Consider the following 112,791-nt stretch of genomic DNA (forward strand, 5'->3'; position numbering starts at 1 on the left):
AATGGAGGAACTTGTGGAGCTATGGCATTTGTCTTCACGAGTGCACGTGAAGGAGCCCTGCAGTCCTGGGGATAGCTGAACATCCACCTGCCCATGGGAAGTGCTGAGCAAATTCTTTATTTGCCTTTGCTTTCAAACACAGCTTTGCTTAACTTATTGAACTGCTTTTATCTTAACCCATGACATTTCTCACTTTTAGCCTTTCAATTTTCTCCCCCATCCCACCTTGTGGGGAGTGAGCAAGTGAGAGGCTCTATGGGGTCCCTGTCTCCCAGGCTGAAACCATGACACCCCAAAACAGGCAGACAATAAGTAAATACTTACTTGTGAAGCCATTTCTCGTGACTGACAAAGGAAGGGGAAAAAAACAAAAACAAAAGACAATTTGAACAGAAGTGAATCTAAAGACACAAACATGGACCATTTAAACAGGACCCACAGAAAATCAGCTACACAGGTAGTAAAAAAAAAATTCATCACTTTTTTTTTTAATGAAATGGATTAGTTTGATTCATCGGTGATGGTCATTGAGAGGCAGGTTAGATTCACTTGTTATTTAGTTACTAGATCACTGAAAGTTGCTTTATTTTTAAAGGAATTATATTTATCTGTCAGTGAAGTGAGTGATGTCATTTGCATAGTACAAAAAGGGGGTGCCAAAGGAAAAATTGTACATATGGAAACATTAATGTTGGCATGTTTTATTCTTGCAACTCAAGTTGACCAGTGTCTGAATGTTTAAAGGAACTGCTTCTTTGCAAAAGATAATCACTATCTCCAACTAAATCTGGGCCTGGTTTGGTTAAATATTCAAGCACTTGAGCAGATGAGGTGTGTGTACAGGCTCCAGAGATTCTCGATATTACCGTAAAAGTGTGAGTTTATTAAGTGACTGATGGTCCCAAAACTCATTTTCAGAAAGTGGTTGAAAGATCTTTACCAGTTAAGCTTGTCTCAGAAGACTTATTTAAGAGTGTGCATGCTTTCCCCTAGCATCCTGCCAAAAAACCTCAAACAAGTTCATGTAGAAAAGATGAAGGTTACTCTTGTAGTTATCCCTCCCCTGTGCAGATGCTGCTTGCTAGTCAGCCTGTACGTTTGAAAGCCTGTGCCAATACAGAGTGGGAAAAACTAAGGCCACCAAAATGCACTCCTCATAATATGTTGTGTGCTCACAATTCAGCTGTCCAGGATTCTCTCTTTTGGACCTGAAGTTAAATAGCTAGCCCTGAATGTGAGAATAAAGTATTGCCATGAATTTTATCTGACCTTTATTTAAAGAACTCTTAAAATATGGTATGTCTTCTGCTTTTTTGAAAGCTATGAGAGACTTTTTCTCATATGAGTACTGAGGCTGACTACATTCTTCTCCAAGGAATGCTTTTGATGGATTATGTTAAAGCTGTTCTATTTTAAAAATCACCTGACATTCCTGCAGTGATGCAGTCCATTGGCTAAGCCATAAGAGACACCTGTACAAATAGTGGTGGCCCACAAAGAGAGACACTAGTGAACTAGGTGGAATCTTGCATAAATAAAATAAAAAAATAACTTTAACTGAATGTTTGTACTTCCTTCAGGATAAATCTTGCAGTTAAGCATTATATGCCTTAATGTTTTCTCCTATTTTTCTGATATATGGAAGAGAAAATACAAATCGCCTGTCTTGGAAATCAATGTAAACTATGTCTGACTATTTCAGAAACAAGGAGAAAGTTGTTGTTCACTGTTGCATTTTAGAGCTGTATTGCAGCCATGGTTTAATGAGATGGCAGTACTAATGGTCACATAAATAAATGGCTAATAAATGACAGAAATAAAAGCTGTCCAAACAAAAACAGTATGTCAAATAATTAGGAAAAAGTATTTTTGTCATTCTTTATAGAAAGAGATGGACAAATGCATAACTTATATGGCAAACACATAAATACATATATATATAACAAAAATTACCACTGTTTGGCAGCTAAATTTAGGGATATTCCACAAGACTTTTAACAGCACTAACTAGAAATGAACAAGAAGAGAATAAATTAGAAAGTCATGTGAATACGGAAGTGCCACCTCTTTTGAGATACAATGCTGGCATTCTTGACACACCTGACAGCGCACCTGGTCATACAGCTTGTCACAGATACTGCCAAAAGTCACCACATGCAAGTTCTAAGCAGAGCCAACTCCCCTAGCCTGTTCTAGCTGTCTGGGCTGCCCTTTGTTTCCAATCCATCAGCTTCCTCCAGGTAAGCACAAGAATCAAAGTCCATATGGCAACTGGTACTCCTGAAGTCTAGGCTGAGTCAGCCCAAGTTGAGCGTGACCACACATACGTCAGCAGACAGAGGCCTTGTATGCTTTGCAATCAAATCCAAAGAAAAGCACAGTAAACTGACGTACCTCAGATGTTGTAAGCTTTTGGGGTTCTGTCCTATAGACTCCAATTGGAATGTCTCCCGTAGAAGAGCAAAGTTTCTGATACAGTCTGGCATATGTCCTAATCCACAGATCCTCTTCTGTGATTTTCATCTGAACAAATAATAATAGGAAGCAGGACTTTTAGCTCAAGAGGGCTTATCACTTCTTCACTATATTACTCATGAAAAAAAACCCTAAAACTAAACACTAGCTGGTAATTATGATATTGCAGAATTGTACCTTTGCTGCACAACAAATCTGAAACTTGTATTGAGTTTGTAGATGCTGTTTCTTTGGTTCTCTCCCTGTTCAGAAGGCATTGCAGTGCAAGTGGTTCAGTGTAATGCACTTCTGGTCTTGTTTTAAAATTGCTTAGGAACTTACACACAGCCTTCATCCAGTGTTCATATTTGACTAAAATATGAAAGAATGAACTAAACATTGGCAGCAGTAAGAAACTGGTGATGGACAGACTGAAGAATGCATGAGTATTTTGAATGCAGCCAGAAAACTGTTCACTGAACTGCAGGCTGAACATCTGGGGAGAAGGGAGGAAGTAATACACTAAGCATAAATGGCATAACAAAGTCTTAAATGAATCCCAGTTATTTTATTAGTTACACTAGCTTTATTTCAAGATATATGAGCTCCATTTTAGAGATTTGATTATCTTACGTTCACTAATGATTAGCCAAGAAATACATCTGGGTTTTTATTTAAGCAACTTTCTTAAACCATCATTGGTAACTTCTTTCTGAGAACAATATCCTGCAATTCTTTATAATTTCTCAGAAAGCAACTTGTAAATTACTCAACTTGTATTGGTCTGTTTGCCACCTGGGGCATGATGGGTGTGGGAGAAAACAGAAAGGTGGGGCTCATTTTAATAAAATCATGTTAATGGTTTTAATTTTTATGTCAATGTACACATAAAAATAGATATACAAATATACTTTGCACTGGAAAATATTGACATATATAATAATTAGATTACTTTTTAACTTAGGCATCTAAAGTCATTTAATACATTTTTATGTAAAAAAACTACTTGTGCCCTTTATTACCTAGGATGAAAATGGGTATTGTGCAATGGCATTGTACGTGCTAGCCAGGCTGTACAATATAGCTTGTCCTTCCTGGTTATTATATACTCAATTTTTAAACTGCTTCCTGAATTGCCACTGCTATTTCATCTAAAATGCACTTTTCCTGTGTTTTCTTGTTGTTCCTATTTTCCTTTCTGCTGTATAGAATGTATTATGTTTTCTTGGGGAGGGGGTTGTGTTTTGCTATGGAGCTAAAAATGGGTATGTTTTTCTATCTAGTTTTCTTGTCTTCTACCCTGGTGAAAACAGAAACAGATGGCCTTTCTTGGACTTTCACAAAAGGAAATGCTGCACAAAGCAAGTAAAAGTATTTTGCACACACTACAGGATCTTCTCTGGCACTCTGTACTAATCTTTTATGTTTTGAAGTAACTTACAGAACAAAGAAACCCAGATCCTGGTGTGGTATCAAGTCCCAGCAGAAGTCTTGTGATAGAAATCATATAATCTTTCACAAACGACTGCAAGATTGTTTTAACAGGAGAGACAGAAAAGAAAGAAAAAAAAGCTTTAATGAACAGGTGAGCAGGTAACCATTAGCACCATGGGTTAATTTCAAAGAAATTGTACATCTGTGTTTGCAATCAATCTCTTTATCTTGCAAGTCTCTTAATCACTGTAGAAACAGCTATCCCTTTCTTTTTTGCTGACTTTACTTACAAAAAATACATTTTCTTATTTGGCTCTGCATATGCATGCAACGTACATAGAGGATTCAGAAGACTAAAGCATAAAAAGGCACCATAAAAGCAAAGATGAAGGTAGTCATAAGATCAATGGAAGTAAGGTGTTAGCCTTACTAGGTGTGAAATTATAATAATGGACTCTTCTGTGCAAAAGAAATGCTGTCATATGTAGCTGGGTCTGCAGTACTGAGCAGTGGCAATCAGTGATACTGCTACTATTTCAATTCAGATGAGCCACTGGCTTTTACCTATCCATCTGGTTTTTGAAGGGTTGACCTGCCTTGTCTCAGGCCAGGCTTGTTGTTCTACTAATAGAAATGTGTTGCTGTTAGTTAAAAGGTAGAAGTTAAGCTCAATGTAGAAGTGTTGGCTAAGGCCAGGAACAGACATTAGATCAACTAAAATCACAAATACTTGCCCACATGGGTTGGGCTGCTGCAATTGGACACTCATTTTGCATTCAATGTTCTAAAGAGAATTTTAAGGTTTTGTATTTAGCCCATAAAGGGAAGAACCAGATGAACTCTGCTGTTCTCTGTGTTAGTTACTCTGTAACTTGTATGCGAAAAAAAAAGTTGTACAGAAATGGAAGGGACCATGAAAAAGAACAGAGAGTTGCTGTCATCGTATATGTAGCGCAGAATAAGGAAGATAATTCTGGAAAAATGACAGCTCACCTGAGCAGTAGCAGCTCAAAGAAAAGACAGGTGGAATTTGAGTGAAAATGAGTGTATTGGGCTTTTTGTTTTAAAGACTTCTGGATGAATGGTGTTACTCTGTCAAGTCACAGCATGTCCAGGAGCAAACATAAAATATTGAAGCTATTTATGTGCTGGCAGGAGTTGTTGATGATGACAGATCTGTTCCTGTGTATGTGCCATAATATTTTAATTCTTTTTAAAATATTGTGGTACATGATGTTGATATTGTGAGTCATGATGAAGAAGTTGTTTTATAAGAAAATACATTTATTTCTAAAACTTCTAGCACATATATGTCCATATACATGACTGGTTTATATATTAAGCACTTTTTGAGAAAAGACTAGCTCCAGGAATTTGTCTATTTATGTTGAATTCGCCTTCAGGGAATTTACTTGGAAGCAGAATTGAGATGAAAGAAGATCTTTCAAGCATCAAATTGCCAAACTAATTTCCCTACCCTACAAGATCACACCTGGATGCAAAAAGCATCCACAGGCTGTCTCTAGATACAAGCAAAGTACAGGTAGCTACTTAGGTGAGCAGATTACATGGGCCATGGTGGTATTGCTCATTTTTCTATGTACTTTGATCCTTGAAGGGCTAGTACTAGGGGCTGCTGCCTGGGCATCATGATGCATCAGAGTGTGCAGAAATATGGTCACTGCTGAAGAGCGAGCAGCAAAAAGCATCCACAGGCTGTCTCTAGATACAAGCAAAGTACAGGTAGCTACTTAGGTGAGCAGATTACATGGGCCATGGTGGTATTGCTCATTTTTCTATGTACTTTGATCCTTGAAGGGCTAGTACTAGGGGCTGCTGCCTGGGCATCATGATGCATCAGAGTGTGCAGAAATATGGTCACTGCTGAAGAGCGAGCAATACTGGCCTATTTTTCCACCCTGAAACTAGCAACTGTTAACTTCATTTGCCCTGACTGTATTTTCTGATCTTTTTTCTTCAATTGTCTGAGGCTGTTGCCCTTCCCTTATCCCCAATGACTGTCATCACTACTTTCTGCATGAGGAGCTCTGTCCTGTATTCTGGACAATGAGGTTCACTGCTGCCTTTTCTTCCCCCACTGCCTCTTTGAAACCACTGAATATATTCCTTGCCAGAGCCAGAATGGCTCACTTTAAAATGTAATGATTGGTTCCCTGGAGGTCTAGTCAAGACAAGTAGGAGGCCAAGACCATCAATGAAGTAATTGAGGCCTTTATCAGTAAATGCAGATGACTGATAAATTACTCACAAAAGTAATTCTCTTGATTTTTTTGTGTCTAGCGACACCACGTTGTGGCAATGGGCACTGCCTTTTTATTGCAGAGTGAAGTGTTATTGGTCTCTAAAATCTGTAATTTATGAAGGTCTTATCAAAACTATTTGATAGCTGAACTAATACCATCATGTGTAACATGGTCCGTTATCTTTTGCCTTTGATAGTTTCTCATATAGACACAGACTTTAATAGATCATATGTAGGAACATGGGGTCGTCCAACAATTATGTACAATAAAATAGGTGCTAAGATAAGTCACATTATTGTTCATAGTACCTGATAAAGCAGTGTATCCAACATACTGATGCTGAAAACCCTCCCAGCAGCAAAGGGTAGTCGAAACATAAATGCCAGATTAGATCCCTTCTCCCGTTCTTTCTGTTAAGGAATTAAGAAATAAAAAACACATTTAATGCTGGTGAAATTGATATTACTTTGAAAGAGGTCAAAAGTGTAAAATCTCTTTACTGTCAATATAGTTTCTTTCTACAAGTTTGCAGCATCTTTGTTCAGTACATACAGATTTTAAGGCTGAAAGATTTTGATTAATGTATATGCTGTCACATCACATCTCAAATTGCATGGGCATATTCTGCCAAATCAATTTGTAAAAGATTGAGGGATATCAACTGTGCTCAGAGCAAAGTTCTTGCTAACATGCTCCAATATCTTGGTGCTGATCAGGTCCAGAAAGTCTACTAGGAACAGAAACTTGAAACACAACAGAATGTGATGCAAAAAAGGAAGAAATGGTACAGTGAGGTGATCATTGCCCTGGTCCTGCTGGTCACACTACTTCTGATACAAGCCAGGATGACATTTGCCTTCTTGTCCACCTGGACACACTTCTGGCTCTTGCTGTCAGCAGACACCTCCAGGTCCTGTAGCAGCTTTCCAACCACTCTGCCTCAAGCCTGTAGCATTGCATGGGGTTGTGCCAAATTTTGTTTAAGGTTCTTTATCATGCTTTCACCTTTTTCCTATTTTGGCATCATACCTATGCCTTCTTAACAGTAAATTCTGTGATACCAGTAAGAAATTATCAACCCCAAACTAATCTGAAACCTGTTTTAGCCACTCTGTCAGTTGCTGAAAGAGACCTAAGGCCCATCTCCACTGCTCTCTCTTGTGTCAGTGCTGAGTTTACCATCAGATTTATTTACCTCTAAAATGAGAAAAGTTGCAGCTGCAACAGCAGATGGACATCTGATTTGCATTACCTTTCTTCTGCAGCCCATTAGGTTGAAAAGCCAATTTTGCACATGTGTTTTGGTGCTACCTGAAGGCAACTTGCCTGATGTTTTCAGTCTTTCTGAAAATGAGATGCTTAATGCAGACATAAACAAGCAACTGTACGTTTGACTGCATTAGATAATTTTTAGTGGAGTTTTTAATTGCCTTTCATTTTGCCTGAGGGATTTTTGAAACATCAAATGAACTACAGCACCACCTGTGAAGTTCTCCCTGCAAATGTTAAGCTGAAATGACTGGGAAATATCAACAGCAGGCAACTGCAACAGCAATGAAGGAAATGTTCTTTCTTTAAGATAATTTATCTACCTCCACTTCAGCAGAGCATAGTTTGGACAGGAAGTTCATTAACTGTTCAGCTTCCAACCTATATTCACAATCTTACATCTGCACAATCAAATAATAAAGACAGGGAAGAAGTGAAAGTATTTTTAATTATTTCCAGAAACTTGGAAAATGAAGGAGTCCATGTAAAGTAAGAAAAAACTGAGATTAAAATCCTGGTTTTGCTGCATTGAAGTAGGCAGGCTGCAGCCCACAGAATGTTCCAGAAGCAACTGGAATTGGATTAAGGGAATATGTTGAAAAGTAGTAATAAAAAAATCTGTCAAGTTATAGTTAGATTGGAACACAGTCTTGAAGGCACCATCCAGCTGTTGGCACTTGTTGCCCTGAATAAGCTGGCACTGCCTGATTCCAACCAGCTTCAGCTTGTCTTCCCTGAAGTTACCATTGAGGGAGGGAGTGCTAAAATGGAGAGGACACAGGTGCAACCTATAATGGGGAGTGGGAGTGGTATAGGCATAGCCATATAAAGCTGTGCCTCCTGCTGCAAATGGCTCCTCTCTTTGCTTAACAACTTTAGTCTGGCTTCCTCACAGTTCTTCATGCTATGTACATGTCAGAACACCACCTGAATAAGATGAAGCCTTTGTGCTGTCCTGGACAAAGGTCAATAAATCACAAGAGATCACCCATATATTTGCATCTTGCGGTCAACATGTAAGTCTGATGGTCAACTGAATATAAGATTTACTTCTCATACTTATCCTATCTCATCTAGACATGCTGAATATTTGCATGATTCAATTCCTCTGTAAGAAACTGGAAGCTGGAATGTGAAGACCAGTTACTATGAAAAGGCTTTTTTCCATTATATAGATATTAAAATTACCTATGTGAAAATGATATAGTAAATAGTGAAATAACTGAAATCCTCAAAATCTATGAAATTTACTGTACAGCTAGTAAATGGAAATTATATGTTAAATCTGTGAAATGGCAATGATTTTAGCATGGATTCAAGTTTGCCAAGATATGTAAGAAATCTGAGGTGCAGAGATTGGGAGGCTACGGAGAAAACCTAGTAATAATCTTGACATATGTACAGATTGATAAGAAGGGCCAAAAGAGACGAATGTCATGAAGGGTTTCTGTCCTTGAAATACAGATTGATAGCAAGGGCCAAAAGAGACAAATGTCATGAAGGGTTTCTGTCCTTGAAGACTGGCACAGTGGTATTACTTGTCTTACTCTCATTAACTCAGAAAATGGCCTGAAAGATCATGAATGAGATACTGTAAGGTTTGTGGAGGGCAGAGATGTGTAGGTCAGATCACCAATGAAGATCTGTGATAGAGGATTGTCCTTGAGTTTACTGAGTTAAATAGATGAACATGTTAATTTGTATGCTCCAATCTAATAGTGTTTTAAACAAGCAAAGTAAATTTTACAAAACTCCATTTAGTCTCCCTGTTCCACAGCTTGAAAATGCCAACACATGCATGATAATTTATAGACCATGAAGGTTTTATCTAGCATTTCAGTAGTGTCACTAGGACTGCCCTTTGCAGAGAACAATTGCTGTTCTCAAGCTGTCACAGTAATGCCAATATCTCATACAGATATATGAAAATGGTACAGAAGATGTAATCATAGTGCCTTTCAAGTGAAGAGGAATTAAAAATATAATAAAAGCTGTCTGTTTTAAGTGTTTAGTCAGTTAAAAGATGTTCCACATTAATTGCCTGTGTCACCCCCCTGGAAAACCATACTAGCTCTAAATATTCAGTTATCCAAAAATATTCTGTTTTCCTTGAGAAAATTCCAGCACAGATGTGGTTGATTAGTATTATATTGTAAACTAATGGAAATCAAATCAAACTTCACTCTTAAATGAGGGAAGAGTTTTGTAAATATGAACTTTTACAGTAGCTCTACAACCTTAAAATCATTTCACTGTTTCCACTTGTTTTGAAATCATTGTTACAAAATCAGAAAAGGTAAAAAAATTATAACATTTAAATTTGAAGAAGGTTGGGGGGAGGCAAATCTCCTTACCTTTTCTAATTTGGATAGAGCAAGAGAATAGCAGTCTTTGGCTCTGAACTGCATGAATCTCATGTTGGCTGGGTGAGTTAGTTCTGTGATAATGCTTAGGCTTGAGAACAACCTGTATTTTAAAAGAATATGATGGTTATACCTCTCATTATAACAATTCACAAATGTAAGGCTCTACATAATGCTACAACTTGTGCTCATGTCCATGTTTTTAATGAAGTCCCTGAAATCTGTGGTGGTTCTTGGCACTACACAATGCTGGTACAATAGCAGAGGAAACTGCAAAACATTCTCTGTAGAATTCACAAAGCAGCACACATGCATTCAAAGATTGATCTTACAATATATTTAAATGTCAGAAAGAAACCACTTCATTTCATTACCAAAGATTTTATTTAATAATTTCTAAAATGACAAAAAGCTGTAGGAAACAAGAAAAAAATGCCAACTATATAGCCTGCAATTAGTACCTGTAGACTGCTACTGGTTTATGTACTCTTTACATTTGAATTTTTTTCCTGAGCTCTCTTTGTATGCTGTGACTACAGACAGAGCAGTGTAGACGAAAACTGACACTTGTGGGAGTTGCTCAGAAAATATATTCTTATGTATATTTATGTTCTCACTTTAAAATATTTACATATACAAATTATTTATAAGTTAACACCAATTCAGGCTGTCAAGACTATCTGCCAGTATGAGTTAATGCCATAGCAATGCAATACAGTTTTCTAGCTCTAATGATGTCAAAATGTAGCCTAGTGTTGACTGGAGCAGTGTTGTTATACAGTCTATTTATGTCCTAGTAAAAATGAAGTATTTAGGGAATGGAGTTTACATACAGAGAGTAAAGACATGCTAACCTCACCCTTGAGATGAAACTGTGGTACATCTTCACTTGTATGTTGTGTATTCCAAAAACCTGCCAGTGCTCATGAAAGTATCACACTTACAGGTATGAACTTGGACTTCTTAACTAGCTTAACAAATATGTTCAAGTTCTGAGGAAGGAGAATAATTTGCACTAATTCTGTATTATGGAGCATGGAATTACTTAAGCTTCTGCTGGATGGATGTTTTCTTGTATTGCCATAATTAAGCATAAAATGTCGGGCATTCCTATTTGAAAATTAACAATATAACACTCAGAACTAAGAGCAGCAGGAAATTAAAAGCTGATCTAATGATAAAATATACATAACTTAGAGGGCGGGAAAAAAAGGCAGGTAACTAGGTTTCTGTTGAAGATGAATTTTGTTTATCACCAAGATGTGAAAACTGATTTATATTAGGAAATCAGTTTCAGAGCTGGTATTGGTAAAATTCATATTTTACCTATGAGTGCCTTATTAACTGAAGTAGGGGAAATTACTCTCCAGGTAGAGAGACAAGTTGCTTCTCACACTGCCTGCAAGAGTTCAGCATTGAGCAGGCTACTTCTGTGCAAAGATCTTTCTCTTCTATCCCATTCTAGTATGGATGGGGCAGAGAAAGCTCTTATCAGCCCGTTGGAAGGTATGGATTGTTGTTGAATTGGTATTTGGAAATCTGACAAGCAAGAGATACATTTAATTCTTTCCTGAACCAAAATGATAAATCAATGTAATGCCATCACAACACCTCCTTTGCTTTATCTCTAAATTGGTGCTGACAGCTACATGCCAGCCAAACTGTTGACTTGACAGGTGTACTGCTGCCAAGAGGCATCTTGCAGCATTTGAAATACAGCCTTCAAGATCTTAGCTAGTAGAACTTTCAAATGGGCCCTCCTGATCACCACCATTTAAAGCTTTCAATTACTTGAAAGCAAGAGTAAATATAAACACCCCTTTTGGACCTACTGCATGAGGAAACTCAATGTTTGTCTATGGTGTACTCATTGCTGTCTACAGGGACTCAATTGTTGGCTTCCTATTTCCTTTTCCAAAAGTGAAAAAGCATCTTAAGGCATAGTCCAAGACTATCAATTTCTCCTTTTATTTTCATTCTGTAATAACTTGTTCTTTCCTATCCAAAGGATGAAAGACTTCCTTTCTTAGTCAGTGTGACCATTCAAGTCACACTTCTTTACTCCTTTTAACTGTAATTAAGTCAGATAAGCTAGTGTTGTGCCACAGTTTTAATTGGTATGGAACAGCTTCTAGCTTTAAAAGTGCTAATAACCCTGTCCTTATAAACAGTGCATCTGTCTTCTAAGGCAGAGGGGCACACTCATCTGGCAAAGCAAGATTATTAATTTATGTAAATCAGAGAATAATGTCAGAACAGACCTGCCAGCCTAGGCCAAACAGTACTGCAGCACATTCACATTCCTTTTTCAGGCCTCAGTAAATCGCATCAGTGAGGTTTAGATTAGCCTATATCATCTGACTGATTTCATTTGGTGACACTTAAGTGGAATCTTCTTCACTGATGTGGTGTCTTTGAGAACAGCATGTATTAAATCTGGTAGTTTAAAATCCTTCAACACTACAGTTTTGTGTGAAGTACTCTTGCATGTCCAGTCTCTTCCTCATTAGTTTCTGGTATTAGTTATTAACTAACAAAAAAGCTTTAAGTATATTTTTAAAGGTATTTTACAAAACTATTTACCTTGGTGCAATGAATGTAGTTTAGTCTGCAGACCAGGTAAATGCCACTACCTTATGCCTCTTCCCAAAGCTTACTTATTTCTACAACTTTTACATAATAGAAAAATGCAGTGAAATTATTGTATGTGCTCTAGGGGAAAAAAATAGAAAAAAATGTATACAATACACTGTGAAAGTTTATAAAATTTCATGAAAAGTATTGTTAAACCAAGATATTTATTCTCATTTATTTTGATGTTTGTAAGTAGTACCACACAGTCAAACCAATACTGAACCAGGTGTATAAGTTGCACATGAGTTAAAGCTGCCATCTAGTTGTAGGCACTGTGCAAAACAATTGAATGAGTTTATAGTAAGATCTAGTTGGATACCTATGGTATGTAGTTTACTGCTGTGATCTTTTACAAAGTGGAACACAGCTATGTGAAAAATCAACTGGTACTTTGCAAGTTTTATTTTCCATTCAACTCATTTTTCTCTTTTGTATTTTGGGGCAAACTGTATTTCTGAAAAATTTAAGTGATATATGCAAGAAGCCTTGGTGAGATACCCTAGCACAATATAGATTAGACCTGAATGATGCAAAGATTAAGCTCAGTTCTAGTTTCCAACCCAATTTTAGTAGGTGTGATTATGGAACACACACAAAGCTGTGCTAGTATCGGGTACCAATTCAAAAACTCTAAGTTAGACAGAACTAAAGTTTCTCGTGCAACATAGATTTCACTTCTTTTGAGCACGTGCAGAAATACTAACAGCATTTAACTGTGTTCTCACACAGCTCCATTTGTGAAGAAAAAAGCTCCATTGAAATATTTGTATTTTAATGACTCAGTTTTCTAAAACACTGACACATTCAAAAGACTTTTATTATGCATATCTCTGGTCTTATGTGGAAGGCTTGACACAGAAAAGGGGTGATGGCAATCAAAGCAATACTGAATGATACTCAGTCCCCAAGGTACAGACTTCTGCTTTTCCAGATCTTATTAGATTGAATATCAGGAAGTGCTAGACTTAAGCCCCATGTCAGGGAGGCATTTCAAAGTTGGCCATGTGCTGTGTTTTGTTTTTGTTTTGTGGGAGATGTTTTTGGTGTTTCTGTTTTGGGTCTTTTTCAGCAAATAACATTTTTCACAGATCAAAGGGACATATATCTTTTCGTAGTTGTTGAACCAAGGTATTTAACACAAAGTGAGGCTTTAATAAGGAGAGGTTCTCAAAAGAACAGGAAATCTCAGTGCTTAGCTTTTCGTCACAGCCTCTTCAGCCTCTTTACTAGACTGTGTATTTTTTCATTCTGTATTCAGTTATTCCTTCATGACTCTTAACATGCTGTTGTCATATGTAATGTTGCATATATGTGCCTAAAATCCTAATTTTTGTTCAATCCTATATAGCAAGAATGTGAACACTTCCTACTAACTTCATAGTGATGCACTGCTTACTTTTTAGCATTAGAAGGATCTGTTTTTCATACTGGCTTTACCATTACTGTGAAAGACTACTGCACTGAGGAAAAAATTCCTTTCCTAACTATCTTTTGTCCTTAGCCTTCAAGAGTAGCTTTCTTTTCCTTCCTGCAAACCTGACAATTGACTTTTAAAAGGATCATCTGGTTTTGCATTGCAAAGAATTTTATCTGAGATTTCAGGAGAATAGCTCAAGATTCTAAGTGTATTGCTAAGCAGGGTGGGAAAAAGATTGCCCACGTAAAATGCAACTTCTTGTCAGGGAAAACTTCAGTAGAAGAAAAAAGAATAATTTCTTATCTGGGTGCCAAAGGCATCGAGCATTTCACAGTTAATGAGGATGTATAGATTGAAAAAATGCCTTACCTGAAGAGTGTTTGAACATTTACAATAGTTTTCGCATCTGCCATGTAGTCTTCCTCAGCACTCATTGTGCTTTCTTTGTCCACCACCACCATATTAGCTGCAAAGGTGACCCCACATCTTAATAAGTCATCTAGGCTTTTGTGAAGACAAAGAGGGAGAAAGAAACAAGCAACTTAAATATGGAACACTTAAAAGATTAGCGATGGCTGGCATTTGCCAATCTGCTCAGTTCCCTTCATCTCCATATACATCCATATCATCTACATCTAGTATAACACCTCAATTAATTGACAGAATATGAAATCTATTTCAGTAGATAGTTGCAGACCCTCTCTTTTTGCTAAATGATAAATTGATTTCCTTTTTTTAAAAAATAAGCTTGGGGAAGACAGTATGTCCTTATATGCTGCAACAACTTGCTGCACTGCAGCTACTTTTGACAATGAAAAGACCCAAATAAATGCTCTGGGTTGCTCTTTCCCACAATTTTATTTCAATTTCAAAATGTTAATATGTTTCCTACCAGGACATACAATGCATTCATATTTTAAGCTAAACTATGAGTTGGAGTGTTCTCACAATTCTTTTTGGAGCAGCTGTGGATGAGTCAAACATTGCACACAGCTAGACAATGTTACTGTGAAGCACAACCACAGAAAACACTCATCAACAACTGAGTTATGGTTCTCATCATGCCCTGTAGCTTTGTTTCCAAAATGAAGCAAGTGTCAGCTGTTTTAACAACATTATTTTCCACAGACTCCAAGTACTTTTTGACATGTTTAGAAAGGATTTTTCCCATAATAAAAAAGACAGCCTGAAGAATAGCAAATTTTAATTAAGTGAAATAAGAAGAAAGGGAAAATTTCACAGTTTCCAAGGAAAATTGGAAAACTAAATTTTGCATCATTCTATTTACTTCCAAGGCAAAGAGCTATTTTGACATTGTAATTGCTTCTCCTTTGGCAATCTTATAATATTAACTAAATCTTAATCATGCTGATAGTTTTTCTTTTCAGTCATGATCTTCTTAGGTTCCTAAGTTTATGTAACACATTGTAAAGTTTTTTTAAAATTTTGGGTAATGAAAACTAGACGTGTGTGGTGTTTTATTAATGTCTAATTTTGGAAGAATATATGTAAGTATTTTTGAAACACTGCAATATCACTGGTGGTTGACAATAAGAAAAGAAAGGCTGATTTTATACGAGCTGTATTAACTTCAGTGCACAAGTACAATCCCAAACATCTCCTGAGTAATTTGTATTTCTGCTTTTTCAAACTTTCAGTTGATCCCTGCAAATAGAAGTATATTCTGAAACACCCAGATTTGCTGCATTTCAATGTTTCACAAGCTCAAGAGCTGTTCTTATTTTAGCAGTTGCATTCAGCTAATTCATGGAGAATTTAAAACATGCTAATTTAGAAGTATTATGATTCTAGTTCTCAGGTACCTCTAGCTATAGATTTCTTAATACGGAATCTATGGCTACACAGCTGTGAAATCTGTTCAATTACAGATCTCAAATCTTTATACCCAAAGACTATTTTATGACCTATTCTGATGAAGTGCATCTTGGCTATGAATTTTAGCGAAGCTGTTTTTCTGCAAGCCACTTCTAACAAAGAAAGAATGGTAAATGAGAGTGACTCCTTTGATGGTTTTCTCTCTAACATGATGATATTTCATGCCAGGTGACCAAATGATAAATATGTTAGATACTTAAAGGTGGTACTTTGGGAATGTACATAAGAAAGGAAAATTTGCATATTTTACGATGCATTTCTTAGCTAAAGGTGATCAACTTCTATTAACTGTACGTGATTTAAAACATGTTGAGGAAAACTACATTTTTACGAGGATGGTTATTGATGAAAACGAGTGTCAAAAAAAGCTTTCTACAAACTATGATTGGTTATTGCAGCAAGAATCAAAGTGATGTTAGTGTCAGAAAGGACACAGAAGTTCATGCTGGCATTACTGTAAACTTTAAAATTCTATATAATCACTTATCCCAAAGACTTCATTTTTTTTTTATGCACTCGGTTCTAAAAAACAACTGAGCACCAATAGGGAGGGATTTGGTAATTTCTTTTTTGAAATAAACTCAGGAAATTTAATGGACGTTTAATTTTCTATGTTAATAGGAACTGGTTAACATCTGAGTTATTAACTACTTAGAGCATTCATTCTTCAGTATACATTTAATTATTCTACCAGTAGAATTCTTTTTTATAAATGTTGTGGAATTAAGAATTAAGAAAGTAGTAGATATTAACAGCCTGAGATCCTTTCTGCATTAGAGCAAAATATGTAGAAAGCAAAAAACCATTTTTGTGGATTCTTTATAAATCTCACAAGGACTATGACATCACCAAGGTAAATCTGTGCCTGTATCACTGTGACAAGTAGTTTTAAAGCCCTTGTTACAAGAGGTTGAGATGGAGACATGCTAAATTTCCAGAATTCTCATTGAAAAACTGGATTCTGTTTAATCAGGGCAGGAAATAAGCTTTTTGTATTTTACATTGGGAATCAATACCATGGGGTTGTAGCCTCAATTCAGTATTAGCTATGTAGCGAAGCAAACAGTTTGCTTTAAATTTACACTCTACGCACAGGAATTTACTAAAATGCTCACGAGCCCTTACTCTTCTCTTGTTTCTGCATGATTTTTACATTAAATTGATGTTGCTAAACCTATATATGTAAACATATATTAGCAGGGTTGAAGACAGAAGTGTAGGAGTATGTGATATTTTGAGTGATGGAAGATGAAGACTGTTGGGACACATTCAAGATTGTTTATATTCTGTAGGTATCTTTACAAAACCAGAGTCAATAAACTCAAATAAATTATAAGTCAGTACAGAATGACACTAGAATCAGACTTATAATCTATACATTTGTCAAAACATTAATGCACCTAAATAAGTGTTAATCAGATGTTTTTAAGGAGATTAACTCATGGTCCCTGTCACAGTTTTCACTAATGATATTCTTTATGAACCAGAAATTTGAAATCCCAAATTATAGCACACAGACACAAACCATGCATGCAAAAAGATCATCTTCAAATACAACACACACTGAAACATGCAATGACAATACACACAACAAACCACTGAGCACTACAATGTTAAGTTTTCTAACAGTTATTTCACCTACTTGTCGATAGAGCCCACCATGTAGTAAACCATTGGAAACCAACAGATTGCATCCAGAAAATGCATATCTGGCCTAAGCAGCAGATGGGATTACAAAATGAAACACAGTATCACAACAGCAGCATCTCTTCTAAAGTATTTCAATAAACTGGTAGCTTTGTTTTAAAAAAAGAAAAAAAAATAACTTTTTCAAACTTTGACATTATAATATCACTTTAAGCAGGAAATAAGTTTGCAGAAAGCTGTGAACCAACAGTTTGCTGTGATCACAAAGAATGATCAGAATTAACATGCTTAGATTAATAAATGCACCTCTAAAATCAGAAATTTTATGGCACAGTTTAATTCCAAACATGTGAATCAATGGCTAATGTCAAGGACACACTACAAAGTTATACTCCAATGCATGACTTAGGAGCACTTAAAATAAGAAGTGACAGTTCTTAATTAAAATGTGAAGTTGAATCAAATCATCATTTGGTTTTTGTGATATCTACTCCATTCAAGCCAAGAGACAATCTTAGATGATGCTTTATTCTTAAAATGGAATATGAAAACTAAGACACTGTATTTTACTTTGTGGTTTCTTGAATCATAATTTTACAGTGTTTATTCTTACATACCAAAAAACTGCAAATGTTGCATAGAGACGCAACACTAAAGCTATTGGCTTAATTAGCAACCTTAGCTTTTAATTAAGCTAATCAACAGTGGGTTTAGCCATGAAATGTGACCACAGCATTGAAGTGTGGAAATTCAGGCACTGCTGGCAAGAAGAGCAAGCGCTAGAGGGCACCGTGTGCTCACAGCTTCGGTCTGACACTGCGAACCACAAGTGCTTTAGCCTCATTTAGGTTCTACCAATTTGTGTCATTCACTGTGTGGACATAAAAAAGCTTCTGTTTTGCAAACACAGGTGACTGAAGAGCTGTCTGAGGGAAAGTGGGACACCTCACAGCAGGTCTTTATAGAAAAACAACACTTAAACTGGAACACATCTATGCAAAGGGAAGTGTCAGCCTGGAACCACAACCTACCACTGTTTTTGCTGCTGTCATTTCTTCAGAGTCGTAACTTGTTCTAATTTTTTGTATACAGCTAACTTCCATTTTTGTCTCTTTAAAATTATGATTTTAAATGCTTGAGGAGTACCAAAGTATTGAGGGGGGGAAATCTAATTCAAATTATAAATTAATCAGTCTTGACAGAGAAGAATTTGCCTGAAATTTCAAGTAGCTAATGCAAAAAAAGGCTAAAAACTTCAGTGGTCACCAGACAATAATAGGACCATCAACATCATAGGTTTTAATTTTCATCCATGATTTTATATAACTGTAGACAAAGTGTGTCTGGCTGTCCTAATGGCTTAAGGAACTGTTTATCTTAGAGGCTAGAATTATGAAAGATATGCCTAGCTGGTGCAGGCCAGTAGTGCATTGTGTTAAGTAGGTTAGTGCTGTCATGTAGCTGTGAAACTGTTACACAGCTTGCTTTTTACAGGGTTTGTCAAGTCATTTAATTTCAGCAGCAATATTCACATTATTTGGGATATTTTGCAGAAAAACGTAGCTGAAATATGAGCCATTTACAGTGCACAAAGGGTCAATTTTGTATAGAACAGTGAACATAGGGTATTATTTTTGTCACTATCTTTTCTCAAGGATAAATGTGCCATAATGTTTTTGATTTTAAGTTGGCCATGTGAAGAGTGGTTATCTATTGAAATAATGGTCAAATGAGTTTAAAACTTCAAAGAGGACAAAAAAAAATTTACTTACGGGTTGTCCAGGAGTAATACAATGGGATTTAGTTCTTTCTTTGGTCGGTAATAAGCTCGTAGTGGAACAATGAAGTTGTATAAGCCATTTCCAGCAGTTTCTGCTGCAACTATAATTAATTTATTTTTGAATCCATAGGCTTTGGCATCTTCATAGTAGTTATGTTGGCATCCCTGAAATCAGTAGAAAAAGCAAGTTCGGTGGATGTGAATAGTGTCTCAAATGACCCAACCAGATTGGACATAAACAAACGGTGATGGAAAGGAGGAGAAAACATGTCTTAGCTCAGCAAGTGCTGAACAAGCCTCATCTCTAAGCAAAAGTCAGAATTCAGCCCTGTTCAGATGCAAGACACAAGTGAGAATGCAGAAACAGAAACTCCCTTTACCTTATCTAGTCTCAAACAACAGAAAGGTACTTTTTCATGCAGAAGATGACAAAATGTGGGAGAACTTCCGATATATGGAGAGTAAGGAGGATAACCTTTGGCATACCTAGAACAGAACAAGTGTTTTTCAGTACAGCAAATTACCCAAACACAGCTGACTATACAACTATTTTATGGGATGTTCATACATATGTCTAAGTTTTGCAGAGTCAAGTACATGATAGGAACTATGTTTAATAAAGGTCAAAGGAATATATTTTGCAGCTTTGGCCAATTCAATACAGCCTAGAGAAAGCTGTCATGCTTTTGTTTCACTTGGGTTTTTGAAAATAGGCTGATGCATCATAGTGTGCTGTCCTAGTGTTTTGAACTGGAAACTTCTAAGGAAGTTGAAAAAGGAAGGAAAGAAAATAGAAATAATCCTACTTCTACTCTTCCTTCGCCAAGTTTTCTTTCAAACTCTTATCAAGAACAAGTCAAGTCATTACACTTTTGCTTTAAGAACTGATTTTCAACATGGCTGAAATAAATTTTAAATGGCAAATCCTCTTGCTGACAAAATGAATTTTCTAATTGGCCTTAATTTTTTACAAGATGCCTTTTAGATACTGGTGCTTCAGTCTGCAGATTTAAGATGACTTGTTCTATTAATTTTTTCATTGGAGCTTTATAATCTTCCCTGGGGCTTCTCATGCTTGTCACTGTTGGAGATGGGAAACTTAATCGTGTATTTCAGTTTTAGCATCCTGCCAGTAATCCAAATAAACAGAATTGCTTATCTACATGGCACTTACAGGACTGAATTTTCTGGTTTCTCTGAGTAATGCATCATAACTTTCAGTAGCATGCTAACAAGCATTTTAAATTAGATGCCATAATTTTGTCTCATACTGTTATTTTGGTCGTTCGTACATTTTGAAGTCAGACACCTTGCCCTAGCACTCAACAAGCCTGTTGGATGATCTGATTATTTCCATGACAGGAGTCCTTAACTGTTTGCAAATTAGTTGAGCATGACATAGCATCTATACAACATAAGAAAAACAGCCATAAAATATGCTATGAAAAAATTTGCAATATACAAACAGAGCTTTTATAACTGCAGTTTATCTCCAGCAAATGGAAGAATTAATCTGATCGTGGGGGTTTTTGTTTCAAAATAGGCTCATGGCATTCTGCTAGCAGACAACAGCATTTCTTTCATGAAAGGAAATAATTCCATTAATTGGGCTTTATGAGTCTTGCTTCTTACAACCTCTCAGACTGATCTGCATGTAAAAAAAATTTGATGCTTTTTACATAATCTTAGCTTTTCAAATTATTTTATATTTAATATACATACTCTAAGCCTGCAGAGACTTCATCATCTGAGGGGGTAGTTTCATCTTCTGACTGGTCACTTAGCAGGTCACATGTCTGAAGTGAGGATGAGTCTGCAACCTCCAAAACAGGTGCTATACTGGGCCGTCTGCCCTCCTTACCTCCCTCGGGAGGAAGTGCCAGCGTGGGGCCGCTGGACGTTCGGCATCCTGTGTCTTGCAAATCGATAGCCACAGTCCCTGAAGTAGCATTGGAAACATTTACTCAGTGTGGTTGTTAAAACATTTGAATGAGATTCCTGTCTTTAGTGGGGATTACCTGACTGCATGGCCAAACACTGAAAGCAATATTATATTGATTGTGTTTGCTACGTTAAAATATAACAAATATTTAAAGGACAGCCAAGGGAAGTAGCAATTTTTCTGACCATTAATGCATATCTTGTTGACTACCTTTTAAAAATCATACCTTATATAATTAATCCGTATTTATATGCATCACCAATGTAAATTTTACTAAGGGCATTTTTTTAATTAAAGACGTTTATGAAAACTTATTACAAATGACCAGTTATGAATGCCAAAGAACCTACTCCTGGGATTTTTTCAGTTGCTTTATTCTGCATACACTTGATTGTTACTTTTTTATGCAACAATTTTAAGCAGTTTAATTCCATATTGTCAAGTAAAAGAAAAAGATAACCAAATACCATTTGGGTTTTGTTGTTGGTTTGTTTGTGGGATTTTTTTTAACTATTAGGGCAAGCATTTAATTTTTCATAATTTTTCTTTCTGTACATGATTAGAGTTTCTTAAAACTTTAGGAATACATTTTAAAATGTACTATTCATTGAATAAGAATATGTAGTGAGGCTTTTGGTTCTTGTTTTACTTACCCATGCTGGCTATTATACTGTGTACTGGTAACCTAGAAGTTCCATGATAAGATAATTTTGATCCATGTGTTTTTCTATGCTTTTCTGGCTTCTTAAAAGCAGAATTCTCTTCTTTGGTGATATTTATATAAAAGCATATATCTGTAGAACTCATGATATAACGAGGACCTGGATTCAGCAAAATGTTTTTGTTATCTTCCTTTCTAACCCCAATCAGACAGACTCCAAACCTTAATTAGAAAAGGAAAGGCATGGTTCACTTTGCATAGTCCTGCATGTACCGGAATTTCCATTGTCAAAAATGAACCTCAGGTATATTTTTATATTTTGCACATTATGAACATTTGCAGATTTTTGGACGACAAATAACGTTTGAAAAATGTAGTCTGTTAAATAGGCTACTGCTGCTCAAGCAATTTTTATGAGCTCCAAAATTCCTAGGCAGTTAAATCAAGTCTTTTTCTTGATCCTTATAATGTTCTTCTAATGTTGCTCTAGTTGACTTTTTTTTCCTATCAGATGAATAGTCCTTTCTGGAAAAATACTAGTAGAAAAATGGATATATATAATATGAAAAAGTATTAATCATGTTAAATTGTTCCATTATTCATGCGTAATGGAAATAATTTTCATAATTCATTTTTGCAGTTCAATCTTAGAAATGTATTTGATTAGTGATAGAAAATAAGGAGTTACAGTAACAGAGTGAATCTCTTTTTAAGCATGAGGATAAACTCAATATTCAGGGTTTGACAGATGTTCATTTTTTGAATATATATAAACATGCAAGATTTTTGTTTATTTTGTATTTTCACTACACAGAGCATCATCGAATAAGTGATGCATCATCTGGAACTTAAAGAAGGATGTTATCATCTAACAGAAAAAACAGGGGTTTATTTTGGAACAATCACCAGAATGTAGCATGTGCCACCTTTGCACATTTTGCATAAAGCAAACATACCACAAAGGAAGCCAAGTTTGCACCTGACTCCTCGATAATTAAAGCCCCACACCCTCACACCCATTCTTTTCTTGATTGTTTAGGGCATGGAAAGGGACTGGTGTTCTAGTAAAACTTCTCTAAGTTGATTTTTTTCTGGTTATCCAGCTTATCCTATACATTCCTTACATTCTGCTTTCTCAGGCTGAGTTGGCCTGTACAGAATGAACATGAGTTTTTACCTGACCAGCTATAACTTACAGAAATACATCCCTAGTAGTGGCTGGATACTTAAAGCCAGAAACAGAATTATGAGTACTGCTGTGTCTTTGGCTGCAGAGCTAAATTGCAGGCAATACAAGTAATTATTTGTTTGAACTTTTAATTGTTGGTAGGAAAACAAACATACTTTTTATGTGCATGGAAAGAAGCATATGTGAAGCTCTTCCCCTCATACTCAGCAAAAAAAGTACTTTCTTCCAGGTTAATATGATACACTTCATTACCAGAGCATCTGCCATACATCTTCTGCCATTGTTCTGGTGATTGCTGACTCTCCCTGAAACATGTACAGATAGAGAGAACACTTTAAAACTTAATGTAAAAGTCTTACTTATCAGAAAGGTATTTCATGTCAATAGAAACTACAAATGCCTATTTAAAAAGTCCCATAGGCTAATCTGAAAGAAGTGCTTGAGATCAAAGTTTGGTAATACTGCAAGTACAGAGATTATCTTAATGAATTAAAGAGCAATTTCTGCTAATTAATAGGCATATAAGAGTATGTGCTTTAATATCAGGAGAGAAATGGCTGAATTACTTTAAATTCACACCACAATAAGTAGATTCACTGCAGTTTAAAGATGACAGGTAAAACCAACAGCATGCTCATTCTGTTCATAAAGACAGTGTCTTCAGGTGCTTAGTGCCAGACTGACTGGTTCCTGTTTGAAGTAGGTAAAGAATCATTAGTAATAACTTAGGTAGGAAACAGCCATTTGTCTTTGATCACTTTATCTTCTGCATTTGCTGATCAGTGAGCTTTACCTTCTGGACCTTTTTAGTTACTGTGCCTTCTATACTATTACAAATGTATACCTTCCCTTCTCAAGTGCAAAAAAAATTAAATTACTAAGCATATTGTCCTTTACTCTATGCACCTAATGTTCTTTATCTAAACAGACCATTTAGTGGAAATGTTCCAAACCTCAACTAACACCAAAACTTGTAGTCTTGGGGTTTCTGTGAACTTTTGTATTAAATTTCATGTAGGAACAAAGTTCTGCCAGCATGAGTTTTCAGGATATAATGGATGCAGGTCATAAAACTGACCAATATGTTCTGTGTTTTGCCAGTTGGAGTGAAGGTGTCATTATTGGGACACATTTCTTTATGCTTATTTATACATTTTCAATATCTTTACACAATTTCTGTTTTTCTTCATTTTACTATGTTTCTCCACCCTCAGCATGAAAATTTTATTTTCAAGGTGGAAATAAGTAAACCATTTTTATTGCAACAGTATTAACAAACAGTGTGCTTGGTGTAGAATAGCAGGATTAAAATGTAATTACAAAAAAGATTTCCCTATTTCACTTTTCCCTCTAAAATAAAACATTCACCTGTTTAAAGTCTGCTTGGTTCCAGTTAGTTGTCTAAAAGCTTCCCATGGGGCTGTTCTGTAAAGATCACATTAAGTTCAAGTCAGAAAGGCAATTTTCTTCCAATATTTTGTATTATAATAGAAAGGCTAATGAAGTTTTACTATTAGATTAGATAATTAGAAAATATTTCAAGATAAAAGTTAAGATTCATAACTAAGATCAATAATAAGATTATAAATAAAATTCAAGGTAGAATTTTGGTGTCTGACAGACTGAAGTTTTGAATTCCATAAACAGCGGAGAAAACAATGGGATAAATTACATCTAGTTGCTTTCATCTGAAAAGTCACATTAAAGACCAAAGCCAGTTCACATAAACAGAGCAAACTTCCCCTTAATTTTATTAAGCTGATCTGGCCAAAGTTGCTTAGGAAATCAATGTGTTCCCCAGTCTTCTCACCTATTAATACCAGAAGATAAGATAGTTTTGATTTATGTAATGTGTTTCTTTTTGTTTACTGCTTATTGTATTATCATCATAACTGGGATAATAGAGAAGAATAGTTTTTCCAGTGTTCTGCTGTTATGTATTGTCTTCAACTTCCAGGAATCTCCCAGTGTATGATTATCAGAAATGAGCTTGTATTTCTTAATAAGTTTAGGAAATACATTCCCTGTGGTATAGGTAGGACTTCATTTGTAAGAGTACAACAAACAGTAGGGACAGTGTTTTCTCTATGAACTGTCAATGAAGTGTTTAATTCCCTTCAAATGTAAGACACTTAGGTTCTAAGATCATAACACTAAGCTAACAAATGTTAAGAAGGTAGAGCATGAGAGTGGTCATATTTTCCCTGAATGAATTTTCACCAGGAAAGTGACAAAAAGCAAGAAATATTCTGGTCAGCTCCTTGATAGTCTCCTCTGGTTATATGCACCTACAATCCTGTGTAAAAAGAAGAGTCATTCCTAATGGAATGGAAAGGCCTAGGTAGTCATTTGAACTTGGTCATCTGTGCTAACAATTTGACCAAACATTCCAGTCACTACACTGTAGTGACTAAACTTGTGAGTCAACAGATATGGGGATTTAAAACATAAGTCCTACATAAAGTTTAATGCAGGTTCTAATAATAACCAGATTAATAAAAGGATAATTAAACAGGAACCAATGTCAAGGAAAGCAACTCCCTGTTAACACTGGAAGTGTAGATCTAGCTTAGTATTTAATTTGGCTATAAATGCACATATAGTTAAAATTTTTATTCGTAGTTTAAATAATCTATTTATCCTTAATCCTTTTACTTATATTTAGCCAAACTCAAATTTTCATCTCACTTCATCTTTCATATGCATGAATAAAAGTAATTTCACCTATTTTAACAATTAGGACCTGATTTACCTATTGTTCATCAATAGAAAATTTTTAGAAAAGCCAAAAAGTCCCCTCTGATTTATAAATTAGTCACAAAGCAATTTTATGTATAAACACAAAAGAGCTTGTATGTTTCTGTATTCTTATATAATCTTCCAGATTCAGAGTAATGCTAAAAGTAATTGTACAAAAACTTTTTTTTGGCTTCTAGTATACAATGACCAGACTAGAAATCAGTTACTTTTATAGCACTGATTCCATCAATTAGTTCCAGTTGCAAAAGAAATACTAAGCATTTTTGCATTCTATGATAGTTACTTTGCATCATAGTTGGGAGTCTGTAAATGATCAGTTTGCCTGTGTTAAAAAATGGAATGCTAAATTTCCGAAGTACAGCAGAAAACATTCCTTTTCATATGTCTGGTTTTGGCCTGATGGAAAATTCTCTGCTAGCTGTTAGGAATGCTGCTCTTCTTTTTAGTGCATGTAATATGAAATAACTAAAAAAAGCTCTGCATTCTGTGAATGTCAGATAATGAAAGGCAGGCAGGTGAAGAATGTAATTCACCATGATGCTCAGGAGACATGGAAACAGTATTTTGTTGTCTTTTTAACAGATTCTAGTGCAGACAGTGCCATTAAAATCTTGACATTTGTTGTTCTTCATGGTAAAAGTTCTAGCAACAATTTCTGTTTTCCCCATTCTGGGCACAGGGGAATATTACAAATGCCATATAGAAGGTTAAATAATTCTGCTTGTAAATATTGTATTACTGGGTCCATGATTACTTGAAAAAAGTTAGCATTTTTACTAGACTCTCAACATATTCTTCTGTAGTGTATACACATAGTGTATATACATGTTCCATTTCTACAAATGTTTTGAGATTTACTCTTTAATGCATCTCTCTGCCCACAACATTTTAGTTAAGAATACCTTATTTTTCCACAAACATAGCATAACATATGCCAGATGTGGTAAAATTAGTTTAGTAAATATAAAGAAGTTCTACTGTGGCTGTGTAGTCTATAGGGTCACTGTAATTTTGTATCCTTTCCTGCAGTGTGGTTATGCTAAAAATCATGTTTGTTTGTTTCCTCCTTAATGTACAGACACTGAATAGCAAATAATATATATGATCTGAAAAAAAAAATTAATTCAATGAAACAGACCTCTGAATTACACATTAAAATAGGTATTCTTGGGTCTTCTTACATAGGATTTTGTGATAGATCCACAGTTCAGTCTGCTAAACTGGAAACACAGTTTTTTCAAACATTATACTGTTGAAGTGGCACAGCAGCATGCCACAAACTATTAAAAGTTAGGGGGGTGTTCTCTGTGAAATTATATTGTTTTGAGTAAAGTGTCTTGATGCTTTTATTGTGCAGAAAGTTCCATTTTCTTTTTTAAAACTACAGTTGTCTAGGAATTCAGAGTAAGCTGTTTTCCAAAGAATATCAGCTATGACTTTTACAAGTTGTTTGCTTGGTTTATGGTAGTGTATATACTTACTGTCCCCTAGATGTATGAACTAGCAGTGTGATTAATGTAGAAGTAGCTGGGCATATGCAATTTAGAGCTAGCATAGCATACTTGAATTCTTCTTCACACACAACATGATCTGTAGGGGAAAAAAAAAGATAAATAATGTTTTACAAAAATACTTTCAATTGAACAGAAGTATCATTTCCTTGTCTAGAAAAACCGTGGAGACGGATCAATCAAAATTTGCCTCAAGACCTTCATCTTCCAATTGAATCTTGGAAATCAGCTGTATATGATTTGCCCTATCTATGCTATCTTTCATATTGAATGAGTAGAGTTAGTTTTGCATCCAGTTCATACTGTCAGTCCAGGGGATGGAGGGGATGTAGTGGCTCCACTATGATGCTGCACTAGTTGCAGGAATAAGCCAAGTAGTGTAGTCTGGTTTCTATCTTTTGCACCTTCTGCAGTTTTGCATAAATTGGTATAGAGACATCAAACATTGTACAGAGATATATTTTGTGTTCAGACAATAGCATGCCTGGGATACTGCAATGCAGAAATGCTGATCCATCAGTTCTGGCCTGTAGACCTGTTATAAGGCAGTGGCTCTGGGGCTTTGCCCTGCCCTTCAGCATATGATGCAGATCTGACTATTGTGTCCCCCATGAACTGCTAGCAGCTGCTGCCTCCTTGCAATGTAGGTAAGAGGGGTGGTTGCATTTTCTTTTTCAGTTTTTTACAACTTTGGATTTATTTTTTTTACCCTAGTGCTTGTCTTGTCCTGTAGACCTGTTATAAGGCAGTGGCTCTGGGGCTTTGCCCTGCCCTTCAGCATATGATGCAGATCTGACTATTGTGTCCCCCATGAACTGCTAGCAGCTGCTGCCTCCTTGCAATGTAGGTAAGAGGGGTGGTTGCATTTTCTTTTTCAGTTTTTTACAACTTTGGATTTATTTTTTTTACCCTAGTGCTTGTCTTGTTCTTGTAATCACAAAGTTGTGCTTTGTTTTTGAGAATCCTTACAAAGAAGTATTTCTGGACATTCATACTTGCAGTAGAGAACCAAGACCATAGACATACCTTTTTATTTTTCCTATTTTTTAATGGAATTTAGAGAAAGCAACATAGGAATTCTATCTATTCCTCTATATTGGCTTATACTTAACTGTGCAATCTTTCAGTAGCACATGCTTTCAGTATTATATGAATTATTATTCAACTTGGATGGTTAGTGTTTTAAACTCAGATCACAGTTAAATGCTCTCCAGTGCTTGGGGATGGCATGAAAAGGAAATAGAAATTACTCTTTAATGTCGTCCACATATACCTGTGACAGTATTGAAATGTCTAGACGAAGGGATAAGCACAAAACTTGCCACTTAAATTTCTTGTCAGTGTGGACATGTAAAGCCATAAAGGTTTCATGAATGCATTTATTGCATTTTAAGTCAAATTTTTTGACCTCTGAATTTAGTGTTTGATTCAGTCTGTGTTACTTTCAGTGGGAGCAGAATTTTCTTCTGATTAGAAAGAATATTACAGATAGTAGAGCAGATGAGCAAAAGGTAAGTCATATGAAAATTGCTGAGTAACAGTAAGCAAATAATCTCCCCACTGAGATCTGAGTTGTCTACATGCATCTGCTTCTAGTTTCACTAAGGTATCATTGAAATCCTTACTACCACCTTGCCTCTCCAAGATACTGTCTAGACAGAATTCATAGCATAGCTATAAGCCCACTACTTACTGAAAACAAAAGTGAAGCCATAATTTGTATGCCTTCTCTGTTCCTTTTTTGAAATTTCTAGAGGCTTTGCCATAACAGAATCATTGACTACTGAAAGGAGAAATTAATTATCTCATTTTCTGAAGATGAAGGCCTATTTAAATGTCATAGGGAAGGAATGAATTTAGTTATATAAAGACACTGTCAAATATAGAACAAAATGAGATTTTTGCCTCCTGTAAATATATTTGTTATAGAAATTAAATATTTCCTGCAGAAAATATGTCAGATAGAAATACATTCTTTTAGCTGACCATATGCCATCAATAAATCTATTTGAACTTCAGGCCAGAGATTTTGAGAGAGTAAGGCATAGTCTACTCCTTGGATGGAATATCTGCACCATTAGTCAGATGGCAAAGATTTATGAAAGTGAGTATCAGCTGCTTGATACTGAAGGAATGAGAATTCTCCATGTTTTTTAATTTGTATAGAATTTTACCAAATACTCTCCCCTTATTTTTTCATTTGGAATGTTGGTATATTATAGCTAATGATTTTGAAAATTACAGCAAGAAAAAATACACAGGAGAATTATTTCATCATCTGTTATTTCAGATCTCACATTTGAACCAAATTGTATATGCTGACCTAAAAATAAATATAAATGAAAATTAATAAACCATGGATGGCACAACATAAATGAAAAATATATCTCAGATTTAAATCATCCATATGTTCCACAGTCTAACATATATGGTGGACTTTTTTGGATGGATTTTATGTAAAATATTATGTTAATGAAGAATAGAGCACACAGCAAACAGATTTCTGTCTTACAACAGACACATTAAGCTCATATGTGTAAGAGATTGACATTGTGTTGTCAAGTGTTTTTACATCAGGAGCCATGGAGCTGGGACTTGTAGGACTGTTTCTGAACCTGTTAGAGACTTTGATCTTGTGTGAGTTAATTATGCCCTTCATGACTTTTTGTGCATCTGTGAAATAGGTATGTGAAAATAACACCCTACTGACTTCAGAACTGTTTTGAAGCTTTTGAATTCTCAAAGGTACTTTGGCAACACCATGTGAAAGAATCTTTCATAATCTAATGACCATGATTAGAAATACAAAGAGAGGTACTACAGGTTTCTCATCTTGGCTGCAGTTAAGACACAGATAAGGTCAAAAGTATCCTGCTCATTTCTCCAATTATTTGACAGATTATAGCTTGCCTATAATGTTACTGTGTTTACGATTGTGGAACTGTGGTGAGGATTATACAGAACTTTATCTGATGCTTTCTCTACCAAAGTGAGAAGGGAGGAAGCTGGGTGACAGCTCTCCCACTCCTCAGGTCCAGGACATCAGTCAGGTCCTCTGACAGCAGCAGGTACTAGAATCAGCAAATTATTCAGTGTGACAGTGAAGCTGACAAGGAAACTGCAGTTTATCTTGAAGTGAATATTAAATATGTCAAATCAGTTTACCAAAAAGAAGTATTTTGATTGCATTTATACTAGAGAAATATTCCATTTAGAATTTCCAGAAGCTGCAGCTTCTGTTGAAAATATATTTTGACAGAAATTTTGTTGCTAAGTCTGTCTCATTTGAGATGTAATAATGCAGTGCGGTGAATTATGGTTTATGTAATGTTACCAACAATAAAACAGACTCAAAATACTGATTTATGCCTGCAGCAGCAGCCATGCAGTGAGACTGTCCCAGACATGGCACAATTATTCTGAGAAACCTTACTTCTGTCAATTTGGTAAGTTAACATGACCACTACGAGACCAGATAGAGAAAAATGCCCATCCATTACCTCTAGAATATTTTTATCTGTAATTGGATAGATTAATCATCAGATGCATTCAATATCCAGTTCAGGGAATCTGGACTATGTTCCTCTCAAATAACCTACTGAAGGTTTAATGTCAGACTTCAACAATCTGTGCTAATTCGTTGGTGCATTTTGAACAAATAGAGGATGTCAAAATGTATCCCCATTTCCTAGAATTGTCATTATATATAATTGACAAACATTCAAGGTCAAAGTGATTAATTTATTTTCTAGTATACATGGAAAATTTTAAGTTCTCCTCAGAAAATAAGCAATTTAGCCCAGTTTCTGAATTGCATAAATTGCTCTGCTGTGGACAATCTTCACTTTATTTCCCATTGGTGCTGAAACACAAGGCCAGGTGCATGCAATAAGGGTGCTGGGCCTTTTGTAGCCCCATGTGTTTGAAGGAAAAGTGGAAAGATTAAGAAAACCATATGTTACTGCCAGAAAAGGAAAATGCAGTGTTGCTGAAAGAAAAACTGGGCATGTAAAGGTATTTGTATATTGGAAATTACTAAGGAGAAACCAAAGTATTTCAGCTTAAGAGATAAGACAGTGTTTCCCTGCCCATCTGAGAAGTGTCATGTTAGAATGGTTGTGTATTTAGAATGTTCACACCTTAAACTTGCAAAGGGTTTTTCTGGGACAAACACTTATGCCACTGTATTAAAAAGTGTAAGTTACCAATTTAAACAAAGTACTTAAAATCCACTGTAAAAACTAACAAGGTGCAAGGATGTGTGTCTGGCATCAGGTGAAAAGACAGGAAAGTTGCCTTTCTGGAAGGCCATAGGACCTTGGCCAAAGTGTCTCCACTCTCTTGCTTTAGTGACAAGAATATGTTCTCATACTCTTATTAAAGGGTGGAAGAATGTATGTCTTGTCCACTGGATGGGAAGAAATTATAACAATTACTTTTCTTATGTACCGTTTCTGAAGCCAAAGGCAGCAAATCTCCAGGATACTATGCTACAGGAAAATGCAGTCAGTCTAAATTTCAGGATTGGCTCATGCAATCTAGGATAACTGGTAAACCTAAAAAGCTATAAAAAGCTGCTGAGACACAGAACTTCTAGTGTTTCATAAGATTTCACTGCAGTTATAAGTTAAACAGCAGTTAGGAGGACTTCCCAGAACTATTTGGTTGAATTCCTTCTAGATTCAGAAACTTTATTTTTGACAGTTATAGTCTCCAAACCTCTGTGTAAAGAGGATGGGGGGAAAAAAATCCTATTACTGAATATTTCAGGTTCATAAAAATGCACAATATTGTTTTGGAAACCCTCCAGAAGAAAGGAGTCATTTTTTAAAGGAATATCAAATTTAAAAGAAGCTTTTGCATTAAGGTAGTAATAGAGCAGTCTTGAATCATAATAGGAAAAGCATTTAGAAAAATGTTCCAAATGGTTATGACAAATTTTATTCACAAGGACTCTGGACAGGGCTATAGTCTGCAGCCCTCACTGGGTATGTATTTCAGAAGGAAGAAGAGTTAGATGAGATTAATAACCAAAGAAGAGTCCTCTCAGGAAAATGTATGCAAATAAATGTTGTTTTCATGGCTCTGTCATTGGCCCAACCATTTGCAGTAGGAAAGCATCCAGTGGTGATGTTGACATTCAGTTGAAGGAAATATTACCAAAAGAGGTTTTGTGAGGGATTTGTTTGTTTAAAAAAATGCTCCAAATTATCTATCTGAGACTTACAACAGATATGAAAAATTACCTCTAGTTATATATAAGCTCCTACAGAGACAAGCCATTAAGAATAATGAAACTCCCATAAAAACATAATTTGGAACAACAAATTAACACAGTTAGTGATAAAGAAAAGTGGCCATGGCTAGAGAGAAAAGATTGTTTGTGCTGTGTGATCTTAAGGGGGAGATGAAAAAGCACTATCCTTCTTGTCACACCATAAACCTTATTCCCTGCTGTGCCATCTCATAGTTTGAGATTACACTTTTATAACTTCAGAACTGCTATTGATGCTTTTATCCTCCTTTCTAACCTAGTGGTAAATTCAGTAGCTTTTTAAAATTACAGCTTTAACTGTTGCTCTGGAACTGTTCTGCACTGGAATTTACTTTTTCATCACATTCTGGAATGATGGAGGAGAATAATATTTTCCATAGAGTTGTTTTGTTTTTTGTATGAATCAGCACTCTTTTCTTCCTCTGAATATCCTTCAAGAAAACTGAATCTTCAAAATTACAGTTGAAAAAGAAAGCTTTTCTTCTACTTCATATTTTTCCAAAATTAGTTCATTATAACACATATTAGTGTTTGTTTATAGACAAAGAGAGGTATACCTACATAGTTAAAGAAACAGTTTGTCAGATTAAAGATGGTAATCTATCCTTATAAGGCTGGAAATTTTTCAGATTTCTAAACATCATTTTTCATTTTATACCATAGTTTCTAAGGCATGCATTTTACTGGACATAGAATGAAATTATATGCCTCTTTCCAAAAGATTTGCAAGTAACTAAAATAATGTCTTCCATGCCACTTAGAAAAAAAAAAACAGTCCAGTGAGAAGATTTTCACCACAATTGCTTTCATTTTATACCATAGTTTCTAAGGACATAGAATGAAATTATATGCCTCTTTCCAAAAGATTTGCAAGTAACTAAAATAATGTTTTCCATGCCACTTAGAAAAATAAAAACAATCCAGTGAGAAGATTTTCACCACAATTGCTAGTTGTATTAAACCTGGCCTTTTCCAATCAGATCGTCTAATACACTCCTTAGTCATGGTATGTTGTAGTAGACAGAAATTATTTAAAGACATGGATATAGTAAGTTGGAGACCTACCTGGATCTATAATTATGGAGTAGCCATGTGTTACACATCACATAATTCTACTCTCTATATTATGTAACATAAGACTAATAATCCTCAAAAGTGCTTCTAGTTAAGTCTATAATGTAAAACATGACATTTTGCCATTGACAAGATATATACACCCCATGTTATTTTACAATACTGTACTTTTAATCAGCTTCTAACCAGTAAGTATGCCCAGGGATTCTCACTTTGCTTGTGTGTTCATGAAACAAACTGCCAAATACTAGTAAGTTGCTTCAAATGACTGAAATTTTACACTTACCTGCAAACTTGATGTGGAATTTATTCTCAGGTTTCAGTATTTGGACATACAAAGGACAATTTGGAGCAAAGTCTTTAACTGCCCATGCTCTTAAAATGGTTTGATGATCCTAGAATAAAGAGTATGAGGCGATGACAATGAAATGCAAATAACCATGTCACATTAGAAAAAGAATCTATTATCTCCATTGAAAAAAAACTCATTTTAAGAATATGCAACATGAGCTGGTGTGGATGTTTATGTATATGTTATATAAGTAATATTACCTATTATGTGTACTCAATAAATATACATATACATGGACACAGATAACCCAGTAGTTCTGCAGACACAGACAAGACTGAAGTGCTCTGTGTTCATCAACAAGGTCTCTCAGGCTCTGCTGTGATGCAAGCCCACACAGGAAAATAAACAGCAGAGGATGCCCTTACACAGGGAGTACTTCACAGAACTCAACCCATATGTAGGGTCAAATGGGTACAGAGGGAGCAGGCCACTGTCCTTGTACAGCTGCTCTCTTATCTTTGAAAGATTGTGGAGACTAGGGAAGGTCTCCAACCCATCTTCAAGCAAAAGGATGATCTGGGGAGTTATACCTCTGGGCACATGAGTGCTGTGTCTGTGTTCTCTTCTCTGTGTTCAAACATTACAGCCTGGAGGGGTGCAGAACTACATGGGCAAAATGTGCATTAGATGATTGGATTCTTAGGGCATGTACTCCAGCCAGAGAAAGTGCAGAACTACACGGGCAAAATGTGCATTAGATGATTGGAGTCTTAGGGCATGTACTCCAGCCAGAGAACTGGGGCAAGTGGAGTGTCACAGGGATCTGTGCTGAAGCCTGTTCTGCTAAACATCTTTACCCCAGAGAAAGTGAACAAGTGCATGCTCAGCAGATTTGCAGATGATACCAAACTGGAAGGAATGGTCAAAACACTTGAGGGCAGGACTGCCATTCAGATGGACCAAGACAAGGTGGAGGAATGGATGGACAGGAACCTCATGAAATTTAGCAAGGGCACAAGCACAGTCCTGTCTCTGAGACTGAGTAACCACCTGCATTGGCACAGGCTGGGGACTGACTGGCTTGGCAGCAGCTCTGCTGGCAAAGACCTGGGGGTCCTGACTTCATTAAAGGACCACCAGGATGGACAGGGACAGGAGGAGAGGCTGAGAGAAGGGAGCTTGTTCAGCCTGCAGAAGAGATGACTTCAGGTGGACCTAACAGCAATCTCTGTTATCTATGGGATGGCTATTGAGCAGATGGAGCCAGGCTCTGCACAATGATGTGGGCTAGAAGACAAGAGACAGTGGCTGTAAGTTGAAAATAAAGATTCAGGCTGGATACAAGGAGAAACCCTTTTCCTGTGAACATCATCAGTGCAGTTTCTGCTATTCTATCTGCTCCCTTGGAGACTTCCACACAAACCTAAATAAAGCCTTGAACAACATGGTCTGCATTCATAACTGACTTCTGTCAGACTAGAGACCTCCTGAGCTTCCTTCCAACCTTTGTTATCCTAGGTTCCTCGTATAATATATTCTATTTGCTAGAATGCAATATAGAGAGGTTTTTTCCAGAAATCTTCCACTTAGAAGGTATTTTGACCCTCTCCTATTCTTCTGCAGGTGTTAGGGATCCTGTCACTTGGAAAGGGGTGGCACTTGAATGTGAAAGAATTGTGTGAAAACTTAGATTGCAGTGATGAGTCATGTCTAAGTAATCAAGAATGATGTAGCAGAGATGTCCTTCCAAAGAGACTCAACACTAAAAAGCATTAAATGAGGGCATCAGGAACTGAGAGTTTAAATTTGTGCACAATTCTAAAAACTAATATCTTAATTAAGTGCAGATCTACAGTTTTGTGCAACTGAGGTCAGAATTTAGCCAGCTACTGACCAAGGGATTCCAAGGGATTTCCCAGCCTGTTAGTTTTTGTACTTGTTACCATATGTCAAGAAGGAGTTAAGTGCAGGATGAAAACTGCTGTCCCATAAAAGTAATCTGTGTGATAATACATTCATATTTTGAATTTTGTGACATCAGACTAATTTTGGTGTATCAGCCATCAGTTTTAATTTATTCCAAAACTGCATCTAGGTAGCAATATTTGATTGAAATACCTTCCTAGTCGTGAAATGGGTAGTATTAAAAGATAAAATATAAAGAATGATTCATTATGTTTGCAGCATCAGCAATAAGAAAAGCTTTCAGACTCCTGAACACAAGGGAAAATCTCTGCCTGGAACAGAATGTTATTGATATTTTCAAACCAAAATATTTTAATGTCAATTGAGATGTTAGCAAGTACTTTTTCTACTAGAAATACGAGAATGAAGTCATAAGAGGAAGACCTTTTGAGGATGGTAAATTACATTATTTCACATTTTTCTTATTAGCAATTTCATAGATGTAGGATTGCTGTGCCTATTGAGGAGATTGTAGAACTTGGCTGTAACCTGCTGTAGGCTTTCCTTGGATGCAGTCACTTAGTATATGGCAACATATTCCCCTTAGCATATAGGGTTTTTTGTAAACAGATTTTTTTGCTGTTTTGTCTTAAGGGAATGAAATGCCAACACACCTTAGAAGCAGCACGTGGCTGGGTAGTATGATAGATGGCAGTCATACCAAATATTACAGGTTTGGGAGTGGATTTGGGACAGATGTGAAAAACCTGTGTTGTTGAAGATGTTGCCTAATATTTTTTGCTAATGGTGTCAGGGGAACACAGAGTCACTTGCAGTGATGATGTGGTTTAATTGCACAGGGTTTGACATTTAGAGTTTCCTCCCTTCCCGTCCACAGTAATCATTCAGACAGCACTGCCTTGCAAAAGTGGTGAGGAAAGGCTGTTTTCTGTATGCCACATGCCTAGAAATATAGTTATTTTCTTCTCAATGTTAGATTTTTTTCTTGCAAATTTTTATTATTTTGTGCAAAAAGCCTGGTTTTATCCTAATGTGAAAGAATTGTTAAATATAAGAATGAAGATTGCTTCATAAAATGATTCAAATGACACTATTTTATTAAGAAACCCAAACAAACCTAGACCTATAGAAGTGTCTGTTGTAAAATCAAAAGTATGAATCTTAACATAAATTTTTTTTTAATATACTTGCATATAAAAAGGAAAGACCCTGGAAATTAAAATCTCATGATGATTATTTGGTAATTTGCAGTTTTAACACTGTGAAATGTGTTGTTTTGCATTTCCTAACTCTTCTTCCAAGCAGCAGTCTACAAATATGTACTATACATTAAATGTATACTTAAATGCCCTAAATAGCTTAAGATCAACTCAGTGTGTATGCATTATTAATACAATAATCTTGGAATTATTGTTTTCTTTCTTTTCACTTGGTATATACACATTTGTGTACAAAAGCTGGTTATTTGGGTTTCCAAGTTTTTTTCTGCTCAGTTATTCTTCCAAATTCCACTCTGTAGAAGCACTTCAGGGGAGAGAGAAAAATATGGGTAGGCATTTTAAGTGATTTCTTAGATTCAGTCTCTTCATACAGTATTGGTGGCTCTTTGTTTTACAAATGTAACAATCTCTATACTATATTGCAGTGACTTTAAAAATGTTCAGATTTGTCTCAAGTAAAATATGTATGTATATGGATATATATACATATATTATACATATTTACATACAATGGCCAGAGAAAACTGAAACAAAATGATGCTTCTATTCTTCTTATTATATATATGGTTTTTTGAAAAATATATATTCACTTCTTCAAAAAATTACTGACACAAATGGTGATTCATATAGAGGTGATATTTAAGTTCATGTATGAATAAGTTTTAAAGTGGGTGTAACAGGAATTTAAATCATCAGAACTGAAAGAAATGCACTTAATATATATTTTTAAATAGTTCTGTTAATTGAATCTTTTTCTTGCCACATTATCATCCATATTGTGATGCTATTAAGGCAGTGTAATGTGGATTACCAGTACATTAGTGTCACACAATTTGACTAATGGAAAGGAAAAAAAAAAAGTTACGAACTTGAACTGGACCATCTCTGAATTTTCAGAAAGCATCAGAACAAAGCTGTCAGCAGTAGAAGGGTTGGCACTCAAACTTATTAACTAAAAAAATAGCAAGCAATGACCAGCCATTACAAATGAGTAGATGCTCTGCTTGAGGACTGTAACTGAGGAGGTAAAAACCCTCACAAAGTTAGAAAAAATCTCTTGAGTAACAACAGCTGTTCTGGTCAGGAAACTCCTTTTATTTTGACAGCCATCAGAGATAGGAGAGGACCCAAGGCTCTCACCAGTTTGGCAGCTTCTCAACAGCAGCAGGGTGAAAAATCAGTTGTAGATATAGAGATTCATACTGGGGTGAAAACTGAACTTCCTTCAGCCCAGTGACAAACTGTGAACTTATGTACTACATTAACGAAGTTGTTACTAGTGACTGGAGCTGGAACACTGTAGCAAATTAAATCCATTTCATTGCAAAGCTCTAGGGGGCAGTCAAATAAAACAATCATTAAAAAAACCCCCTGTTTTCTGCTTGCAATATAAAACATTGTGTTCCCCATGAAAAGGTGATCTGACAGCAAAAGAGAAAACAAGACAGAGAGGTGGCACCTTGTTTTAAAACTTCAAATCACACTGACACTCAAAATATGATTGCTAGAGCTGAGACACTGTGCCATGATGACTAGCTAGGCAACCCCCCAGAAGATCATTTTGTCCTAGAGGAAGGTACCAGGTGTCTTGGGTTAGACATGCCTGTCTGTATGCTCCAGATACAAAGCTAAAGGAGATTTCATAACAGTCTGTACTGGCATCTGAAATGTGCCAGGTACAATTTTGGGGTTTCCAACAGTCACACAGTCCCTGAGGGGAGAAAGGATGGCTAGAGAGAGTTGTAGCTGGCCACAACTCCAGAGCCCAAACTTGACAGTGCTGGCCAGAATGGATAGAAGCTCCATGTAGGGTCTACTGTCTGCCCTGTAGGACAGTTCAGTGGAGTTGAAAATTGTCCTTTCTTGGCATCAATTCTGGAGCAGTTATGAGCAGAGATGAACAGCTTACCTGTCAGTGCAGCTGTCTTTAACACTGCACAAACCTATCAAGTGCAACGAAAATCACATGCTCTGCTTGTATGGGATTTCTCACTTCTAACCATTATGCAACTGTCAAGCATATTTTGTGAAGTGAGATGATGTAGCTGATCTATTCTGAACTCATGGCTGATTTAGGCAAGACAGTATGGCTTTTTTGATATTTTTCAGTCTCTTAGAAGTTACTGGTATTTTCCCAGGTATTTTCAAGAACACTTGTTTGTTCTTAGCCTTAAATACCCTAGACCCTCTGTCACTTCGAAACAGTAAGCTCATCTTGCTTGACTGCTCCAGGATTACTTGCTGCCAAATCTGTGGCTTTCACTACTGTATTTTCAGAAGTTTATTGCTGACAAATCATATTCAAAGCTCTTAGCTCAGTAAGTTTCAATGTAGGAGTACAGATTTATTTCCCAGGAAGTTCTGTGATTTTCTACAAGTGATGGGTCCAGCACAGGATTGGTAACTTTGAATAAATATTTTACAGCATGCTGATAGTCCACAAAAAAATGTATGCTTGATAAAATTTGCTTCTGGGGCCTCAGTTTCCTACCAAGGAAATATTCTTTCTTCTTGCTAGCTGCATCTTATGTTGCTTTTATTGTTCTCCCTTTCCTGATAAGCCATATGTGTAGGTATGGAAACAACTGAGTTTTGATGGCAGATTGTAACAAGAGATAGAGAATGTCTTACAAAATGCTACATATATAATGCAAAGCCTCATTTCACGTGTTTTACTGTATCTGTGTTTAGCATTCAGAAAAGTAATTGCTATTTTGTATAACAGCAGCAAAACAGTATTTTTAATTGAGATTGCTTAAAACATAATTACTGCATTAAGAATACTGGTTCAGTCTTGTTAGGCAATTTGTAAGCATCTTTGTGAATACTCAGATTTATTCTGATCTTCCTTTGGTGCTCAAGATTGAACTGAATAGAGGCAAGTGTGTAATAATTTAGTGTACAACTCGTGGTGAAAAATGTAAAGTTATGTTCATAAATCTTTCCTCTGTGGACTTTTTTCCTGGTTGTGCTCACTAGGTAATTTCTTTAGCTGGAAGAGTTCTGGTTCATATTAAAATAGTTTTAACATCCTTTTATCGCAGATACACTGAACAGATGTTTGTATTATAAGTCTTCCTTTGTAGACAGTAACTTACCTGACTGCAAATAACTAGTAGCATGGGTAAAACCATAGAAGCCTATTTTAAATATCTTGATAGTTCTCATTTTTAAAATTGACCAGTATGAAAAATGGTCAAATATTCTCAGATATATTGGTTGTTTGGTATTAGTCACAAATTTATTTATAAAGGTGAATTCAATCTTTATTTTGTTAGTGGTAAACTTTCAATACTTCAGTAGGTCTGAATGAAAATAGCAGTCAGATGATATATATCTCTTCTCTGATTTAATAAATACAACTCTTTGAATTGGATGTCTAGAGCAAACACTGATATTAGGTCAAGTAATTTGAATAGAAACCTTTTGATAGAGTACTATTCTTGGGAGTGATAAATGACCAATTATCAATCTATATCTATGTAAGGTACTACAGTAGTGCTAATATACTAATCTCTCATTGTTCCATAAAAAAAATAAATGAATGGAACTGATAAAAATGTACTTTATTCAGCATAAAACTGGTTTGTGATAGTTATTTTAAAGTCCTGTTAGACTGTATAAATTCCTACTTTTTAAAAAAATGTTCAATGTATAACTAAAACATGCTGTAAAATCCTAACTTCTTTGGTACACAGGTCATGTAATTTAGTTTATAAAAAAAGCAGAAGTAGATACATTATGTGAAATGAGCCATTAGAATCATGTTTCATAAATTTGGGAAACCCTAGCCTTACAGAATCCAATAGAAATATTTTCACTATCTTATCTGAGACAACAAGTTCATCCCACATGCAAAATCACAGTGTGAATCAGCTAATTTAATCTGCTATTCACAGAAGACAGCTCAGGCCCTGAGAGGGAGTAAGGGCAGTGACGGAGTAACAGCATGCACATTCATTCTTAGTTGTTTCACCCAAACTTACAGCTGCTGTCCGGTCCACCTCACAGCGGCTACTCAGGATGAAACAAGCTTCAGCATCATCCATTCTAGGAGAGAGGAGATAAGCCTGTTACATAGAATCATAGAATCGACCTGGTTGGAAGAGACCTCAAAGATCAAGTCCAACCCGACCGTGGTTACTAGACCATGGCACTAAGTGCCACATCCAGTCTCAGCTTGAAAACCTCCAGGGATGGTGAATCCACCACCTCCCTGGGCAGCACATTCCAATGTCTGAGCACTCTCTCTGTAAAAAAATCTCTTCCTAATATCCAACCTAACCCTCCCCTGGCAGAGTCTGTGCCCTCTTGTCCTGCTGCTGGTTGCCTGGGAGAAGAGACCAACCCCCACCTGACTCCAACCTCCTGTCAGGGAGTTGTAGAGGGTGATAAGGTCTCCCCTGAGCCTCCTCTCCTCCAGGATAAACAATCCTCTAAAGCCTCTCCTCATAGCACTTGTGCTCAAGTCCCTTAACCAGCAAAGTACTTACATGGGCTTGTGTTTCACAATTCATAGTCTTGTGTATAGAAACAAAGTGCAGAGAAAGTTTAGTCTCCCTGTTCTCATGCATTCTCTGCACGTCAGCAGCACCATCTCACCGTGTGCTAGTTCTCCTTGCCTGAGTTCTAGGAAAATTTCTTTCTTTGGTGTCAGTACCTGTGCCAAAGTACCAAAAGCAGAGTGGCCTCAAACACACTTAATTTGCAAAATTATTTATCTGCTGTGAGTATAAAAGGTGCATAAAATAGCACCAGCCTGCCTAGTGTGTAAGGGTATGATATGCACAAGTTACTATTGATAAGAATGAATGAGATGGGGCAGATAACTTCATGTAGACTTGTCTTGCCTAGTGAAAGCAGAAAGTTGGGTAGATGTACAAGAGTAATGTGTTTGGGAAAAATAATAAGCAATTCCATGTATGTATACATTAAATGAACTATTTTCAGTTCATGGTGCCTTTGATTAGGAAAAAATCACGGGACTTGTATGAGCAGTTTCAACTAAGCATGAGAGCAGTACTGGGAAGATAGGATTTTACCAAAGTTGTAGGAAAGAAAATTCAGTGAAATTAGATGAGATTTTGATGAGAGCTGATGAGGTAACTGGGATGACCATATATAGATGCTTTCATAAGGAAATAAAACTTTATGTGAACATATTTCCTGTTTTCCACAATGTTTTTTCTGTAAACTCTTGAATTACTTCAGTCACACGTGACAAGGATGATAACCTGAGATTAACAACTATGAATGTCATGAATTTAGACATCAGAAACATTAATGACATCTGTGTTTAAAGCATTTATTAGATCCCAGAATACGAGAGAAGTGTTATTAATATCCTAACAAATTAAAAGGATTTGCCAATTACACCATTTTTATGTGCCAGAAAACTGACTCTGAGACAAGAAAACCCAACAGTTCCATTGCTTAGAGATGGCAGAAAATAAAGGAACTTAATATATAAAGGAGACATTTGTGAATGGAAGTATAAGCTAAAGAAAAAGAGTGGTTCACTGAAGAATGTGGAAGGAACGAAAAAAGTATTTGAGGTCCAGACAGAATATGGGAGAAAGCCGTAGGGGAAAAAAATCAAGCATGGTAGTGTTATTCACTGTCAAGTGCTAGTTTGCATGGAGAATGAGAGCTGTTTTAATCAGTTACTGTGTTGTTTCAAAGGCCAAAGCAGCAAAGTTTCCAGACATGCTGATGAACAATGTGGTACATCATGGCAGAATTAATTCAATTTCTTCGTTAAAGTTGGGCACGTGAACTGTTCAGACAACACCAAGAATTTGCAAGGTGAGGCTTTCAAAGGTAGGAAGAAAGAATGAGTATCATATTTGTAAAGTCAAATTGTGTACTAGGGCATATAAAGAAAACTACAGTCTTTCATTAACTGATTCTTCCCTGCTTAGCAGTCATTCAACTTTTGGTATTCCTTTACTTTTTGGTGTGACCTTTATCATGTTATTTTGACATTGGATCTTACACATAACATGTATAAATATACATAAATTTTGATAATCAGACACTTGATAACTTTGTTGTGCTTGGTAACCATTACTTTATTTATTAGAAGTTTACCATGTGCCTTCTTATCTTCTCAGTAGATTATGTTCTCCTTAAAAAGAAATGCTCAGGTACTGGGTTATATTTCATATTAAATTCCCACTATGCTCCTTCCCTCAGGAGAGGCTGAGAATTATTCAGTGACAGGTACATTAAATTACATGTTCTGCAGGAAAAAGCACATTTCCACAGCTGACTACCTCCAGGTTATTATAAGTGAAATTCAAGATTATATTTAGGGAACAGCCTAATTTTCTTCTCCTAACAAGTAGAACAAATCTCAGCCAAAGCCATGCATGCATGAATTCCTTCTCAAAATAAGCAGGAAAGCAAAAAAAAAAAAAAAGGGGGAATCTCTCTAAAAGAAAATTATTAATCTTGAAAAAAGTTTTATTGTCAAATTTTAGACAGATATAGAAGTAATAGAAGTAGTTGCTTTTTCAGTGGCAGAAGTCTGAGAACATAACACTGCTCATGAGGCTTCTCACAGATGAGATTCTTGGAAATAAATCCCCTTGGGTAAAGAAGGCTGAGCGACACAGTCAGACATACATTGCTTAAATTTAGATATCTACATTATAGAGCAAGGCAGAAAGCTTAAATCAGTCATTTGCTAAGAATCACCTTTCTCTTTGGAGAGGTTAAAGAGATGATCCTCCTATGTGAATTCCATCACACACTCAACTGACTGAGCAATGGGGGAGCAGTGTGAGGAACTGTGTTTGACTGATGTGTTTTCAGAAATGTCATGTTCATGTCATGTTCCCTATTAACTTGCAGAGAGCAGTTTTTAGAAGTGGTGGAATCTGTGGTAAGAGGAAGGCCCTGAAAGAAGAGTATATGGGGGTATAGTAAAATAGTTGCTTAATATTACCAGGCTAAACTTACAAAAAACCCAAAACTGTGCAATGGGTTCACAGGGTGATAAGTATTTTTGTTTCCTTTTTTCCCCTTCAGTTGGGCAGGAGAACTATCATCACCTTTACCATATTTTCTAAAGGAATAGAAACATATTCTATCATTACTGTCAGTTTTGGAATTTTCTGTTCTGCTTTTTCGGAAGGAATCACTGGAATTCTGTTTCAATTCCTTTAAACAACGAGACAGAAAAGCCTGAAAAAAATTTGGTCAAATCAAAGTGCTTACAAATACTTGTTCTTTGAAAAATTTCATACATTAAGAAAACCAAACTGTATCAAAGAGCTTGGCTTTCCAAATACATGTTTTCCTGCTAGCACAGCTTTTGCTGTTTGTTAAACTTGTTTATCAAACAATATGAGTGAAACAAAAGTAAAAAACAATGGTCACTATTTGCCTACTTTGCTCTCAACAGGTCTTGATCCTTCAGTGCTGAGCCTTGCAGGTAGATAACTCTTTGGGACCACATTGGAATTTGTAACACCCTTCGGACCTGAGCATCCATCTCGGTAGGACACAAAATAACAACATAATAGTCCTGTAAAAAAAAATAAAAGTGGAAGGGTGGGAAATAGTCATGTTATTGCCTTATGTTACCACTTATTGTTGATGGAGAATGACTCATCAGTAACTTGGAACGTCAAAAACATCTCTGATGGACTCTGATAGTCAGGAGTTGGCTTGTCCAAAATTTTTTCCTCTACATTAATGGGCAAATCAAAACTCTATTTCTTGTGCTACAGATAGACCTTGTTAGGAAAAGTTAGGTTGGTCTGAAGCATACACAGATGAAAAGTAGAGATAAATGGAACATGAGAAGAGAGACCGAAAGCTTAGGACAGGCCGATCAGTCTTAGGACACAGATTTTTGCAGAAATCTCAGTGCATTTAATGCAGTATCTGTATCCTTCAGCTTCCCAGTTCATAGAATCATTACAGTTGGAAAAGACCTTTGAGATCATTAAGTCCAATGCAATTTCAGCTGTAAAGGGAATGTATATAAGTTCTTTTAGGCCTCATGAGTAGTACTAGGGCTTTACTTCTTTATCTCTGGTGTCTCACAGAAGCTGACTCATTCTTCAGGTTAGTTAACTAACTTTTGGATTTCAATTTGTGTTTGCAGCTATAAAGAACTGAATTGGTTTGTACATTTGCTTATGCCTCTCACTAGCTAATTGTTTTGGGGAACATTTTGAATTTGACAAATTGCTGCTTAGCAATTTGAGGATTGGGTTTGTGTGATTTTTGTACTAGTTAATGAGGCATGGTACCACAGGTAGCATAGTAAAAGGCAGAGAAGATTTAGTAAAAGAAATGGTCTGTAGCAAAGCTAATGACAATAAATCCAGATTGCCATCTCAGGTAAATGAGCTTTTAGATGCTCCAAACAAGTCATATGACATATTTGCATTACCTAGGGAATGTGTGTGCACTAGGAAAATCGCTTCTGTGTAATCTTTCAAGGCCTTTGTCCATTAATGTACGTATTTTTATTTCTCAGTTTCCACAATCTCAAAAGGATCTAATCTTCGAAATCCTGTACAATGTAACCTAGGATGACTCTGCTTGAGCAGGGTGGTTGAACCAGACTGTCCACTGTGGTTCCTCCCAGTCTTACCCATTCTGTGACTTCTAACACTGGCAAAAACACAAAGCAAAATGTGAAAACCAAAATATGATTTGACTTCTGAGGATTTCTGGATCCAGTCAAAAACAATGGGAAAAAATAATTTGAGTAGCTTTCATTTCTTTTCTATTCTGGGGTAGAATCTAAGGAATTTGCATGGAAATATCTGTTTCTAAAAGGACTGGCATAATTCAACATGACAGTAATTCTACCTGTTTAGTCTATTTACCTCAATTTAAAACATCTCCATACTGTATCTAAGCTTCTTATTGCAATTATAGTTTTCCAATACAGCTAGCTATTCCCAAACTCAGTTTTACAAATAAAAGACCTCATTAGAGCCTTTCTAAAACAAAAAACAAATAAATCAGTGTTTTGAATTTCTTTTTTTTTGTTTTGGTTGGTTGGGTTTGGTTTGGTTTGGTTTGTTTATTTGGGGGTTTGGGGGTGGGTTTGTTTAGGGGATTTTGAAATAATTTTTTTTCTTTTTACTCTCAGTACCTGCAATCTGGGGTGAGCATAGAATTCATTCAAGAAATCCATAAGTAAGTCAATCTTCAGAGAGCTTACACACAGCACAACATGTTTTTCTGTCTGAGCTCTGTATCGACTGTAGTTTCCACCGGACTTTTGTCTCTCCATCCATAAATATGCCAGTTGTTCAAACTGCAGGAGATGCCAATTGTCAGTGAAATATAGACAAGTAGGTGCACAGTACAATTGTGTAATGACTTGACAATGTTGCATCGTTCATCATTGAAGAACATGGCAGTAGTGCCAGAATCTACCACACACAAATAGCGGTGGAAAAAATATCAGGAGATTACATTAAATCTCAAGATTTTACAAAAGAATGAAGGCTGGTCCTTTGTCCTTTATGTATTTTATACCTCTGAGCTCTCTTTTGCTAGGGCCATGTGACATAAATTCTTCCCTCATATGAAAGGTTAAATTTTCACACATACTGTGAGTAAACTTGGATAGAAGCACCATTTCTCCTAGTCTGGGCAGTAACTCTTCCTAGAGATTTTATCATGTTCTGAAGGTGACCTTCTGTATACTCTCTTATCTGTCTTATAAATTTAGGTACAACTTAAATACACAGCAGCTGTTAATACATCAAATTTGCCTTTGCCAGCTGAGCAGTATATGCAGGGTAACAGTAAACATTAGTCTACTAGTCTGAATCATTTAGACTAAAGGGAATACTGTAGCAATCTGTAATAAAACATGCAAACACTATTTCAAAGTTTCTTGTAAGTAAAACCCATTTGATACTGAGATCATTTTAACTTTGTGTGATAGCTGCTGATGGAGGGGCTGAACCATGAATAATAACTGATCTTATATCATAGCAGGACAAAAGCTCAGGAGAGAATGCCTCCCACATTCTGTGTATGGAAAGCTATATGAAGCCCCATTATCATTACAAAGGTATAAAATAAAGTGGCTAATAATAGGTAAATTTATGTGAAAGACCAGTAGATTCTAGGTTATTTGCTGCTAATGCAGAACTCTTATGCCTGAAGAGTTATTTGCTGCTAATGCAGAAGTCTTATGCCTGAAGTATGATCACAATTACTTGAGAGATGAAATTTGTATATCCTAGGAAATTCCACTTTTCTTGAACAGAGCACATTTGAGTTTTCAACTGAATATATATTTTTCTATTTTTTTCTCTGAGTGTGAATATAATTGTGTTAGTGCATGTGTATACTGACATTAAATGTTTAGATGTAATTAGAGTGTTCAAATAACTTCAAGAACATTAATGCTGAAAGTCTGAGTTTTCAACCTCCTGGTGTTGCTGTGGTGTGTGCTCATAGTGAAGCTTAGTTCACTGTCAAAGAAGCAGTCTGGAAACTGTAGCTGTGTGAGAAGCTTTGGAGCTTCTTGGTCTAGCAGGTCTACTATAAGCTTTGATAAGTATGCACAATGTCTCCCTACATCCCCTTTTTCTGGCACAAGGTCTGGGTGATCACCAAGTGTGGAACAGTGAATATCTTGGCAGGACTTCCCATGTAACCTCAGGGTTTCTGTCATCTAGACTCACCTAATGAGCTGCAAAATGCTTGGTATGAATTTAATAAAGCTGATTGACTCCTTGAAATACTTGGATGTTCATAAATCAGCCTTTTCCTGTTGAAACTGTTAGAAGTCCTAAACTTAAGTAGGCATGAAAAATTCCTAACTGCACCGTTGACTCTGTGTGCGTGTGTACCACACACAGATGTGAACCCAATTTGCTTGAGTTGCAGATTTAATGAGATTTTTTTCAAGTTAGCACTGAGCTGTAAGAGTAAGAGAGGAAGTGGAGACAACCCAGATTAGAAACAGGGAGAGCCTGCAGAGGAAATGCTGTACTCATAAAGAAAGTGCTGGCTACTGTTGTGGTTTTTTAAAATTGCTCCATTAATAACAAACCTGTATCTCAGGACAAAGGAAGGGCTCTGTGGTACATGACAGGAGCAGACAGCTTTCATCAGCACTTGAAAACTGTTATTAGTTCTGTTTTTTAGTATAAATTTAGAGTACAGGAGAACAGACAGGAGAAAACTAAAAAAAAAAAACCCCTCCATAGAATAGGAAGTAGAGAAGACAGTTATTTTTTCTCACATTTTATATGCAATAATAATAGTAACAGTTAATTATTTCAGTTATTATTCTTTTGTCTTAAAAACAATTCTACAAAGAATTAAAATCCACATTTACCTGTATGGGCAGCACCACAAGAGCAACACAGATCATTATGACAACAAGCAGCTTTGAAGGCCATATCTTGGGTGTAACATCCCCAAAGCCCACAGTGGAAAATGTCACTATGCAGAAATAAAGGGAGTCAAAGAGAGTCAACCTGTTTCCTGCTCGTTCCAGATGCTGAATTCCACAAATACTATGTAGAAAAGAATGAATAAAGACATGAAAAATAAAAACTGTTCAAGGTTGATGATTATATGTGCAGAGAACTATTTTCAGAATTCATAAATTGCTTAGCATAGACATTTTTTCAAAGAAGAGTAAAACTCAGTATCAAACCAGAAGTGTGTTATTGGTATAATTTTCAAATGTCATTTGTAATAAAAGAAACTCTTTTTTTTATTATTATTCCAATACAATAGGTACAACTGTTGCTAGGCTTTGCCTAGTGGCTGTTAGGAAGGAGAGGTGGTATATAGAAGATCATGGATTGATGCAATTCCTTCCTAAAGCAGAATGAAACAGATGGTATATAGCTGCCACCATTCAAAATTTTTATAGACATCTTTCAGCTTTTTCAAGGAGAGTTTGCTGGTATGGCCAAGAAAATGTGCATACTGCTTTCTTTAAATCTGTCCCTCTTTATGTTGGTCTCTATCCCTCTCTGTGGCAAGAGTTACTAGCATGAAGTAGTTATGGCAGTACATGTGGCATACTAAAAGGATACTGTTGGTGCAAATGGATACTGGCTGTCTAGAGTAAACTGAATGTGACAATTGCAGGCTACTGAATTGTCAGAGAAGTGTCCAGGGTCAGCCCTCAGGTAGAAAGTGGAAGACACCAACTGCTAAGAAGATTCTGCTCACTAAAAGTACAGAATAGAAATATGGGGCTTGGTTGTCTTTAATAACAGAACAAGTGAAGTTCAGCCCTTCCAGTCATGCATTCCTGAGAACAAGTTAGCTGCCAATTGTTTCTCTTGTAATCAACATTTTGTGCTTTTGGTTTTAAGAAGCAGTAGCAGAATCTGTCCACAGGTCATACTGCTATTTCATATGCTGCAGGCATTAAAAATATTTCACTTTGTAAAAATATACCATGATAAAGAGCTTCTCAAGCTTTAAATGTGATCTTCTCTGATACATTGGAATTGCTTAATTCAGTTCAGGCTTTTAAATTATATTCACCTATATAATGAAAATCAATGTGTGAACCACCCTGAATATCGTTTTTTCCCCTTGGAGTTATCAGAATGATTTCTTCTCAGAGAATTAGATAAACAATTGAAATATTATATCATATTCCTTAGTAATTATTCTAGAACATACTAAAGATTATTTCTTCATATATGGAAACCAGATGGTAACAGTCATTCATTAATATCTGCCACGGTAAGATCTTTGCATCACCAGGGAGACCCTGTGTTTATAACAGTGTTAGCAGTTGTTCTTCTGTTCTCTGTTCTGTTCTCCAAAAATAATTTAGCTGTGGGCACTGGCATTTCCAGAACATATGGATCAAATTCCCAGTTTCCTTTTCACAGTTCTAGCATTTGTAGTTTTCACACATCTCAAAATGTTCTAAAAAGGGTGGGGTTTTTTTTCCTTGTTGTTTGCCTGTTTCATACTTCAGTCAGAACTGATATTTATATTCCTATCCAATTCGTCCCACATTTTTTCACTGGAGTTGTAATCTAGATCTTCCATAATTTCACTGCGTTCACAGTTCTTCTTTTTTTACAAAGGATAATTATATTCTTGTCCCTGAAAATACTAACAGAAGGACTGTAAGGAATTATGCTAATGAAGCTTTTGGTCTCAGACAAGGAAGTTTTTCAGCTAAAGCCTTTTCCACTGTTAATTTGAAATAATGAATTATACTGTAGAGGGATTGAAGTATGAAAAAAAGAAGTTATTTTAATATCAGTATTCACATAAGTTACATGTCATTTTAACAGCAAAATGGTGATGGATTTTTAATTCTTTATTATTATTCCTGATCACCTTGATGCATTTTTTTTAGTTGCCTTTTGTGGGTATATCCCTAAAACACATAACCTTGACTTCAGGAATTAAGGTCATAAGGGCCTGGAAAGCAGCAATTACACTAAGCCAGTGTTCTAGCTCCCACATAACAAGCTATGATACCACTTCAATAAGTGTATTAAATATCTGCAGTTGAGGTTGTATTGAAGCATAATGCATGATCCTATTGTCGGTAGAAACATATTTTCCCTGATGCTGATGCCTGTGAAATTCCCTCATGTTTGTATATGCAGAAGGGTCAGTTGTACCCTTCATATCTGACAGGATGGAATAAATTGTAAAAAAACTAATTAGAATCCCTGAGCTGGGGTTTTTTTACCTTTTCAAGGAATCAGAATTGGTTCTTTATTCATTGTTTTTTTCGTAACAGCTTAATACATTTTTTGACATCTTGCTGTTAGGAAAACTCAGGTCTTAATGGCTTAGATATTTCCTTTATAATAATAATTATTCATGAGCTTTCCATAGCCAGCCCACCCAATCATACTCTAGCCTAACTGAAACAAGGCAAATTATCACAAATCATTTCAGCCTTTTCTAAGTGAACAGTAGAATTCCCATTGAATTTAGTTAGATCAAGATTTCCCTTTTTCAGCTCTACTCCTCATAGTCCTGACAGTCCTATTCCTTGAAGCCATCAAAATAATGTGCCTATCCAAAATGCTGAGGATTCAAGTGGTTTCTCATTGAACTTAGTGGGCATGAGCCAGTGCTTCACACATTTACTTAAGAATATTAAAGTAAATAACACGAGTCCTATTTCTTCCTTGCTGAAGAAGAAATTCAGCTCTTCCAACAACTTGCTGATCAAATTAATTTCTTTTCTCAAAATTATTTGCACCTCATTTGCAGTTCTACCAAAAAGTACCTGAAGCCCTAACTGCAAAAACAAGGGAATGTTAAATCCAAAATTAGGTTATCAAGTCTTACTTTTACTGGATGTTTTGCTGCTCTGCCATTTGTCTTTATTAGAACCAGAGATGATCACAAAAACTGCAGAAAAACCTGATTTTCAAGAGACAACTTTATGGGAGTCTAATTAACAAATAAAATATTACCTCTGTTAGTGCTGCCCCAAGAATATTATACTTTTATCTCTCCACAAATTCCCCTAAAGACATGTTACTCAGTGTTTTTATAGCATGTTCCCATCTGTTTGGGCTACCTGATTATACTGACTAGAGAGTGCAGTGGAATGTTAGTGGCTGTCCATGAAGCCAAGTCCACACAGATCATTCCGTTCCCCACAACTTATTAACATCTTTTAATATAACCTAATTTTTAGGTTATATGAATAGTAATATCAACTTTTTTATGTAAATTTAAGCATTAAGCATTACTTTCAGCTTAAATACTGCATGTAACAATACATATGTTCTTGTCTGCTTTCTTATGTTTCCTGACATCCTGAAATGTGCAGTAATTTGGGCTTCTCCTTTTGGTTGTTTTGATATTTTTAGTGGTATTTTTATGTCCTCCTTCTTGTTTGCTTCCTCTTCTTCTTTCATCTTCTAAAGTAATAATAACTTAATTGGTCATCCCTGGAAAAACATAATGATTTCAAGCAGGAAAGGAATGTTCAGTAAAGCAAATCTGTGCACTAACTTGTTTTTGTGGAGAAAAAAAACCCACTGTGATAATCAGTACACAGAATGTCCCTAATTAAAACATAAGGCCCCATTCAGCACCTTCTATGTCAATTTTAGGTTTTCTGTAAATTCAGGAAGGCTATCTTTTCACAGTGGATCTAAGGGAGGCACTTAGAACAAAATTGTCTCAAGGGAGAGGACATTTAGCATTACTAAAGAAACCCCCAGAGAAAGCCAAACCAAAGGTCTGCAAAAGTAGTATCAGAAACTGTATTACAAACTTAGAGAGAACAGAAGTGTGATTTGAAACACTCTGCTACCACTGCATTTGAAAAATGAAATGTAAAGATAGTAACATTTCATCTCTGAAGATTTAGTAATGTTTAGTTTAGGTATTATTTGAACTTTTGAGAGGTCAATCTCTGTTTTACTGGAAGCTTTTTTTCTAGTTCCAGGAATCTTTGTTTGCTTGAGTATTTTATGTGCCAAAACTAACAACTGTTAGTAAATAACCTTTTTCCACATCCAGTACAGAAATAAATACTGTAGAGTAAAATAACCCCTGAGATTGTCAGATTTTTGTCATGCTGCAGAAACATGTCATAGAAATGGACGTACAAGAACCATTGGGACAGTAACTGGCAAATACTGGACATTAACTACCCTTACAATCATTTATAATCTATTTGATATCTGTGTATATTTTCATATGTCTGTGTTGTGAAATATGTCTGATTTCTACATTTTTATTTTTATAGAAAGTCACTGTTTACAAATGCAACCTCTTGAGGTCTAAAGTAATGCACCAGAGGCTGAGCCAAAAGTCAGAACTGCTTATGTGTGCTCAGGATTTGGTAGAAACTAACAGCATTGTTTCTTTTGGACTTGTAACTTTGACCTTCAACTTGTATAATTACTTTGCCATGTTTTAAGTAGCTACCTGCAGGGACTAGCTAATGATTATGTTGGAATCAACGCAGGTTGATTTTATCAGGTTCAGTATGATTTTGTGGTAAGGGCTCTGTGCTTGTGTATTACAGACGTTACACCTGAAATAACTCAGCAATTCTTCTTAAGGAAGTGTCCCCAGTAGTTTCTGACACCCAAACCTCTTTAAAATTTCCTCATATCCTACCACAGAATGGTAAATTCTGATTATTTGATTGTTCTGTACTGCTAATTGCTGTTTATATTATTTTAAAATTTTCTGATGCTACTACCATAGTTGTTTCTTTCTTTATGAGAAAAATTGGAATGAACTATCAGACAGCAAAATTGTTGATAGACCAAAAACTGTAGCAAATATCTATGGGTATAATCCAAATACAGTGAAATACTGCAGAAAAGGACCATGTCAACTTTACAGGAAATACATGGGCAGGCATTTCAAATATATTATACCACTACAGTGGCTATAACTATCTCCTTAAGGAAATGAAAATTTGGAAGAGTTCACCCTTGATGTTTAAAGAAACTTCCTCGGTAAAATGTAGCCATACAATTGTTAAACATTTAATTTATACTTCACAAACTCTGGGTTGAATACTGATATAACAGGACTGGCATTAAAGTAGCATTTTTTTCATTCCATGCATATGGCAATACTGTCTGTTGACTTCTGAATGACAGAATCTGGTACAATATATCACGTAAAATATATCAAACTTCAGCATTAAAACAAGAAGTTCCGATTTGCACCTTTCATTCTATATTGAGGGCTTTAAAGCTGTGGGAATAACTGAATTCCATGACAAGGAAATTATTAACTGTGTACAAAACAGTGAAAGATATGAGGGAGAGCTGATGGTTGGAAAGAAGAGGAAGGTTGTTACGCTGTCTTTAAAGTAAGTTAGTAGGGAAATACACTTGATATTCTTAGTTGGCAACAACAGATCCTATAAATGCAGTAGATCAAGCTGAAATGTATTCACTGACTGGAAAAAAGTGCTGGGCATTGTGGATTGTTAATGTTCAAGAACAAAATTAATGTTATAACACATCTCAGGCACTTTCGCAACTCTAATGCCACTTAATCAGCCAGTCCAATGTCAATGTTTCTGTTTTCCCAGATATGTACTTTTCAGAAACCAGCATATATTTTCATACAAGCCTCCCCTGGTTTGTGGGTTTTTTCAGAATCACAATAGCGAAGGGAAAGACTCAAACTACTTCAACAGGCTTTGAATCAAGATTTTCAGTTCTGTGGGACTTTACACACAACTTGAGGTCAGCGTGCGGAACTTATTTTCACTACTCAGCAATGCCAGCTTTCAGAAATGAATTCCAAATTTCCCTGCAGCTGGAAAGGTCCACTTTGTTTGTATTCCAATTGTATCTTTATCCTAAATGATGGTGTTTTATATAATTATTACTTCCCCATGGTATCTTATATAAGCATTTTCCTTCCCCAAAGATCAGAACATTATATGCAGCTAATGGTTGCAAAAGCTCAACTTATAAAAATAAACTCTTCCTCTAGGAACACATGTGACTTCCAGAAACAGCAGAACATCTTGTTAAGCAGAATAGGGTATTATGAAATGACCAACTGTATATAAATATTTGTTGATTTTGAGTGAGAACATTTCTACTCCTGCTCCTGCATTTTCTGAAATGAGACTGGAACTGGAATTAAACGACTCTGGTCATCGAGACTGCACAAGTAGAGTCTCACTGTGGGCAGCATTCAGCTCAGTGTATTTCCATAAAAAGGTCTGTACACACTTCAGTCTGTAAGTCCAAAGGACTACCTGTATCTTTGTATGATTTCAGTCTGCCCCAGAGCTTTGATGGTTAACAAAGTAAACCTTGTCAGTCCAACTTCAGAGTGCAAATACTGTTGTAGCTAAGGAGTCTGAGGGTTTGGATTGCTCACACAAGGAGTCAGCAGCTATTCAGGAAACAGAATCATGTGGTCAGTACTTAACCACCAGATACTTTTTACCTGCAGGGTGTTATGGAATTAGCTGGTATTATGTTCCTATCCTTTCTCAGGAAGAATAATTAAGTAATCTATTTATAATATTCAGAATTTATATGTGTGGTGCTGAAAAATGCAAATGCAAACCTCTAATTTAATACACCCGGTATGTTATGCTCTGGAACATCATGTTTAATATTTCTTCCACTAGTTTTGAAACACTCAGAGTGTAACAGTTGTTATGCAAACCACCCACACTCCCTCAATCAAATTGAACTAACAATTGAAAGATTAATTATCTGAATATTTGTTAAATATGCATAAGAAAAAACTAACAAAATATTCTGTATTCTACTGACAAAATACCTTTGTTAACTTTCAACCAAACTCAATTCATAACATATTTTAATGCAAATGGATTTAATTTTATTGTTAAGTATTTGTTTTGACATCTCCCTTCCTAGTTCCTTCTATTTAGGACAGGATGGAAAACAGTTTTGGAATTTTCCTCCTAGTTTTCCTTCAGTTCTGGTGGTCAAAATTCTCCTCTTACCAGATTTTGTCCTTTCATTTGATTCTCAAGGATCTTCCTTACACTTCCATCCATTTTTACATCTCCTTGACAGCACCTCATTTTTCTGCACTTCAAATGCAAGTCCTTTTTGCTGCTCTCATTGCTGCTACCAGAACAACTACTTCAGGACAAGCCAAGTTACCTGACTCCAGATGCAACGTTTTCTTGTTGCCAACACCATAAACAATTTCTGAGAAATTAACAGATAAGTAATCTTCAGGAAGAAAGGTCTTTCTTGCACTGCTTATCCTGTTGTGAAACTCAAACCAATAGTTAATACAGGCTGGAATGGTCTGAAACTTGCAAGTGATTCAACACAAATGCCACTTGTCTTACTCTCTTTAACCATAGCCATGAGGGCTATGGAAAGCTCACAGGTGATATTTCTTCCTTTCCAGCTTAAATTTCCATAACTCTGTTGCAGAGTTATACCCAAGCTCTGTCTGAAGCTTGTACTAGTAGACATGGAAGAAACTTTTCTGCTTACCTTATTCATATCTCATTCACAATATGTCAAAGTGCTATTGCAGCCAACCCTCACTATATTAAACTTATCTTTTTCCCAGAAATTTTCATTCACACTTGTTTTCAGCACCAATTATCTAAAAAGACTCGACAGTATAATGATAATAATGGCAACCTCCAAATTTAGAAGACATAGAGAACCAAGACTGGTATCAGCTGACTTTTCCTGAGCCAGAACATAAGCTCTGAGCTCTTCCTGAAGCATGGTCTACCCACCTCACAAATTCTACCTTTCTCATTCCAGGCCCTGCAAGTCTAGCTTGTAGAGTGACTATTCCATATAGCAATATTTTTGTATGAGATGCATAACCAAAGCCAAGAAAAACTAGTCATGGAATATCATTTACTAGAAACAGCTTTTCACATGTTTACTGAGCTTATAGATTCTTTTATGAGGTACCCAAAAGGCAGAAAAGCACTTCTTGAGAAAAACAACAGAATGTGTATTTGGAAGACTAAAGGGTGAATAAATAGAAGACCCAGACATGTAGGCTACAAACTGATGAGAAATATCTCTTTCTCATGACAGCTGCTTGCTGTGCTTTATATAATCTTTCTGAGAACAAAGGAGAGAGCTTTGCAGATATGAAGAGGAGACAGATGGAACATGATGGATTTACTTGAATATTTTGAGAAGCCCAAGTGAAGACCCCCGTGAAATGTTACAATTATGAAAGTCCACTGCCCCTTCTACTGCACAGTGCTTACACTTATAACACAGAGCTCATTCTGCAGGTGAATATTTATACAGTGCTTATAACACTTATGACACTTATAACACGGAGCTCATTCTGCAGGTGAATATTTATATAGCAATGAATGTAAAAGCTTTATGATAACATAAATAAGCATGTTAATTGCTCCATTTTCAATTTTATTACTGCACTATTATTTACCTTTTAAGGAGATGTATTTTTATGAATTAAATATGGTGTTTCAAATAAATGTTAAGATGCTTAACACTTATGACACTTATAACACGGAGCTCATTCTGCAGGTGAATATTTATATAGCAATGAATGTAAAAGCTTTATGATAACATAAATAAGCATGTTAATTGCTCCATTTTCAATTTTATTACTGCACTATTATTTACCTTTTAAGGAGATGTATTTTTATGAATTAAATATGGTGTTTCAAATAAATGTTAAGATGCTGAACAATAAACATAAGCACGCTGTCTAGCATTTTTAATAATAATTGGAAGTCTTGGTGACAATAGCAGCACTGTATATTACTTAAATTTATAAGGTTGTGCCATTTTAAAATAGAGTAAACCCTTATGTTTATTAAAATGAAGCAAAAAGACAGGTTTGTACCCCAAGTCAGAAGCTAAATGGACATAGCTGTTTTCTGCATCTCTGGATGTTGGATAAAACACATCATAAAGGTGTGTTAAATAAAAATAATTAAAAAGGTGAGGCTTTTGGGACTGGACATAGCTGTTTTCTGCATCTCTGTATGTTGGATAAAACACACCATAAAGGTGTGTTAAATAATAATAATTAAAAAGGTGAGGCTTTTGGGTAATGTTAAACTTTCTATTATTTCCCTTCTGGAAATCTTAAATGTAGAAAGATTGTTTAAGGTAAATGGCTGTGGTTGGATCACATGACAACAGTGGTGTACATCTCTCGTATTTCAAGCTGCACTAGGAAACCACTGACTCATCGATGGTCTGTTATCATTATGGGTGTTTCCCTTCAGTATTTTGGTTGTTATGTGCACAAACTTGGCATCTTTCTTCTTTCATAAGCATAAGTGTTATAAATGTTGGTACCTCTGTCAGTGACATCACTCATACAGGAAAGAATAAAGGCACTAGCTACTCTCAGAATTGTAGCCTCCTTGCCAACATTAGAAATAGTTTTGCTTCATTTCTTTGATTCCTCTCAGTCTTACCAGCTTGTTCCAGTCTTGGGGTACTGTCATCATCATCCTAATTGTAGTGAAGAACTTGAGATTGTGAAATATAGAGACAAGACATGAATTGATTATTAAATGTGAGAATGGGTGCAGTCTAAGCACGGTGGAAAAAAATCTAACCAATAATTACATGGCTATCTCTGCAGCTTGCCATTAGGGTTTGCTGGATCTGGGCAACAGAAGTAAATCCTATGCATGTGCATTTCTATTAGTTTGTCCTCAATTTAGCTGCTGCATTCTGTAATAGTCTTAAGACAGAGAAAGACTCTTCAAACAGGCAACGAGCAAAATGGAAACACACATTGCATTGCTGCTTTACTAGTGTAGTGTCCATACAGCTGGTTAAATGAGTGGCTGTATGGGCAGGCTCAAGAAAATGGCACTGGTGTCCAATCTCTGTCTATTTAGAACACTATATGTAGATTCATGATGAGTAGAAAGTTCACTGAAAAGAGCACAAGGTGCAAAGGGATGTATGGAAAGTGTCACATGACTTTAAGTATAGCCTTTCTTGTTTTATACTTTAAATATTCATATGATTTGCTTTGGTTCCTTTATTTCATTATAATTTGCTATTTAAAAAATGAGCATAAATGAAAATGTATGTCACATAAATAACCTTTCTTTGTTTATGTTCCTACTGGGAAGGTATTTTTACCTCAAAGTTGCCTCTTTGTTGACCTACTGTCTTAGCTAGAGAGAATCATTTTGGACAGTGACCAAGGAAACAACTGGACTGTACATAAGATATAATTAAGCACTAGACTTCAGGCTAAGGTTTGCCAAAATACCAGGAAGAGGATTAATGATTATCAGACAGCTGAAGGAAGGGAGGAAGATCACTGTGACTACCAGGACTGACAGCATACTATATAGTCTCTTCTATGTTTTGTCTGTCCTGTTTTCCCCTTGATTATTTAGCCCATGGAGAATATTCAGTAAATTTTCTTCTTACTACATACTCACTACAACTCTTAAAATTATACTTTCACTTTAAATAGTCAAGATGAAGCATTTCACATTTGCCTTAAAGGTGGCTGAATGTTTTCTGCAAAAATATAGGACTGTATTTAAACCAAAAACCAAATTAAGTACAAGCCCTCATTCTCACCAGTTGACTAAGGTTTGTCATGTATGTAAGCCAGTAATAATAATGTCCTGAAAATATGAAAAAGTAACTCAGAAGTTTATTGAATGCCACAAAGAGTTTTGTCCTGAGCAATCATGCAATGATAGGAGACCATAATGTACTCAATACCTTTAAATGGCCTCATGCCTTGCATGATCTCCTACTGTAGTAATATATTAGCAAACATACTGCTTCGCTGTGGAATGTAATTACGTGTGGTATTCTGTGCCCAAAGGAACTGACAATTTGATTTCATATCTGTTGTTTTCTGTCTACAAAGTCAACCCCTACTTTTAGGTAAGACTTTACTAAATGAATACTGATTTGTTTTTTCTCTCTTATTTTTGTGACTCAGGCACTTCCGCACTAATATATAGTATATACCATTTTTCATATATATCACAGAAATGTACAACTTCCAAAGACATCAAAAATATACCTTTGTATTTGCAAAGAATGGGAGGATACATTCAACTTTAAGCTTATTTTTGCATTCCTTTGTAAATATACAGTCAGCTATTTTACTGAGGCTGAGAGATAACAAAACTCAATGTCATTTACTATGTTTAACTTCTTTTTAGGTTTTAATTGCCAGTGGGAATATAGAAGTCATTAATCAGAGTGCTGTTTATCTGGATTATACCCTAAAGTGGTTGGGTTTTTTTTACAGATTTCTGTTTCGTGGGAGAGATGGAGAATGGAAAGCATTATCTGTTAGTAGTGCTAGATATTCTTTAGCGATTAACACTTTTTGACATCAAGTTGACATTAGTTGTTGTAGCTAGGTCAAATGATTGACAGACCTGTATGTTTTGGTAAAGACCTGTGGGAGTTCCCAAGCAATTACCACAGATTGAGTTTACAAGTATCACTTTTGCAATTAATCATGCTTTTCTCTCTTTATGTCCTTTCTTTAAGCTCACTGATTTCAGACTGTTCTAGCTCTGGCATGGGATGGAGCCCCCATTGCTAATGGAAAGAGTATCACACACAGGGGAGTTAAATGAACCCATCAGCATGGAACTTTTGTGTGTGTTTATCACCCAAATGTGACACTGTATGACTGATTGTTGCCTCTCCTCTACCCTTTTTTGAAAAATATCTATCTAAACGTTTAGTAATTTCTACTGGAATACAAAGAAGGGATTTTTTTTTCTTTTAAAATCCATTTTAGAAGTTTTTTTTTCTATTAAAATTCATTGTAAATGCACTAAAATCCTTCTTCTTTTTAGATGATCTCATATCACAACTTGAGCTCTGCCAAAGCATGTGAAATGTCCTTTCAATATTCTATAAGGTTATGCCCAATACAAACAGAATGTGAGTAAATACTTCCTGGTGCCAAGTTCTGTTAATATGACCAAAGTTAAATCAACACCTTTTTTAAACTCTTCACTTTCTGATTTGAAAAATATGAAATTTGCTAAACTTCACATCCTTAAACTATAGTTGGAATCTGGAACAGCCAATAAAATTGAGCAAATTGCTAAAGAGTTACGGTGATCACAAATCAGTACAATGAGTTACTGCTCATCGGAGAACCAGAATAACTGATGGCATTTAATAATACTGTTCAATGTGTTAGCATAAACCACCATAAACACCAAATTTTTGTAAAGAAAAATAAATAGTTTGTCAGCCTAATGAATCAGACTGTGAACGATATATTTATTTTTTTTAAGTCTGCATGCTAATGACAACTTCATTTTTGAGCCAGGAACTGTGAGCGATGATGGTTTGCTGCCAGGCATTGAATGGTGAAGTAACATCCTCAACACAGTTATTGTTGTTACACATGGCATTCTATTTGCTACTATCTAAAGTGATAGTACATTCTCAAAGACAGCATGCGAGTACCAGATTTTTCTTTTTACTTCAAAGATAAAATGAAGCATGTGAAATGTAATGCCTTCCTGCAATGCCTGAGATTGAAGACAGCTTTTTAAGACTTATTTTATATATCAAGTTGCCCCTTTAATGGGAACTTTACATGCTTTTTATTAATTCCTCCCAAAGGAAAAAAAAACCAAAGCAAAACGTAAGCTTTGTTTTACCTATATGATGATACAGTATTTCACATCCTGTAGCCTCTGGTTATATTTCAGATCAACTTTCATTCTAGGATTTTATTTTGCCAAAGTTATTCTTGTCACACCTGTTCTGAAGTTGACATACATCTTTTGCATATATAACATTTACATTTTTGCATAAGATATCGACTTACAGGTCTGCGTATATACGTGCATGTGTGTTTATAAACCAGTAGAAAGTTTACTGGAAAACCCACATCCTATGTGCATGTATGTTTATAAACCAGTGGAAAGTTTACTGGAAAACCCACATCCTAATAATTTGCATGTCTGTTGATTCTACCTCCCTAGCTCCCTGTGTCTCAATCCTCAAAACCTTTGCTCTGACTGCATTTTTTCTGTGGATCTCTTTCAAGTGCTGATACATTTAAAGACATACATAGCTTAAATGCATATTGCACATATTGTTTTGTAATAGAATATGGTATTTCTTAAATGCATATTGCACATATTGAAATATGGTAAATATTGTTTTGTAATAGAATATGGTATTCTATTTTCCTTTGTCATTCCTTATTTGTCCTTGCTCTTTGGATAATCCCTTCTAGATTTTCTCCAAACCCCCTTCCATGATGCGGAAAATTAAAGCACACTTTGCCAATTTAATTTTATTCCTTAGAGTCCCTCTATCTTGTGCTATGTTCCTGCAACAGAACAGGGACAGGAGTGCATTTAGGTTAACTTCGAGGAATTTTTTGTTGCTATACATATGTTGGCAAGCCATAATGAGTTCATATTAGCAATAGCATAATTTTATTTATCTCCCACAATACTCAAAATATGATTGCTGGAAAAAAGGGTGCCATGGAGATGAGGTCTCTTAGAACTGTATTCCTAACAGTCCAATTACTCAAAATAATTTACTTTTTTTCCTCCATTTGTCATAGTAATTGGTCTTTGCTGCCAGAACAATCTCTGTTTGCCATGGTATCTGGTAATATTATTACTGTATTACAAGATGTCATGATAATAAAAGCCGAAAAATTGTTCTCCCAATGGCATATTCAGAGTGCATAATGTTTTTCAGAATATTGTGCATCCCTAATATTCTCAATGCATCTTTCATGAAATGTTGTCAAGATTATTGAAAATATTAGCAGCATTTGGTATCAGCAAGACATTTTTACACGACGTGAAACTTACTGGGGAAAATATTGGGAAAGAACCTGAGATAATTTATCTGCTTCTTGGGCAGGAGTTAGGCTTTGAACCTAATTTTACACCTTACTTAAATATGCATATTCTGATTCCTGAAGTTTCAGTACTTTTGCATGGCAGAAAAAATATTATTAGATAGAAAGTTCACAAAAGATTCACTGGATAGAGACTGGAGCTTTCGGGATGGAAAGTAATTCAGTGTCTAACTCCCATCAAGAGCAAAGGTCTTGCAAGACAGGCTAAAAATTCTTCCTAGTGTCAATTTAAAATATTGATTTTTAGAATACACTACTAGACTGTGAAATTGCAATTACATTAATTGTCAAAGGATGATTTATTTGACTGATGATGCAGAGGTACACACCATATGAAATATTGAAATATTGTGCGGTACCACAACAAAGAACAAAAAATGTGGATACATATATTTTGTCCTTCAAATTTATTCAAATTTAATGCTGCCCACCCTGATCTAAATTCAGTTTGGAACTCCTGATTTTCAGATTAATTAATGATCTGCAACCCGTGCTAGAACATCAGCAAAGCTTCAATTGTAACTTGAAAAGATCACAAGTACCTGAAGCCCCAACTCATTTTCCAGGGTGAAATAAAACAACAGAACTCTCTGAAGCATATGGTTTACTTGCTTAATTTAATATTTCTATAGAGAGTAAAAAAAATAGAAGGATTTGCCTATAAATAACCTACTGACACTCATTTCAGAGAGGCTTTGGTAAGGGCATCTTTTTGATAGTCCATCAAATTTTTATTTTTTTTAAGAAGGCAAGATGACTACGAATGTATCTCTTGCACTAAGACGATAATTTAGATTGAACTTTCTAACCTTTATGACTTTGTTCCACAGACCACAGTAAATAGGTTATTCAAATTGTTATTAATTCACTGGTGTCTGTGTCTAGTTTTAAATATTCCATTACATCAGTTGCACAAAGAATTCCCTGCACGAGGCATGGGAAAGATGCTGACCTAATTATTTTAGAAATAACTATGTAGAAACATCTAAAAAGATTAACAAAGGAAATATTATGTCACTACCAAATTAATAACGAAAATAGCATGAAAATCACTGTATAATTAGCTAGGTTTCCATAGAAACTATGTTTGATGGGTAGCCAAAAAGACTTCTGATTGGGCTTCAATACTTCTGTTCTCCCTATAACACACATGATTTCTGAGCTGCCTTTCACAAAGAATTAGCCAGTTTTTCAGTAGCATACATCCTTATCCTAAGCTCTGTAAGCAACACTCTTCAACAGCACTAATCACCCATCTGAACTCTTGAACTTACACATGTAAAAATAATTTTTGCAGTGTGTTATTACAAATACCACACTACCAACAAAGAAAAAATCTATATGGTAATATTTCTGTGTTTTAATAATACAGTAGTTGCATAAAAAAATAAGAAAAGGCATTAATCAAAGAAACAAGTTGTTAGTTTTATTACATTTTGTCATTGTAAGCTTTCATTACACTTGCTCACCTTCTGAAAGGCTTTGGCCATTAAGTCTAAACATATGGGTGTAAGCAAACTGTCCCCAGTGCTAGCAAAGGTCAAAAAATTGTGGCCCATCCCACAAATTCATATTCCAAAAAAAACCACTCTGAGTGTAATCTGAGTTTTATTTATCTGAGTTTCATTTAAATAATCTAGATTGACAACTATTTGTGGCAACACTGCTTTCACTTGCTCCTGATACAGATTTTAGCAAAGCCACCTCAGAAATTTCCACACCTAAGAAAAGCTAAACTCTGTATACAACATATTTTTCTCCTACCAAAGCTGCTGAGAATGCTGTCCTTGTGTTCACGCACACAGTTTTTCCCAGAAGGCAACACTTCAGATAAACTCTAATTGAATTTGTGCACATGTAACAAATGGATATTTTAAGAAATGTTTTGCTGTTGACCTTCCAGCAGCTGCACAGCCTTTTCATTGTGCCATCACTTCAGGAAGTGTTAAGGTAGTGTCTGAAGTAGACCTCAATTCTAACTGTACACATGCACAGGAAAACTACCCATAAGTGCTGCCCTGATTCCAGCAATTGGGAAGCAGGACAAGGGTAGGGTGGGAGTTGGTACAATGGATATGGAAGGTACTGCATGTGCTACTTGACCTACTTCTAGATTTGTTTTTTATGTTTGGAGAGAATTGCATAGGAATATTTCAAACCAGAAAATAGAGATCCTTTGTTTGACTCCAGCAAGTTCCTGACAGATCTTTGTTACAGAGAAAGAAAAGTACAACTGCTATTATTTCATTACTTTGTGGGATTCTTGTATTAGTTGAATAATTTATTTTGCATTGTTTACAATTACTTAGAACTTTCAATTAATGTCCTGTAATATTCTGGGATTGAAATTCTGCAACTCCTGTTTAGTCTGTTAGGTCCTGAGTCTTCATGTGCTTTACCACTTCAGAATCATTGGATTCTAAAAGGCAGAAACACAGTTCTGTTTTCTGCTGTCCTTGAATGCAGAAAACCTCTCTAAATCAAACTCAGATTGGTTCTGAGCCCTGAGACTGCTGTACAGCAAAACAGAGCATCACACAAAGAACTGTAGACCCAAAAAACCACATTTTATTCTCAATTACATAATCCACCAACACTCTTCTTCCTACTTAATGCTAGGCATCTTTCTTGGAGAACTGCCATTGTAATGTAAAAAATCAACACAGGATAGAGAAGTATAGACCTCCTTGTGGTGATTTTCTTCCCTTCAGATTACCTTCTGAGGTGTTTGTATGTACTTATTGATACTAAGGGGAACTGGAGCACTGAGAAGCCTTTTATTCTCTAATATTTTGTGTGATTAATCCTTTTTTTGGTTGGTTGGGTAGGGTTTTTTTGCGACATAGTGTTCCAAATTGTAAGGTCTTGATTTGTCTTGTTTGGGCTAGATCATTTTCTGGATTTGTCTCTATCCTTGCAAGCAACTTACTCATACTGTTTTCTCCAGATGAGAATTTTGACTGTGTAGTTGACATTGAGGCCACAGTACTGGCATTCTATGTTTATTCTATAAGTTATTGTGTGGAAACATCCTTATTTTCTGATGCTGAAAGCATAGATGTGTTAAAAATGTTAAGATTGACCTCAGTGAGCTGTCAATGAAAGCATAAGCAAACTTTGTGCAAGCCTCTCAGTCTTCAGTATGAAAAAAGTGTCCATTTCCAACAGTTTGTGGCCACCTTCCTCACAAGCTGATCACTCTACACTGGTGATATATGACTAACACTGTTTTGAAATTCAAAATAAGTCTTAACAGATGATTCACTGTGTCACAGAAAGGTGCCTGAAATATTCATTCACTGTTATTTGTCTTCTTGCACAGTTTACAGAAATAATTAGTATTCTATTTGACAAACAAGTGCAAACATCCATTAGCTAAATGACACAACATATATTTTGACTAGGTCTGTAACTTTGACTAGAACTCTATCAATAGTAACTGCTGAACAGTGTTATATAGTAGTATACACGTTTTAGTAGATGTATAATTGCTCTGGTTAGAAGACCACTGAGGTATTTAAAGAAAGAAAATTACTGGGTGTCCTAATCTGTCTTCGTAGTCAGAAGAAAAGAGAAAAAAAATCCTTGTATGTAGTCTGTAAACTATAGATACATGGATTTGGTCTCGTGAATTTATTGATCTGAAAATGAGTTCCATCCGCAGATCCATAAACAATTATCACCAAAGATCAGAGTGGAGTCGAGCATAAATTTTGCCGTGATTACTGTTTGTTCCGTAATAATGTTGAAAACTGTCAACTGCATAGGAAGACACAGAGCAAGCCTTTTTCTACTATATTCTGAGTGCAAAGGACAGTTGCTGCATAGGAAGACACAGAGGAAGCCTTTTTATACTATATTCTGAGTGCAAAGGACAGTTTGGATAATGATATCTAAATATTGTGAGATTAGCCAATTAGGTGTAAACATTAGATAATTTATGTTTTTAACTTTTCATCAGAAAGCTTACACCTGAGTTGTAAGCCATAAATTGGAATGTACCATATGTGTAATCAGCACTTACAAGATTCTGATGTGGAGATGTAACTGATGGGTTTGCTCATGGTGCATGAGGTGAAATTTAATTAATTTTCTGTGGAATTTCTGCTAGTTATGGTAGAAATTATTTTGAAAATGCTTATAGGCAGACAGGAGCAAAGTGGATGAGGAATCTTTCTGGCCTTCATACCATCTCACATTTCTTAAAAAGTGGTGTCATTCCCATATGAAGCTACATGCCATCTCTTTCTGTATGTCTCATAAAAAAAACATGGCTTTGAACAGAACTTAACATGTATTATAAAGTTATATTGACTTCACAAGTGCTGAGAAGTCAATGCTGCTGTTGAAGCAGATGGTACAAGCAAGTCTGTCAGCCAGGAGATAGGGAGGGCTGCGGTGTTGCAATTGGATCAACACAGTGCCTGAAAGTCACTGGTCAGCAGGGAGGCATGATGAGGGCAGTTATCAGTGGGGCCAAAAACACACCATGAGCATGTCCTTCATACTCTACAGGGAAAGTGCTCTGGAACTGAAGGCACTCTATTCAACCTGCTAATCTAGGCTTATTCATTTTGCATTACTGAAGCAATGGTACTACATGGACCAGGGTAGTATTTCTAAACATAGCCAAAACATGGTTATGAAAACACACTGGTGCTAGCTCAAATGTTTCATGTGCTGTGCTCCATGAAATGTATGGATAAATTTAGTGATGGTACCCATACGTGTTTAGGGGTAATATAAACGGTTACTGCTTTCCATTGCAGAAAATGTGAATGATCAGCTGGGTGAAAGACATCCTTAAGCGGACAGATTCCAGCAATGGACTTTAGTACTCTATCAGCATGAAGAAACTCATGTAAACTCTAAACAATGTCTCTTAAAATTAAACGTTGTCTGAAATTCACCATAGATGTAACATAATCAAAGACATTAAGTGAATTGGTTTTGACCGTTTATGTATAATTTTTTTATATTTATATATAATCAGTAATATAAGTGAAAATGTGAAAAAATGACATTATGTATGTTCATGTAAACAATAGTAACAATTGCCTAAACAGAACTCCAGTCTTACTCTAGCCGCAGATGTCTGAACTACTATTCTTAGTCATTCTGAAAGCACTTCACTTCCTTAGTTATTGCATTACTGGGTGTTTTCATCTTACTTAGCTGATTTTGCAGTCTAGAAAGGTCAGTCCTAGGTCAGTAAATAGCAATCTATAATGAGGTTGTATCTGCAGCCGTTGAACACAGACATAATTACGGTAGGTGAGCTTGCCATTTTCTTCATGTTTTACTGTCGGTTATCACAATGGCATGATACATATTTCGTTCAGCAGTTCAGTAAAATGTTGAAGTAAAAAAGGTGAAGGCATATTTACTCAATAGTGCCTTGTATTGTAAACAATTAAAAGCAAATTAGAGTCAAAAACATCCTACGGTGATAGAATTTTATGCATTTTGGTTCAACTATCGTAGTACTTATTCATATGAAATTTTATATTAAAGGACCATAATATTCAATAGGAAATTAAATATCACAAAAATTGATTCCTGTTTAGAACAGGCAGCATTTGTCATTATGCAGGTGTGTGGCCCTAAGACAAAGAGTAAAATTGAAACATTCATTTAGCCACTGGCTACAGCAAACTCCTCAAATAAAGGACTGACAGGGACAAGACTGGAAGAGATCTTATACTATTTTTCACTGTTATTACCAAAAGGGTTAGGCAGCACATAACAGTGACAATCAGAAAAGCAAGCTAGAGAAATAAAGTAAGAGAAAATCAAATCACTGTCTCCAAAATGACAGGCCAAACTTTATCAGTGTGCTGACCTAAAGGCACCTTGTCTGGCAAAATAAATACAGGTGATTTAGCCTTTCCACACAGAATCATCGTCTCTATTTACTGTCCCCTTGTACACCATCTTGTATAACACTGTACACCATCTCGTATTCCCCTTGTTTATGATACTCACTTCTCAGGAACTGTTGATGAGAAAATTCTGTGTGTTAAGTAAGCTACCAAGCTACTTTATAAGCACTGTCCATTCATACAAACATAAGCATGACCATACTGTGTAAGACCAAAGACTCAGGCAGTCTATCTTCACCTCCAGCCCTGGTTAACAGCAGATCTCTAAGGCATAATATAAAAATGGGGCAATCAAGTGGTGTTTCCTGTGGATCCTTTCCTAGCCTCCAATAACCTGCAGCACATGAATTTCATTAACCAAGTATATTTGTATTTAATACCCTCATACATTTTCCTCCATGCTTCCCAAAGTCATGTAAATTTAAGTTTTTATGGTCTTGCAACAAAATGTGCAGCAGAGTAACATGTTTTGGTTGTTTGAACCTACCATCCTCTACTATTGGTATTCTAGATTAATAAATTCTACACTTTCTGTAACCTGGATATCAACAGTTATTCCCTGTACTCCTTATGGGAATCTAATTTAGTCGAAGTGTTAAGCCTGACACATTGGATATTTTTCTCTGTCCTGCCAGAGGAAAGTGACCTTGTTATGGGTCAATATACTTCTGCCGGTACTCTTCAAATCTGAGTGATTTATCTGTTGAGATTGCACTCTTGGTACGTATGCAAATTTTTCCCTCCTGTGTTTTTGCATCTTCTGTATTTCCTTCCAAAGGGTGAGAATGATTCGCTTTCAAAAGTATGCAAATTCTGTTACCAAACCTAGTGTATCAGGACCTCAGTAGTACCTGGTCCTAGTTAACACTTTCACTTAAGTATATTACTCTTCTTCTTTCAATGCATGGTTTGCACAAGGCCTGTTTTATCACCACATAGTAAAGAAAGACAAGCTAATACATGTAATAAAAACAAAGGGATTTTGGCCACTTACCAAGTGAAGATAAGACATAATAAGGTAGATATTAAAATGAGGACTTGGTTAAACATTGCAGACTGTGTGCGTTGGATGGCTCGGTGAAGATCATTCTGCATTAACGGAAAATGGGTATTATTTTGAGGTTTGAATTAATAAGCCATGAGCTCATTCTATAGAGGAATTATATAGTGCCCAGATAGAAATGCAATCATTCAGATGCACTTAGAATTTGCTGATAATATAGAAGTGTGCAAAAGAGCCAGCTGTGATTCTGTGATTATTTAACTAGTTCTTTGTTCATCCCAGCACAATTCTGATACTATTGCAGGCTGCAGGTCTGTCTGCTCATGTCTAGCTTACAAATTACAGGCTGCAAGGACCAATTAAGGCCTAACAGTTGAGTTCCCTGCAATTGTGTATGAATGGCAGAGCAGCAAAAGAAACAGCCATTCCAGCTTTCCTTTATTGGCACAGTAACTATATATACTAATTGAGATTTCATTTCACGTCTTATGTTTTTCCTAATTTTGATGTAGAAAGCAGTTTAATAATGCTTGACCATTTGTATAATCTAAATATAGATCTGGTTAGCTTCCTATTAAGGTTGGACTGTACTGCCAAAATCCTACTGAAGACAATAAACTAAGAAAACATAAACTCTAAAATGTTTGTTTCCTTTGCATACTTACAATCATATTCTCTAAAGCATGCTTTGCCAGCCAACAATTTAAAAATACAGGAATAAACAGGTTTCTTAGGACTGGCCAGAAAATCTGAAAGAAAATTTAACAAATGCATTGGAAGCTTTTCTGATGAGGAATAGAGCTTTTCTATTCAAGCAGCAATGAAACACTTGGAAAAATACTTACTATTAATGTGTCTCTAATATGAGATATGGCTTTAAATAACATCTTTTTTCTTCCTTTGTGATTAACCACATGCAAGATAATTTGATAAAATAAGAACAGTCAGTTTTCACTGCAGACAAGAGAGATTCCTACATTTATATAACCAGTTGGTTTATTTTATTGACTGCACTGTAGTTTGAGTTAGAGGGTTTTGGTTTTATTTCTGCCCTATTGAAGAGGAAGGGGAAAGTGATCTGTATTATTACTTCACTCAAATAGCGAACTAACTTCTTGCTGACAACTTTCTGTTCCCATAGGCATCTAACTTCTCATCCACATAAGATTCAAATTTACTTTAAAAAAATGAAAGAGTATAAAAGTGCAATGTGTAAATGTATTAAGTCAAATATGTTTACCGTGATGATGAAAGGGACAGCATTAATAATTTCCAGGAGAAAGGGTATTCTCAGAATTTGTTCCCAGATATTTCCCTTCAAAGAAAAGAAAAAACCCACAGTGTCACAGTAGGCTTACATATAGTTCTGATGAGAAATACATGTGATATTCCAATGAAACATATGGAGTCTCTCCCACTACCTGAAATTCAAGAAAATCATTCATCTCAGATTTAAACACATATGTCAAATGTGAATATAGAATATAGACCACTCTGGATTCTTTTTCTTACTGTTTATCATAATGTACCTCACAAGAAAAGCATATATACTTTTAAAGTTATATTTTTACCAGTGCAATCCTCTGTTTCCATAGGACTATATATTTCCTTGCTATGACCTAGTTAGTAAGAAAACTTAAATGAAGAATTCTAATTGCATTAATTAGACAACTCATTCCCTCATCTAATAAAGCGCTTCATTAAATTAAGCTTTCATTTTTTTCAGAGAATAATAAGCTCTTGTTGTCTTCTATTCTTCTTTTAGGTACCTTGGAACCATACACAGACACCCTGTCTCTGCTTTTTTGTTCTTCAAAGATTACTTTTATTTTCACATGCCCACTTACACACAGATAAGGAGGTGACATTCTTATTTTTTCTTTCCCAACTGTTTTGAAGAGGGAAATAAGGAAGACGATCCAGTGTTAGGAATACAACATCGAGTTCTGCATTTCTGCCATGAACACTTCAGTACATTTCAGAGCTTTTTGGAACTTGATCTCACTTTCATGAAATTAGAGGTCTTCCCACATATTTCAATGAAAGTGGTATTGATCTTTTAATTTGCTTACTGCTAGCAGCAGGATAGAGATAACACTATTTTCCACATCTGAGCAGTGGCTGTGAATGATTAAATGTTGGGATGAAAATCCATATATATATAAAAGAAGCTATTTGAACATCAGGGACTGACAATTGTACTCATGCTGTATGTCCAGACTCTTTCATAGGTAATGCAATAACCATGTAGCATATATCATGGCAGTATTTAAAGGAATTGCAGTAGAGCAGTATATCTTCAGTTGCAATGAAATATTCATCTTTCCTGTTAAAATAACCATCCGATATAACCACTGAAAATTAAATACAAACTCCACAGCATATAAAATTCTTTTTCCATTTTTAACTTGCCACATCTGGAAGCCACTGTATCTATATCCATATAACTGTAACTGGTGGGAATCAGATATACATGAATTATATTAAATATTTCATGTGATAAGCAGCTCTGTAAAACTGAAGGGAAATTATGAGCACGTAATCCAAGGATTTTTTGTAAGAATAATTAAATCAAAACAAAATCTGATATTTTAAACTGGCCCATTTCGTGATTTCACTAATTTCTTCATTTTTAATGTTAAGAGCTTTTTTCTCTGCTGTATAGAAATGAAATGTCACACCATTTACTTGTGCAGGCAAAATGCCCATGTGGATGGGCTCCAGGCAATTAGGGATGCATGCAGCTGTAAGATTCTGGCTTCCACACATAAATGCATCATGTCTTCTGCAAAACTGCCTTTTGCAGTGAGAATGTGTGGTACTGCTACAAGCATCGAAGACTGTCTGTGTGCCAGTGATATCTTAGGATTGCCAGATGTCTGTAGCAAGTTTTGACAATGGATGTAGACATCTTTCAGAATTCTGGCCAAGGGCAAACTCTCATGTAATGGTTTAAGCTGTGAGAATGCAGATTGTAAACCATTCATTCTTGGATCCAAGTGATCAGCAGTATAACAGTGTGCTACATTCTTTGCATTCCTCACCATATAAATGCAAATTTACTGTATCTTAGTAGCATGATATATTACTATGTCCTCACTATTCTGCATGTTGCATCATTTCTCATATGACATCAGCTGGGTATCAGAAAGATAAATTCCTTGGAATATTCTCTCAAAACACTGCTTTATTTATTTTGCAGGTTATTCATGAAATCCTAGTAATGTGCACATGAATGCCAGCACAATCATCTTTTTCTTGTTATTTTCATCCTGGCTAATTCTCTGACTTGTACTTAAATTGCTAAAGTTTTGGAAATGTTGGCAGAAAACAAGTAATCTGTCACAGATTTACATGAACCAAGACATCTTTGGTCACCCTGGCTGCACATGAAAGCCTTACAGTGGCTGAAATAACAGTCAGTGTGGCTTCTTGAGACTTGTGCAAAAGTGGGGTAAATGGCCCTATCATGACATTTCCAGGTTGTAACTAAGAAAACAGGACCAGAGAGAAGGAGGTGTTTGCATCAGGTAGATTTCCAAAGTGCCTTTCAGTGTCTTTATTGTTCCTTAGATTGGTCCTTAGATATAGTTCTTCCCCTTAAGGGGAGTGGAAATAGAGCCATCATAAAATTGACTCAATGCAGCAAATCAGGATAGTAGAGTTTTACATCTGATAAGTAACTTCTCATGGAAGTTGACTTGCAAATATCTCTCTCAGCTTCCATACTCAGTGAAACTGATGCAGATCACAGGTGAATGGATAGGGATAAAATGCTGCCAAATAAAGTCAGGAACAGTATAAATTGTGATTGCTCTTTACTGTTTTGCTACTAGGTATGCAAATTTTGGATTGTTTCTGCCTGTAATTGATTTGCATTTTTAACCCCCAACACCTGAATAGTACATGCTCCAAGGATAAAAAGAAGAATTTTTAGACAGCAGACAATTGCAAGCTTCAGTATTGTTGAGCACTAAGGAAAACATTTCTGCTAGAATCACTTGATAAGCATGCTAAGTACAAGGCTCTAAATTCAGTGGTGACTCTGATAGCTGCTGAATGTCAGTAACACCAAAAAAAAATTTTAAAAAAAGATTATGCTCCAAAATATTTTCAACTTTAGAAACCAAATCTTTTAATATTTTCTTTCATAAATGTTTGCAAATGATTTTCATATTTTTCTCCTGAAGATACTAAAAATGCAAAGAACCTAAAATTCATTAGGATATTGCATAACAAAATGTAATGACGAAAAGAGAATGAAAATTTTTGAAAAATACAAATGTTAAAGGAGAATGCAAATACCAAAAGATACTGTATTCATATCAAATGATTTCAAGGCATTTTGCAAAGATGTTCCCATGGCATCAGAGAGATGGATAGCACAAGCATGTAAGTACCCATAATTTAAAAAAAAAAATAGTACTGTCTTGGCCTAGTTTTTTGGTGTGCAATTTTAGAGGCCTCAAAGTTGAGTTATACATATTGAGTAGCTACAGCTTTGACATCAGTGAGAATCATGTCCAATACATTATGCACAGACATAAAACTGTGCAACTGAAAAATACAAAAATCAAAGTCATTTCTGAGAGTATGTTTTCAAATTAAAATGTACCACTGGACAATGGAAAATAGTGAACATTTAATTTCTGACTTCCGTGGTCTAGATATTGAGTTTGCTCATAAATTTGGGAAACAGGGCTGCCTGTGACCATATGCCATCCCCTAGTGTGTGTTTTTCTCAGCCTACTGCTTGTACACCAGTGTGGGCACAGGTACATGAAGATAATATTTCGGTATTAACGTTTAACTTGGCTACTTTTTGTTATGAATTGTAACAGAAAGTACTTACCTTGTAGCTTAGATAACTTAGCAGCAGAGTTTCAAAGAGACTTATTAAAGCCACAGACACCTTAAGTGAAGTGATAAAACATGTATTAATACTGGCTTCTACAGAATATATGACATTGAACACTGCAATGAAAATGGATGATAGTATAAAACAGCTTTTCCATGCACCCTCTGAAACCATCTCAGCTAACACCATTTAGCATGAAGCTTAAATATTTTTATTTTTCTGAGTAAACCACAGGCTATGACTTAAATCTCATTGCTCTTTTCCAAGTCTAAGACTCCAGAGACTCCTGCAGCATGGTCTTTCCACAGTTTTTAGAGAGCTCCATACACAGTCTGCCAGATTGTTTCTCAAGTTTCATTTGTCTGTCCCTAAGAGGTACTGAGATCTTTTCACAAGACAGAGAGAGAGAAGAAGGAAGCTGTAAATATTGGAAGCCAGACAGCTCTTTACTTTCCTGTACAGATGTTATGAATGTGTGGAAATGCAAACACTTTTCTTACTGTGTATAATTCAGAAAGCTGAAAGCAGCAAAAAATGTTACAGATTTGACTGTTGATTACGTTACTGATTATAATATTTAAAGGCAACTGAGCTCTGCTTAGCAGCCTTCACTTAGATCATAGGTAGTTAGTATATGTATTATGTGATTTAAAAATATTTTGATAGTCAAATATCAAAATTGTAAAAAAAACCTTAAAGCTTTATAGATATAACTATAAAATAACTATAAAACTTACTTAAATCCTTTGCATAGCAAGTATTTGTATTCTAATGTGTATACACATATGCATAAATTCCTATGTTTATCAAATAAACTTATTAGAAAATGACTGTATACATAAGCAAATCAATATCTCAGTATTTTTTTATAAAATTTAATCTGAATGTCTGGGTAAAAAATCATTAGGAATGTGCATAATTTAAGCAAGGAATTGAAAGGTCAATAAGGGATTTTTCCCTTAATAAAATTGTGTATTACATCAAGGTACAAATCATCGTAATGTCATGGCACTAATCATGGTGAGAGAATATAATGGTGTAATCATTCTGGAAGCTTAAGTAATTCTCAGTAGACAAACATATTTCACAGAGAGAATTCTCACAGCACTGTCCTTGAGTCAAAAAAAGTCTTCCTAAAATGAGAACATTCCAGGAGACTGAGGAATGAACCACAAACTTCAAAATATCTCCCACAAAGTACTGATGTAGTGCATTTTTTGTGACCTGCTGGCATGTAAGCTTCTGTATGATGAAGTTACTTTAGATTTCTAGTGCATCTGACAAGAAAGTCCATAAAGTATGCCAAAAGCTAGTTATAAGCAACTATGAAATTTAAACTTATTAAACAGTGACTATTTGACTCAACAGAGCTTGAAAATTCTAAGAGAAAAGGCCATCTAATTCTGCAGTATTTTGTTATAAGCTTTAATACTTTGGAAATATATTTTAAAGCAATATAAATTCAAATCAGCTTAGATCAGCTTATCTTTATGCTGTTGCTGTACTTGGTGTTCAAGTAGATTTCCTTGCTAATATCAACTTTTCCATGTATCCTTTAACATTGCTATAAATCAACATCAGCTACAGCTATTAAACAGAAGTAGTTAAATTGGTCATTAACATATTACCTGTAATCCCCATAAAGGTAAGCTTCGATTCACCCAGATAATGGGAGACCTGTTTATTATAATTAGGAGATAGATATGAAATTAATCAAAATCTGTTCTCAACAACAGAAAAACTTATATATGTGAATGGAGTTTTGAGCAGCCTTATTAAAAAAAAAATAAATCTCAGTAATGAAAACTGTTATCAACTGAGTATTGACATTGCTTGTATTTCTAATCCGGAGCCAATCATTCGGATTCTGTGGGAAACTGACAATCTTTTTCTGTGAACTTTTTGCTACCTGTGTAGTGATGTAAATGGTATCTAACTCTTCAGGGCTGTCATATCTGAAAAATCTTATCTTGTCTTAGTACTTACTCAACTCAATGCTAACAAGCACTTCGTGCAGTGCCACTGGAATCTGATGTATTCAATGGCATCACTGTTTACCATTAGCCATTTACTGACAGTCAGAATTGTTTTTCAAATAAGGGCATCCATTTTTTTTTCAGCAAGGTATGAGCTTTGATGGAAATCGGATCTCTCACAAGAGCATCCGGTCCAGAAGTTCTCTTATGCAATCAGAGAAACAATTGAAATATTAAAGGCAGTTTTGAACGTTCAGAAACGTAATTGCTTGAGTGCTATGCAAACATCATAATTATGTTAAAATGTCACCATTCCAGAAGGAAATGGATTTGTCTTCCTGTTTCCCTCCCTACCATTACGTGGACTTTTGGTTTGCTTTTTTAAATGAGGAACTCACCAATCAATTGTCCCAGGTGTGTAGTTTTGATTGGAACAACTCCGGTTTAATTCCTTACTGATAGTCATCATCCCATCCATACAATGTCCATTTCCATCAGCAAATGTATATGGGAAGACAGTCATAAAAACATATGGAAGGAAAGGGATATTAATTATATTATTAAGTGTTCTATAAAATGCATGCAGCCATTTGACACCCTGGGAAATGGATACACATATTTTTAAAAGTAAAGTATCTTGAAGAAAATACTGCTGTATGTGCTCCATATCTGTAGATAAAGGACTAGGAAGCATTTCAGATTACATTTTTATCTCAAAATAAAACAACTGAAATTAGACATTGTAAAACTGAACTAATTACACAATATACACTGAAGATCAAGAGATACTAGAAACCCTACCACACGGACAGGCTGTGATAGAGCACATATGCCTGCCACACTCTCATTGCAGCAAACTACACTTGATATCCTCTTCTGAGGATGTGAGGAGAGCTGGAGACTCATGCAGAAGTAATTCAAGTACAAAACTGGTGATGCCTAAGTAAAAAAATTGGCTGCTATACACGTGATGTTATCTTGCCTTGAATTTCTGGCACAAACCTCCCTTCAAATGGTCATGTAAGGATGTGGGAATATACACCCCTGTGAAAAATATCTCTGTTTATCCTTGGCAAGCAAGGTCAGCAGAAAAGAAAGGGATCTGCAGACCACAGATTAGCAACTGTATTTTTACCAGCTATGAGTGGGATGGGTGCTAAATTGTATCCATTAATAAGGATATGTTATGCCTTAAGCTCCTTTCTGTACACCCGCTGTGCCTGAAGGAGTGAATGAAAGACACTAACTTGTACAGGCATTTCTAAAAAACAGGAAACAAATCTGATAGAAAGCATTCCTCTTAGATTTGTCACTTTCAAAAGAACCGGGTGAAAATGCTTTCTGCGTCCATGCTGTCAGCACACTGAGTAGATTCTTTCATTGAGCCGTGACACAGTATCTAGAAATTACTTTTTCTTTCATATCACCACATTTTTAAGACCACATTCTGGCAGTAGGTTCGGTCTCAACCCCTCAGGATCTCTATGGGTAAAAGTACTGACATTAATGGGGTACCATTTGGGCACAGGGCTGGTTTGTCTGGTATGGCTGAGCATGTAGAAGGGTTTGTCTATAACTCCTCAGCCAGACAAATGTTATTCAGAGACAGAACACACTAACTAGTCTCTCAAATGTACCACAATACAATATAAGGGTTAATATATATAGAATAATAAGGATTATTATATATATGATCTTGTTAGAAAATGCAAATACGTAAGACTGGCTTTACAATTCTTTCAAAATGTCTGTGAAACATAAAACCAAATCCTCGTTCATGGAATATCAAACATGCATTCATCAATTTATTTCTTATAGCTTAATGGTGTGAGAGCAGAAATGACAAAAAAACCCCACAAACAAAAAAAAAAAAAAAACCACAAAAAAAAAAAAAAGAAAAAAACAAAACAAAAACCCAAACATTACCATCCAAGTCCTTGTGTAGGATCATCCAGGAGCACACGAACTATGTACAAGAAACAGCTTAGTAGCTTGAGAGAGAAGTTGAATAACCGTATTCTCAGACCTATTTTGAAAAGAAACGACTGAAATAAATTCAGGGATTTTGCAGTTTCATTCACCTTTAGGGTAAAACTAAAAGGAACTCGACCAGCCATGCAGTAACAAAGCAAAGCTCGAGCTAGCCAGTAACCTGTCCCTGATAGGGGCAATTGGCATATCATGCAGGGGAGTGTAAGAATAAACCTGTCATATACACATCTATAGTAACAAAGCAAAGCTTGAGCTAGCCAGTAACCTGTCCCTGATAAGGGCAATTGACATATCATGCAGGGGAGTGCAAGAATAAACCTGTCATATACACATCTATTACATTTTTCCATCTTCCAGAAATCTCTGGGTTAAGACTCAGTCTGCTTTAAGGCAAAGAACTACACAGTGATTTGTTTGATAGCTATTCTATGCCATTTATATCTGAATGACTGATGCCATTCTTTGGGCCTTTGGTAGTTTTACAAGTCCACTTTCTTGGAAGTGGAACCAGAACTACATAATGCTTTTTGAGACACAAGATACAGCAACATGAGGACATACTTCCAACCATAGACAGAAAATATACAATGGCAAGTATTTAAATATTAATATCTGAAAGTCTTCATGTAGTAGCATCACATACAGAATATATTAACTCTATCCCAACTTATAAAATATTAAACTGTAGTTATTTAATGTTGAAGTTAAGTAATTATGCATTCAGGAATCAGGATATTGGAAAGTCATGCTGAATGCTCAACTAAACTGAATCAACAACTTGTTCTACACACCCTGTGAATACTGAAATATTTTAGCTTAAAGGATATACCACAAATACTATCCCAAAATATTACGGTATTTGCCACAAACATGACCCTGTGAACATTGAAATATTTTACCTTAAAGGATATACCACAAATCTATCCTAAAATATTACGGTATTTGCCACAAACATGGGTTTAATGCACAAAGACAGGATTCCTTCCAAGGGATCCACATGACACTTCTTTCACATGGGCAATTTATTTCACTGCTATTTAGAGCCATTATACACATGTGGAACTTCGCTATTTTTATGCAGTTTTGCAGTCATTAGAGGATTAGAGTTTAAATTTTCAATACTGGTATTACATTCAATAGAATTAAAATTTTCTAGTGTAAGTATTCCTATCTGACTCTTAGTTTTAAGCTTTCATTCACTAATTAAGGTAAAACTGTCAGTTGACTATTGTTAAGTGGATGGAGGTCACTTCAAGCATTAATTTTTTTTCAATCTTGTGGACTGAGAGCCTAATTCTGCACGGCTGAACCCTTCTGCCCAAAGCAGAATACTATTGACTGAGTCTTACACAGATGTGACTTCATCTGCACCAAGTCACACTAAGTGTAGTATGCTTTATTGATGTGATGCAAATACAGCAGCAGGTCTGCTGAAAATATAATTATTTCTATGGTTTAAGAACTACAGCTTCATTATACATACCCAAAGCTGTATGTGTACACTCCCTTTTAAGGAAAGAAGTATAATTATATTACCGTAGTATTACATATTTTTTCATTTTACTCAGTCCTAAGTTTAAAACAAGCCCCTTACAGGTAAAACTGATATATCATTTTTTTTATATCTATTAGTTCCTTTCCCACTAAAACTCAATTTACTACAAATGCAGAAAACTGGAAAATAGATTCTTAAGTACTCTACCATGCAATTGCTGAAAGAAATCTTAAGGTTTATTACACAAAACTGCTTACTACTTTTAACTGTGAAGTTAAGTAAGAGCTGAATGGACTTTTACAGCACTTTGTTTCTGTAAACTAGGGGTTAAAATCCTGTGGTCTATGAGAGGTCCCACGGCTGTTACTGGCAATTTGGTTTGTGAACATTAACCTGGTGATTCCTGTTGTCCTATCAAGGTAATTAGCCACAGACTATTTATTCCCCAACAAGAGCGAAGGAGTTGAAGTAGTAAATGGGAAGGGTGGAAAGTTGTGGCATCTTACTTTTTGACTTGGAGTTGTTTGCATCTTTTTTTCAACTGCTGCAGAAGAAAACAAGAATTGTTTGTCTGTCCTAACCCTTTTGTGGAAGTCTGCTGGAGTATGAATGGCTGCCATAACAACTAGGCCATTACAACAAGAAGAGCAGGTAATGTTTTTTAAAAATCCAAACAAACCCACCTAAACAAACAGAAAAGCCCACTAGGATTTCTTTTCCTTACCTATTTTGTGTTGTCTAATTTTTTTTTGGTAAGTACAAAAGTCTGTTGTTTTTATTCTGGTTTTTAGCTCTGTAAATGTTAATCCTGGTGTGAAACACTTCTTTTCTGCATTGTTAATGACCCAGTTTCTAATCATTATTTGAAATGATATGTTGGTTTAAATGCTAAAAGAAAATAGTGCTTTTCTGACTAAAAACTACATTAATGCAAGGGACCAATGCTCCTACCTGATGCCACCTTAAACTATTAACTCTCAAATCTTCATCTCTGATAGATCTAGAGCTACTTAAGTATTCAAACTTTGAAGTTATATAGAACTCCAGGATATGCCTGAAAGTGGAGAGCTAGGATTTCAAATGTGGGAAAGAGGGGACAAGCACTTGAGGAGGCATTTAAAATAGGTTTCAATTATTATTCTGTTACAAGGGAAGCATTTAATACTTCTGTTGCTTGCTGCCTATTTTCATTCTCCATTTCACATGCTGTCAGGGGATCAACATGGTCTGCTTGACTTAACTTCTTTTTCTTCATTCACAGCCAGATTGTTCAAGTAGCAGGGTCATTTGCACAGAACACTTCTTTTTCTCCATTCACAGCCAGATTTTTCAAGTAGCAGGGTCATTTGCACAGAATATCTTTATATTTTGACACTGGTGCCTGAAACTTGTATTATGCTACATCAATCATACACTGTTATGCAGTTATGCATTGCTTAATGAGAATGCAATTTCAGGATGTCTGTGTAACTTAAGTTGTTACATATTCTTGTCTACTCTAAAAGAATGATGTCTGTGTAACTAAGTTTTTACATATTCTTGTCTACTCTAAAAGAATTGACAATAGCAGTTGAAAACCTATTTGTTTTGTGAAATAATTATAGCTATGTCAAATGTTAATGTTTCCTTCTCAGTTTGAACAAGTATTGGCTATTTTTGCAGGCATTTTTAAGTACAGAGTGATACATTATATTTCACCAGTCCTGACTGGGACTTTCACTTCTATTATAAATTCTTGATGCTTCCCTTGCAAGCATTTTTGGAGATTGTCTGATCTAGAGAACGAATCTAAATAGTGACAGAGACACCCGATGAGGATTTTACCATCACCTTCCATTATTCCTTTCTCATAAGTCACTAAAACATTCCTGGGTTTTATCAAAATCATCTAAGTATCAGCTGAGATGGGGCTTTAGGAGCTGCATCCAAATATACTGTTAATAATTTATATCCCGGTGATGGTTATCTTTTATTCCTTCTTCACTGCGTTGGACACTCACTCATATTTTTCCTTTGTGGTGATGGTTATCTTTTATTCCCTCTTCACTGAGTTTGGACACTCACTCATATTTTTCCTTTGAGACTTATTTTGGGCTGTGATAATGCAGTGTGTGATCTTGGCAAGTACAAGCAAGTCATGAATATGCCATTTTTCTCTTTTTTCCTTTTTTTTTGGAGGGGGGTGCTGGCTGACCTTTCTCTTTTTTTGTTTTTTTTGGAGGGGGGTGCTGGCTGACACCTTTGTAAGTTGCTTTTTCATACATTGTTTGAACCTGGTTAGACGTTTGCTTGCAGAAGACTGAGTGGAAGTTGGATTGACATTAGACATAGATGAAGGCTTTTTTTAATCCATTTAAAACAGTGTAATGAAGACAACAGTTGATATTTCCAGCTACCAGCCTGTATGTGATTTAGATCAGAATAGTGTTCTGTAGAAAATTCATAAGAATTCTAGAGTTGACTTCTCTCGTTGACAAAACCATCTGATATTATGCATAAAAAAAAAAGTGGTGAACATTTTTAGTTTGATTTATTATACTATCTAAAAACTTGCTGATACTACTGACAATTATTTTCTCAATGACAGTAAGTTCATCTTTAACATGCAAAGGAAGGTTTTCAGTGCTCTCGCTGAACTAAGACCTAATATCTTTGTTTATGAACTCCCTGATACCTTTGGGCAACAGATTTCCAATTTCAATGGAGGATTGAGAGAGTACATGGAATGAATGGCAGGTTTCTATGTCAGCAGCAGGTTTTTGGAGCTTGCACTTTGGAGGATTCTGGTTCTGAGTATTTGGACAAGAATCAAGATCTGCATAAGCAGAAGGAGTGTTTAACTGAACTTACCAATTCTGACCACTTTGATCTGGGATTTTTTTTTTTTAATTTTTCATTTGGTACTCTAGTGGCTATCCACATCATTTACTAGCAAAGGTAGTCCTCTGCTTTCTATGCTACTTCGGTACCTGAATTAAGATGAATTTCTGGTGTGTGTCTATGTGAGTGTAATAAATAATGCAATTCTGAACCTCCAGAAGGTTTGTTAAACTTGATTCTCTAGCTAAAAACCGGAGTCCATATAGAAAATATTAGTTATTCACAGTATGGTGTCTATTTTATTATTTTTAGGGGATTATTTTGCTTATTACACTTGGAAAATAAAAGAAGCTTAGCCAATAAATACACCAAGTTCTGTGATGTAAAACTAGTATCCATTTAATACTAGCTCTTAGAGATATAAGATCTTATTGTATGTCTTATTTTTATAAACTTGATCTAATCTCCCCAGTTCTGTTCATGTGGGTTTTTTTTAGATTGGGACAGCAGAAACAATATAGTTCTTTCTTTTCTCCTTTGTCTTTCCCCAGAACCAGAATCACTTAAGAATTTTAACTGTATTACAAAGGCCAAAATACATTCTTTGTGTTCTAAAAGCTTTATGTATACAGCTGTTGTAATTTTAGTTCTTTACAAGTGCAAGGGAAATAGATGTAAATTCAGTTCTGCTACTCAGAAGAAAATTGAAGTTAATTACTGCTTTTCTCAGCTATGAACTCCGCTGGCCTAATCAAGATTTGACCATATTCCGTGTTTCCAGCCCCTGGACCAACTGCATGGATGTATAAAAAGAGTAATACTCTAGTTCCTCCACATTATTCTCTTCCATAATAGCCTATGAATTTAAGTGCATATGTCAATGGAGACATTTTCAATTAGATTATAGGCTAAAGGACTACAATTCTGAGTTACCACACCAGAAGGAAGTATGTCCTCCCTATCAGTCTCCTTTTCAATTTTTTTCTTTTCGAGTACAGATCAGGTTTGAAATTTTAGGATACTTAACAAAATAGAACTCTTGAAAAAGCTTGGTACTTCTGCAGCTTTTTCCTATCTTTTGATCCTAAACAATAAGTATGTTGTTTTCAAATTCTATTTAAACTTTCTGAATTTGTTTTGGATATTATGTGAAACTGACTCCCCTACAGGGTAAAATTTCAACTCAGAAGAAAATTAATGATAACTTGGCTGGTATCACAAATATGATTTAACAGAAATTAATCCAACTGCTTACTTGATCTTTGGTTTTTGATGAAGAAGAGCTTCAGTCTTTCTTTAAATGTGTTTTCATTCATATAGAATTCAACTTGCACCCTGAAATATAAAAGCAAGTATTAGAATTGGATATGAAAGATAATTAATATTTCAAAAGAATTTGTTTCTCTAATTATCTTTTCTTTACATATAACTGGAGGAACATATAGAGTGTTTGGGCAAAAGCTCACTTGCCTTTGAATGACTAATGTTGAAAGATTAATAAACCACCAAAACAAACAAACAAAGAAACCCAACAACAACAAACTAAAAACTTTAGTTTATTCCCTATACATGCAGAATCATCCTCCTATTTCTTGAACAGTCTACATTGCAGGGTAGGAAGCATCAATGCTTTTGGTACTTTCATTGGAAGACTATTCTCATATTTGCATCTTAGTAGAGAAGACTTCCTTCATATTCAGGTTGAACTTTCCAGATCAGTTTAACTCTCATCTTGTAAAATTGGCATCTTAATAATTCTACTATTTTTCTACCTTGTTCACATCTTTAAGTGTTCAAGTCTCAGTTTACTTGCTTGTGTTCACCTCTAATCAAATGCTCATGCACCAAATAAATCACCCTCTGTGAACTTTGTTTTTGTCACAATGAAATACTGAGCAAAATTATGTTGCAATCACACGATATTGTACAGATGGTAACTCCCCTCCTGATTATATTAAAGCAACAGTAACATCTTTTCTTTCCTCCGTTCCCCTCAAATCTGCCAGGATGTATTTCATGTTTCTGTCCCTCAGCGCAGTCTGAACACAAATCATGCAATACTTACACAGACTAGAAGAGAAAACTGTGGCAGGGACTGGCAAGGGAAACAGATGTGCATTTGTTGTGTAGAGAAAGTTTGGCTGTTCCAGAATTTTCAAGCTGTACTGCTTGCTGTGGGATGTGTGCAACGTTAGCCTCATTTCCACTGAAGTCTCTGCTCTACCCACCATACTGGATCTCCCTCACCAACCCAGTTCTCCACCAGCAAGGGATCCCTACCCCAGCACAATTTCTGTGCCTTCCTGAAAAGTCAGTCCTCAGTTTGAGAACTGTTCTCTTATTGCTAAAGAATAAAGTGATATCACACAAGTGAGTTACTTCCTTACTTCTTACTTTCTCAGCAGTCTCTTCCTTCATCAAATGACTGTACTTCAATTACTTGGTTTTATATATACTGTCATATTTTTCTAGCAGGATCCTGACTTTAGTTTTTCCCTTCTTGCATGTGAATTCTTTACTGAACAAGTTTCATCTAATCTAATGTTAGCTATAGTACCTCTCTTCCCCTCAATTACTTGTCTATACCATATATTTCTGCACACATGGAGTTGGTAGGTTATTTACTTATGATCCTAGAATGGATGGCATCTCAGGTAATGTAACTTTTTCCTGCTAATTACCAGAAGTTTAGGTATATCACTTTGTAGGACAGCATCATAAAAAGAATCTCTGATTCACTCAGTGAGGTTAGTTAATTTTAGCTAGTCACTTACATTTGGTGTGCTTTATTGTAGTGTTCCTTGTAGAGTGAGTAATTACACTGCTTCCTATTCAGAGGATTCGAAAACATAACCTTATTTTGAAGAATCTATAATTTCCAAGGTAGTTACTATCATTAATGCAGTGACAGTTTTAGAGGGAAACATCTCCCAGGATTTGGCAGCTGCCGCGTGTTAAGTGTATGTACTTAATCTTCAAGGATATATTTCAGTAGGTAAACAAAATGGCACAAGCTATTGAAGTAAGGGATGTTATTGAAAGGATGCACAGTATCAATGTTCTTTTTTTACACATTCTAAACTAATCTCTGAGTTTTCAGTAAGAAAATTGCAGTAATCACTTGCCATGAAAAAGCAACACGTTAGGAGTATGCCATGATTTAATGATAAAGAGGAAAGAAGATGTGGGAGCTAATCACCCTCCTATCACTTCCATTATGAATTGCTCTGATAGCCTTCTAACAGCTGTCTACTTTTCTTTTCTTAGTAACCTCTGCTCAAAGCAGACTGGGATTCCACAATGCAGCAGTTTCCATGGCAAAATGGATTATGAATGCTGCTAAAACTTCTGTGGCTCCTTCTCCTTCCCTGACTTCTTAAAACTTTAGCAAAACCTCTACTAGACTTCTACATCTGCAGGAAATGTATCATAATGCAACTGTAATCAATGTACTCATGCTACTCTGGCTACAAGACAGAAAATATTTCACTGTTACTTGAAAGTTACTATTTACTAAGTAAAGCTAAGTACGAACGGCTGAAGGAGCCACTGTCAGGGATAAGGACAGAAATCTCCTTGCCAAGACTCTGCTTTTTATTTCTAGGGAGAACACTCATATTATCTGACCATTTGTTGTAATCTCTTAATGGTCAATATTTTACTTCAAGTATTTGCTCTTTTCTGTGAAGTGTAACCTAGATGAGTGTTCTGGGAACATACCACAAATTCTGATCCTCCACTGAAATACTAAGATCATTTCATAGTAGTACTAGTGAAGGACTTGAACAAGCTTTTGCTGGACTTAATTAATGCAAGTTAGTTCAAGTTCAAGATGCTTGAAGTAAGTGAGTGAAATTCATTGTGACATACTTGTATAAAACTATTACTCTGTTTCAGGGTAAGTACTATTTGGAATCTGATTCCAAGCAAATGGTTTTGACAAAATTGCACATGTGTAGATATGGGGATTGTATATGTATATGCAGATCATCTGGCCTACAGAATAAAGTTGGTTTTATTCTGTGTTTCTAGTGTAAGTAATTTAAAAGTGTAGTTTAAACAATTTGTTCTTCATGTTTTTCACCCTCCTGTAAAGACAGTTGTAGTTCAGTCCACTCTAGCCATAATGCATTCATGTTTCTCAGCCTCCTGCAAAGACAGTTTAGTTCAGTCCACTCTAGCCATAATGCAATCAAGATGAAGGATTAAAAAGCGATTCCTTGATGATGGTTACAGGGACAGAAATGTTTGAACATAAGGATTTTGTGCATGCAGTCAGCTAATTGCTTCTGAATTTTTCTGTGCATGTAGTAGGCATCGAATATTCTGTGAAAAGCTGCCTCAGCCTCCTGCAAAGACAGTTTAGTTCAGTCCACTCTAGCCATAATGCAATCAAGATGAAGGATTAAAAAGCGATTCCTTGATGATGGTTACAGGGACAGAAATGTTTGAACATAAGGATTTTGTGCATGCAGTCAGCTAATTGCTTCTGAATTTTTCTGTGCATGTAGTAGGCATCGAATATTCTGTGAAAAGCTGCTCTTGGAAGTTAAAGAACAGGTCTTATGCTTTACTGGCTCTCACTTCGGCTTTGTTGAAAACACACAAATACCTGATGCACCTGTGACAAAACCAACTGAAGTTATTTTACTGTTTTGAAAACAGTGTAGTGCTCTTAATCTTCTTAAAATTAAATGCTATTGATAGTGATCTTCACTAGTTTAAACCCAAAGAACAGAGATGTCCAAGGCATCTTTCAAACTCTAAGATGCACATTGAAGTACCCAAAGGACAAGTATACATTGCATTCACATAATTCAGTTAAGATGCAATTTGAGTAGTACATTTTAATGTAATACAAAGTATAGCAGGAAAATCCTAATTCATGTCAAGGACACTAATGCAAAGCACTTCATCTGATGGCTGTAAAACACTGGGACCAATCTGCCTGCACTCTGGTTACTTAACTCATTTTGTCTGCATTTTTTCCATTGCTATTTACAGTGTTGCTCTAACTCCAGACCCACAATTTACTATAGCACCAATGTTCACTTGCACCCTCAAATATACAAATTGTCTTTGTTTTGCGCTAGAAAATAGCAGATATGGCAGAAAAAAAGGAAAAACTTCAAAGATGAAAGTATGAATTGGATTTCTTACTCCATGCATGCTAGGAGCTATAAATGTTTATGCGTACTACTCATTGAAATAGGATTGAAGAAAAGGTATTAGCTGTACAAATAGAGCTAATCTGAAGAAAAGTACATATATTTATCTGAATCCATCCCCAATGAAGGGACATTTCCTATTTTTCCTTTTAAAAAATCCTTTTAATATAGAAGGAATATGGGGGGTTTTATTGGGATTTGCCAATCCAATATATGTGAAATCTTGTTAGATTTCAAACCTGAAAGCTTATTATGCAAGGTGTAAACAGCTCCTTAAAAATGAAGCACCTGAGGTGCTGAAGTGAACTGCTGTTATCAGATCTTATTCTACCACATACCAAAAAAAAAAAAAAAGAAAATAGGAAATATGCATTTTTTTCCTTATGGCTTTTATTAAAAAGATCAATGTGTTTTAATGATGACTATCATGGGTAGCCTTTCTTTCTTATTTGAAGTTTTGGAAGTTGTGAAACACTCAGAACTCTGACTTGGTTTCAAAGCTTACTGGAGCTGTTTGCCATGCACTATGCTGGTGAAATCCAATTTTTGCAATATGGCTCTTCACTTTCAGAAACATGATTCTAATGAGTATAGAATAATTAAAACTGGCAGGTATAAGGTCCTTTTCTGGTGGTGATTTTATCTGTTTATTATGATAAACCAATGAATATTTTCAAGATCTCTGCAGAACTGTGTTCATATAATATTGTCATGTAGATTCTTTATGAAATCTAATACATGAAAGTACATGATAGAACAGATTCACACCTTGTAATAATTGCTGTGTCCTATGCAGGATTGCCTAGTGTCTCTAAATTTCCCAAACTAAGTTCTCCCAGTACTCCATTAGACCAATTAATGCAGTACAACTGTCTGTCTCAAATTTGAAATGTCATGTTAAAAAGACATGTTGGGTTATCTTAATGCTCAGAGTGTATGCTATGACATCTGTACCTGGGTGTTTCTTTTGTTCTCTTCTTTCAACAGGTATATTTACCTAGGAATTACCTTCTCTCTCAGTGAATCTCAGTTAATCTATCTAGAGAAATTTTTCTGGACACATCTGTTTTCACAATAAATAAACACAATAGATAAACATAATTTATTATCCAATCACACAACTTGATTATGTGATTGGATTTTAACATAACTAATGGATCTACAGAGATCAGGTGCTTTCAGTGTCGCCATAAAAATTCTCTGCATTAATGAAGAAAGAAATAATATGAACTGAGTTCAGACTAGAACTGCATGTTGTGCTCAGATTTGTTTTATTGTATCTTTCCCATAAGTGCTGCTTGTTTCACTTCAAGTAAATCTAAGACAGCATCAGCCAAATCAAATTTTTCAGGTTGCACAAAGTAAACATTTGTACCTGCAAACACCGGAAAATGCTTTCTATGCAAAAGCAAACTTTTTTCTTTACTTAACTGTTCAAGAGCCAAAATGCTAAAAATTTCAGCCCTTAACTAAAATTTTCTTACTTAAAATTTAAATAGTATACATGTGTCTATATTTTACACATATAAATAGAAAATTATTTTAAAATCTTACTGTGAGCTGTTTCATATTCCCTTTTGCAATCTGATGCCCTCAGTTATGTCAAACTGTCTTCATGAAACCTATACAGGTCCATGGCAGCAACTCAGTGTTACAGCAATAGAGATAGGAAATGACATTATTTTCAAACATTTCTGGGAAAAGTTCTTCATTTTTTTTTCATTCCTTTGGGGAAAGATTTTTTTAAGGGAAGACTAATAGCAAGTGACTGAGACTCAGCAGTGCTTACCAATCAATTGATACTACTTGTTTAAAATAAAAAAAATAACAAACCAAACATTCACAATCAGTCTTGCACATTGAAAAAGGAAATTATCTCAGTCCTGCATTCATGAAAACCAGTGACAAATTCAACATTCTAGTAATGGTGCAGCAATAAAAATAAATTTGCAATCTTGCACACATTATATGAATGAATTAGAAATTACTGTTCTGAGATGAACAACACAACTCTTTTTGTAAACTTAAAATTAACTGTTTCCTACTACAGTATTTTAATACTGGTCATTGCAAACCTTGCATTTGAAGCTATATATTAATGCTTACCAAACTTCTGTCTCTTATGGTATTGTCAATTAACTGTTACCTTAGTAACTTAGTTGTCAAAATAAAAAAACACTTGTGTCTATACTGAATACAGTCTGCAGGGCCAGAGGTAGTTTTAGGAGTTTTTTAACCTTCTAACTACTTACCTTCTTGCCCTCAAACTCTTTCTTTGGTCCTCTGAGACCTTTCTCCTACTACTCCATGCTCAGCCCACAGTTTACTGCCCACAGTCCTCTCATTCCAACTCCTCCTTCCTGTTCTATCCATCTTCAGAATATTTCCATCCCCTTCTTCAACAGTTCCTTTTCTCTAGTTCCTTGCAGAACTCACCCTTTCTTTTCTTCCTCTGTGTACTACAGAATTTCACTATTTCACTTGAAAACACTGATGAAATGGCACACTGCCTCACCTGTGGCATATTTTCCTTTGCTCTATTTCCCTCCATGGACCTTTGCTTTCAACTTGTCTTTCTTCTTTACACTCTCACCATCTGGAACTATAAATCAGGGCTGTTCTATTTCCTTTCCTGTCTTTCTCTGTTCTCTTTTGTAAACTTCCCTTCCTTCTGTTCAAAGTCTCATTCTCCTCATTTTACTTCTGCTTTTTCTCCTGCAGGAAGAACATTCTCTCCCTTAGCACCACCATATCTAACCACAATCAAAACAGACTCTGCCTTCTGTCTAGGTCTTCTTTCATGTCAGTGTTAACAATTTCAAAGTACTTTGTTACCATAACAGGTGTCATTAATTTAATGTTTCCTCTGGCAACTTGTCCCATTTCATTATCTATCTCCTCCCATCACTTTATCTTTTAGCTTAATAGTTAATCTAAAGGTCATTCTTTTCCTTCTAAATTTCTAGTGTTCAAAATCCTGGCCTGTGTGACAGGCACCTCTGGACTTTACTATTCATACAGTTATTTCATGACCTTGAGAAATCTGTCTTTTGACATGTTTATCTTTCATCTCTTCTTGAATTATTTCATCATCTTTCAGTCTACTTCCAATATTGCACATTGGGATAGCCCACAAATATCAAGGCTTTAATAAATAAACTCTGTAGCAAAGAAGAAACACTATGGGCCCTCTTAATGTTGATGCTATGGCCCTTAAAAGATACTACTTCTTCATGCCTGGCAGAAACTTAATGGTGACAATTATGAAAATATCCACTATATGTTCAAAGTAGATGGATGGAAATTATAGAGTTGTGTCACTCCTACTCCAGCCCATAAGAAGTGTTATTTCTCTGTAGATTTTATCTCAGTAAGTTTGGATTCAGTTTGCATACTCCCCATTTAACATTTTTCTCTAACAAAGCAAGCAGATAAACACTATGAGGGACATTGTCATGGAGATTATCCAGACAAAGACAGAAACAGGTGTTCAGACAAATAGCAGCCTTAAACTATTCTAGTAGATTTTGTCATGTTTAGAATATTAAACAAAAATCTTAAAGACTCATTGCTTACTGTAGATATGGCAGTTTACAGGTCCACATAACCTTTCTTACATGTAAGAAAATACCTGTGAATGAAAGGTGTTATTTTTTTCTTGGTTTTTGGTTTGGTTGGGGTTTTCTTTGGTGTAGATGTAGTAGCTTAGAGCTTAAAACACCAAAAACCACTGTATGTACATAGGTCTCATGTTTAATCAGGATGAGCCCAACATGTCTTGCCTCCACAAAAATGCTGAGCACACACTCTTCTTCAGTTTGGTCCCTTGCAAGTGACTTGAGTTGAGCCTCTGACTACCAAAGAAATTCAAATCACTATTCACTTGAACTCCTCATCTGTAAGACAAATGTATCTGACTGTTTTATTACTGTTCTTCTAAAAGTTATCTTTTCCTTGTTATTTTTCAAGATTTCATCTTTTCAAAAACAGTAAGTAGAACAAAGCTGAGGGCTGTTCATGCATGATATCATCACAGATAAAATGGTTAATCTCAGTTTTATAATTATTTTACAAATAAGAAATTAAAACTTATTTTTCTGAAAGTGCAGCAGAAGGGAGAAGGAAAAAAGAGCAGATGGATAGAAAAATCAAAAAAGGAACTACAAAACTTTGTGGGTGAATCCCAATCTGTCATTTTTTTAAGTATCACATGATCAAGTGTAAAATATAATTTTAAATAAGACTCATTAATATGTTACTCAAAACACAGAGCCAGATTTGATCCAGTGACCACTTAGATCAATGGAAATATTCTATTCACTTAGAGTTGAATAAAATAATCAAATACTAAAAATATTCAAACTAAGTATTTTCCTGTTGCTCTAAGCATTTAATTAGCATTTTTGTCTCAAAATGAAAGTAATTTTCTTTCTATATCAATTATGCAATGTATTTTACATTGTACTGAACACTGTGAGGTCAGTGTGAGGTACAAGAGAGCAAATATAGATTTCTCAGTTCAGGAAAGACACTGAGGTGCTGAAGAGAGAGGGCCATGGAGCCAGTGAAGGCTCTAGAGCCCAAGTGTTACGAGGAGCAGTCAAAGGAGCTGAGGGTGTTTAGCCTGGAGAAGAGGAGGCTCAGGGGTGACCTTATCACTCTCTACAGCTAACTGAGTGGGTGTTGTGATCAGGTGGGGGTTGGCCTCTTTTCCCAGGTAACAAGTGACAGGTGGAGAAGTTGGACATTAGGATGAATTACTACCCAGAAAGGGTAATTAGACATTGAAATGGGCTGCCCAGGGAGGAGCTGAGGGTGTTTAGCCTGGAGAAGAGGAGGCTCAGGGGTGACCTTATCACTCTCTACAGCTAACTGAGTGGGTGTTGTGATCAGGTGGGGGTTGGCCTCTTTTCCCAGGTAACAAGTGACAGGTGGAGAAGTTGGACATTAGGATGAATTACTACCCAGAAAGGGTAATTAGACATTGAAATGGGCTGCCCAGGGAGGTGGTGGAGTGGAGAGTGATTCTATATTGATTCTTCTCTAATATAATTCCATAGCTTTCTGTTGTCACTACCTTGTTTGATTATTACTTTTGTTTGCTAGCTTTTCTCCTTTTGTTCTCTTTTACTGTATTGTGTTAGTTATACATAGTAATCTTCAATTATAGCCAACAATTTATTCAGCGTTTCCTGAAAAAAATGCACAGCAGAATTATATGAAGTCAGAAAATCGAATTTTAAAGGTTTTGGTGGTTTTATCCAAACTGAAATATTTGGATTCTGTAAGTTAATCTACATTTTTACCAAAGACATAGTAAATCACAAGGAAATATTAGCTGCCCCTACCCAAAAGTAAATAGATGCTTATGAAAAGGGGTCTTAAACTACAGCATTCAGTGTAAACAGATGAATTTACATGATCTGTACATGGAGTCTTACTCACTGATTACCATTTCATAAGGAGAGAAGTTTCAGAAATACAACGTTCCAAGTTCTAAGATAGAAATGTCAACATGACATGTCAAAAACACAAGTTCCTTTTTTCCTCTCTGAAAGTTGTTTTGTTCAGCAAGGTAATTATATTTCATATTTCCTTTACTGTTCTTTAAGTAGAAAATTTATTTAATTTTTCCAAGGAAAAAGCATTCATCAACCTAGAGTATAGTTTTGGTTTCATTTGAATTTTGGTATTACTTGGGATCCTTGACCCAATTAAAACAGAATATTGCTTTCCCTATTCCCTGTGTTGCAATACTGACATGATGCCTTGAAACTTGAATCACACGATTCCCTCAAGAAATATTCTGTTCGTTGTAGAAAAAACCTTGCAGACAAAACTTATCTCCAGTCAATGAAAGTTTGGCACTCAGTCTACAATTCATATGTAGGCCATCTGCAAAAGCAATCCAGGCATGAACTACATATTCAGAAACTAGTGGACTTACTGCCAGGTCACAGGAAAGTAAGCAGTGAAATCCTTGAGACATTATAACCTTCAAATATTTAGACCTTACTTCACCAGAATGAAGCTGCTGCTAATTTTAGTCTCCAGTGATCTCATCTGTAGTCTGTATGTGCATCTCTATATACCTTTGGTACTTCCATCTTTGATTCCTTAATTATGTGACCTCTTGGCTTTTTCCTTCAGCAAAACTGTAGAATGTTTCTTCAGCTTAGGAGATGCGAAAGAAGAAAAGTGTTCAATTTCACTTTCTGTTACCGCCCTTGCCACTTATTCCTTTCCTTCCATCTCTAATCCTCACAACTTCCTCTTGCCACCCCCAGCTGTCACCACAGTTTGCTTTGTCACCTCCTAATCCCCTCCAGAGAAGGATATGATGAGTGTGGAATAAGTGCCAAAGCAACTCTCTAGGGCCCTGTGCAGCAGACTCAGAGCAGTTTATAGAGCACAAAGAAGACTGACTGAGTTTTATGCTCTGCGGAAGGTAAATCCTCATACGCGTCTCCGTACCAACGTAAACAATCGTATCTGTGTCAGACTAACAAGTTAAGATATTGGACTTTCACTGAAATTGCCTGAAACCTGTATTTGACAGGTGTCTTACAGTGCAATAGAGTGTAAACAAATGTCTGACAGTCCAAATCACTATTTCAGTAGCAATTCACAAAGGCCAAATGATAAAACTTATTATTTCTCTGGTTGTGTCTTTAACAAAAACCCAAACAAAGCCCCCACAACTAAAAGAAAGAAACAAAAACCCTTTATCAAAGCCCCCACAACTAAAAGAAAGAAAAAAAATGCACAGAAAAAGGTGACAAAATTGTTAGAAAGGAATCATAAGGAGCAACCAGCACAAGGACACTTAAGCACAAGGTGGAGAAAGCAGTAGCAAAGCCTCACAAAGCAGGATACAATGCAGCAGATAAAAGCAGCCGCCCTGTATTTCAATGTGAATAGTAGTTTATCAAAGCCCCCACAACTAAAAGAAAGAAAAAAAATGCACAGAAAAAGGTGACAAAATTGTTAGAAAGGAATCATAAGGAGCAACCAGCACAAGGACACTTAAGCACAAGGTGGAGAAAGCAGTAGCAAAGCCTCACAAAGCAGGATACAATGCAGCAGATAAAAGCAGCCGCCCTGTATTTCAATGTGAATAGTAGCAAGCACACAATGCTGTTGGGATTAGACTAGTGAAACAGTGGAGAACTTAGTTTCCTTACTTTTGCAGCCTGCAGAGGAGTGAGGAGCAGCCCTGAGAGGAGGAGAGGCCCATGCCTTGGGCTTTGGTTTGAATTTGCTATTGCTCACACTACAGAGAAAGAGCTGCTGCCAGAGCCTGGCAATGCAGAGGTGTTTAGGACTTGTGTCTATGCTTAGACTGTGCTTCCAGGTCTAGCAGATTCAGTTTGAACTACATGAACTCTTTAATGTTGTGGTGTATGACTGATAAACTTGCAGTCAAGTGTATACACAACATGGAAAATATGACCATGTGTTCAGCATGGAGTCTTTTATAAGAGTAGATTTCGAATCTCTGTAAAAGAGCAAACTCATGAAGGAATAGCCAGCTACATGTCTTCACTGAATCATCTGTTTGGTATTTATCAGCTTACTACTGGCTCTCAGGACAGTCATATAGGCAGTTTCTCATTTACAGATGCAGTAGCTGTTTGAGTTATGCTTGGAACCAGACAGTTGTTTATTTATGAACACATAGTTCACTGCTCTCAACAATGCAATTGCTTGCCAACTGTCATCAAATGTATCAGTACTGACCAACCAACACTTGATTTGCTTATTACCAGATAAACAACTGGTACAGATTTGTATACAAATTAGATGCAAACACAGAATCACTTATCTGTCAACCATGTAAAATACAGTTGGGCTGACTGTTGGCAAACAGCAGTAGATATATTGTCAAGTTAAGATGTTGTTTTATGGCCAGTGGAAGAATCTATCATCTGCACGAGGTCAGGGGGTGCGAGTGGGGACGTGTTTGTGCTCGCATCAGCCTTACAAAGCAGTGATTTCTAGATTAGTCTGGCTAGGACTTTGCTTTAATTGAAGACTGTTTATATTTTTTCCTTTAGAGTGAGTTTTCAATCAGACCGGTTTGTCAATAAGACATATCTTTATCATTGTGATTGTTATACCTAATGCAAGGGCACAGCAGGCCTAAGCACTCTGGGATAGTGGAAAAGGCAAGACTTCAGTGCAAGTGCAGTATTTGTCCAACCTATGGTGATTACAAACTATCTCATTGTACAGGCGTAAAATGCAGCATGGATTTGCTGCCACAAAGTTAATGGACCAGTTCTATAGATGCTCAGGTAAACAAAACAATGGGAAAAGAGGGTAAGCAAGGAGATGACAACTGAAAGCATTGGTCTAGGATTGTACAGTGTGATGTTCATGGAATTGCATTCAGAAATGTGATGAGGTATCTGGGTCTATGTTGCTATTGAGTGTTTATAAAAAATGGTGGATTATGAAAAAATTCATTTATCTGTCACTATTTGCATGTTAGAGCTTCCAGGTGGATAGTTTCTGCAGAACATGTCACTTGTTTACTGGATCATGCTAATAAACCTCTAGTCAAAGCCCACTTCTCAAACACAAGTGACTTCTGTCTAAGATGATACAGATATTTCTCTGCAACCTTCCCTTAATGACACTGCCTGTGTTAGGCTGTCTAACAATATTTGTAAATGTTAACTAATATAAAAGTTCCAGAGCACATTTTAGAACCTCAGAATACAGCATGAGGACCACTTTAGTAACATTGGGAAAATACTGATTTGCTTCCATAATATCTATATTGATGGTAAGAACCAAATTAAGATAATATGGAAATGTGCATGGGAATGGGATGAGTGTTGATTGAGGAAAATGTCTGAAAAGGAAGTATACCATAATGAGGCTATATTAAAATAATAACCAGTGTGTTACTTGCTCTGCTTTTACATTATTTCCTCTTATCACTTACCACTGTCTCTTAATAAGTGACCAAACAGACCAGTTCAATCTGCTAAGTAACAGACTAAGTCTGCTTCAGTGCAGACACTCTTCAAAGAAACCTAATTGAACAAAGAGAAATATGGCTGGCAAAAAAAATAAAATGATAAGAGCTTTTACCCTTTTAACAATAGTAGTTAGACTTAGAATCTTAAATTTCAGCTGTATAAATTTACACCATCAACTCAAACAGCATTATACACTGCTAGCTTACTAAAATAAAGCGTGATATAATTCCCTATTTCAATTTGTAGTGTTTATAAAATCAAAATTGATCCTTTTACAGGCATAGTCAGAACTACAACTCAGATATACAAGTAAGAAGATGCATAAACACAGTATTCTGAAAATGAGGCTTATATGGGCCATATTTTTGTGCTAAACTGATTCTGGAGAAGTAGCAGTTACCCACGGTCACTAGCTGAATTCCCTGTCCTACCCTACTACATAAACACATATCTACACATGTAGGCTATTGAGCCACTGCTCTGTCAGGAAAGCTGTAACATTGTCTATTTTTCCTTCATTCATTCTTTCATTTTCATGTTTGCTGTCTTCAACTGTCTAAAAATCAAACAAACCTCAACTCTCTAAGAGTCTCTGAAGTATCAGCCTTTTACATGTCTCCAGGATTAAGGGTAGTTCAGGACCCTGAATTCTTCATTGTTTGATTAATATTTGAATTATACGTCCTGGTCCTGTGCTCCATCTATTTGTTGCACACTGCTTGATTTCTGCCACATTCTTTTAGAAAGGGGAATCATATGCTACTCTGTTTCCATACAGTGCTTTTCTACAATGGTCTGACCTAGAGTCAAGGTCTCTAGACTCTATTTAAATACAATTACTAATTGCAAGTATGTATGAAGTTCAAAATTAGATTTTTGCATATCACAATGCTTTCCTTCCAATGCTCTTTTGTTCCTCTCACTTTTCTCTTTATGAACTTCTAAGAATGTGTTGTCTTTAAAAAAATAAACTATAAGAGCCTCAATATAGCAACTTACATTGTTTAAATGGACAGGAGATAATGTTCAGTGTAGAATGACTTCAATTTCTGTGGAGTTGTATAAGGCATGTTCTTAGCACAAACATGATCACACAATTTCTAATTGGATGTGAGCAACATGCATGGGTATAGTAGTCTCAGATATATTGTTAATGTTACTCAATGAATATCATAACTCTGCTTAGTTTTATATATTCTCCTCATCATACTCCTAAGACTGTTAAAATGTTACGGAGTCTCCAGACACAGAGATTAGGTTCCAACTCCAGATGCAGAATGGACATATTTTCTATTACAGATAAGAGTAAAGTTAAAAATAGCAGGTAAATCAAATCATGGCAAAAGGCAAACCAAAATATTCTTATAATGTGCATTAAGAATGATAAAAATGTAAGTACTAGTTAGCATGTCAACAAGAGATGAAAAAAGAATAAATGGCACCCATGCCAAGATCTACAAGTTGGATTTAGCCTGGGAACAAACTAAGAATGAAGCTAATGACAGATATAAATAGACTATGAGCTGTAGCACTCTGCTCCATTATGAGATAATTGGAAGAGCTAGATAAGGGGGAAGTCTAAAGTGAACATCATGTACTAAAATTTTTATAAGGCATTTGAAAAGGTTCTCTGGAGATTGATATTGAAGGTAGAAAATCCAATGCTCATATAAAGGAAAAGAAGTAAACAACTCAAAAACTAAAATAAACATGTTATGATATAACATAAAGTGAGTGCCTATCCTCACAGAAGGCTTTTTCCTTTGGAATGCATGAACAGTACAAAGATGATATTATGGCTACAGAAACATGCCACTTTTTTCACATTTTTAATATCCTAAATTAGCTTGAACTCAAAGAAGGAAAAGAATCTACTGAATAGAAAGGTAACAACTTGAGAAATAATGTAGTACAAAATCTTTTTATATAAAGGAACTTACAGATAGAACAGAGAGACTTCTAATACAATAAGCCACATAACTTATAAAAAGACCCATATACGTTTCCCCCATATGCAGACATATATCCCACTTCATTAAATGAGATTTTTGGTGTTTGTCTCACCACAGGCTAAGAATCCATCCTCATATCTCATAAGGCAAGAGCAGATGTAAGAATTTTGATTTGTGCTCACTTTTCAATCTTCATCCTTTCTTACAAGGAAATGAATCTATTTTGGTAACTTTTTCCAGCTCAGGTTTTCTAATATTCTACTGCATTTTTTTTTCTAGGATTTAATTTTGTAATGAAAATGAAGGGTATATTTTTTTTAAAAGGAAAGGGAAAAGAAGTATGAATAGTTTCCAGGACTGTGTGACTTGAAAAATCAAAGAGTTCCAAGGCCTTTAATCCTTCCCCCACCCCCTTTTCTAATGGCTCTAATAGCTCTAACTGCATGTATCTATCTTCCCCTCCTGGTACCTCCGTGTCTGAAAGGAAGGGTCTGAAATTGCAGTTGGAAGTTTCAGAAATTACCTGAAAGACAGTGCAAAGCTTAGGAGTTGTCGTTTTACCACCTTCACTGGAAGTGCAGAAAGAGTATGGTTATTTTGCTTCCTACATTTCAAACATGCTAATATCTAATCTACTCACCTAATGACAGGCAGGTAAGAGAAAACATGGCCTTCTCTTGCACATCTTTGAGATCCTGATTCAAATCCCTGCAGTAGGCTGGGTTTCTTGCATTGTTTGTGGCCACTTGCTTATTTCAGTATTTTTATGTTATTTCAAGTATTTTAATGTTACCACAAAAACTACCCGTAGATAAAAGTTATAAAATCAGGCTTTCATACCTCTGAGTGCTGTGAAGTGTACATCATAATCACTAATGTGAAGGAAACAGCCTCAGTTAAAATGAGAGAGTGTAAAATGTCTTGTCTTCAAAATGGTCCGGATTCTTATCATTAATGAAGCCATGCAATAATGACTGGCTTGGGGAAATTTGACGAGAAAGCTGTAGCCAATTCAGTCTAGACTCAGAGATTAAATAGTCTACCTGGAGTTTTCGGTTTTGTTTTTCTCAGAATCTTTTCTATTTTAAAATTCTGCACAGTTGAAAAGCAAATTAATATAATTTATCAATCGAATAACTTTATTCCAGTTGACCGTATTGAACTATTTCTCCACTGGAAATGGAAAAGTATATCTCAGATATATATTCAAATATACTGTTAAATAGCATTCCTACTCCATTTATGAAGTCTATTTATGTCAGTATTTCAGCATTTATCCAGCAAGCCTACTTATGCTACCATATCATAGTGAGGTGATCAAATACCAATGGGAAATTTTCCATACCACTCTGATTTTCTCTATCATGCCTTTAAAAATCAACAGTCAATGAATTTACTGAATTAACTTTTAGCACATGTGACTATGGTGGGGTTTTTTTTTCTAAATATCAAGTTGACACATAATTTTATCTTTTTATTGTTATCTTTGTAACATCAAAGTCTCAGTCAGACTTCTGAGCAATATTGCAATCTTCTGCATATGGCTAGAGAACTATGCACTACTGATGTAGTGTTCTGCAGTCTTGCTGCACAAATTGGAATTTGTACAAAACCACCCTAGGTAAAATGGCAATCTCATCGATAAAACATTGGTGTTTGGCTTCCACAACATAGCCTCAACTAGAAATCTGTTGGAGGCCAAGGAGTGATTAGGAGAAGAGGGGAGTAGGGCAAATGATTGGGTTTTTTCCACTTGTGCATAATTTCTATGGAACGGTGCCTTCTACAACTTATATCTACATTAGGTTTGGCAGTAGCAAATGAATGCTAAAATCTTTTTTGTCCTGTGATCTAAAGTGGAAATTGATATAGAACGTTTCAGTGTGTCAGTCTTTACTTGATCAGAGAAGCAGAGAAGTACTTGAAAAAGTTTTTCAGCTTTGAAGAGATTGAACTTCCAATTAAATGCAAGCTTTGTGCTGATTCTCATCAAACCATTATTCAGTATATTAATTTAGCCTTTCTTCAGTTTCTTTTGAGGGAAGGATTAAAATAGCCTCTTCAGAGCTACTGAAAGTCATTATGGAATTTACTGACGAAATTGTGTGGTAAATGAGCATAGTCCTTTTCATGGAAAATAAATATCTAATTCTGATCATTCCTCACCTTCATATGAACTCTGTTTATGAGGAAAAACACCCACAACAATACACAAAGAAGTTTAACTTTGATAGGTCTTTTTTGATTCTAGTCAGAGCCAGCAGTACTCCCAAAGGAGAAATATCAATAGTTTATAATAGCACTGTTAAAGGTAATGATACTATAGGTACTATTTTTGGAATTTTTAGCAACTAAAAAATTACACCATTATCTTTTGGACTGTATTCTAATAATATGTACTGATCATTGTCACAAAATGCACTGAAGCATGGAATAACATTCTATCAGACCATTTAAACTAAATCTTTCTTGTGCATTTATTTCTTCTGCAAGCTACATTTTTCCTTCTACTGATAGAAGTAATGCTAAATTAGGTAGGAGGCAAGAATGTGACATCCAAAGGAATAAAGTTACTTTAGAAGTTTGAGTCTTCTTTTTCTGTACTCTGTTCAGTTCCCCACCTGTCTACAGCTTTACTTTACCAATATTTGTTTATTACAGGACAAGAAATTATAGGAACCATACCTGATCTGAAAGGAAAAAAGTATAAAAAGTTAAATAAATTTTGTCAGGAACTTCCCACAGATACCTTAACAAGTCTAGAAAGAACATATCTGAGATTCCATATATAGCTGAAGTGTTAAAGAGTAAAAAAGAAAAAAAAAAGATACTGCATATGCTTTTTACACATGCCCAGGATCAGGGTAACTTTATAAAAAGGAGTGTCTTTTTTGTCTTTTTTTAAAGTTACATACTCAGACAGTCCACACTTGGCAATCTGGAAACACTTACACAACACCCCAAAAGCTGCCATTAGAATGCCAAAATCTCTCAGAATATAAAGCTGAATATGAGATTATAACAATTCCCCTGAAATTATGGGAGCTGTGTACACTTTGTCTTCCACAATCATGTGTTTAACACCTTACACAAAAGGCAAGTATTTAACGGATAAATACAAAGAGAGGGAGCCTCTAGGCAAAGACTAGGAAAAAGACATAAAATAAAAGCCTACTTGACAGTAGGTGTCTCGCCTGATGCTTCCCACAGAGGAAAGGTTGTCGGAGACTCCATTTACTCTACCAAATCAACAGGAGAAGAGTGCTGATGACATTTCCTGCCACCTTACACAAAAGGCAAGTATTTAACGGATAAATACAAAGAGAGGGAGCCTCTAGGCAAAGACTAGGAAAAAGACATAAAATAAAAGCCTACTTGACAGTAGGTGTCTCGCCTGATGCTTCCCACAGAGGAAAGGTTGTCGGAGACTCCATTTACTCTACCAAATCAACAGGAGAAGAGTGCTGATGACATTTCCTGCCCTGCAGCACCTTGATACATATCTGTCTTCATTCTCCAGTATTTAAAGCTGCTTTGGCTCCAATGTTGACATCCAGATGGAGGATAAAATATGTAGGATTCCTGAAGTAATACTTGCAGCTTAACATATGTATACAGTGTAATATATCTAACAGTGGTGTGGAATTGATTTCTTCCTTTCAAATGCAGCTTGCTGCACAGTACAACCACAGTGCATGATTATTGTTTTACATGAGAAAGAATTACAAAATTTTAACACAAATTGTAAATGTCTCATTAAGGAGTGGCAATGATTCAAGAACTTTGAATCACATAATTGAACAAGTGTTTCAAAAGTCATTATTATCTCAAAGATGTCACCTGCCTGATACTGTTCCCTCCACAGTTAACAGGGTACATATAATTACTGACTTCAGATAAATCTCAGTCTCCTTACTCAGAGTGAGCTATTACACTTCTTTATTAATCATGAAGCATGGTTTTAATTATCTCTTCATTAGATTGAGAAAATTTTAAAATATTGAGTTTCACAATATTTTAAAAGTTTAATTCTGTCATCTTTATTCATATTAAATTACACTTAGCACCTTGGTACTCCATGAAGAAAAATGCTGCTCATCAGTTTTATGGCTGGTAGAACAGTTTGCTCAGTATTGTGCTTATATTTGTTAGAAAATCATTCAGCAGGTGCCTTTAGAAAATCATTCAGCAGGTCAATGTAAACACCTTTTTTCCCTTTAAATGTGAATTCCCAAATGATGCAGAAATTTCAGAGTTTGCTGGCTTTTGTGCGAGTCCAATTATTTAAAATCTCTTTAGCTAACTGTATGGGTGAGGTGGGTTAGGACAGGTGTTGTTCTGTCCTCTTGTTTTCAGATCTTATATAGCTCTTAATACTGATCAGATTCACGTGGAATATATGGATACAATGAGGACAGAGCTGTGTTTGTGGACTGGACTGGCTGTATTGATGCCAGGAGGTCTTATAACCAATCATCAAATGTCTAGGGTGATACAAGAAGGCACAGTAGCATTTCCAGCTCTTCCCTCCCTCCATATGGCCATTTCTATCCCTGTGAGGTGGCACTGCCATCTTAGAAAGGAAGGGAATTTCTAAAAGCTCTGTTCACTTTAGCCTGAAGCTAAGTAGCAGCAAGTTACTAGGAGATTCTACATCCCCACTCATCTCTGCCTTGGAAGAAGACATTCACCTCGTAATTTTGATAACAATGATATTCTAACAAGCTCATTTTTATCTGAAATTAAGAGCAAAACCTGAGGTCTTCCAAAACTGTCTTAGACTCGCCCATGGTATATCCCAGAAGACTACCTTTTAGAGGCTTCTGAAAGCTTCCTCTCTTCTACACCCTCAGAGATACTTCCTCTACACTCTGAAACCTATCTAGGGGACAGCCTTGTTCTTCCTGCCACATTCTGTGCTCTGCCAGCATCACACTAAAATCCCAACATTCTGAATCACCAGTTGAGCTAGTCACTGCCACAATTAATTGTATTAAATGGCTTTATAACATCAGCACATATTTAACTTTTTTGGTTTTTTTCTGGACTGAGACTGTGATCTGTGAACTGCCAAAAAGTAGGAAAAATGGGATGCAAAAACTAATCAAGACTTTAAAATTAATTCACTGTATTTTTGAATGTTGTTTGTATCATTTTAGCTAAATTGTAATTTTCATGCAATCTGTGGTCAGCCTCAGTGCAAAAATAAATGATCATGTCAGTCACTTTGAGGACAGTTTGTAAATTAATTCCTTGGTGTCAATGAGATACATGCTATCTGGAACTACTCTTGTGAGACAATCTTCATTTTAATGATACTCTTATGTGGTTGAAAAATCTACTTAGATTTTGATAAGTCTTTATAAAACCTGGTTGACTAATCAACATCTGCACATTGCAGAAGAGTTTGTTCCACTTTTTGTGTTTGTGTCATCTCAGAGAACAAAACACTAATTACAAATGGGATGATATCTACAAAAATGCCTTTTAAAAAAAAGTTGTTCAACTGATTAAACCCCTTAGCACAATGATCAAATGCTGGATTGTTTCACTCAGTGAAAACATAGCTTGCTTACTTTTCTAAAGGGTACATTTAGCTAAGCATAGAGCTCAGCCTTTAGTCCCTCTGTGATAGCTGTCTGTGCTCGATGGTGAGAACTACAGGGCAACAGTGATAAGTGACCAGTGCCCTTAGCTTCTTTTGAGTTTGGTGTGAAGATGAGGAACTAAATGCCCTTCCAGGCTCAGGGAATGTTGCCTGTTAACAGGTGTGATTCATAAGGAACGAATATAACCACACGTTTCCATTTGCAATGCAGCTTGTTGGTTTTTTCCCATCTTTATTTGTTTCAGATGTGGTTTGGTTAGACTGGTTTAGTCTGTGCTGCAGTTTTCTCAAGTCATAAGGGGAAGAGAAAACAAAATGAAGAAAACAAAATCTCTAGAACGTTTTTAGTTATTTAGAACAATAAAAGACTTGAGGGTATTTTATGATGTTTACTCCTTATTAAATATTTTGACAATCACTATACTGAGAAGCAGGTCTGTAACTTCACACTACAAATACAGTAAACACTATTAACTTTAACATCATAAAAAGCTAAAGGGCAAACTCTTTTATTTGCAAAAAGCCAAAGGGGTTTGACTCAGGGTAAAGAATCTAGGAGGCAGGGCTAGACTTTCCTGGCAGAGCTAATTCACAGCAAGGACTGTTGCTCAAATTGTGTCATTGCCCCTGCCAGGCACATGATCCCTGTGCTGTCAGATATGCAGTTATTAATGGCTCAAGCTAGGAGGAGACTGCTAAGATCCAGGCAGAGGTGTAGGCAAAGCCTTCTCTCTTTTGTTAACTCAGTAGATAACTTGCACTGATCCTCACCTAATGCCTTCCTTCTGCATCTACCATAGCTTGATACCTGGCAAGTCAGGCACAACCATGGCAGATTTAGCAATCTGCTTTCCACCACAAAAGTATAGCACTTCCCGACAGATATCTCTGTAAGTAGAGGCAGGATTTGTCCCTCAAGAGATACTTCTGAGTAAATAATAATATCGCTGTTTTTATCTGTGAGTATAAACACTGGGTTTTGTCTCCTAATGACTGTTTCTGTTTTACTGCTACTTCCCACCAGGAAGTTGACTGCTAACATAATTAGCAGATGATTGCACGGGGGAGGCTGAAATCTTTAACAGCTGTTTTAAGGCATTCCATACCAAATCTGTGCTGCAGAACATTCACAGCTTTTGCATGACATTCTCTCCAATAACACAGATTATGGGGCCATTGAGTGGAGGCCTCCAGGAAGGAATTACCTTGTTCATTTACTGAAAACTAATATGAAGAATCCACTTTTTTAAAGCATTTTGTGGATTAGTATAAGCATTTGGGCATACTTTATGTATCAAAATTCAGTAAAAAAGATCACCTTTAATTGTGAAGTCTAGAAGTGAATGTAGCGTGCTGAAATGGTTGGCAGATTTATTTTACAACTTTACTCTTTTTACAAAAGAAAGTGCAGACATTTCTGATGCTCCAAGGGATCTCTTTCTTTGTTACAGGATAAATGGGAGACAATATGAATCAATGTTACCATTTGTTATAGAAGAGTCATTCTGAGAGCAGTACTTAGTGCAGCACAGAGCTTACTATATAAAATAAATAGTCATAATCATTGGCTGTGATAGAATAATAATCATAAAATTAAGAAACCATTTGGGAAAGAACTGCTTCAGTTCCCCATGGAGTATTGTAGTGTCTGCCAGATGTAAAGTAGTATGTGTCAAGTTGTAGATGGAAAAGTAAGAGCTTTAGCAATAAATGTATAATTAAGTAATGATTGAAATACATTTACAAACTGTGCATCATGTTGTCCCCAAGGAGGAAGACTACTTGGTCTGGGAGAGGTTTTATGAGGAGATACTTCAACCCTTTCTGCACTATAACATTTTTCTTGGAGCATGTTACCAAAGTCTTGCCTGGACAGATTCAGCTTTAGCAGCACTGAAAGGTTACTCTTCTCTTTTCATGTCCTGTCCCAATTCCAGTGTGTGTTAGGTTAAGTGGAATATAGAAACAACACATTTTTGCTTCCATTGTTGTTGCACAAATGATGGTAAAACAGAAATTAGCGTGAGGCTGATGAACTGCCTTCTACAAATCATTACTTTCTCTTCCTTCCACACAAGTTAATTGATTCCCTCTTTTATCTGTAAGAGGGACCCAATCCAAAGATAAATTTAGAAGGAAGGTGAGTATGGAGATATATTAACAATTTACTTATGTGGAACTGTACTCCTAAAACCGCCACAAGAGCATAAACTCAGGCCTCTTGGTGTGGCACGTGCAGCAGTTTTACATATGTCCTCTCTATCTTTAATCCTTTTTTAAGGGCTGAGAAAGGGTTTGGTCTGTACCTGCAGCAATTTTTTTCAGGGTTAGGGCAACTCAAACTTTCCAGTTACTACTGACTCCCACTGTTTAGATCTTGAGCAATTTCAATCAAAATCAAGCTTTTACAATAGAATTTAGGCTTCTAAATCACTTTATGCAGTTTGAAAATTTACTTACAAGGACAAATCAAGATAAATTTGACAGTATCTGCTCAAGTCCTTTTATTTGTAGCCTCAGTTAAATGAAAGAATTCATAAAAGTCACCATGTTTTCTAAATGAGAAGGCCAAATTGACTAAAGTATTTCTTGAAGGAAGAGGAGGATTATTTTGAAGAAATCATAATCGAATTTTCTTTTGAGGAAATTATAATTGAATTTCCATACAACTCGAATCTAGACTCACTTGAATCAGAATCTGTGGGCTTTCTATCCCCTTTTAGTTTAACAATCTCAGGTGATTTCCAAAAGGAAAGGCAAAGGGAGAGCTTTACTCACTAATTCACACTGTGACAAATGACTGTTAAAGTGCCTTCTGAGATTTACAGTAGGGAGTTGTTCCTTGAAAGTCACCAGTCAACGTGACAGCCAGCAGTATACAATTGTCCAAGTGATGTGTGGAGGTGTTCTGTATTATCTGAATCTTTCCTTTCCAGATAGGTGGTAATGTTCATTTATGCAATAAGCACACCAGAATGGAAAGCTGATTTTAAATTAATCCTTTAAGTATTCAATGTAAGAACAGTTCTTGTACAAAGGTAAAATTTAGCACTATAGTTTTATAATTAAAGTATATACCGTAGCAAAATGACTCAAATTTTCATTTCAATACAGGAGCAGGATTTGAAATCTATTTCCAGTACCAGTTTAAGTTCTTGTTACATATACACAGAAAAGAAAAAAAAAATGTAAATTTCACTTTCATGACTGTGAAATTGTAAACATATCTTGCAACAGCATATAGAAATCTGATGCTTTGAAATTGGGGGTTGGACCATATATGGAGTTTCTATGTTCATCTTTGCTCTTTCCATTCCATTTCCTAGAACATATTGTCTCTATATACAATGCTAAACTTCAACAGGCAGTAGAATGAAATAATATAAAATAGATATTTATGACTGGCAAATTGTTCATATGACAGACTGTATCAGTTCATCAATTCAACACCAGGACGTGTATTTCATGGTCTCCTAATCAATAGTGATAGAATTATTCAGCATTGATAAAATTTACCTTGGTGTGCAAGATCCAAAGGAAGCCAAACATACTGCTTAATCCTACCTAAACCCGAAGGGACTAAAAGTGTAAAAGGCATATAAAACAAAACAGAATGTATAAATTTTGATGAAGTCAATTAGATTAATGTCACTGCATATTTCAAAAACATCCATATGTTTCTTTCTCTTTTTCTTTCTCTAAAATGTTGTGGGGGGAAAGATAATCATTCTGATAAATCAAAGTTCTTTAACTGCAAGTGGGGGTTTTCTCCCTTTTAAGGACTCAGGGACAAAATACTTACTGACTATGGGTAAGGGCTACAGTGCATATTTCAGGAAGAAAAGCCCCAAGCATAAACAGGTCTGTCCTTTACAAATGCAGGTCTCTGCAACACAGTCCATCATATACAGGAGACCAGAAAGAGAGTAACTGGCAGCACAAACTGGAGAAGTAACATGTAATGTTCAAGTGTAGAGGTTACCTTCACAGTAAAATTACTTTGACCCTCTCTGGGTACATTTTGAAGTAAGTTAAACTTGCCCAGGCATATTCCCAGGCACTGACACTAAATAACACAAAACAGCCTACATAACATATCAGAAAACTTTTTCAGCTCCCCAAATTGGGTGACTACCCACAACTTATCTGCTCAGATTGTTCCCTTGGACACTCAAACTGCCAAATCATTCCTAGGCACTGCACAGTTCAAGAAATTTTTGGCTAGCTGACTATGGCCAAAGCATGCAAAGGAAAATTTGAGCAGTTCACTAGAATAAGCAGTCATGCTTCAATGGTGGGAAACATTCCTGGCTTGCTAGAATCCACTAAAACAAATGCAGTCTTTATATCTTTCTGAGATTCTAAAGAAAGGACTAAATGGCTGTGTATAAATGATTTAAGAAATGTCAGGTAAATTGTGCTCTGCAAGGTACTAAAGCACTGAATTTATATGAATGACCTTACTAACTAGGCAATGATACAGACAGTGTAAATGCTTTTTTATTTTTTACTTAGAATGCTTTATTTACACCTCTAGTGTCCTGTGGTTTGGTTATTTTCAAGTATATTGTAACACTACATGTACACAAATACCTCTTCACTGTATCTTTCCAAAGCTTACATGGGAACCTAAAATAAGCATCCTCTTTTCTCCCCTTCTCTGAAGCCAATTATTTACCAGCCTTGAACATGTCATGTCTTCACCAGGTAGGTTATTTTCTACTTTGATTTGTGTTGCTCTTCAACACAGCTGGTAAGACTAAGGATTGATGATCAGTAAGTTTATGAAATGTTTCATTACATAGTTTACTGCTACAATCACAATTTGGTGAAACCTGACTGAGTTAAAAGGTGAGTAACTTGTGTTAATCACTGACTTCCCCCTTTATTTCTGCCCCTTTCCCCAGCAGCCAAATTGAAACATGAATCGCATTCTGATGGTCAAGAAACATCTCAGACTATACAGCAAATCAAAAGAGTCTGTTTCATTTTCAGATGCTCTCAAAAATAAAAACAAAATGTAAGACTCAAAAAGGGAGATTAGTGATATTTATAAACCTAGTGAAAAAGTTAATGACTCAATCTTCTCTTTGCCCTCAGCACAATGACTGGGATATTTACATGACCAGATGAAACCTGGTACACTACCCTACTTGCCACAGAAATCACCCACTTGACACACACACATGCTCTACCTACTGGGCTGATCTTTTACATGCTGTCCTGCAGAAGTGTTTTCCGTATAAAATGTGTGTACTGTTAGCATCAAGCTTCATCTCCATATTTTTCAAGGGGATACAGGTCCTTAGAAAATCTAACCTTTCAAAAACCAAAACTCATTTTAACATCCTTTTATTTTTCAGGAAAGGTCACTGAGCAAATTCAAGAATGCTAATAAATTATTCAAAGTAGCTTACTAATCAAAATCACTTGCCAAAGATTCACCATGTTCTTCTGCACACAGCAACTTCTTTTATGAAAAATAATATACAATCCATTTGGCGGTTTGTGGAATATGACAGCCCAGAACCCATCTGTTACTGAAGCCAACTGCAAGGCTGGTTATGAATTTAAGTTATGCAAGCAGAACTTTTGGGGAGGAAACAAAAATGCAAAGGCAGAGAGATGAATGTCTCCTGTAATGGAGAAGTAGAAGTAAAAAATGGACCATGAGCTAGATACCGAAAAAAGAAAAGAAGCCTGAGTGAAGCTCTACTACAGAAGTCCTCAAGAAAAAAACTAAGATTAGAAATCTGTCTCCAAAAAGGTAAAGATCTAAGAGCAAAATTCCTCAATGAGAGTCCTGTTACATTCAGATAAGCATTTTAGCACATGTGCATTTCATAAATGAACAGAACATTTAAAAGAAACAGCTGATCAAATTCTCCTCCTAAAGAAACCTAACCTGTAGGGTTTCAAAATTGAACTATGATTGTACCAGAAATATATCTCACAGCAAAAAGAGAAGAGGTCTATACAACTTCAATCCTGTTTATTTACTAAATACTACCATATGACACATACTGGTGAACTATGCTATCCAAACTGTGATTTGGTGACACAGTATCCTGGGTGGTTTGGGGCAGATGAGAGGAATCAGCCCATCTCCTCTCCACACTGAAGAATCAACAAGCATCTGAAAACACGGAGATGGAACATATGCCTCCAAGTCAGCAAATAGCTTCTTTCCAGAAAGGGCAGAATGGAAGGAGAAAAGAGAGACCTCAAGGATGAACAAACTGGGAAGATCAAAAAAGGAATGGGACAAAGACAGAAGACACAGAATTCAGCTGGTAACAGGCCTGAAATCCACAGATCACACAGATGAAAACCCTTTAAAACAAGTTAGACTGCCAGAGTTGAGAGCAAGTGGAATTAAGAAGTTGTAGTGAACTGGAAATAGACAGAAAATTATTTCCAGCATCTTGGCCAAGGGCCAGTAACTACTGTCTTGATCACTTGCCATTGTGGTGCTATACTATAAGGTTACTTCAACTGTATTTCAGTGTTCAGATATTCCACTCATAGTTAATGCCCATTCAATTGAAGGGGTTGCAAGCAACACCTTTGGCAATATATATGTTGCACATTAATTAGACTAGAATATAAAAGATGTTTTTCACCTAAACCAAACATGAACCATTTACATAAGGCTGTAAAGAATAGTGAGCAAAAATAAGATATACTTGTGTAAAACCAATCATTACAAACTAATAAGCAGCTGATCCCAGGGTCACCATAGGTCTGCAGCCTTTCTCATACAATATTTCCTGAAAGTATGTCTAATACTCTAAATATTCCATTTAACGATGTTTCTATGCAGAATATGTGTACTTCTCCTATAATGGATAGTAAAAACACACCAGCAGCATAGGAATGGATGAGTATTTCAGAACTACATGTGATATCTTCCAGAAAAGTAAGAATCTGGACAGGACCAAACAAAAGGTAATAGTCAAGATTTTTTAAGAATGGACCTTGTTCAGTTACTGGAAGTCTCGTATCAAAAAAAGACTGCTATGGTAACTTGCAGAGCTAGAGGAGAGAGTGCTGTTATCAGAGCCACATGTAAAGCACAATCCTGCTTGCATTTTGGAGAAAACATTGCACAGCCTTCCTGCCACAGTGCAGCTGTACCCACCATAAACACAGGACAATGCATGACAATCTAGAAAGCCATTTACATTTTTATATTTCAGACAGGCCAGAGGTCTTTTTTGTAATGCTTGTGGGAATATTAATGAAATAGCTAAAAGTAACTATTAACTTTATACCAGTCCTTTGCTGCAATTTTCCAAGGACAACCATGCTCTGAGAGACAGTTAAGCTATAATTCTGTAGTCAATATTTTTTCAGGATTATTTATTTTCATTTTGTTAAGTGCACACAGACTTTTCTATAGCTAAATGGATGCTATGGGTTGTGAAATTTCTTAGATGCTATTTCCTGCTTGACACCAGATCATGCTTTTTCCGTAGAAGGTAACTTTATAAAGTTCAAGTCAAACAACGGGCATCAGGGAAGTGCTTGGCAGAAGTTTAAACTAGAGCCAGAGAAAGCATTAAGCCCCAGAGTTGTCTAAAAAGGTATACAGAGAACATTTTGTTAATTTTAGCTATCAAACCCCTAAATAAAAAAATCAAGTTAATAAAATAAGAAGGATTGTAGAGTTTTTCCCTATTCCAGTAGCAAATAAAATGCAAGTATAAGATGCTAAGATCTACGTTTTCTAAAATATCAAAGAATACTGTGATCAGAAGTAATGAATACAGAATACACTTGTTTTTTAACCCATCCTTTGACAACTCTTTAATTCTCCAGTATTTAGTTACAGTGCTGTCATTTTCAACCAACAGCATTCCTTTTTTGTCATTCACCATTTCCTGCCTGAATAAACATCATTTGTTTCAATGTGCAGCATATTCTCCTAAACAAAAGTAATAATTAGTCATATATCTGTGTGATCTTGTGATTATCAATCAATGAGAATCCATCATTCTTTAGGAAAGTAGCTAAAAGCTGAATGATGAGCATTAAAATCAAAGTTTCTGACCACCCAGTTAAGGACATATTCTGACAATGTAAATTTATTGAATGAAAAATTGTTATGTACTGCCAGACAATTTTGAGTTTGTCATTTGACAATAAATTGCCACTACAAAGTGGGTATCACACATCATTTTGCAAGAAGGGATCGTGTAATAGCCTATTGACACACGATGCTGTCGGTGTTCATGAACGCTGCCTGTTTAGCATTTAGAAATTAAACACACATTCCTGGTTTGCTCGTTCATTTTAATATAAGGTGGCTTTTTTATTTTTAAAGACAATATTTGACTGGAGACAAACTGATACTTTTTTTTCCTACCGGTTTGTAATTACAGATGCTGACAGTCCTTGCAGTAATTCACAAAGGAATAAAATAACGGGAGTCGCATCCAAGCTGAGGATCCCAGCATGCAAAGAAGCCTGGATGGATATCGGGCAGCACAAACACCCAGTGACCGGCTGTTAGCCTTCGGACAACTGGAAGAAGCGCGTTTTGTTTGGCATTTCCCCTCGGTGCACGTTGTCATCCCGAGAAGGTATCGCACCTCTCCTCCTCCTATCCTCCTCCTCGCGCGCCGTAGGGAGAGGAAGGCTCTGCGGGATCCCTGCCGAGGGTCCCCGAGCGGCCCTTCCCCTTCCCCGGGAAAGTTTCCCAGCGGGAGCTCTGCGGGCAGTGCCCACC

The 112,791-nt window shown here is 35.9% G+C and overlaps 1 protein-coding gene across 1 annotated transcript; it reads right to left on the bottom strand.

The window, feature by feature from the left end:
* Positions 1-2,394: 2,394 nt before the first annotated feature.
* KCNT2 (potassium channel, subfamily T, member 2) lies at positions 2,395-83,677 on the bottom strand (the record flags this gene model as incomplete). Its single annotated transcript, XM_009072108.1, has 24 exons — positions 2,395-2,523; positions 3,896-3,979; positions 6,461-6,562; positions 9,776-9,887; positions 14,205-14,339; positions 17,374-17,445; positions 19,151-19,323; positions 19,539-19,644; positions 20,881-21,097; positions 21,754-21,983; positions 23,106-23,255; positions 27,192-27,300; positions 33,857-33,965; positions 40,995-41,058; positions 44,403-44,539; positions 46,130-46,294; positions 48,341-48,521; positions 69,193-69,287; positions 69,867-69,950; positions 70,442-70,516; positions 74,054-74,113; positions 75,688-75,736; positions 77,962-78,061; positions 83,598-83,677. Coding segments are annotated over 24 exons (2,818 nt in total), but the record flags the coding sequence as incomplete, so codon positions are not given.
* Between the last annotated feature and the right edge of the window lie 29,114 nt (positions 83,678-112,791).

Source organism: Acanthisitta chloris, unplaced genomic scaffold (assembly GCF_000695815.1).
Source record: "Acanthisitta chloris isolate BGI_N310 unplaced genomic scaffold, ASM69581v1 scaffold5353, whole genome shotgun sequence".
Classification (NCBI taxonomy): Eukaryota; Metazoa; Chordata; class Aves; order Passeriformes; family Acanthisittidae; genus Acanthisitta; species Acanthisitta chloris.